General features: G+C 45.7%; 1 protein-coding gene across 3 annotated transcripts; it reads left to right on the top strand.

Moving 5' to 3' along the window:
- The first annotated feature begins 23,264 nt into the window (after positions 1 to 23,264).
- LOC142074679 (Golgi phosphoprotein 3-like) lies at positions 23,265 to 107,895 on the top strand. Of its 3 annotated transcripts, XM_075135458.1 has the most exons (5): positions 23,667 to 23,752; positions 54,712 to 54,782; positions 72,379 to 72,527; positions 75,024 to 75,155; positions 76,482 to 77,848. In XM_075135458.1, the coding sequence occupies exon 5, from the start codon at positions 76,696 to 76,698 to the stop codon at positions 77,806 to 77,808; it is 1,113 nt and encodes a 370-aa protein (XP_074991559.1). In that variant the 5' UTR covers positions 23,667 to 23,752; positions 54,712 to 54,782; positions 72,379 to 72,527; positions 75,024 to 75,155; positions 76,482 to 76,695; the 3' UTR covers positions 77,809 to 77,848. The 3 variants fall into 3 exon arrangements, with proteins under 3 accessions (XP_074991562.1, XP_074991559.1, XP_074991560.1); XM_075135461.1 differs by lacking the exons at positions 54,712 to 54,782; positions 72,379 to 72,527; positions 76,482 to 77,848 and adding exons at positions 102,661 to 102,775; positions 106,150 to 107,895 and having other exon boundaries at positions 23,265 to 23,752; XM_075135459.1 differs by lacking the exons at positions 54,712 to 54,782; positions 72,379 to 72,527 and having other exon boundaries at positions 23,694 to 23,778.
- The last annotated feature ends 5,639 nt before the right edge of the window (positions 107,896 to 113,534 follow it).

The raw sequence follows: 113,534 nt of genomic DNA, 5'->3' as shown, positions 1-113,534 counted from the left end.
ATTTTCCAATACATTCCAGTTAATCACCAGCACCTTTCTTGTCTTTTGACATATACACACAGATATCATTCCCTTAGTCCATGGGCCATCCCTCCAAAATGTCCATTGAGTTCATTTAGTCCATGACTTTGGGCTCCATCTGTCATAACAGTCTTTCAGGGCAGGAGAGGTGGTCTGTGGTGTTGGTTTGTTGCATGCTGAAGCCAGTTCTGGTTCCTTTATCACTGTGCTCGTCTGGTTCTATCATTGTTGCACTTTGCTCAGTTTCATTGGAGTTCATTCTTCATTAATCTTCATTTCACTGCAATACTGTTGATAGCAAACGTAGAAGTGATGATATACAATATCATATAGCAATAGCAATTAACATCATACAATCCAGTTCATTGGCTATTTTCACCCAAAATCAAATCCCCTTGAGGTACACACCAGACTTCCCCATCCTTTCGCATTACCCACCAAGTGCACCCAGGTCCTTGAGCAAAAGCAATCCCACGGATGGGTTTTCCCTTGCCAGAGGCAGGAGTAACCCAGACTGTCTTCCCCAGCATATTTCTTATGTGCACGACAGGGACTTTATACCCCTCTACAGTACGTAAGGGTTTGGATAGGGCAGGGCCAGATTGATTGAAAGATCCCCTGGTGTTGACTAACCAGGTGGCTTTTGCTAAATGTGTATCCCAATGCTTGAATGTCCCACCACCCATTGCTCTCAGCGTAGTCTTTAGCAGCCCGTTGTATCGTTCGATTTTCCCAGAGGCTGGTGCATGGTAGGGGATGTGATAGACCCACTCAATGCCATGCTCTTTGGCCCAGGTGTCTATGAGGGTGTTTTGGAAATGAGTCCCGTTGTCTGACTCAATTCTTCCTGGGGTGCCATGTCGCCATAGGACTTGCTTTTCAAGGCCCAGGATGGTGTTCCGGGCGGTGGCATGGGGCACGGGATATGTTTCCAGCCATCCGGTGGTTGCTTCCACCATGGTAAGCCCATAGCGCTTGCCTTGGCGGGTTTGTGGGAGTGTGATATAATCAATCTGCCAGGCCTCCCCATATTTATATTTCAACCATCGTCCTCCTGCTTGATTGCAGCGCATGTTTCACATTCATGGATAATCTGTGCAATAGAGTCAATGGTCAAGTCCACCCCTCGATCACGAGCCCGCCTATATGTTGCATCTCTTCCTTGATGGCCTGAGGTGTCATGGGCCCACCAAGCTATAAACAGTTCACCCTTATGTTGCCAGTCCAGATCCACCTGAGCCACTTCAATCTTAGCAGCCTGGTCCACCTGCTGGTTGTTTTGGTGTTCTTCAGCGGCCCGACTCTTGGGTACGCGAGGATCTACGTGACGTACTTTGACAACCAGGTTCTCTACCCGGGCAGCCATATCTTGCCCCAATGCGGCAGCCCAGATGGGTTTCCCTCTGTGCTGCCAGTTGTTCTGCTTCCACTGCTGCAGCCACCCCCACAGGGCATTTGCCACCATCCATGAGTCAGTATAGAGATAAAGTACTGGCCATTTTTCTCGTTCAGCAATGTCCAAGGCCAGCTGGATGGCTTTCACCTCTGCAAACTGGATCGATTCACCTTCTCCTTCAGCAGTTTCTGCGACTTGGCGTATAGGACTCCATACAGCAGCTTTCCATCTCCGATGCTTTCCCACAAGGCGACAGGACCCATCAGCGAACAGGGCATATTGCTTCTCGTTTCCTGGTAGTTTATTATACAGTGGGGCTTCTTCAGCACGCGTCGCCTCCTCCTCTGGGGATATTCCAAAATCTTTGCCTTCTGGCCAGTTCGTGATCACTTCCAAGATTCCTGGGCGACTGGGGTTTCGTATTCGGGCCTGTTGTGTGATCCGCACGACCCACTTACTCCACGTAGCATCGGTTGCATGATGTGTAGAGGGGACCCTCCCTTTGAACATCCAGCCCAGCACCGGCAGTCGGGGTGCCAGGAGGAGCTGTGCTTCAGTACCAACCACTTCCGAAGCAGCTCGAACCCCTTCATATGCTGCCAATATCTCCTTCTCAGTTGGAGTGTAGTGGGCCTCGGATCCTCTGTATCCCCGACTCCAGAACCCTAAGGGTCGACCTCGAGTCTCCCCTGGTGCTTTCTGCCAGAGGCTCCAGGTAGGGCCATTCTCCCCGGCTGCGGTGTAGAGCACATTCTTCACATCTTGTCCTGCCCGGAGTGGCCCAAGGGCTACTGCCTGAACTATCTCCTGTTTAATTAGTAGATGAATGGTAGGCGTGTTCCAGGAAGTAGCGATCGCTACTTGGTTATCGGTCAGCGCGGGTGGTGAGCAATTGCATTGTGCATCACTCACTTTGTATATTCTATTATTATTATTATTATTTTTATTTTTATTTTTATTATTTTTCTGTTGTATTAAACTGTCTTTATCTGAATCCATGAATTTTACTTTTTTTCCTCCCATTCTCCCCCCTATCCCACTGTGGTGGCGGGGAGTGAGCGAGTGGCTGTGTCTTGTTTAACTGCCTGCCGGGTTAAACCACAACATATGATCTTACAGCTAGCACTTGCTAGAATGGGCTGTCCAGCACGTGTCCTTCAGTCTTTATTATTGTAATTCAAGTCACTCATGTATGCAATAATACTTTGCATGTTGAATGAGCAATGCATTTTTATGGAGAAGAAATGCCTATCTTTCTAAGGTCACTTGGGTTCAAGGGTTTTTTTAAACACTTCCATTAGAAAAAATATTAAAATATTGAATGGATTGTTCTATACTTTTGATCAAACTGTTGTAATGTTTGTCATGAAGATTACATATTTATATTAAAGAACAGATGTTGGACATCTTTTTTGTACATATCAGAAGTTTATATAGCAGAGAAACATATATGTGGAATTGAACTTGGGAACACTTCTAATGTAGAGTAAATACCATTGTTATTGGTTTTCTGCACTGTGGGATTGGAAATATACTTAATATTTTTACTCCAAGCTTCTGTTTATACCTCCAAGTTTTTACACTGAATGCGAGCTAGAAGCTTTACAGGTTGTTGGTTTGTTTTTTTTTTAATACTCTTATTTCTCTCTAGTGGTCTGCTTGGAGAGTGTCAATAAAATATACTTTGACATATTTGTACTGAAATAATGTATGTTTAAGCTCTTATTTTGCAAATGATGCTTTAAATCATAGCAAACTTGATAATCTGCAGTGACAAGGCTTTTCTATTTATACACGGGGTATTTACAGACTGTAATCGGGAGGAAGCTGTGGAGTTTTGACCTGGCTATGCTTATTGGAGAGGTGCTGTCAGTTCAGGAAAGAGGAAAGTTCAGTGCGATGTAGTAGGATGACTATGGGAAGTTACTAATGTGGTCTAGGAAGTGTCTGCTGAATGTCAGTATTTGGGCGTTTATTAAACACTGTTTATTTCAGTCTTAGCAATGTACTTGTCTTTCCCCCATTTCAAGGGGGAATGTTTTTCTTGCAGTATTAAACTAAGCAACTTCTTGAAATTACTATGAAATTACTACAGCGGAGTATTTCTCAAACCAAATGTCTATTGAGCATGGATTGGGAGATCGTCACAGTAAACCATAGAGTACAAATGAAAAACATCTAATTTTTTTCCAGAGATTACAAGTTACTAGCTTCTGCATGAAAACAGCACTAGCACAAATCACACCTTCAAAAATCATGCCACTTTGGATATTTCCCAAAGAGAATGTTACAAGACTGACAGACTTGTTCTTGAAGTCTCATACAGTAATAGCTTATGCAGCAGCTGTGAAGTGCCGGGTCATGTTGTAACACAAGGTGTGCCTCTGCCTCACCCACATCTTCTAAAGATCAGTGAGTGTACTTTGACCGCTTGGCTTTGATTTAAGACTGCATTCACTTTAGTGAAAATGTTCAGCCATTGATGTATACCATATTGGAATGCAAATGTGTACTTTATAAAGGTACTTTCAGCCAACTTGGCCTCCTAATTTCTTGCTCTAGTTAAAGCTTTTTCTATTCATGCTCAAAGCATGGAAACATAACTTCTTCAGCAGGTAGTAGTATACTTTCTATAGTGTATGTCTTATGATGGGTTACTTTTGTCACACCAGAGATTACCTTCATGCTAGTCTTCAGCTGGAAACTTCATATGCATTATTTACTGCCCGGTATGCACTTGAAAAGTTGAGCTGGAGAAACAATTTTTTGGGGAGGGCACCTCCATATTTGAATACAAAGGAAGTAGAAATGAGGCTGTTCGGGCTGTGTTGGAAGAACGTGGTAGAGACTGCAAACAGTTCTGAGTCCCAGAGAGGCTTGCTTGGGAGGTAAGTTTGACTTTAAAGAGTGTCAGTTTTAAACTTGTTACAGAGGCTGAGAAGTGGTTAATAGAGGACATCTTGGCAAGTGTTTGTATGGGCAAGGGATGCTTGATGCTGCCACGTTTTGGACTACTGAGAAGCCTTGTCCTCACGTGGAAACCCTGTGGAACAGTAAAATGCTGTTGCTCACTAGCAGCCTGTTACTCCACTTCCAGCAGGCATTTGGTTTCTCAGTTTTTTTCATTCCAGCAATCCAGTAAAATGAACTAGGTATTTCCCTTAATGTTTTGCCTGGATGCTTAAAGCAGGCAGATAACATTTACCTAGGAAGTGCATTTGTTAATTTATTTTGTGAACAGCAGAACTATGAAGACTGATTTCCCATGACGTTGTTTTGTCCGGCCATACCACAGTTCCCTCAACTTCATCCTTTCTTCTGGCATTTCCTACCCTTGCTCCTACCATAGCATCTTTGGTCTTCCCTCCCTCCATCTCCTCTCTATTCTTAAGTCACGTGCTGTATCAGCAGTTAATAGGTTTGTCATTGCTACTAACTTGCTGGACAAGCTAAATTTAGTATCTTGGTTCCTGGGGGACCAAGTAAATGGACATGACTTGGCTTGGCCAGGCCATATAGTCTCCAGACTGCCTGTTGGAATCTAATAACTTTTGAAATCTATTTCTGTCAAATATGATCAAAATTATCTACTGGTTACCAAAGCTTTGGTGCAGGTGGGTGGAGAGGAAACTGATTAGCTGCCCCATGTGGTTACTAAGGAAATAAGGGTGAGTGAATGAAACTAAAACCCCTGTACCTGCAGCTCAGGCATGATTCAAATCTGCAGTTTTCAGGCTAAAAGCAATGCGTCTCCCAAATAGGAAAATCTGCTGATTTACAGTCAGATCAGGTATCTGTCCTGGTTTCGGCTGGGATAGAGTTAAATTTATCAACTGTAGTGACTGTTGCTGGGGTTTGAGTAGCCATAGTGCCTGTCGCAGGGGTTGGAGAAGCTACAGTGGCTGTCGCGGGGGTTGGAGTAGCCACAGTGCCTGTCGTGGGGTTTTGAGCAGCCACCGTGTCTGTTGCTGGGGTTGATCTCTGGACAGTATTCCTGAATAGTTGTTTAACCCTAAACAAGGCCTGAACCACATTCAGGAGACATAGCAATAGGAACATGCTTGTTTGAACATCCCAAGGATATTCAAAATTCTCAGGGAATATTGTGGACGTCTTCATGAAGAGGAGAGAAGAAAAAGGAGTTTCTGAAGATATGGAAGGGAAGATGAACAAGTGGGAGAAAGTGTCCCATCCTGTCTCCCCCCTAAATTCATCCTCCGAGGTGAAGAGGTCAAAAGTGTAATTATTAATAGCTTCCAAAAGATAGCTCCCAAAGAACGGGAATGACGGCAGTACTGAATACAGGCTCGTGACCACTGTATAGCAAAGCGATGACCTTAATCCATTTCCCAGAGATGACCAACCCCACATAAATACTGATAATCAGCAGTATAGACAGCCAGTAAGGTGCTACATACCAAAACTGCAAGAACAGATCCAACCACTCTGAGAGCAAATAAACCAACATTGTGACCAGCGAGTACTAAACTGATATAATGAATGCTTATAACAAATTTGTTTTAACCCATTCGGGTCAGATGTGTCGTTATCTCAACCCTTCGAGCCCCACGTTGGGCGCCAAAAAATGGACTGTCGTGGTTTAACCTGGCAGGCAGCCAAATACCATGCAGCCGCTCACTCACTCCCCCCCCCCACCACAGTGGGACGGGGAGAGAATCAGAAGGGTAAGAGTGAGAAAAACTCCTGGGCTGAGATAAAGACAGTTTAATAGAACAGAAAAGGGAAAATAATAATGATAATGATAGAATATACAAAATGAGTGATGCGCAATGCAATTGCTCACCACCCGCGCTGACTGATAACCAAGTAGCGATCGCTACTTCCTGGATCATGTCTACCATTCATATACTGAGCATGATGTCACATGGTATGGAATACCCCGTTGGCCAGCTGGGCTAGCTGTCCTGGCTGTGTTCCCTCCTCCCAGTCTAGCTTGGTAGCAGAGGGTAGTTGTCCTTGACAAGATACTTAGCAACAAGTGAAAACATCAGTGTGTTATCAACATTCTTCTCATACTAAATCCAAAACACAGCACTAGGAAGAAATTTGATTCTATCCCAGCCGAAATCAGGACAGTATCCCAGTTTTCTCTTAATGAAAAAAAGAAAAAAAGTATTTTTCTTTATCTTGGTTAATGTTTATTTTTGTGTTCTGAAATATACTTTTAATTATACTGTAGGAGCCAAAATTCAGGCTTAGGAACCGTTGAGTTTCCTGGAAATCAGCTGGCATTTGTATGAATTCTGAAAGGTCACTTATAATCCTTATTGCTAATTGCATTCCCATTTTGAAGAAAAATTCCAGTTAAGAACAGCTAACACAGCTAGCATTAATGTACAGTTTTGCTAATTAAGAGTGTAAATCTTCAAGTATTTTATAAATGCTATTAAGCTTTTAAATGTCAGAGAGCTTTGTGGGCTAGTGAGCTAGCTCACTTTGCAGTCAGTGGGATTCACTTCCTTTTTGTGTTTCTACAGGCACTGATTTAAAGTATGTTTATGCATGAAAGCAATGACAGAGAAGCAAATTTTATGCAGAGGATGTGAGTGCTCATTGCTTCATGTTTTGGTGATGATGCAAGAAGATATTTCAACTTTCACTATGACCCCAATTCACAAATCAAAACAGGATGCTTCTTACCAAGCTCCTTAAGTTCTCTATACAGACGAACCCAGTTTGTTTCCTATAAGCCACTTCCTGCATTTTCCAGTTTCCCAGCCTGGACTTTCCACTGTGGGCTCACTCTTAAAAGGTCTTTCTTGACGTGCTTTTCTGATGCCTGTTCGTTTAAGTTTGAAAAAGATTGGTTTTATACCTGCCATCTATACTTAGCTTTTCCTGTTGCGTTCTCCTGAGGTGATGGGAATATCTGAAAGCCAGACAAGAAGTATTACAGATTATTTAACTGGTAACAATTAACATCCAGTCTTTTCAAAGTTCAAGGTCCCTCACTTCCCTGTCAATATGGAGCATTGCAGCTCTGGTAGTTGTCATGTAATAATAAAATAAATAAATTATTTAGAATAAATAAAATCCTACTGTGCAGCATTTTTCACGAATGACACCTGCATCAAAGAAAAAGCAGGGTGATAATCCCAAGCTGTGTTTTCTAATGCAACATATCTCCTGTAGCTTTCAGTACTTTGCTGTACCGATGCCTGCGCTGAAGTGTCATGAGCAACTGAAGAATGATGGTCTGTTCTCCCAGCAGGGTTTGGGTTACACCCGATGTGGGGCAACTGCCGATGGCTGCCAAAGGGGGTCCTGCTGTGCACTGCCCAGCGGTATGCTCCCACCACCTTTGCTGTTAGTCTCATGTAGCTGCCAGCTGATTTTATGGAAATACATAATTTTGCTTTTGTGGATTAGTTTTCTATCAGATCAGCTTGTTGATCCAAATCATGCCATGGGGATGCAAGGGAAACAACAGGAGCAGATTGTTTGATGATGCCCTTTTCAATAGGCAACCCCCAGTTACAGCAGACAAGGTGAAAGGTGGAACAACTGTAGTAAATCTAGCTCTGGAGTTGCCGTGTTGCTGAAAAAGAGATAAATCCTGGGAACCACATCTAATGTGCAGCTAACTGAAATGTTGTAAATAACATGCACAGCTAACTCCAGCTATTTAATGCTTTTGAGAAAAAAAAAAAAACAGACGAAGAAAAAAACACAAACCAAAACAGCTTTAGTTTGAGGTTGCCTACAGAAGCCTTACAGGGTGATTAAAGAATAGTTGCATTGGAACTGACCTGTTTGCTACAGTAAGAAGATAAGGTAAACAAAAACAGCTAATCCAATCTATGGGCATCAAACACACTTTGATGCTCTTCAAGCCTGCTGTTCTTTAGGCTGTGCTTTGGTTTGGACTGGCAGAGTTTTTAAATACCATCATGCTGCCCAGGCTGTGATTAAGCAGTGATTGAGTGCGCCTGTTGAAAAACAAAAATCATGTTCTGCCTTGTAATCTGAAAACAACCATTGCTCGGAAAGTGATTTTTGGATTCCTGGCGCATTCCTGCTTTTCTCTTCTAAACTTCAGTCACACGTTGCTAAGGTGATTGGTTACTCTTCCCCCCCCTCCCCTCCATTTTTAACATATTCTACTTATTTACTACTCATTTTTGTTTAGTTTTAATGTGGGTGATGTACTTTGTCCATACACAGCCCATTATCTGTCTCAAGCGTAGGATGGAGTTCTCTCCATTCTGATTGAGAGACCCTGATTTTCTGGGGATATTTATCTACCTAGTGCTGTTCCAAAGGCAGTGGCCCTTTTTATGATTCAAATTGCAGCTGAATAGCTATCTGCCAGAGAGAATGATAAAAAGGACTAGTTACTGAAATGAAATACAGTAATAGTAAAACCATTACTTAATGTCTTGGTATTAAGTAGAGACTGCATGAATATGCAAAGCCTCTGGAGTTCTGCAGGTAACAACGGATGCTGGAAAAAGCTGAAATACAATTACCAGGGACCCAGACTCACTTAGGCAGCAGGAAATGACCAAACATAAACATTTCTTCATAATCTTTGGATCGTATTAAAGTAATAATAGCCCTACTGGTGGCTGGCTGCTGACATTAATATTCTATCTAGGCTGGTAGACATCCTTCCCCTTTTTGAATGTTTTCCCTCTCAGTTGTTAATACACAACCTACTGCCTACCAGCTCTACTCTCACAAGGCAAATTTCTCTCTAGCTGAAGTGTGCACTCAGAGGGAGAAGTTGACTTTGCATTTGTCGGAAGAGTGTTGGATATGGCTGTTCCCCCTGCCAAGAAATTTCTTTTGAAAATTTATATTAAGTTAGTTAAATAATTTCTGAGCATACTGAACTGGACTTGAAAAGGTAAATTTAATCACAGGACTGAAAAGGAATTCTTTTAATACATCTGAACTCTTTTAAGTGAAGAAAGGAGGATTAGTTCTTCTTTCCATGGACATGTGGGGGAAAAGAAACAAATAGTTGCACCCTTTAACAGCATCTGTTCAGCTGTGTGAGTTTATGGAAAGCTTTTATGGTGGGATTTTCAGTCCTTAGTGAAAATCCCTTTAGATATGGCTGAGTTATAAAGGTGTAGAATATGTATTTCATGCATTTATATTAGCTTTTGTTCAATTCATTTAACTATTGGTTTGCCACTAGGTACCACCCAGACAGCTACACTTGCAGGAAGTTCTTATTCAGTTAAAATCACCCACTGATTCATATTTCTCCTGAACGTCTCCCTAGCCCTGCTGTGAGAAGGTACGTGTTGCATTAATAAGCAAGTAATCTCAGCTTTTGGCTATCACCAAATTCTCACTGCTGAGCTATGGCAGTCTAAGCAGTCTGTCCTGCGTTGGGGCAGGCAATAGCTGCGTAACCACTCATTGGTAACTTTGGTGTGTCAATTAGATTTTGAGACGTACTCGATGGCAGTGAGGAGCATGAAATGTATTGCTCTATGGAGAACTGGTAGGAGAAGCCTCGCAAAAGGGCTTGTGGGTCAGGTGCTGGCTGTCTCCAGCTGTTTGATTTATACTGTGCTCAAAGAAGCAGGGTTGTATAATTTTGTAAATAAACCAAACTGCATCAAAGATGCTTTATTCCTAACTGAAGTAACCTATCGGACTGTGAGCTGGCCAACTGCCCAAATCAAGAACGATCTCTTCCTGCGGAAGGGAAACTGGCAGAAGGAGCAGAATTAGGAATTTTGATTGGTTTTTTATTTTTGTCAGCTGTGCTGAAGAGACATAGTAAAAAAGTCTACTTTGAAGTAGTTTTATCTATCTATGCATTTTCAAATTTGAAAATTATTTCTGTGCTACAGTATTTTTCCAATATGGTCTTGCTAATGGAAGGTGGTAAAAATGGCATCTTCTTTTCTTAGACAGTTTTGGTCCTCCTGTATATTCCATGCTGTATTTCCTGATGTTAATGGCAAAATTAAGTCCCTGCTACTGTCAGCTGTGAGTACACCTTCATAAAAATGATTTGCTGAAGTTTTTAGTTCAGTTGCAGTAGTATAGCTGAGAGCAACATGGCCTTGTGAAGCATCAGAAATAGCTCCTGTCAGAAAACAGGATGTTAGAAACACTTTAGCACCTTGTATTTACCGTATATTAACAATGACTAGTGAACACGTATTCAAACATGACGTTTATAGTTGAGGCCAATTTACAATCCTGGGGTCGTGCAGATGTAAGTAATGCTTTGGTTTTGGCTGCAGGATGTTTATGACTGATGGTGAAGTGCCAAGTTGGTTCTCCAGTTCCAGACTGAGTTTGCAGCTAGGAAAACAGAGCCCATTTGATTTATAAGAGGGAAAGTCCTAAATTTGTTTTTTACAAAACTGTGTTTCAGAGTGGGACCATGCTTCCAGGATAGGGAGTGCTTTCTTTGCTTTGGCGTAGTGCCTAGTCCTGCTCTCCTACTGTAAGCAGTAAGAGATCACCTTGCTGGATTTCAGTCACAGGTGCGTTTTGACACTTAAGGCCAGTAAAAGCTTAAGTGTCCTCTGCTCGTGTGTTTGTTCTGCAGAAGCATGAGAGTTGCATTTGCTGCTCCATAACGTAGGATATGAACAATGAGACTAGTGTCCTAGTTTCGGCTGGGATAGGGTTAAATTTCTTCCTAGTGCTGTGTTTTGGATTTAGTATGAGAAGAATGTTGATAACACACTGATGTTTTCAGTTGTTGCTAAGTGCCCTCCTAGTCCAAGGACAGCTCCTATGCCTACTGACTGAGCTAGGTACACAAGATGGGAGGGAACATAATCAGGACAGCCAGCCCAGCTGGCTAATGGGGTATTCCATACCATGTGACGTCATGCTCAGTATATGAAGGGTAGGCGTGATCCAGGAAGTACCGATCGCTACTTGGTTATCGGTCAGCGCGGGTGGTGAGCAATTGCATTGTGCATCACTCATTTTGTATATTCTATCATTATTTATTATCATTATTTTCTCTTTTCTGTTCTATTAAACTGTCTTTATCTCAGCCCACGAGTTTTTCTCACTCTTACCCTTCCGATTCTCTCCCCGTCCCACTGTGGTGGCGGGGGGAGTGAGTGAGCGGCTGCGTGGTATTTGGCTGCCTGCCAGGTTAAACCACGACAGTCCTTTTTGGCGCCCAACATGGGGCTCGAAGGGTTGAGATAACGATAGATCTGACCAAAGTGTGTTAAGGCAAAATTGTTATAAGCATCCATTATATTGATTGGTCACAATGTTGATGTATTGGCTGTCAAAGTTGTGGGGCTGGCTCTCAATGTTGGGTCATGTAATACCTTGCTTGCAGTATGTGTTCCCTTTTGTGCTGTTTATCATTATTCGGAACTGGGCCAAGATTATCATTTTGCTGCTGTTTTATGAGGTGATAAAATCATTGGTCGTAAGTCTAATCTGGTATCTGTACTCGGCACTGCCGTCATTACTGTACCTCGGGAACCACCTCTTAGAAATTATTGGTAATTGCACTTGTTTCTCCTCGGAGAATGAATTTAAGGGGGAGACGGGATGGGACACTCTCTCCCACTTGTTCATCTTCCCTTCCATATCGTCAGAAACTCCTTTTTCTTCTATCCTCTTCACAAAGATGTCCACAATATTCCCTGAGAATTTTGAATATCCTTGGGATGCTCAAACAAGCATGTTCATATTGGTACTATGTCTCCTGAATGTGGTTCAGGCCTTGTTTGGGGTTAAACAACTATTCAGGAATACTGTCCAGAGATCAACCCTCAGGAACAAGAAAAGAGGGAGGGCAAGCAGCGGTGCCTCATCGGGGCGGGCGGAGCGGAGAGTCTCGGGGGCGGCTACAGACACGGTGGCTACTCAAAACCCCACGACAGGCACTGCGGCTACTCCAACCCCCACGACAACCCCTGTGGCTACTCAAACCCCGGCAACAGTCACCGTAGCTTCTCCAACCCCTGCAACAGGCACTGCAGCCACTCAAGCTCCGGCAACAGGCACTACAGTTACTCCAACCCCCATGACAAGCACTGCAGCTACCCAAACCCCAGCAACAGGCACTACAGCTGAACCAGAGGACCAACCCTTGCTGGCATTCGTTGCCCCTGTACAGAAGAGGAAAACTTGGAAGCGGAGATCAGGTCGTTTAGAAAAGGATGATGAAAGAGCAGGGCCATCACAAGGAGGGGAGGAGGAAGACGAAGAACTCATAAACGAGACGGAAACCACCCGATCCCTATCCCTGAGTGAGCTGCGAGATATGCGGAAAGATTTCAGCCGTCGTCCAGGCGAGCATATTGTTACCTGGCTGCTCCGATGCTGGGATAATGGGGCCAGTAGCCTGGAATTGGAGGGGAAGGAAGCCAAACAGCTGGGATCCCTTGCTAGGGAAGGAGGCATTGACAAAGCAATTGGAAAAGGGACACAGGCCCTCAGCCTCTGGAGGCGACTGCTGTCAGGCGTGAAGGAAAGGTATCCCTTCAAGGAAGATGTTATATATCGCCCAGGCAAATGGACCACTATGGAGAGAGGTATCCAGTACCTGAGAGAACTAGGTGTGCTGGAGGTGGTTTATAGTGACCTGAAAGACAACCAAACACCCAAAGATCCAAATGACGTCCAGTGCACGCGACCCATGTGGCGGAAGTTGGTACGGAGCGCACCAGCATCGTACGCCAGTTCGTTGGCAGTACTGTGCTGGAAAGAGGAAGAAGCACCAACAGTGGATGAGGTGGTTAGCAGACTTCGGGATTTTGAAGAAACTATCTCCTCCTCCCTTGTCTCGGCTGTAGAGAAACTGTCCCGAGAGGTCCAGCAACTCAAAGACAATAGGTCCTATTCTCCACCTGTACGGACCAGTATCTCAGCCATTAGGAGTCAGCGTTTTTCTCCTCAAGAGAGAGGATATCGAAAGTACACACCACGGGGCACCCTGTGGTTTTACCTGCGTGACCACGGAGAGGACATGAGGCAGTGGGATGGAAAACCTACCTTGACCCTAGAGGCACGTGTACGTGAGTTGCAAGGAAAAACAATCACACAAGGGGGTTCTCTCAGGAAAAATGCTGCTCCGGTTTTCAGAAAAACCCTGTCTCACGACGGTCCAGTTTCCAGTGAACAGTTCCCCAGACAGAGTAGAAGGGCTGATCTTACTTTGGACTGTAATGAAGGAATTCTTGACTCATGTTTGCAAGAAGTGAGAGATGGATACTATGACCAGAACTAGAGGGGCCCTGCCTCCAGCCAGGTGGAGGAAAGGGACAACCGGGTTTACTGGACTGTGTGGATTCGATGGCCTGGCACATCAGACCCACAGGAGTATAAGGCTCTCGTAGACACTGGTGCACAGTGCACCCTAATGCCATCAAGCTATAAAGGGGCAGAACCCATCTGTATTTCTGGAGTGACAGGGGGATCCCAAGAGTTAACTGTATTGGAGGCCGAAGTGAGCCTAACCAGGAATGAGTGGCAGAAGCACCCCATTGTGACTGGCCCAGAGGCTCCGTGCATCCTTGGCATAGACTACCTCAGGAGAGGGTATTTTAAGGACCCAAAAGGGTATCGGTGGGCTTTTGGTATAGCTGCCCTGGAGACGGAGGAAATTAAACAGCTGTCCACCTTGCCCGGTCTCTCAGAGGACTCTTATGTTGTGGGGTTGTTGAGGGTTGAAGAACAACAGGTACCAATCGCTACCACAACAGTGCATCGACAACAATACCGCACCAACCGAGACTCCCTGATCCCTATCCATGAGCTGATTCGTCGACTGGAGAGCCAAGGAGTGATCAGCAAGACTCGCTCACCCTTCAACAGTCCCATATGGCCAGTGCGAAAGTCTAATGGAGAGTGGAGACTAACAGTAGACTACCGTGGCCTGAACGAAGTCACACCGCCACTGAGTGCTGCCGTGCCAGACATGCTAGAACTCCAATACGAACTGGAGTCAAAGGCAGCCAAGTGGTACGCCACAATGGATATCGCTAATGCCTTCTTCTCCATCCCTTTGGCAGCAGAGTGCAGGCCACAGTTTGCTTTCACTTGGAGGGGCGTCCAGTACACCTGGAACCGACTGCCCCAGGGGTGGAAACACAGCCCTACCATTTGCCATGGACTGATCCACACCGACTGGAACAGGGTGAGGCTCCAGAACACCTGCAATACATTGATGACATCATCGTGTGGGGCAACACAGCAGAAGAAGTTTCTGAGAAAGGGGAGAGAATAATTCAAATCCTTCTGAAAGCCGGTTTTGCCATAAAACAAAGTAAGGTCAAGGGACCTGCACAGGAGATCCAGTTTTTAGGAATAAAATGGCAAGATGAACGTCGTCAGATCCCAATGGTTGTGATCAACAAAATAACAGCCATGTCCCCGCCAACTAGCAAAAGGGAAACACAAGCTTTCTTAGGCGTGGTGGGTTTTTGGAGAATGCATATTCCAAATTACAGTCAGATCGTAAGCCCTCTCTATCAAGTGACCAGGAAGAAGAACGACTTCAGATGGGGCCCTGAGCAACAACAAGCCTTTGAACAAATTAAACAGGAGATAGTTCATGCAGTAGCCCTTGGGCCAGTCCGGGCAGGACAAGATGTGAAGAATGTGCTCTACACCGCAGCCGGGGAGAATGGCCCTACCTGGAGCCTCTGGCAGAAAGCACCAGGGGAGACTCGAGGTCGACCCTTAGGGTTCTGGAGCCGGGGATACAGAGGATCCGAGGCCCGCTACACTCCAACTGAGAAGGAGATATTGGCAGCATATGAAGGGGTTCGAGCTGCTTCGGAAGTGGTTGGTACTGAAGCACAGCTCCTCCTGGCACCCCGACTGCCGGTGCTGGGCTGGATGTTCAAAGGGAGGGTCCCCTCTACACATCATGCAACCCATGCTACGTGGAGTAAGAGGGTCGCCCTGATCACACAACGGGCCCGAATAGGAATCCCCAGTCGCCCAGGAATCTTGGAGGTGATCACGAACTGGCCAGAAGGCAAAGATTTTGGCATATCCCCAGAGGAGGAGGTGACGCATGCTGAAGAAGCCCCACTGTATAATAAACTACCAGAAAACGAGAAGCAATATGCCCTGTTCACTGATGGGTCCTGTCGCTATGTGGGAAAGCATCGGAGGTGGAAAGCTGCTGTATGGAGTCCTATAGGACAAGTTGCAGAAACTGCTGAAGGAGAAGGTGAATCGAGTCAGTTTGCAGAGGTGAAAGCCATCCAGCTGGCCTTGGACATTGCTGAACGAGAAAAATGGCCAGTTCTCTATCTCTATACTGACTCATGGATGGTGGCAAATGCCCTGTGGGGGTGGTTGCAGCAGTGGAAGCAGAACAACTGGCAGCGCAGAGGTAAACCCATCTGGGCTGCCGCATTGGGGCAAGATATTGCTGCCCGAGTAGAGAACCTGGTTGTAAAAGTACGTCACGTAGATGCTCACGTACCCAAGAGTCGGGCTACTGAGGAACATCAAAATAACCAGCAGGTGGACCAGGCTGCTAAGATTGAAGTGGCTCAGGTGGATCTGGACTGGCAACATAAGGGTGAATTATTTATAGCTCGGTGGGCCCATGATGCCTCGGGCCATCAAGGAAGAGATGCAACATATAGATGGGCTCATGATCGAGGGGTGGACTTAACCATGGACGCTATTGCACAGGTTATCCATGAATGTGAAATGTGCGCTGCAATCAAACAAGCCAAGAGAGTAAAGCCTCTTTGGTATGGGGGACGATGGTTGAAATACAAATATGGGGAGGCCTGGCAGATTGATTATATCACACTCCCACAAACCCACCACGGCAAACGCTATGTGCTCACCATGGTGGAAGCAACCACCGGCTGGCTAGAAACATACCCTGTGCCTCATGCCACTGCCCGGAACACCATCCTGGGCCTTGAAAAGCAAGTCCTATGGCGACATGGCACCCCAGAAAGAATTGAGTCAGACAACGGGACTCATTTCCAAAACACCCTCATAGACACCTGGGCCAAAGAGCACGGCATTGAGTGGGTCTATCACATCCCCTACCATGCACCAGCCTCCGGGAAAATCGAACAATACAACGGGCTGCTAAAGACAACACTGAGGGCAATGGGTGGTGGGACATTCAAGCATTGGGATAAACATTTAGCAAAAGCCACCTGGTTAGTCAACGCTAGGGGGTCTGTTAATCGAGCTGGCCCTGCCCAATCCAGACTCTTACGTACTGTAGATGGAGATAAAGTCCCTGTCGTGCACATAAGAAATATGCTGGGGAAGACAGTCTGGGTTACTCCTGCCTCTGGCAAGGGAAAACCCATCCATGGGATTGCTTTTGCTCAAGGACCTGGGTGCACTTGGTGGGTGATGCGAAAGGATGGGCAAGTCCGGTGTGTACCTCAAGGGGATTTGATTTTGGGTGAAAATAGCCAATGAAGTGAATTTTATGATGTCAATTGTTACATGATATTGTATATAATTATTTTTATGGTTGCTATCAATGGTATAGCAGTGAAAATCACCCAGATTAATGAATGAACTAACTCCGATGAAACCGAGCAAAGTGCAACGATGATAGAACTGAACGAGTGCAGCAGTACCGAAATGAGAACTGGCTTCAGGATGCAACAGCCCAACACCACACACCATCCTTCTGGCCCTGAAAGACTGTTATGACAGATGGAGCCCAAAGTTGTGGACTAAAAGAACTCAATGGACATTTATATATATTTATGTATATATATGTATGTATATGTATTACATGTATATATGTATGTATATGTATTATATATGTATATATATAAAAAAGATAGTGGTGATTAATTGAAAGGTATTGAAAAATGTGAGACCTAAGCATAACGTAAATGGTATGGAATAAGGGGTGGATACTGTCCTAGTTTCGGCTGGGATAGGGTTAAATTTCTTCCTAGTGCTGTGTTTTGGATTTAGTACGAGAAGAATGTTGATAACACACTGATGTTTTCAGTTGTTGCTAAGTGCCCTCCTAGTCCAAGGACAGCTCTCGTGCCTACTGACTGAGCTAGGTACACAAGATGGGAGGGAACATAATCAGGACAGCCAGTCCAGCTGGCCAATGGGGTATTCCATACCATGTGACGTCATGCTCAGTATATGAATGGTAGGCGTGATCCAGGAAGTACCGATCGCTACTTGGTTATCGGTCAGCGTGGGTGGTGAGCAATTGCATTGTGCATCACTCATTTTGTATATTCTATCATTATTTATTATCATTATTTTCCCTTTTCTGTTCTATTAAACTGTTTTTATCTCAACCCACGAGTTTTTCTCACTCTTACCCTTCCGATTCTCTCCCCGTCCCACTGGGGGCGGGGGGAGTGAGTGAGCGGCTGCGTGGTATTTGGCTGCCTGCCAGGTTAAACCACGACACTAGTTTTAGTTTTGGGGGATTTTTTAAGGATTTTTTTTTTTAATTTCTCTGTGAAGGACTTACTATGTAGTAAATAGCTGTTAAGTAAAATCATTGTTTTATCCTTTGGCAAAGAAAATTAAGCTGGTGACTAAGTAAACATTAAGGAAAACATTTAGTGAGAAAAGACCATGCATACCAAAGTAGGACACCCTGATACAGATGGCCAACTCATCAGTGTGACATATTCTGTGTTAAATATGGAAAGCTCATTTGTTGTATCTCAGCAAGAGCAGAAAGAGATTTATTTTATCTTCCAAAGATGACTTATAAACCAGACAGATCTGGACTTACTGTCTATGCATGTGAAAATATTGATATGGTGTGCAGCTTCTCTCATTCCTTGCTGCAGCCAAGGGCCTCCCTTGCAGATGCATCAGTGTTGTTTGGAGATTCCTGGACCACGCCAGGGCCACCCTCTTACGCTGCTGGATGTATTCCTATTACCAGTCATCAGCTGGGCTTCTCTGCAAAATTTTTGTTTCTAACTTCCATTTTAATTTGCAACTGGCAATACTTTAGCTGCTAATCCCTTTTTCTCTCTCCTCCCTGGGGAAGCCATTGGAGTCCTGAAGGTCTAATCCTGGCTTCAGTGACATAGCTTATCACTGTGAGCATCAGACCGCCTCTGGGAGCTGCGGGAGGCAGATTTTTGGGAGGCCCAAAAGGTAGGCTGTGTTTTTTAGCTAGCCCTGCAACTACCTGCATCAGCAGGAGAAAGCGATCTGATGGTCATGTGCCACACGTTGCTGTTACTATACTAGCATGAGGCTTTGAGGCGGACAGGTATCAATGTCCTGGCTTGAAGTTATAGTTTCTAACAGTAGATGGATTCAAGAGAAAAGGAAAGCTTCTTCTGCCCTGTTCAAAGCTAACTTTTACAACAATTTAGTACCTTTAAAAAGAAAGATAATAATGCGAAAGTAAGTGGCCATCAGCAAGACAGCAGTTTATATAATTGAACAAGCAATGCAAGCACTCTTTTACACTTTCTTTCCTTTTCCTCCCAGGTATAAAAAAGTATTTTGGGGAACTTTTCTAATGCCAAGTTTTTCGACACTATTTTTGTCAGGCTCACTGGCTCTCTCCTAGTGCTGCTGGGGTAATCCTGGTTACACATACAAATTGGGGGATGAGAGCAGCCCCGTGGAAAGAGATCTGGGGGTTTGGCTTGATGGTAAGTTGAACGTGAGTCAACAGTGTGCCCTGGCAGCCAAAAGGGCCAACCGTGTCCTGGGGTGCATCAAGCACAGCATAGCTAGCCGGTCGAGGGAGGTGATTGTCCCACTCTACGCTGCACTGGTGCGGCCCCACCTCGAGTACTGTGTGCAGTTTTGGGCGGCTCAATAGAAGAGGGACATCAAGCTATTAGAGTGTGTCCAGAGGAGGGCGACCAAGATGGTGAAAGGTCTCGAGGGCAAGACTTATGAGGAGCGGCTGAGGTCACTTGGCTTGTTCAGCTTGGAGAAGAGAAGGCTGAGGGGTGACCTCATTGCAGTCTACAACTTCCTCAAGGGGGGCAGCGGAGGGGGAGGTGCTGATCTCCTCTCTCTGGTGACCAGCGATAGGACACGAGGAAATGGAATGAAGCTGCGTCAGGGGAAGATCGGATTGGACATTAGGAAAAGGTTCTTCACTGAGAGGGTGGTCGGTCACTGGAACAGGCTCCCCAGGGAAGTGGTCACGGCCCCAAGGCTGTCAGAGTTCAAGGAGCCTCTGGACGACGCTCTTAGTCATATGGTTTAGTGTTAGGTAGTCCTGCGAGGAGCAGGGAGTTGGACTTGATGATCCTTATGGGTCCCTTCCAACTCGAGATATTCTGATTCTATGGGCATGCAGAGAAATGTACTCAGCTGCTGGTTCACTCTGGAGTCAGTGAGGCTTTTGTCTAGTGAGTCCCCTGTCCCCATTCTAGGATTCCCTAGGAAAAAAGCCATATAACCTTTCCAGCTATACTGTGTATTTCTGGTGCTGTTTTTTAGCTCTTTTTGGCTTCATGAATGAAGTCCCAAATCCCCTTTCTTCTTCCTCAATCTAGTTTTCAGGGAGAAAAAAAAGCCACTAAAAGGCAAACACATGAGCACGCTGTAGATGTACAAGGCTGATTGTAAAATTATTGCTTTGCTGTGAGTTTTCAGATAGTTCCTGATTACTAGTCAGGTTTCTGTTCTGTTTGAATCCACTGTGATTGCTACAAATACTAGTATTAAAAAACTGGAGACACTCTATAGTCACACACCCTTGTGTCTCATGGTTAGATATTGTACATCTTTACTTAGTCATGTGCAGGTAGTCTTGTGCTTGGTACTAAACAAGTACATAGCAGGAGTTCTTACATATTTATAGATCATTAATGAATACCTAACAATGCAATTGGTACTTATGAAAACGTACTTATTCAACTGGACAGCAACATGTTTTTAAATAACTGGCTAGCCTCAGAGACTATGTTGTGTTTGATGCTCAAATGCTCGTCAATCTATACTATGCAGATAATATGTCCTAAGTGTCCTTTGTCCCAACAATTCAAATTATTACTTTAATTTGAACTAAGAATGTGGTCTGCAGTGTAGATTTCATTCAAAAATTCCATGCAAATCCTCTGTGAAGAGATTTCAGTTTGAATAGCAGCTCTTTAGCATCAAATGTATTAATAATTGTTTGCATGGATGGTAAAGTGATAGCCAGTGAGATCTCTTTAAAAGCCATCACATAGAAATGATCTAGTGATAATATCATTTTACAATAGTTTAGATAAATGGTGTTGCACAGATATAATCCAGTGCAGAATTAACCCAAAGAAAATCAATCCACATTTAGCTAGTTTTAACCCTATGGGAAAATGTTCACAGGACAATATTCTCAAGCTTTCTGCTTTGCAGTCAATGGAAGCACCTGGAATACAGGTCAAAACAGAAAAATGGCAGTGCCTGGAGGAGTGCTCTGTGTGCTGAGTGAGCAGTCTGTGCTGGTTTTGGCTGGGATAGAGTTAATTTTCTTCATAGTAGCTAGTATGGAGCTACGTTTTGGATTTGTGCTGAAAAGAGTGTTGATAATACAGGGATGGTTTCATTACTGCTGAGCAGTGCTTACACAGACTCAAGGCCTTTTCTGCTTCTCACACCACCCCACCAGCGAGTAGGCTGGGGGTGCACAAGACGTTGGGAGGGGACACAACCGGGACAGTTGACCCCAACTGACCAAAGGGATATTCCATACCATATGACGTCATGCTCAGCATATAAAGCTGGGGGAAGAAGAAGGAAGGGGGGGACATTCAGAGTGATGGCGTTTGTCGTCCCAAGTAACCGTTATGCATGATGGAGCCCTGCTTTCCTGGAGATGGCTGAACACCTGCCTGCCCATGGGAAGTAGTGAATGGATTCCTTGTTTTGCTTTGTTTGCATGCGCGGCTTTTGCTTTACCTATTAAACTGTCTTTATCTCAACCCACAAGTTTTCTCACTTTTACCCTTCCGATTCTCTCCCCCAACCCATTGTGGGGGGAGTGAGTGAGCAGCTGTGTGGTGCTTAGTTGCCAGCTGGGGTTAAACCACAACACCAGGTTAATTACATACCTGTCATCTTGATCGTAATCCTCAGCAAAATATCTGAGTGGCTCCTATAGGACTAAATTAATAAAGATTTGAGTATAATTACTACTCAGAAAAGACATTTCCAGAAAACAGATCTTGTAATGCTATTGTGGTATCTCTTCTTCATGCAAATGCTTATTTGATAAAAGTAACAGTGATGTTATATCCTTAAACTTTGGTTTGGCATTTGACCTGGTACAGCAAAACATTTTAATTAAAAAAACCTAGAAAGATAAAACCACCAGAATGTCACATAGTAAGTGGACTGTGAATAATTGGCAGGCCTCAAAACACAGAAGAGGAACAATCCGCAAACACTTGTGTGAGTGATTCAGATCCTCCGGGGATCAGTTTTGTCCATCTGCTATTCTTTTTTATCAGTGATCTTGAAGAAGCTATACTGAATTATCACCAAGTCACATTAGCAGATTATGCAAGAATTGGGGGTGTGGGTGTTGTGGTTTAACCCAGCAGGCAGCCAAACACCACACAGCCGCTCGCTCACTCCCCCCACCCCCAGTGAGATGGGGGAGAGAATTGGGGAAAAAAAAAGTAAAAATTGTGGATTGAGATAAAGACAGTTTAATAGAACAGAAAAGGAAGGGAAAATAATAATAATAATAATAATGGTAGAATATACAAAATGAGTGATGCACAATGCAATTGCTCACCACCCACCGACTGATGCCCAGCCCATCCCCAAGCAGTGATCGCCCCTCCCCGACCAACCTCCATTTTATGTACTGAGCATGATGTCACATGGTATGGAATACCCCGTTGGTCACTTGGGTTAGCTCTCCTGACTATGCTCCCTCCCAGCTTCTTGTGCACCTGGCAGAGCATGGGAAGCTGAAAAGTCCTTGACCAGTGTAAGCACTGCTCAGCAATGGCTAAAACATCAGTGTGTTATCAACATTGTTCTCATACTAAATCCAAAACACAGCACTATACCAGCTACTAGGAAGAAAATTAACTCTATCCCAGCCGAAACCAGGATAGTGGGAAATAACGGAGTGACTTACAAAGTGACTTGGAGCTCTTGGTAAACAGGGTGCACCTAAAAAAAAAAAATTAAAAATATTTATATATTTATATAAATATTTTATGTATATCTTAGATACACATTATATATATATTATTTTTTTAAAAATATATATATATCTCAATATGGCCAAATGCATTATCCTAATTGTGAACTAAAAAGTATAGGCCATCCTGGCATCTTAAGCACCTTTATTCTGCAATAAAATACACTACCTGGAAACATATATGGGATTTAGCCTTGATAAGTAGTTTTGAGTTTTTGGTGTGCCACGCTCAAAAGGACTAAAGGTTTGAAAAGATGCCTCATTGACAGCAGAGCCAAGGGACTCCATTTACTCGGTTTGAAGTCAAGACTGTTGAGAGCTCCATGTGCTCACCCGAGCTTAGTCAATGAGTATATATATATATATATATATGAAAAGATATATTCCTGGTGGGCTGCACTAGCAATCAGGCATGGTCTTGTGGCTAAAAATGAAATCAAGCAGACTTAAGGTTGTAAATAAGGCACTTTTTAAGAAAAAAAAATTAATTTAAGAGAGTGTACTACCCAGCCCCTGGGTTATGCCACGGCGGGCACCGGCCGGCCCCCCTCCCCTCCGCCCGGAGTGTTGGATTAACCGTTCTCCACAGCCCCGAGTAATAGTTGGCAACAGTCAACAACGGCCGGCACCGCCCGCACTCCCTGAGGCCGAGGGGGCCGCGTCCGTGGGGCGCCCCGTCCCCACCTCCTGCCCTGCAGGGAGCTCCTCCCTCCCGCGGCCCTTTCCGGTCCCCACCCCCCCCGCCTGCCGCTGCCACATCCTCCGCTGACATCAGCCCGCGCCGCCATATTGGAGGAGAAGCCGCCCCCACCAGCTTAGCCGCCGTAGGGAGGGGACGCCGGCTTCCACTGCCACTGCCTCCGCTCCTCCTGCCGCGGCCGAGCCCCGCTCCCCATGACTCCCCCCGGCCGGCCGCTGCCCCAGTGCAGATAGGGTGAAGGCAGAAGCGCCTCCCGTCCCTTTTTCTTCCCCCCTCCCGAGCTGTCGCCAAGCTCCTCTCCCTACGGCGGGCCTTTGCCTTCCCGCCGCTTCCAGCCATGACTTCCCTGACCCAGCGCAGCTCCGGCCTGGTGCAGCGCCGGACTGAGGCCTCCCGCAGCGCCGCCGCCGACAAGGAGCGGGGGGTGGGGGGCGGCCCGGAGGATGAAGGCCGCCGGGACGAGCCCGGCGACGACGAGAAGGGCGACTCCAAGGAAACGCGGCTCACACTCATGGAAGAGGTGCTGCTCCTGGGCCTCAAGGACCGTGAGGTGCGGCGGGGCTGGGGCGGGCCGAGGTGAGGGGCGCTGGGCAGGGGGTGGCTAAGGAGTCCCAGTGGTGCTGGGGGGCCCTGGCGAGGGGGTGCCTGAGGTGACACTGGTTATTCGGGGGTTTATGGAGGTCGTTGATGGGGAAGGGGAGCCTAAGTGGCGCTAGGGTGTGGGTGGGATGGGGGCAAGGACGCTGCTGGGTGAGTGTTGTTGTGGGTTTGGGGCAGAGGCGTTGCTGGGGACGGGGACTGTGATGTTGCTAGGGGTAGGGGTGCATGCTGGAACAGGCTTGGGATTTTGGAGGAGGTGGGGAAGGCGCTTGGATGTTAGGCGAGAGGGAACCTGGTGGAGATTTCGGATCGCCCTTTGGATGTAGGGTTCACAGAGGGACTCTAATGTTTGTTGCATCTCAAGGAAGGCAGCATAGGGCTTGGGGGAAGATGGGGACCTGGAGCCTCTGACAGTGTTAGTGGTTGACTTGGAGGCCCTGGTTAGACCTGTGATATTTATACTTCTATACTTACCTGTAGCTCTAATGTGGGAGCCTTGTCTACTCCTATGTATTTTGTCAGATGCAACTATGTGGTACTTATGGGGTTCTAAGGTGCTTTAGGATGCTTAGCAGCCCTTTTTAATAAGACTTTCCAGACTAACGTATGTTAAAAATGTCTTAAACTTCGGGGAGATATGTTTGACAAAAATGGGCCTTGAATAATAAGCGTGTCAAAATGAGGAAATGGCATTATTATGTAATTCTGTGTTTTTACTGAATTTATAGCTTAATTGGGTGTCATGATACTGTGAATAACAGTAATTGAGGAAGGTATACTTCTACCAGTGTGCTGGATTTTTTTGTTTCGTTTGAAAGGGGTAATCAATATAAAAAGCATGCATACTGCAGAGAGTCAGTCCTGTCGGTTTAGTTTGATGTGGTGTATGGTGAAGCATAATATGCCTTTATTTTAGATACGAGTTTATTTTAGATATGAGTTATAATATGAATTTAATTAAGCAACCTGCTTTTTTTTTTTTTTTTTTTTTTTTAGAGATAAGTAAACTAATGAAGCCAGTTCATTGATTTGGATGGAAGTCTCCTAAAACTGTGCGTGTTTGTGAGCACAGAATAACGGGGGGGAAAGCTGCTAAGTTATATGTTTTTTTGACTGTGCGTTGCATCTAAAATAAATTTGTTGGTTGATAATGAATAGGTTAAAGAGTAGTTTTCCTAGTTAACATTTATTTTTTAATGCGTGTGGGTATATCTGTATATATACCTGCCACAGTAACATGTTTTATTTCTCTCTCAGATTGTGTATTTTGGGCCATGTTCTTGTAATCCCATTTTTTTCAGATGGACCTTGCCATGGCATCCTAATAAAGTCAGTAGATATTCAGAGTGTTGTGTTCTTCCATCTGTTGAATCTGAAGACTTGTGCATATGCGCGTTTCTCTTTCTACACACCTGAGTAGTTGCAGGAAAGTAAGTTAGGCGTGACAAGATAGATAGATAGATAGATATCTGGCAGGATTGCTTAGGAGGTCTTGCCTTGAGGAAGGTAGGATAGACTCTGTGATCTTTCAGCCTTCCCCCCCCCCCCCCCCCCCCATGATTGTGTGCTAAATCTTCTGAATTTGTGGGCATTAGGCTGTAAAGATTTCAAGGCAGGGAATGTTCTGTCTGCCTAGAAAGAATATATGGTGCAAGTATTCCTAGTATATCAAAAGTTAATACTTAACATTGGGCCTAAAAATCCAACTTTGCACCGGTGTGCATCAAAATTGTAAATCATCTAACTTTGCTAAGCGCAGCAGTGGCACACACTGCAGATAATCTAATATTTCTTTGTATGGAAAAAGGAAGTAAGTGATTACAGTGGCACAGATATTTATGACTCCCTTGAGACTTTGCAGTTGAGACGTCAGACAAAAAGAATAACGTCATCTCTAGGGTAGGGGGCTTATGTGCACAAACTGCAGCATACACTGTTTCTGAACTTTGTTAGACACGAATCACTAGGGTTTGTATTTTGGTTTTGTGTCTGCTTGTACCCTTCTCTCTTACACTATGTAAACCGCTTTGTCTCCACGGTTTTTCCCCTTTTAAAACTGAAAATAAAACTATAGATTCATTTTCAAAGATGATTTTTTTTGTTGTTGTTGTTCTCTATTGTTCTAATGATAAGTAAGCAAAAGTTAGGTACTTTATGCATCTGGAAATGCTTCTTATAAAGTTTTTACTTCCAATAGAATTGATTTCCTGTGACATTTGTGTGAGATTTTGTCATGACAGCAAGCAGTGAAAAGCAATATAGGGTCTGTAAAGTATAATTGTGAAACTACACGAAGTGCAAGGGAAAGGCAAAGGCAGGTATATGAGCTATAAGCTCAATTGAAAGCCAGTAAATTTAAAGCTGATAATGTCCTTCCTTTTTATTGCAACAGGATAAAATAATTTAGTGTTGAGTTTAAAATAATTAAATAAAATAAAGGAGTCTGAATTGGCCTAAGAACACGTTTCCCTAAAAATAGCTTTTTTTCTCAGAAAAGTCACTGATAACTGCATTGATAACTTAGCTTTGAGGGGTTTTTGGGGTAATTTTATTTCTAATATTAAACACTGGTGAATATGGCTTAACACCATGTAAATTATATAAAAAAAAAAAAAAACCACAACAAAAAAAAAAAAACAAAAAAAACCAAAACACCTCACATGTAAGGAGCTACCATTTATAGTTTTTAAGTGTAGATGGCAGAACCTTTACGCATAGGAGAGAGTTTTTCAGGAAGATTCACAGAGTGATGGATTGAAGAGTTTAGTGTTTCTAGGAGATTGTTAGATATTTATGTGAATCCTGCTTTCAGGATAGTGCAATGATTGTAACAACCACAGCAAAACTTTTGAGTTGTTGCCTGGTTGTTGCTGCAGTATGGGTTCAGTGATGGGAATGTCCAGCTGCCCCAAAACAAACGCAGCATGCCTCAATCCCATTCTTAATGTTTGAACACAATTAACTTCATTTGCACGTGCTTCCTGGACATGGTCTTTTTTTTTTTTCCATTTGGCCTAATTAAAATGTAGTTTATGTATGTGGACTGGTTGCTCTTTTTTCCACCAATGGTTCCTCTTCCATTTGTATCTTCTGTGTATACATAACTATTTCTGTATTCCAAGGTCAAGATAGGTTTTAAGGGGTATGTGCTGAAATACGTGCATGCTTGCATAACATGACAGATGCAGTGTCCTTGGAGGAGCAGGTAATATACTGGAACAAAAGGAGCATCACAAGAACACCTACAACTTATTTGGAAATCCTTCAGAAACATGACTGGGAAAGGGATTCATGTTCATCCATTTAGAATAGAGCAATAGCCTGTTGCTATAGGAATAAAAAATACTTACCAAAATAAAATACTTTGCTGTATTAGGTTAAAAATAGTATTGCAGTAGGATAGGTCAAAGCCACAGCAAAAGGGAGGTTATTCTGTAGAACTACTGAAGCATCTGAGGTCATCACTCCCAAAAGAAGGGAGTGATAAATATTAAGTTAGCTTATTTAAAAATGACAGCTAAGAGATGAGTACAGGCCAGTTTGTTCATTATAGCTCTTCCAGACATCTTGTAACTCAGTCCTATAGAAAACTGAGAGGTTGCTAGGTGGCTGTGCTCTATAACTGTCGCTCTATTTAAGTTTTTTGTACATGTAGGGGTTTTTATGGTTGGGGTGGTTTTTTTTTTTCCTTTTTGGAGTTCTCCCAGTACAAGTTGGGAATCTATTAAAGTACAGCAATGCACACAGCTGCTCCTGTCCTCTATACAATGTGCCACAACTAAACAAATTGAAGCAGCTATAGAGACACAGCGCCTACTTATGTAGTTCAGATAATTATATTTAGTAAGATAAAATACTTATTTGATCTGTAACTAATTCCTTATTTGCTGAAAGAAAACTCACATAAAGTACGCCAAAATAATTGTCACGTACTGCAGTCTGCTGCAACAGTAAATATTTCTGGTTTTATTTATGCTTTCGTTGGTGAAGACTAAAATGTCATTTGTGAGAGTGAAGTAACGTTAAATCACTTCGTTAGGTACAGAAATTCTCTTGGATCTTTGCTACTCATGTTTGGCTTTCAGAAACTTCATTTATTGCTGAAGATTTAGTGTTACAGCATAGCTTTTTGTCCAAATAGTTCATGTGAAGGTCTCCAGCTTATGATACTTCTCGTTGTATTGAAATACGTTATTAGGGAGCCAGTTTGCCTGCTTCAGATGTGCTGTTTTGTGTTGATCAGATTAGTGCTAAAATGTAGTTTCTTTATTCTTCTTACAAATCTGAGTAGCTGGATTTGTTACTGAATTTTATATTTTAATCCTAAAGAGATTTTTCTGAAAGGTGAAATAGGAATTTTGAAAAGATTCAAAATATGGGTGGCATTTTCCCTGATCTTAAGATTTGGCTTTGTGAAATTCATATTATGATGCAGAAGTCTGGGATTTTTTGCCTGTGTAACAAATGATTGAGTTTTGAAAAGTCATCTTCATATCTTTTTAGTATCTTTTTTTTTCCTCTCCCCCCTCCCCCCCCCAAAAAAAAAAAAAGTTTCAGCAACAGCCTGAATGTCAACTCAAAACCTCCCAAGTTTTGCTGGAAAATTTATGAGACAAATGAGTGAAGCGTGAAGAGGCATCTACTGGAAATTCGCATTTCAGTTGAAGAATGATGTATGAATGTGTTGAAACCTTGACAAAGGCGTGCTTTTTCGCAAATCATAGAATCATTTAGGTTGGAAAAGACCCTTAAGATCATCGAGTCCAACCGTTAACCTAACACTGCCAAGTCCACCACTAAACCATGTCCCGAAGCGCCACGTCTACGCGTCTTTTAAATACCTCCAGGGATGGTGACTCAACCACTTCCCTGGGCAAAATGTTCAGGGCCTAATAACAACAAAGTATGTAATGTCTGTGATGAAAAATTCTTTCTTTCATAGTTGCCTACCTTTTTGGTCCTTTTTTTATTTCATGTCCTTTGGTCCTTTTTTTATTTCATGACATAAATTACAGGCTAGCAGAAGATAGGAGGTGTGGGAGGAGGAGCACCCAAATTCTGTGTGCTACAAGATGCAGTAAAGTGCCTCTTTACTGTGCTGCTGAGTAAATCCTGCTTTTGGGCTCTTTGGAGGACGACATGCTGATTTGGAAGCAGCGCTTTGGATACAAGTTGACTTTGTGTTGAAATGGTGTTTATATTTCATGGTTCTGCATGCAGCTAGTGTGGTTATCCCTGCTCTTACAGCATGGCTAATCTGTAATCTACATTACTGATTCATGGATAACTTTGAGTGTAGTGTAGTCCCTTCTCTAATGTCAAGTTGTCTAGTGTAGGACAAAGGCAGAAACATTGTTAAAGCCTTTCTAGTGATACTTCTCAGTTTTTCTAAGTGCTCTTAAAAAACAAAGCTGTAACACTTTTTCCTCTTGTCCTGGTTGTGGCTGGGACAGAGTTAACTTTCTTCCCAGTAGCTTGGGGGGTGTGCTGTGTTTTGGGTTTGGTGTGAGAGGAGCTTGATGGCCTATTGATGCTTCGGTTTCCCCCTGCCCCTGGCCTCCCATGCCCTGCAAAGTGCAGGGGAAGCTGGGAGGGGGGGGGGAGCATAGCTGGGGTGGCTGACCCAGCTGGCCAATGGGGTATTCTACACTGAGCATGATGTCACATGGTATAAAAACCAGAGGTGCGGGGGGGGGGGGGGGGCTCGCCCCCAGTTCGTGACACGCAGTCAGGGAGCAGTTGCATTGTGCATCGCCTGCTTTGTATATTCTGCTATTGTTGTTGTTCTCATTATTATTACTGTTCTACTTCGTTTTATTTCAATTATTAAACTGTTTTTATCTCAACCCGGGAGTTTTCCTACTTGTGCCCTCCCAATTCTCTCCCCCATCCTACCGGAGGGGTGGGGTGAGCGAGCGGATGTGTGGTGTTTAATTGCTGGCTGGGGTTAAATCACGACAGTCCTTTTTGGCGCCCAACATGGGGCACGAAGGGTTGAGATAACAACAGATTAACTAGAGCGTATTAAGGAATTTATATCTGTTAACAGCTGCTGGACACAATATAGATTCATCTGTTCTCGATATTAATTTATCTGACCTGCACCATGCTCTTGTTTTTGCTGTACCTGTTAAAGATTGGTGTTGGTTTTTGTAGTCTGCTGTGCTCTGCAGTGATTAGTGATGTTTTGCCTGGGAGATTTGTTACTAAAACGCTGGCATTGGGGGTTATTTGGTATTTGGGATTTGTACTGAAGCCGTTTCTGTATTTCGGGTACCACATCATGGAGACCATTAGCAATTATACCTCTTCCTCTGAGAGGTTTTTTATGGAGGAAATAGAGAATGGCACCCTCACTACCTTCCTCTATGATGTCGTCTCCTTCGTTAAAATAACTTGCCAGTACCTTGAACATCCCTGGGTAGTTAAGATACATCTATTGGTATCCCTTGGGAATATTGTTTTGGTTTTGTCCAAGGTTAGTAAGCAATTTAAGAATGTCATCCAGAGATCTGCCCCAAGGCTGGATAGTTATGAGTGGCAAGGTGAGTGGGATAGCATGGGCAAATGCCTAGGACGGTGGGCACCCCTAGTGTTCTGGAACTTCACCCCTGAGCAAGTGCAGAATCCTGAAAAATTAGTAGAATATTTGGAGAAAGCACGCTGTCACCCTGGCCAATCTAGGGAGACACAAATCGCTGCAATGTGCTGGGGCCTGGCCCATGCCTACCAAGCCCTGTTCAACGCTATTCAGAACCCTCAAGGGGAAGAAAAGGTCTCTGGATCTGATGACAAAAAACCAGGCCCTGTAGCTACCCCACCCGCCACGGCAGGCACTGCTGCTACCCCACCCGCCACAGCAGGCATGGTGGCTACTCCACCCCGTGCGACAGAGAACCAACCCATGCCGGTATCAGTCGCCCCTATACAAAACAGAAAATGCACAAGGAAATCAGCTCGTTTAGTAAGGGATGAAGATGAACCAGGGCCATCACGAGAACAGGAGGAGGAAGAGCAGAAGCCATAAATGAGATGGTAACCACCCGATCCCTATCCCTGAGTGAGCCGCAAGATATGCGAAAAGACTTCAGTCCTCGTCCAGGCGAGCACATTGTCACCTGGCTGCTCCGATATTGGGATAACGGGGCCAGTAGCCTGGAATTAGAGGGTAGGGAAGCCAAGCAGCTGGGATCCCTTTCTAGGAAAGGGGGCATTGACAAAGCGATTGGACAAGGGGCACAAGTCCTCAGCCTCTGGAGGTGACTGCTGTCAGGCGTGAAGGACAGGTATCCCTTCAAGGAAGATGTTATATGTCACTCAGGCAAGTGGACCACCATGGAGAGAGGTATCCAGTACCTGAGGGAATTAGCCGTGCTGGAGGTGATGTATGATGACCTGAACAATGAGCAGTTATCCAAAGACCCAGATGAAGTCAAATGCACCTGACTCATGTGGTGGCAGTTTGTACGGACCGCACCAGCGTCACATGCCAACTCATTGGCAATAATGACCTGGAAAGATGGAGAGGAATAAACGGTGGATGAATTGGCTGGCCAACTCCGGCAATATGAAGAAAGTCTCTCTTCCTCCCTACGGGCCTGTGTCTCTGCTGTGGAGAAACTGTCTCAGGAGGTCCAGCAACTCAAAGAGGATATGTCCTACTCCCCACCTGCACGGGCCAGTGTCTCAGCCATTAGGAGCAAGCGTTTCTCTCCTCAAGAGAGAGCATATAGAAGGTACATACCCCGGGGCACCCTGTGGTTTTACCTGCGTGACCACGGAGAGGACATGAGGAAGTGGGATGGAAAATCTACCTCGACCCTAGAGGCAGGGATATGTGAGTTGCAAGGAAAAAGAATCACACAAGGGGGTTCTTCCAGGAAAACTGCTGCTCCAGTCTCCAGTGAGCAGTTCCCCAGGCAGAGTAGAAGGGCTGATTCCACTTCCGACCTTAATAAAGGGACTTCTGATCTGTACTTACAAGAAGTGGGTAGCGAATACAATGACCAGGGCTAGAAGGGGCCCTGCCTCCAGCCAGGTGGAGGAAAGGGACAACCGGGTTTACTGGACTGTGTGGATTCGATGGCCTGGCACATCAGATCCACAGGAGTATAAGGCTCTCGTAGACACCGGTGCACAGTGTACCCTGATGCCATCAGGCTATAAAGGGGCGGAACCCATTTGTATTTCTGGAGTGACAGGGGGATCCCAAGACTTAACTGTGTTGGAGGCCGAAGTGAGCCTAACCGGGAAGGAGTGGCAGAAGCACCCCACTGTGACTGGCCCAGAGGCTCCGTGCATCCTTGGCATAGACTACCTCAGGAGAGGGTATTTCAAGGACCCAAAAGGGTACCGGTGGGCTTTTGGTATAGCTGCCCTGGAGACAGAGGAAACTAAACAGCTGTCCACCTTGCCCGGTCTCTCAGAGGACTCTTATGTTGTGGGGTTGTTGAGGGTTGAAGAACAACAGGTACCAATCGCTACCACAACAGTGCATCGACGACAATACCGCACCAACCGAGACTCCCTGATCCCCATCCACGAGCTGATTCGTCGACTGGAGAACCAAGGAGTGATCAGCAAGACTCGCTCACCCTTCAACAGTCCCATATGGCCAGTGCGAAAGTCTAATGGAGAGTGGAGACTAACAGTAGACTACTGTGGCCTGAACGAAGTCACGCCCCCACTGAGTGCTGCCGTGCCGGATATGCTAGAACTCCAGTACGAACTGGAGTCAAAGGAAGCCGAGTGGTACACCACAATGGATATCGCCAATGCGTTCTTCTCCATCCCTTTGGCGGCAGAGTGCAGGCCACAGTTTGCTTTCACTTGGAGGGGTGTCCAGTACACCTGGAACCGACTGCCCCAGGGGTGGAAACACAGCCCTACCATTTGCCATGGACTGATCCACACCGCACTGGAACAGGGTGAGGCTCCAGAACACCTGCAGTACATTGATGACATCATTGTGTGGGGCAACACAGCAGAGGAAGTTTTTGAGAAAGGGGAGAGAATAGTCCAAATCCTTCTGAAGGCCGGTGTTGCCGTAAAACAAAGTAAGGTCAAGGGACCTGCACAGGAGATCCAGTTTTTAGGAATAAAATGGGAAGATGGACATCGTCAGATCCCAATGGATGTGATCAACAAAATAACAGCCATGTCCCCACCAACTAGCAAAAAGGAAACACAAGCTTTCTTAGGCGTTGTGGGCTTTTGGAGAATGCATATTCCAGATTACAGCCTGATTGTAAGCCCCCTCTATCAAGTGACCAGGAAGAAGAACGATTTCAAATGGGGCCCTGAGCAACAACAAGCCTTTGAACAAATTAAACAGGAGATAGTTCATGCAGTAGCCCTTGGGCCAGTCCGGGCAGGACAAGATGTGAAGAATGTGCTCTACACCGCAGCCGGGGAGAATGGCCCTACCTGGAGCCTCTGGCAGAAAGCACCAGGGGAGACTTGAGGTCGACCCTTAGGGTTCAGGAGTCGGGGATACAGAGGATCCGAGGCCCGCTACACTCCAAGTGAGAAGGAGATATTGGCAGCATATGAAGGGATTCGGGCAAGGGAAAACCCATCCGTGGGATTGCTTTTGCTCAAGGACCTGGGTGCACTTGGTGGGTAATGTGAAAGGATGGGGAAGTCCAATGTGTACCTCAAGGGGATTTGATTTTGGGTGAAAATAGCCAATGATTTGAAGTATATAATGTTCATTGCTATATAATACTGTGTATCATCACTTATATGGTTGCTATATGTCATATCAACAGTATTGCAGTAATAATCACCCAGATTAATGAAGAATGAACTCTGATGAAACCGAGCAAAGTGGAACGATGATAGAACCGGACGAGCGCAGCAATAATGGAATCAGAACTGACTTCAGGATGCAACAATCCAGCATCACGCACCATCTCTCTTGCCCTGAAAGATTGTTATGACAGATGGAGCCCAAATTTATGGACTAAATGAACTCAATGGGCATTTTAGAGGGATGGCCCATAGACTAAGGGAATGATATCTGTGTGTATATATCAAAAGGCAGGAAAAGTGGTGGTGATTAATTGGAATGTATTGGAGAATGTGAGACCTGGGCATGACATAGATGGTATAGAATAAGGGCTAGATACTGTCCTGGTTGTGGCTGGGACAGAGTTAACTTTCTTCCCAGTAGCTTGGGGGGGTGTGCTGTGTTTTGGGTTTGGTATGAGAGGAGCGTTGATGGCCCATTGATGCTTTGGTTGTTGCTGGGTGGTGCTTGCACTGGGGACTTTTTTTTTCTGCCCCGCCCCCCCCTCCCCCCTGGCCTCCCATGCCCTGCCAGGTGCAGGGGGAGCTGTGGTGGTGGGTAGTGGTGGGGTGGTGGTGGGGAGCATAGCTAGGGTGGTTGACCCAGCTGGCCAGTGGGGTATTCTATACCATGTGATGTCATGCTCAGTATGAAAACCAGGGGTGCGGGGGTCTTGCCCCCTATTCGTGACACTCGGTCAGCAAGCAGTTGCATTGTGCACTGCCTGCTTTGTATATTCTGCTATTGTTGTTGTTATCATTGTTATTATTACTGTTCTACTTTGTTTTATTTCCATTATTAAACTGTTTCTGTCTCAACCTGCGATTTTTTCTACTTGTGCCTTCCTGATTCTCTCCCCCATCTTACCAAAGGGGTGGGGTGAGCGAGCGGCTGTGTGGTGTTTAATTGCTGGCTGAGGTTAAACCATAAGACCTCTCCTGTAGCAAGCTGTTTTTATTAAAAAATTTGCATGACGTATATCTGAGCCAGTATTGCTGTTAATTGCTAGAAGGGAAGTAATCATGGAACTGAAAACTAACGTTTTATGTTAAAGAACAAGTGGTATTATTTCAGGTGTTCTTTGTTACTAAAGTAGTTCAAGTACTGCAGCGTTTATCTCAATCAGTTAAGCTATGTGTTATGGGCCTTCTTTGCAATGCTAAATTGACCAGGCTAAGTGTTACAGACAGTATATTCAAGAATGACTTTCCTACTCACACAGCAAATAATTACTACAGCACATATTCACTTCTGTGTTGCATTACTGGGGGAATCATAGACTGGTTTCCGTTGGAAGGGACCTCCAAAAGTTATCTAGTCCAACCCGTGCTGCAATGAGCAGGGACATCTTCAACTAGATCAGGTTGCTCAGAGCCCGTTTTCCCCCCCTTTGCTTCCCCCACCTTTGGTTCCCTCCCCCCACCCCCCCCCACCCCGGTTCCCCCCCTGGTTCCTGAACATTATATTTTCAGCTGAGTATGAATGGGTTAGGGTAAGACCACACAGTTCCTTGTCAAAGGAAATTGATTTGGGTCTTGCCAGAGAGTACTGCCACAGAAGCTGAATTTGGGTTTGTGTTTTAATCTGTCTGGCATTGTGCAGTACTCTAGTGTCTGGGAGTATAAGATTTTCTTAGAGGTAATAAATCTATAGTTATTAGACTTATAGATTAATATATGTGTATTGAATGTATATTGAAAAGTAAGAGAATCTCTAGGTCATTAAAGCACATGCGTAATTTGACCATGTCAGCTTTTCTTGTTTGAGACTTATTCACTGTCAGCTGCAGCTCCTGTGCTGTGGTTACGCTCATCTTCAGGTAGATAAAATTACAATAACCTGCATTGGAAAGAAAAGAACAGATCTTTTTGATCCCCTGAAGGTGAAAATGGATCAATTAATATAATAAGATACATGTGGTGAGAGCAGCCTAATTTTACCTTGAGGGTTTAAATAATTTTGGACGTTTCAACCTGTCTTCGATGAATGTCACAATGAAGCTTTTCCTTTTTCTCCTCTTCCATCATTATTTTCTATTGTTTGCATTTTCCCCCAGCTTCTTATGAGTATGTTTAGTTATGCTGGTAAAAAGACTTTTAATTGGTTCTCACTGGAGTTTCAGGTGCTTTATATGTTTACAGTCGAAACCAGGACATAAGGTTACTTGAATAGCTGAATCAGAGCTTTATAGAAATCTGTATAAGGACCTAGTTAAGGAGGAACAAATGCTGGTTGGCTGTACAACAGGATCTAAGGGCTTCAAATTATCAGAATAAATATGCAGTTAGTTCTCCTAGTATTGACCAGCTTTTCTAGTTGTCATTGAGAACTTGGAAAAGTTTGTGGGTTGGGTTTTTTTTGTTGTTTTTTTGTATTTTGTGTTCATTTTTACAAGACCTGTTTGCTTATTTTTATGTTGAGAAGCTTCTTGCTGGAAGAATAAACTTAGGTAAACTTTTTAAAAGTGTACCTTATTTCTAATATAAGAATTTCCTGCTCTGAAAAAGGATGTGGTTGAAGTTTTTAGGATTGACTTGAAAAGTCAGGTATCAGATTTGTTGGACAAATACTGTATAAAATATGCTCAATATTAAATTAAGCATATATAGCATCAATCTTGCTGACTTCCACCCCCTTCAAGAGATTCAGAAATTGTATTAGTTATTCCTTATAGAATGATGGTGTTCCTAAATAAAATATTAGCTTTTAAGAGTTTTTCTTATCTAAAGAATCCATAAACTTATGACAGTAACTCAGTTATTGACTTTGATCTGCCTGAGATATCTGCTTATAGTTAGATTATCACAAAGAAGAGATTTACTTACCTGCTACAATAGCAGGCAATTTTACTTTCTTTCTAATCAGCAATTTTACTTTCAGCTAAAAGGATAGGAACCACAGAATCGTGTTAAGGTGTCAGAAGCTGACGTTCACTTATTCTTCTTTGTCCTCTCCTATCCCTGTCTGCTAGCATCTCCTTTTAATTGTATGACTTGACATGAATATCCAAGAGAACGTAGTGTTTCTGTTGTAGAAGAATACTGATGATAGATGAATTTGGAATTCTGTCGTGGTTTAACCTGGCAGGCAGCCAAATACCACGCAGCCGCTCACTCACTCCCCCCGCCCCCCCAGTGGGACGGGGAGAGAATCGGAAGGGTAAGAGTGAGAAAAACTCCTGGGTAGAGATAAAGACAGTTTAATAGAACAGGGAAAAAAAGGGAAAATAATAATGATAATGATAGAATATACAAAATGAGTGATGCACAATGCAATTGCTCACCACCCGCGCTGACCGATAACCAAGTAGCGATCGGTACTTCCTGGATCACGCCTACCCTTCATATACTGAGCATGACGTCACATGGTATGGAATACCCCATTGGCCAGCTGGGCTGGCTGTCCTGATTACGTTCCCTCTCATCTTGTGTACCTAGCTCAGTCAGTAGGCATAGGAGCTGTCCTTGGACTAGGAGGGCACTTAGCAACAACTGAAAACATCAGTGTGTTATCAACATTCTCCTCATACTAAATCAAAAACACAGCACTAGGGAGAAATTTAACCCTATCCCAGCCGAAACCAGGACAGTATCCACCCCTTATTCCATACCATTTACGTCGTGCTTAGGTCTCACATCTTTTTTTAATACATTTCAATTAACCACCACTATCTTTCTTTATATATACACACACATATATATATATATGCACGCACGATATCATTCCCTCGGTCTATGGACTATCCCTCTAAAATGTCCACTGAGTTCATTTAGTCCATGACTTTGGGCTCCATCTGTCATAACAGTCTTTCAGGGCCGAAGAGATGGTGTGCGGTGTTGGGCCGTTGCATCCTGAAGCCAGTTCTCATGTCGGTACTGCTGCGCTTGTCCAGTTCTATCATCGTTGCGCTTCGCTTGGTTTCATCGGAGTTAGTTCATTCTTCACTAATCTGGGTGATTTTCACTGCTATACCACTCCTATATCATAGAAATAATTATATACAATATCATGTAACAGTTGACATCAAAATTCAGTTCATTGGCTATTTTCACCCAAAATCAAATCCCCTTGAGGTACACACCGGACCTCCCCATCCTTTCGCATCACCCACCAAGTGCACCCAGGTCCTTGAGCAAAAGCAATCCCACGGATGGGTTTTCCCTTGCAAGAGGCAGGAGTAACCCAGACTGTCTTCCCCAGCATATTTCTCATGTGCACGACAGGGACTTTATCTCCATCTACAGTACGTAAGAGTCTTGATTGGGCAGGGCCAGCTCGATTGAAAGATCCCCTGGTATTGACTAACCAGGTGGCCTTTGCTAAATGTGTATCCCAATGCTTGATTGTCCCACCACCCATTGCCCTCAGTGTAGTCTTTAGCAGTCCATTGTATCGTTCGATTTTCCCGGAGGCTGGTGCATGGTAGGGGATGTGATAGACCCACTCAATGCCATGCTCTTTGGCCCAGGTGTCTATGAGGGTGTTTCGGAAATGAGTCCCGTTGTCTGACTCAATTCTTTCTGGGGTGCCATGTTGCCACAGGACTTGCTTTTCAAGGCCCAGGATGGTGTTCCGGGCAGTGGCATGGGGCACAGGGTATGTTTCTAGCCAGCCGGTGGTTGCTTCCACCATGGTGAGCACATAGCGTTTGCCGTGGTGGGTTTTTGGGAGTGTGATATAATCAATCTGCCAGGCCTCCCCATATTTATATTTCAACCATCGTCCTCCATACCAAAGAGGCTTTACTCTCTTGGCTTGTTTGATTGCAGCGCACGTTTCACATTCATGGATAACCTGTGCAATAGCGTCCATGGTTAAGTCCACCCCTCGATCATGAGCCCATCTATATGTTGCATCTCTTCCTTGATGGCCTGAGGTGTCATGGGCCCACCGAGTTATAAATAATTCACCCTTATGTTGCCAGTCCAGATCCACCTGAGCCACTTCAATCTTAGCAGCCTGGTCCACCTGCTGGTTGTTTTGGTGTTCCTCAGTGGCCCGACTCTTGGGCACGTGAGCATCTACGTGACGTACTTTTACAGTCAGGTTCTCTACTCAGGCAGCAATATCTTGCCACAACGCGGCAGCCCAGATGGGTTTACCTCTGCGCTGCCAGTTGTTCTGCTTCCACTGCTGCAACCACCCCCACAGGGCATTTGCCACCATCCATGAGTCAGTATAGAGATAAAGTACTGGCCATTTTTCACGTTCAGCAATGTCCAAGGCCAGCTGGATGGCTTTCCCCTCTGCAAACTGACTCGATTCACCTTCTCCTTCAGCAGTTTCTGCGACTTGGCGTATAGGACTCCATACAGCAGCTTTCCATCTCCGATGCTTTCCCACAAGGCGACAGGACCCATCAGTGAACAGGGCATATTGCTTCTCGTTTTCTGGTAGTTTATTATACAGTGGGGCTTCTTCAGTACGTGTCACCTCCTCCTCTGTGGATATGCCAAAATCTTTGCCTTCTGGCCAGTTCGTGATCACCTCCAAGATTCCTGGGCGACTGGGGTTTCCTATTTGGGCCTGTTGTGTGATCAGTGCGACCCACTTACTCCACGTAGCATCGGTTGCATGATGTGTAGAGGGGACCCTCCCTTTGAACATCCAGCCCAGCACCGGCAGTCGGGGTGCCAGGAGGAGCTGTGCTTCAGTACCAACCACTTCCGAAGCAGCTCGAATCCCTTCATATGCTGCCAATATCTCCTTCTCAGTTGGAGTGTAGTGGGCCTCGGATCCCCTGTATCCCCGACTCCAGAACCCTAAGGGTCGACCTCGAGTCTCCCCTGGTGCTTTCTGCCAGAGGCTCCAGGTAGGGCCATTCTCCCCGGCTGCGGTGTAGAGCACATTCTTCACATCTTGTCCTGCCCGGACTGACCCAAGGGCTACTGCCTGAACTATCTCCTGTTTAATTTGTTCAAAGGCTTGTTGTTGCTCAGGGCCCCATTTGAAGTCGTTCTTCTTCCTGGTCACTTGATAGAGGGGGCTTACGATCTGACTGTAATTTGGAATATGCATTCTCCAAAAACCCACCACGCCTAAGAAAGCTTGTGTTTCCTTTTTGCTAGTTGGTGGGGACATGGCTGTTATTTTGTTGATCACATCCATTGGGATCTGATGATGTCCATCTTGCCATTTTATTCCTAAACACTGGATCTCCTGTGCAGGTCCCTTGACCTTACTTTGTCTTATGGCAAAACCGGCCTTCATAAGGATTTGAATTATTTTCTTCCCTTTCTCAAAATCTTCCTCTGCTGTGTTGCCCCATACGATGATGTCATCAATGTATTGCAGGTGTTCTGGAGCCTCACCCTGTTCCAGTGCGGTGTGGATCAGTCCATGGCAAATGGTAGGGCTGTGTTTCCACCCCTGGGGCAGTCGGTTCCAGGTGTACTGGACGCCCCTCCAAGTAAAAGCAAACTGTGGCCTGCACTCTGCCGCCAAAGGGATGGAGAAGAACGCATTAGCAATGTCAGTTGTGGCGTACCACTTGTCTGCCTTCGACTCCAGTTCGTATTGGAGTTCTAGCACGTCCGGCATGGCAGCACTCAGTGGCGGCGTGACTTCGTTCAGGCCACGGTAGTCTACTGTTAGTCTCCACTCTCCATTAGACTTTCGCACTGGCCATATGGGACTGTGAAAGGGTGAGCGAGTCTTGCTGATCACTCCTTGGCTCTCCAGTCGACGAATCAGCTCACGGATAGGGATCAGGGAGTCTCGGTTGGTGCGGTATTGCCACAGGTGCACTGTTGTGGTAGCGATTGGTACCTGTTGTTCTTCAACCCTCAGCAACCCCACAACAGAAGGGTCCTTTGAGAGACCAGGCAAGGTGGACAGCTGTTTAATTTCCTCCGTCTCCAGGGCAGCTATACCAAAAGCCCACCGGTACCCTTTTGGGTCCTTGAAATACCCTCTCCTGAGGTAGTCTATGCCAAGGATGCACGGAGCCTCTGGGCCAATCACAATGGGGTGCTTCTGCCACTCCTTCCCGGTCAGGCTCACTTCGGCCTCCAATACAGTTAACTCTTGGGATCCCCCTGTCACTCCCGAAATACAAATGGGTTCTGCCCCTTTATAGTTTGATGGCATCAGGGTACACTGTGCACCGGTGTCTACGAGAGCCTTATACTCCTGTGGGTCTGATGTGCCAGGCCATCGAATCCACACAGTCCAGTAAACCCGGTTGTCCCTTTCCTCCACCTGGCTGGAGGCAGGGTCCCTCTAGTTCTGGTCATAGTATCCATCTCTCACTTCTTGCAAACATGAGTCAAGAATTCCTTCATTACAGTCCAAAGTAAGATCAGCCCTTCTACTCTGTCTGGGGAACTGTCCACTGGAATCTGGACCGTCGTGAGACAGGTTTTTCCTGACAACTGGAGCAGCATTTTTCCTGGGAGAACCCCCTTGTGTGATTGTTTTTCCTTGCAACTCACGTACAAGTGCCTCTAGGATGAAGGTAGGTTTTCCATCCCACTGCCTCATGTCCTCTCCGTGGTCACACAGGTAAAACCACAGGGTGCCCCGTGGTGTGTACCTTCTATATCCTCTCTCTTGAGCAGAAGAACGCTGACTCCTAATGGCTGAGATACTGGTCCGTACAGGTGGAGAATAGGACATATCCTCTTTGAGTTGCTGGACCTCCCGGGACAGTTTCTCCACAGCCGAGACAAGGGAGGAGGAGATAGTTTCTTCAAAATCCCGAAGTCTGCTAACCACCTCATCCACCGTTGGTGCTTCTTCCTCTTTCCAGCACAGTACTGCCAACGAACTGGCATACGATGCTGGTGCGCTCCGTACCAACTTCCGCCACATGGGTCGCGTGCACTGGACGTCATCTGGATCTTTGGGTGTTTGGTTGTCGTCCAGGTCACTATAAACCATCTCCAGTACGCCTAGTTCTCTCAGGTACTGGATACCTCTCTCCATAGGGGTCCATTTGCCTAGGCGATATATAACATCTTCCTTGAAGGGATACCTTTCCTTTACGCCTGACAGCAGTCGCCTCCAGAGGCTGAGGACCTGTGTCCCTTTTCCGATTGCTTTGTCAATACCCGCTTCCCTAGCAAGGGATCCCAGCTGTTTGGCTTCCTTCCCCTCCAATTCCAGGCTACTGGCCCCATTATCCCAGCATCGGAGCAGCCAGGTAACAATATGCTCGCCTGGACGACGGCTGAAATCTTTCCGCATATCTCGCAACTCATTCAGGGATAAGGATCGGGTGGTTTCCGTCTCGTTTATGAGTTCTTCCTCTTCCTCCTCCCCTCCTCGTGATGGCCCTGCTTTTCCATCATCCTTTTCTACACGACCTGACTTCCGCTTCAAAGATTTCTTCTTCTGTACAGGGGCGACGGATGCCAGCGACGGTTGGTCCTCTGGTTCAGCTGTAGTACCCGTCGCGAGGGTTTGGGTAGCTGCAGTGCCTGTCGCGGGGGTTGGAGTATTTGTAGTGACTGTTGCCGGGGTTTGAGTGGCTGCAGTGCTTGTCGCACTGGTTGGAGTAACTGCAGTGACTGTTGGCGGAGTTTGAGTAGCTGCAGTGCCTGTTGCGGGGGTTGGAGTAACTGTAGGGACTGTTGCCGGGGTCTGAGTAGCCATAGTGGTTGTTGTGGGGGTTGAAGTAGCCACGGTGATTGTCGTGCGGGTTGAAGTAGCTTCCGTGCCTGTCGTGGGGGTTTGAGTAGTCACTGTATCTGTTGCTGGGGTTGATCTCTGGATAGTATTCCTGAATAGTTGTTTAACCCTAAACAAGGCCTGAACCACATTCAGGAGACATAGCAATATGATCATGCTTGTTTGAACATCCCAAGGATATTCAAAATTCTCAGGGAATATTGTGGACGTCTTCATGAAGAGGATAGAGGAAAAGGGAGTTTCTGAAGATATGGAAGGGAAGGTGAACAAGTGGGAGAAAGTGTCCCATCCTGTCTCCCCCCTAAATTCATCCTCTGAGGTGAAGATGTAAGAAGTGTAATTATTAATAGTTTCCAAAAGATAGCTCCCAAAGAACAGGAATGACGGCAGTGCTGAGTACAGGCTCGTGACCAATAATTTTATCATAACATAAAGCCAGGTCACACAGTATAGCAAAGCAATGACCTTAATCCATTTCCCAGAGATGACCAACCCCACATACAAACTGATAATCAGCAGTATAGACAGCCAGTAAGGTGCTACATACCAAAACTGCAAGAACAGATCCAAAAACTCTGAGAGCAACTAAATCAACATTGTGAACATCGAGTACTAAACTGATATAATGAATGCTTATAACAAATTTGTTTTAACTCGTTCGGGTCAGATGTGTCGTTATCTCAACCCTTCGTGCCCCACGTTGGGCGCCAAAAAGGACTGTCGTGGTTTAACCTGGCAGGCAGCCAAATACCACGCAGCCGCTCACTCACTCCCCCCACCCCCAGCGGGACGGGGAGAGAATCGGAAGGGTAAGAGTGAGAAAAACTCGTGGGTTGAGATAAAGACAGTTTAATAGAACAGGGAAAAAAATAATGATAATGATAAAATATACAAAATGAGTGATGCACAATGCAATTGCTCACCACCCGCGCTGACCGATAACCAAGTAGCGATCGGTACTTCCTGGAACACGCCTACCCTTCATATACTGAGCATGATGTCACATGGTATGGAATACCCCATTAGCCAGCTGGGCTGGCTGTCCTGATTATGTTCCCTCCCATCTTGTGTACCTAGCTCAGTCAGTAGGTATGGGAGCTGTCCTTGGACTAACAGGGTACTTAGCAACAACTGAAAACATCAGTGTGTTATCAACATTCTCCTCATACTAAATCCAAAACACAGCACTAGGGAGAAATTTAACCCTATCCCAGCCGAAACCAGGACAAATTCATAAAATGAAGCTTTTGGGTCAACAGAAAGGATTGAAATTCTATGCTAAAACATAATTTATAATAAACCCGGTACTTTCATTATCCTTTATATATACATACTGCTTGTATTTTGTGTTTTACCTCTTTGGATTTGGGAACAGTTTTAAGGAGATGTGTTGTAGAAGTTCTTCAGGTGATTTCAGCTGCTTTCAAAAAATCAAAATAATATTAGTAATTGTAGAGAGACTACGTAAAGGAAGCAGTATATTAAGATGGTTTTCATCTTTTTTGGGAATATGATAGCCCTATGCTCCTCAGTCTGCTAGTACTCTTCATTAAAATCAAAATACTTAAAAATGGTGTTTGTTATCAACAATCATAGCTGTGAAGCACATTAAAGTTGTGAAGTTGCTTGCAACAGATTCTTATCTTGGAGATAGGATGCAAGGGGAAGGAAACAGCCATCTTTGACATGAAAACTGTGGCAGATCAAAATTCCTATTAACTTTTAACCTGTTGCAGTTCACCTGGACAGCATATGCTGTTATTCCTTTCCCCTCTGCCCTCCCCAGCTGTCTTTCTGTAGATCCAAAAATTACTACTTCAGACAGGAACTCCTTGACTAAAAAAGTGAGAGTTTTGTTGCAATTGTGATCAAGTCCATTATGAAATAGAGCTCGCCACAGCCCATATTTCGAGATAAATTGTCTCTGCCTGTCTTTTGCAGTAGGTTTCAAATGGGTGACAGATGATGATTTTGGATTATTATGTTCTGTCTGTGCTTTGTGCTGGCTAACAATAGGGTAGTAGACACCTCTGAAAGAACTTGGTATTGCTTCAGAGAATCAGAAAGGGATGCTATTGCTGTCTTGTCAGATTTAAATAATATAACTTCAAATTTATGATGATTAGGGTAATCATTGCTGAGGTGCAAAATGGGGAGCTCAAGGTAGTGATGAATATAGTGCATGATATCTTAAGCATTATGTCCTTTGTGTTTTTTGATCAGGTTGTGCTCATGAATGGCTTCAGTATAGGTAGCCCAATAATGTATGTGGTGTTTTATTTTTTTTGTTGAGTTCTTCATCCCAAAGACTAACTGAATAGTTCTAGCTGTAACTATTCAGGTTGTGAAAACTATTCAGGTTGTGAAATAAGTTTGTCCATTGAAGTGTGGGTTATCACTGAAGGGGATGCTCTTGCCTTTTGCTATCTGTCCCAACCATGTTCCTTCCCTTTTCCATGCTGCCTCTGCAATTTGTTCATCTTCTCAGTGAATCAGGTGAAGAGACTGACCATTAGCTTTCAGACAGGCCACGTTCTCATCTAGTTGACTACACAAATGCTACTGTGGCATCAAGAGAGATAGCAGCAATGTGCTGCGATGGGGTGAAAAAATAAATACTTTGTCTTCAGCAGCAGTTCATGCTTTGTTGGACTGCATTCTTGGGTTTAGCCCTCAAATGGCTAAAAATGAAGACATGGGGGAAGGATGTACCTTCTCAAGTTATGTGGTTTTGTGCAAGGTTAAAATGAGATGCTGTGACATTGATTTGAAAGGTCAGTAAAACTGAAATGAGTCTCTTGAAGGAAGAATAGTTGAAGTGGTGTGCAGTAAGTAGTGGTTCAAAAGAGGTGCTTATGCTGGGAAAGTAATTAAACACTGGGATGTCATTTTGTCCTCAGTTTCTTTTACTGCTTTTTTCCCCCCCGGTGTTTCTTTCTGCCACTTTAAGTACCTCTAAGAAAAGGTACCTGAATTTATGTATATACAAAACATGAGTCTTTTTCTCAGTATTGAGATAACTACTCAAAGCAAGCATTCAGGTATTCTCACTTCACGACACATGCTGTGTAAATGTTAGAAGTAAGCAGGCTCTTTGCCAATTGTGCTATGCAACATGAAAATCAGTCTCACACATATAATTTATACCAGCAGACTACTCAATTTGCTTTGCCTAATCCTACAAATGACCTAAACTGACTTTCAAAGTTCTTCCAAGTTCCTTATTTGCTTTAGTTAGTCCATCTCAGGCTATACATCTGTTGACAACTATTTCTTCTCATTCTCATCTTAAAAGTAGAACTGAACCTTGTATGTTTTACAGGTCTCCAAGTTGTATTTTTATTATGCTGTGTCCTGGTTTCGGCTGGGATAGGGTTAAATTTCTTCCTAGTGCTGTGTTTTGGATTTAGTATGAGGAGAATGTTGATAACACACTGATGTTTTCAGTTGTTGCTAAGTACCCTCCTAGTCCAAGGACAGCTCCCATGCCTACTGATTGAGCTAGGTACACAAGATGGGAGGGAACATAATCAGGACAGCCAGCCCAGCTGGCTAATGGGCTATTCCATACCATGTGACGTCATGCTCAGTATATGAATGGTAGGTGTGATCCAGGAAGTACGGATTGCTACTTGGTTATCGGCTAGCGCGGGTGGTGAGCAATTGCATTGTGCATCACTCATTTTGTATATTCTATCATTATTATTATTTTCCCTTTTCTGTTCTATTAAACTGTCTTTATCTCAACCCACAAGTTTTTCTCACTCCTACCCTTCCGATTGTCTCCCTGTCCCACTGGGGGGCGGGGGGGGGAGTGAGTGAGTGGCTCTGTGGTGTTTGGCTGTGTGCCAGATTAAACCACGACAGCTGGCATGTAAATTTTGTGAGGGTGATTAATGAGACCTGGAGATAATTGCCCTCAATAACTTCCCATGATGCCAGTAAGCATGGAATATTTTCCAGTATGTTTGTCATCTGTGATTTCTGCGAACATACCATAAAAATAGTCTGCCACATGTCAGAAAGAATAGATGGCAAGGAAGAAACTATTGTTTGGTAAAGCTAGATAGTTGTTTATGTATAAACAAAACAATAGTTTTATGTCTCAGAGCTTTTATATTGCTACCATCAGCACAGTATTTGAATGCCATCCATGCAGAAGTAATAAAAGTAATAGCAAACTCCAGCAGATTTCAGGAAGTCTAGTTTTTCTGTCTTTCAGCATCCAAGTAGAGCTGGCTGAAATTTTTCCTCTGAAATATTCTTCTAATGGAAAACTGGCTACCTGTAAATTCAGAATTTACTGTTTGCTAAAGTGAAAGCTTTCTCTAACCTAGATTGTACCTCCAAGCTGAGAAACCCTGAAGTTAGGTGTTTCATGTCTTCTTGATAGACTGTCAGATATATTGCCTCAGAGCTAGGACTTTCAGACTCCTCAGGAGCTGTAATTGTTGTCTATCTTGGCTTTCTGTTACTTTGGCTAAAAAGGGTTAAAACAACATTTTATTTCTGCTGTCTCTAAATTAAGTTTCCAAAATTGCATTCTTTACTAAATTTTTAAGTCTTTTTGTTTGTGTCTTTCATAAAAAGATTTTGGAATTTCCTGAGAACAGGAATTCAGGGTTTCGGGTAGCTCTGGTGATGTTTCTCCTTCAGAAGGTTTCCCTTTGGTTTATTTCAGTTTGGTTACAATAGATCTTTTGTTTTGCGTTTAAGTAGAGGGTGCTAGGTGAGGGTTTAAGGAGTACTATTAAGTCCAAATATAAAATGAAAAGGCATTTAGAAAGAGAAGTTTAGACTGGGCAGTGTTACATGCATTATCTCAGAGAAGCTCTGCTGTTGTGGTTCTTCATAAATGTAAATTGAGTCTGAGTCAGGGCCAAGACTTTGACCTAACACTGACCTCTAATACTGAATATAAGTCTGTGTGGATCTGAGGATGGGCCTGAGGGGCCTGTTGTTGCTAAAATAAATATTTTATTTTATGGTGAGCAGGCTATTGTAACCCTCAGTTATCTTCACAGACTATTACATGGCTTTATGATGGTTTTTTTAAAAGACTTAGAAAGCTGATTTACTATTTGCCATGGCTCTGTGGTCTGCAAAGTAATCTATAATAGCTTGAGACTCACTGGGTTACATCAGTGTCCTGGTTTCGGCTGGGATAGGGTTAAATTTCTTCCTAGTGCTGTGTTTTGGATTTAGTATGAGAAGAATGTTGATAACACACCGATGTTTTCAGTTGTTGCTAAGTGCCCTCCTAGTCCAAGGACAGCTCCCGTGCCTACTGACTGAGCTAGGTACACAAGATGGGAGGGAACATAATCAGGACAGCCAGCCCAGCTGGCTAATGGGGTATTCCATACCATGTGACGTCATGCTCAGTATATAAATGGTAGGCGTGATCCAGGAAGTACCGATCGCTACTTGGTTATCGGTCAGCGCGGGTGGTGAGCAATTGCATTGTGCATCACTCATTTTGTATATTCTATCATTATTTATTATCATTATTTTCCCTTTTCTGTTCTATTAAACTGTCTTTATCTCAACCCACGAGTTTTTCTCACTCTTACCCTTCCGATTCTCTCCCCGTCCCGCTGGGGGGGCGGGGGGAGTGAGCGAGCGGCTGCGTGGTATTTTGGCTGCCTGCCAGGTTAAACCACGACAGTCCTTTTTGGCGCCCAACGTGGGGCTCGAAGGGTTGAGATAACGATAGATCTGACCAAAGTGTGTTAAGGCAAAATTGTTATAAGCATCCATTATATTGATTGGTCACAATGTTGATGTATTGGCTGTCAAAGTTGTGGGGCTGGCTCTCAATGTTGGGTCATGTAATACCTTGCTTGCAGTATGTGTTCCCTTTTGTGCTGTTTATCATCAGTCGGAACTGGGCCAAGATTATCATTTTGCTGCTGTTTTATGAGGTGATAAAATCATTGGTCGTAAGTCTAATCTGGTATCTGTACTCAGCACTGCCGTCATTACTGTACCTCGGGAACCACCTCTTAGAAATTATTGGTAATTGCACTTGTTCCTCCTCGGAGAATGAATTTAAGGGGGAGACGGGATGGGACACTCTCTCCCACTTGTTCATCTTCCCTTCCATATCGTCAGAAACTCCTTTTTCTTCTATCCTCTTCACAAAGATGTCCACAATATTCCCTGAGAATTTTGAATATCCTTGGGATGCTCAAACAAGCATGTTCATATTGCTATGTCTCCTGAATGTGGTTCAGGCCTTGTTTAGGGTTAAACAACTATTCAGGAATACTGTCCAGAGATCAACCCTCAGGAACAAGAAAAGAGGGAGGGCAAGCAGCGGTGCCTCATCGGGGCGGGCGGAGCGGCGAGTCTCGGGGGCGGCTACAGACACAGTTGTTACTCAAAACCCCACGACAGGCACTGCGGCTACTCCAACCCCCATGACAACCCCTGTGGCTACTCAAACCCCGGCAACAGTCACCGTAGCTTCTCCAACCCCTGCAACAGGCACTGCAGCCACTCAAACTCCGGCAACAGGCACTACAGTTACTCCAACCCCCATGACAAGCACTGCAGCTACCCAAACCCCAGCAACAGGCACTGCAGCTGAACCAGAGGACCAACCCTTGCTGGTATCCGTTGCCCCTGTACAGAACAGGAAATCTTGGAAGCGGAGATCAGGTCGTTTAGAAAGGGATGATGAAAGACCAGGGCCATCACGAGGAGGGGAGGAGGAAGAGGAAGAACTCATAAACGAGACGGAAACCACCCGATCGCTATCCCTGAGTGAGCTGCGAGATATGTGGAAAGATTTCGGCCGTCATCCAGGCGAGCATATTGTTACCTGGCTACTCCGATGCTGGGATAATGGGGCCAGTAGCCTGGAATTAGAGGGGAAGGAAGCCAAACAGCTGGGATCCCTTGCTAGGGAAGGAGGCATTGACAAAGCGATTGGAAAAGGGACACAGGTCCTCAGCCTCTGGAGGCGACTGCTGTCAGGCGTGAAGGAAAGGTATCCCTTCAAGGAAGATGTTATATATCGCCTAGGCAAATGGACCCCTATGGAGAGAGGTATCCAGTACCTGAGAGAACTAGGCGTGCTGGAGGTGGTTTATAGTGACCTGGACAACAACCAAACGCCCAAAGATCCAGATGACGTTCAGTGCACGCGACCGATGTGGCGGAAGTTGGTATGGAGTGCACCAGCATCGTACGCCAGTTCGTTGGCAGTACTGTGCTGGAAAGAGGAAGAAGCACCAACGGTGGATGAGGTGGTTAGCAGACTTCGGGATTTTGAAGAAACTATCTCCTCCTCCCTTGTCTCGGCTGTGGAGAAACTGTCCCGAAAGGTCCAGCAACTCGAAGAGGGTATGTCCTATTCCCCACCTGTACGGACCAGTATCTCAGCCATTAGGAGTCAGCGTTTTTCTCCTCAAGAGAGAGGATATCGAAAGTACACACCACGGGGCACCCTGTGGTTTTACCTGCATGACCACGGAGAGGACATGAGGCAGTGGGATGGAAAACCTACCTTGACCCTAGAGGCACGGGTACGTGAGTTGCAAGGAAAAACAATCACACAAGGGGGTTCTCCCAGGAAAAATGCTGCTCCAGTTTTCAGGAAAAACCTGTCTCACGACGGTCCAGTTTCCAGTGAACAGTTCCCCAGACAGAGTAGAAGGGCTGATCTTACTTTGGACTGTAATGAAGGAATTCTTGACTCATGTTTGCAAGAAGTGAGAAGCGGATACTATGACCAGAACTAGAGGGGCCCTGCCTCCAGCCAGGTGGAGGAAAGGGACAACCGGGTTTACTGGACTGTGTGGATTCGATGGCCTGGCACATCAGAGCCACAGGAGTATAAGGCTCTCGTAGACACTGGTGCACAGTGTACCCTGATGCCATCAAGCTATAAAGGGGCAGAACCCATTTGTATTTCTGGAGTGACAGGGGGATCCCAAGAGTTAACTGTATTGGAGGCCGAAGTGAGCCTAACGGGGAAGGAGTGGCAGAAGCACCCCATTGTGACTGGCCCAGAGGCTCCGTGCATCCTTGGCATAGACTACCTCAGGAGAGGGTATTTCAAGGACCCAAAAGGGTACCGGTGGGCTTTTGGTATAGCTGCCTTGGAGACAGAGGAAACTAAACAGCTGTCCACCTTGCCCGGTCTCTCAGAGGACTCTTATGTTGTGGGGTTGTTGAGGGTTGAAGAACAACAGGTACCAATCGCTACCACAACAGTGCACCGGCGGCAATACCGCACCAACCGAGACTCACTGATCCCCATCCATGAGCTGATTCGTCGACTGGAGAACCAAGGAGCGATCAGCAAGACTCGCTCACCCTTCAACAGTCCCATATGGCCAGTGCGAAAGTCCAATGGAGAGTGGAGACTAACAGTAGACTACTGTGGCCTGAACGAAGTGACGCCACCACTGAGTGCTGCCGTGCCGGACATGCTAGAACTTCAATACGAACTGGAGTCAAAGGCAGCCAAGTGGTACGCCACCATTGACATCGCTAATGCCTTCTTCTCCATCCCTTTGGCGGCAGAGTGCAGGCCACAGTTTGCTTTCACTTGGAGGGGTGTCCAGTACACCTGGAACCGACTGCCCCAGGGGTGGAAACACAGCCCTACCATTTGCCATGGACTGATCCACACCACACTGGAACAGGGTGAGGCTCCAGAACACCTGCAATACATTGACGACATCATCGTGTGGGGCAACACAGCAGAAGAAGATTTTGAGAAAGGGGAGAGAATAATTCAAATCCTTCTGAAGGCCGGTTTTGCCATAAAACAAAGTAAGGTCAAGGGACCTGCAAAGGAGATCCAGTTTTTAGGAATAAAATGGCAAGATGGTCGTCGTCAGATCCCAATGGATGTGATCAACAAAATAACAGCCATGTCCCCACCGACTAGCAAAAGGGAAACACAAGCTTTCTTAGGCGTTGTGGGCTTTTGGAGAATGCATATTCCAAATTACAGTCAGATCGTAAGCCCTCTCTATCATGTGACCAGGAAGAAGAACGACTTCAAATGGGGCCCTGAGCAACGACAAGCCTTTGAACAAATTAAACGGGAGATAGTTCATGCAGTAGCCCTTGGGCCAGTCCGGGCAGGACAAGATGTGAAGAATGTGCTCTACACCGCAGCCGGGGAGAATGGCCCTACCTGGAGCCTCTGGCAGAAAGCACCAGGGGAGACTCGAGGTCGACCCTTAGGGTTCTGGAGTCGGGGATACAGAGGATCGGAGGCCCGCTACACTCCAACTGAGAAAGAGATATTGGCAGCATATGAAGGGATTCGAGCTGCTTCGGAAGTGGTTGGCACTGAAGCACAGCTCCTCCTGGCACCCCGACTGCCGGTGCTGGGCTGGATGTTCAAAGGGAGTGTCCCCTCTACACATCATGCAACCGATGCTACGTGGAGTAAGTGGGTCGCACTGATCACACAACAGGCCCAAACAGGAATCCCCAGTCGCCCAGGAATCTTGGAGGTGATCACGAACTGGCCAGAAGGCAAAGATTTTGGAATATCCCCAGAGGAGGAGGTGACATGTGCTGAAGAAGCCCCACTGTATAATAAACTGCCAGAAAATAAGAAGCAATATGCCCTGTTCACTGATGGGTCCTGTCGCCTTGTGGGAAAGCATCGGAGGTGGAAAGCTGCTGTATGGAGTCCTATACGCCAAGTTGCAGAAACTGCTGAAGGAGAAGGTGAATCGAGCCAGTTTGCAGAGGTAAAAGCCATCCAGCTGGCCTTGGACATTGCTGAACGATTAAAATGGCCAGTACTTTATCTCTATACTGACTCATGGATGGTGGCAAATGCCCTGTGGGGGTGGTTGCAGCAGTGGAAGCAGAACAACTGGCAGCGCAGAGGTAAACCCATCTGGGCTGCCGCGTTGTGGCAAGATATTGCTGCCCGAGTAAAGAACCTGACTGTAAAAGTACGTCACGTAGATGCTCACGTACCCAAGAGTCGGGCTACTGAGGAACATCAAAATAACCAGCAGGTGGACCAGGCTGCTAAGATTGAAGTGGCCCAGGTGGATCTGGACTGGCAACATAAGGGTGAATTATTTATAGCTCGGTGGGCCCATGATGCCTCAGGCCACCAAGGGAGAGATGCAACATATAGATGGGCTCGTGATCGAGGGGTGGACTTAACCATGGACGCTATTGCACAGGTTATCCATGAATGTGAAACGTGTGCTGCAATCAAACAAGCCAAGAGAGTAAAGCCTCTTTGGTATGGGGGACGATGGTTGAAATACAAGTATGGGGAGGCCTGGCAGATTGATTATATCACACTCCCACAAACCCGCCACGGCAAGCGCTATGTGCTCACCATGGTGGAAGCAACCACTGGCTGGCTGGAGACATACCCTGTGCCCCATGCCACTGCCCGGAACACCATCCTGGGCCTTGAAAAGCAAGTCCTATGGCGACATGGCACCCCAGAAAGAATTGAGTCAGACAACAGGACTCACTTCCGAAACACCCTCATAGACACCTGGGCCAAAGAGCATGGCATTGAGTGGGTCTATCACATCCCCTACCATGCACCAGCCTCCGGGAAAATCGAACGATACAACGGGCTTCTAAAGACAACACTGAGGGCAATGGGTGGTGGGACATTCAAGCATTGGGACACACATTTAGCAAAAGCCACCTGGTTAGTCAACACTAGGGGGTCTGTTAATCGAGCTGGCCCTGCCCAATCCAGACTCTTACGTACTGTAGATGGAGATAAAGTCCCTGTCGTGCACATAAGAAATATGCTGGGGAAGACAGTCTGGGTTACTCCTGCCTCTGGCAAGGGAAAACCCATCCGTGGGATTGCTTTTGCTCAAGGACCTGGGTACACTTGGTGGGTGATGCGAAAGGATGGGCAAGTCCGGTGTGTACCTCAAGGGGATTTGATTTTGGGTGAAAATAGCCAATGAACTGAATTTTATGATGTCAATTGTTATATGATATTGTATATCATTATTTCTATGGTTGCTATCAATGGTATAGCAGTGAAAATCACCCAGATTAATGAAGAATGAACTAACTCCGATGAAACCGAGCAAAGTGCAACGATGATAGAACTGAACGAGTGCAGCAGTACCAAAATGAGAAGTGGCTTTAGGATGCAACAGCCCAACACCACACACCATCCTTCTGGCCCTGAAAGACTGTTATGACAGATGGACCCCAAAGTTGTGGACTAAAAGAACTCAATGGACATTTGTATATATTTATGTATATATATGTATGTATATGTATTATATGTATATATATGTATATATATGTATTATATATGTATATATATATAAAAGATAGTGGTGATTAATTGAAATGTATCGAAAAATGTGAGACCTAAGCATAACGTAAATGGTATGGAATAAGGGGTGGATACTGTCCTGGTTTCGGCTGGGATAGGGTTAAATTTCTTCCTAGTGCTGTGTTTTGGATTTAGTATGAGAAGAATGTTGATAACACACTGATGTTTTCAGTTGTTGCTAAGTGCCCTCCTAGTCCAAGGACAGCTCCCGTGCCTACTGACTGAGCTAGGTACACAAGATGGGAGGGAACATAATCAGGACAGCCAGCCCAGCTGGCTAATGGGGTATTCCATACCATGTGACGTCATGCTCAGTATATAAATGGTAGGCGTGATCCAGGAAGTACCGATCGCTACTTGGTTATCGGTCAGCGCGGGTGGTGAGCAATTGCATTGTGCATCACTCATTTTGTATATTCTATCATTATTTATTATCATTATTTTCCCTTTTCTGTTCTATTAAACTGTCTTTATCTCAACCCACGAGTTTTTCTCACTCTTACCCTTCCGATTCTCTCCCCGTCCCGCTGGGGGGGCGGGGGGAGTGAGTGAGCGGCTGCGTGGTATTTTGGCTGCCTGCCAGGTTAAACCACGACAATCAGGGAATGCATTGGCAGCCACAGTCTATGTTGTGCTGTATAAGGTTCTGTAAACAGGTGGCCTTAACCAAGTAAGTTAAACACATCAATTTTTTTTATTACTGTGTGTATCTTGAAGCCTCAGGGTTGGAACTCTGCAAGTGCTTCTTTTCTTTTCCTTTCTTTTGAATCAGAGATTTTAACGGATTTTTCACTCTTCCCCACCCTTTTCTGGTCTGTGCCAGGTATAGTAGAACTGCTGCTCTCCTATTAGGAGTTAACTGAAAATTAGAATGTATATTTCTGTAGTGGGAAGAGATTTTTAGTAACTCTTACGGGTAAAACAAAGAAAGTATTCTGAAGTAAAACATTACATGGTCTCATATAAGTATTTTGTCCTCATTTTTATGAAGGAAGTATTTTTTTTAACCTTCACTCTGTAATCCATTAAAGAGACTTTCTCAGTCAGTATTTTGAGGTGTGTAATGTCTATAAATGTGAAACGGCATCTGCAATTTAATTGTAGTTTTTGCACTGCTACTGCTGGGTGGCTTTAATGCACTTTTTTTTTTTTTTTTTTTTTGTTAAAATAGAACTAGCTTGACAATTGCCTGGAAGCTAAGTAGAACAATGTAAGAGGCAACTGAATGACTGCTCCATGAAGGTTGGCTGTTTTGTGCTTAAGTGAAATGATTTTGAAGTTTCGTGCAAGTTCTTAAAGCAGCATCGATTGTGTAGAAATTGCTAACACACTTGGCACTGATCTTTGCCAAATACCTTCAGACGATCTGGTCATGTTAGAATCTTCTCATTCTGATTGTTTACATACTTAGTAAGTTATAGTGGTCATTACTGAAGTGCCTTTTGGGATCAGAGATGGAGAAAGTGTTGTCTTATCTGTCTTTTAAAAAAACATTTTTACAAATAATCTTTGATTTATGAAATCTCTTGAGTAACTTATGGTTTTTAAATATCCAGAAATTTAAATTTTGAGTGTCTTGAAGAATTGGAAATCAGTGTGTTCTGTAGAAGTGTACTTTAATACTTCTGCAATAGCTCTTATTCCGTAATACTTAGTACTGAGTGCTTCAACAAAATATTTGAATAGCCACCAAATTCAGAATGCTATGGTGTTGTCAGAGCTAATGTGTATGTGTGTTCTCTATATATAGTTTGCCCATCTTGCTATGGTTTTATTATAGCATAAATAGATGATCCCACTAGGTTTTTCACAGCTGGCGTGATAATGTTTGAGCTGTTGAATGACATTAGTTCTTTGTCTATGCAGGAGTTCTCATAATTTTTAGCAATCCTTATAAATGCTTTTTTGCAAGTCCTAGGACCCTATTATGTTTTAAGTATAACTTAGTGAAGTTTGAGAGTCGGGGATCTTGGAGGCAAACTGGGAAAGGACATTGTTAGGGAATAATGTAAGTTAAAGTTTTAAGGGACATAGGTAGGGAGTTTCCACTTCGGGTCTCTGTCCCTTCCTTTCCTGCGGGCTATGTGTATGAACCCTGCCTCTTGTTGCACTCTGCATGCCAGCATCTGTAGGAGACTGGGTCCTAGTATATGTTTACACTGTTTTGTATGCAGATCTGAGCTGGGGTATTCCTACAGTAAGTAGGAAGAAACTGCAAGAGCTTGTGCTTAGCTCAGGAAAACTAGACCCAGCGTATTGGTAAGGCTTACTTGCTTGTACGTATGTGTCCTGGTTTCAGCTGGGATAGAGTTAACTTTCTTTCTAGTAGCTGGGGGGTGCTGTGTTTTGGGTTTAGTATGAGAGGAGCATTGATAGCCAATTGATGCTTTGGTTGTTGCTGGCTGGTGCTTGCACCGGGGACTTTTCGCACCCCATGATCTGCCAGGTGCACGGGAAGCTGGTGGGGGGAGCATAGCTGGGGTGGCTGACCCAGCTGGCCAATGGGGTATTCCATGCCATGTGATGTCATGCTCAGTATATAATTAGGAGGTGTGGTCCGGGAAGGGGGGGCTCTTGCGGCTCGGGACACGCGGGGCGTCGGTCGGCGGTTGCATTGTGCATTGCCTGCTTTGTATATTCTATTATTGTTGTTATCATTAGTGTTATTACTGTTCTACTTCGTTTTATTTCAATTAATTCAATTGAATTAATTTCAATTAAACTGTTTTTATTTCAACCCGTGAGTTTTCCTACTTGTGCCCTCCCAATTCTCTCCCCCATCCGACTGGAGGCAGGGGGTGTGAGCGAGCGGCTGTGTGGTCTTTAGTTGCTGGCTAGGGTTAAACCACAACAGTATGCTAATATAATCATGCAGCTCTCCCCCCTCCCCCCTGTCTTGGAGCAGAGACAAGAATAAGATGGCTGCTCACCATATATAGTGTACATAATTTGCTATCTTGTCCGCACCATTTGTGTGAACAGGTCTAAGGAAATCCACGAGGGTCACAGGAATTCAGATCTTTATAAACCTGGAAGTGAAAAGTTAATGTATTACATGTCACGATAAGATGAGGTGGGGAAGGGGGCTGCAGTAGGAGAGAGAGAGTGTCACAGTTAGATCGTGGGGAAGTGCAGCTGAAGAGGCAAGGTAAAAGCAGGAAGTGGAAGATAAGATGGGTTGGGTAACACTGAGGCACAGGGCCATCGTTAGGAGATGGACAATATTTAATAAGTGAGGGTTTCAAGTGATTAATGGATAACTGAACAGGAAGACATGTGTGAGCTTGGGAATTGGGTAAGGGGCATGGGAAGAGGAGAAAGTGAGTAAATGCTACAAGAGGTGGTGGGAGAGAAATGGTGTAATGAACATGGATTTTGGTGTCCTGTTTCGGCTGAGATACAGTTAATTTTCTTTCTAGTAGATGGTGTGGTGCTGTGGTTTGGGTTTGGTATGAGAGGAATGTTGACGGCACGTTGATGCTTCAGTTGTTGTTAAGTAGTGTTTACACTAAGTCAAGGACTTGTCAGATTCCCATCCTCTGCCAGGTGCAGGAGAAACTGGGAGGGAGCATAGCCAGGACAGCTAACCCAAGTGGCCAACAGGGTATTCAATACCGTATGATGTTATGCTCAGTATGTAAACTAGGAGGAGTGGTCCGGGAGGGGGGGATTAGCAGCTCTGTGGATGGGCTGGGCATCGGTTGGCGGGTGGTGAGCAGTTGCATTGTGCATCGCCTGCTTTGTATATTCTATATTGTTGTTGTTGTTGTTGTTATTGTTGTTATTATTATTATTACTGTTCTACTTTGTTTTATTTCAATTATTAAACTGTTTTTATCTCAACCCGCGAGTTTTCCTACTTGTGCCCTCCCAATTCTCTCCCCCATCCTACCGGAGGCGGGGGGTGAGCGAGCGGCTGCGTGGTGTTTAATTGCTGGCTATGGTTAAACCACGACAGTCCTTTTTGTTGCCCAACATGGTGCAGCGAAGGGTTGAGATAACAACAGATTAACTAGAGCGTATTAAGGAATTTATATCTGTTAACAGTTGCTGGACACAATATAGATTCATCTGTTCTCGATATTAATTTATCTGACCTGCACCATGCTCTTGTTTTTGCTTTGCCTGTTAAAGATTGGTGTTGTTTTTTGTAGTCTGCTGTGCTCTGCAGTGATTAGTGATGTTTTGCCTGGGAGATTTGTTATTAAAACACTGGCATTGGGGGTTATTTCAGATTTGGGATTTGTACTGAAGCCGTTTCTGTATTTCGGGTACCACCTCATGGAGACCATTAGCAATTATACCGCTTCCTCTGAGAGGTTTTTTTATGGAGGAAATACAGGATGGCCCCTTCACTACCTTCCTCTATGATGTTTTCTCCTTCGTTAAAATAACTTGCCAGTACCTTGAACATCCCTGGGTAGTTAAGATACATCTATTGGTATCCCTTGGGAATATTGTTTTGGTTTTGTCCAAGGTTAGTAAGCAATTTAAGAATGTCATCCAGAGATCTGCCCCAAGGCTGGATAGTTATGAGTGGCAAGGTGAGTGGGATAGCATGGGTAAATGCCTAGGACGGTGGGCACCCCTAGTGTTCTGGAACTTCACCCCTGAGCAAGTGCAGAATCCTGAAAAATTAGTAGAATATTTGGAGAAAGCACGCTGTCACCCTGGCCAATCTAGGGAGACACAAATCGCTGCAATGTGCTGGGGCCTGGCCCATGCCTACCAAGCCCTGTTCAACGCTATTCAGAACCCTCAAGGGGAAGAAAAGGTCTCTGGATCTGATGACAAAAAACCAGGCCCTGCAGCTACCCCACCCCCCACGGCAGGCACGGCGGCTACTCCGCCCCCTGCAACAGAGAACCAACCCATGCCGGTATCAGTCGCCCCTATACAAAAAAGAAAATGCACAAGAAAATCAGCTCATTTAGTAAGGGATGAAAATGAACCAGGGCCATCACGAGAAGGACTGATGGGAGATGTGGTGGTCGGAGGCCGGCTTGGGCTTAGCGACCATGAAATGGTAGAATTCTCGATACTTGGTGAAGTAAGGAGGGGGGCCAGCAAAACCGCTACCATGGACTTCCGGAGGGTGGACTTTGGCCTGCTCAGGACACTGGTCGAGAGGGTCCCTTGGGAGACAGTCCTGAAGGGCAAAGGGGTCCAGGAAGGCTGGACGTTCTTCAAGAAGGAAGTCTTAAAGGCGCAGGAGCGGGCTGTCCCCATGTGCCGCAAGAAGAACGGGCGGGGAAGACGACCGGCCTGGCTGAATAGGGAGCTCTGGCTGGGACTCAGGAAAAAAAGGAGAGTTTACCACTTGTGGAAGAAGGGGCAGGCAACTCAAGAAGAGTACAGGGATCTCATTAGGTCGTGCAGAGTGGAAATTAGAAAGGCAAAAGCCCGGCTAGAACTCAACCTGGCCACTGTCGTGAGAGACAACAAAAAATGCAGAGCCAAGGAGAATCTCCATCCTTTATTGGATGCGGGGGGGAATGTTGCCACCAAGGACGAGGATAAGGCTGAGGTACTTAATGCCTTCTTTGCCTCAGTCTTTAATAGTCAGAGCAGTTATCTTCAGGGTACTCAGCCCCCTGAGCTGGAAGACAGGGACGGCGAGCAGGATAAACCCCCCATAATCCAAGAGGAAGCAGTTAACGACCTGCTACGCCACCTGGACGCTCACAAGTCTATGGGGCCGGATGGGATCCACCCGAGGGTACTGAGGGAGCTGGTGGAGGAGCTTGCCGAGGCACTCTCCATCATTTACCAGCAGTCCTGGTTAACAGGGGAGGTCCTGGACGACTGGAGGCTTGCCAATGTGACGCCCATCTACAAGAAGGGTCGGAAGGAGGATCCGGGGAACTACAGGCCGGTCAGCCTGACCTCGGTGCCGGGGAAGATCATGGAGCGGTTTGTTTTGAGGGCGCTCACAAGCCATGTCTGGGACAACCAGGGGATCAGGCCCAGCCAGCACGGGTTCATGGAAGGCAGGTCCTGCTTGACCAACCTGATCTCCTTCTATGAGCAGGTGACCTGCCTAGTGGATGAGGGAAAGGCTGTGGATGTGGTCTACCTGGACTTCAGTAAGGCCTTTGACACTGTCTCCCACAGCATTCTCCTAGAGAAGCTGGCGGCTCACGGCCTAGACAGGTACACTCTTCGCTGGGTAAAAAACTGGCTGGATGGCCAAGCCCAGAGAGTTGTGGTGAATGGAGTTAAATCCAGTTGGCGGCCGGTCACGAGCGGTGTTCCCCAGGGCTCAGTTTTGGGGCTGGTCTTGTTCAATATCTTTATCAATGATCTGGATGAGGGGATCGAGTGCTCCCTCAGTAAGTTTGCAGATGACACCAAGCTGGGCAGGAGTGTTGATCTGCTCAAGGGTAGGAAGGCTCTGCAGAGGGACCTGGACAGGCTGGATCGATGGGCCGAGGCCAACTGTATGAGGTTCAACAAGGCCAAGTGCCGGGTCCTGCACTTCGGCCACAACAACCCCAGGCAACGCTACAGGCTTGGGGAAGAGTGGCTGGAAAGCTGCCCAGAGGAAAAGGACCTGGGGGTGCTGGTTGACAGCCGGCTGAACATGAGCTGGCAGCGTGCCCAGGTGGCCAAGAGGGCCAATGGCATCCTTGCTTGTATCAGAAATAGTGTGGCCAGCAGGAGCAGGGAGGTGATCGTGCCCCTGTACTCGGCCCTGGTGAGGCCGCACCTCGAATCCTGTGTTCTGTTTTGGGCCCCTCACTACAAGAAGGACATGGAGGTGCTGGAGTGTGTCCAGAGAAGGGCAACGAAGCTGGTGAAGGGTCTGGAGCACAAGTCCTATGTGGAGTGGCTGAGGGAACTGGGGTTGTTTAGCCTGGAGGAAAGGAGGCTGAGGGGAGACCTCATCGCGCTCTACAACTACCTGAAAGGAGGTTGTAGCGAGGTGGGTGTTGGTCTCTTCTCCCAAGTAACTAGCGATAGGACGAGAGGAAATGGCCTCAAGTTGCGCCAAGGGAGGTTTAGATTGGACATTAGGAGAAATTTCTTTACTGAAAGAGTGGTGAGGCCTTGGAACAGGCTGCCCAGGGAAGTGGTGGAGTCACCATCCCTGGAAGTATTTAAAAGACGTGTAGATGTGGCGCTTAGGGACATGGTGTAGTGGGTATGGTGGTGTTGGGTTGACGGTTGGACTGGATGATCTTAGAGGTCTTTTCCAACCTTAATGATTCTATGAGTGCTACCAGACCTTATATCTAACAATGAAGGTAAGTTTGGTAGGTTAACAGGGAGTGATTTAGCAAACATCCTTGCCTTCGTTGCTATTTCAGGTTCCAATAAAATGATTAAACATGGCAGGCTGCTTTGTTCTGCTGAGATTCAGGTACCCTTCTTCCTATTAGCTGCTACTGCAGCTCACAGAGACCTGGTTTTAAGACAGTTTTGGGTGCTCTGAGTCCTCAGCTCTCAATGGCTGCTTAAAGTGAAGATTGCTATCATAGCCTGAACTTGAACCTGTGCCTCAAGGAAGAACATATATTATTCAGGGACTCATTCTTTTAAAACAAACTTTCAAGTTAATGTCAAAAACGTGACTCTGAAAGATAAATCTACAAGCAGTACATATCTAATTTTACAGTCCTTGAGATTTACATCCTCCTGTGTTTCTAGAGATGATGTTACAGTGCTCCTATATGGGATGTTAGTGAAACCTGTGTGCCATACATGATGCTTTAGAGGCAAAAGTTGCATAAATTGGCTATAAAAGGCTGGTGACTGAGTGCTCATGTGTTCATGCCCATTTCTCCTACAAAGTGAAGATATGTATTAACTAACATGTTCTCTGTGAACTGGACTGAATCTGTACCGAAACAAAATAAAGCACCCTTTCAAGCTATGAGCTGCAAATGGTTACTGTGTATCACATGCATGCAATACTTAAAGGAATTTTTTTCATTTTCTAAGTAATTTCCAATTTTTCCTGAGGCTCTGGTCTTCACCAGTTTGGGAAACAGAACTTTAAGATCAAAGACTCAGTTCTGCCTAAACTGGGCTTCAGGCACTTTGGGTAGTCAAAGCCTGTTACGTCCTAGTTTCCCCTATTGTGTCCATCTATTTTTCTATATGGAAGGGGGTTTCCAGATTCAGAGAAGTACAAATTTCTTGAAAAAGTAACTAATTTATTCTGTGGTAATGCTTAATGTATGCAACAGTTTAATTACTTAGCTTCTCATTTCCTGTCAAGTGCTTTGTAAGTGTCAAATATAAAATATGATTTCAGGTGTGTGTAAGAGGTGGCCTTCTTGGGTAGGAGGGGAGGATCTTTGGATGGGGAAGAAGCATGGTCAGAGCTACTGCCCGTGTTAATCTCTGAATAAGATCTGGAATTTCCTCCCATTGAGTCTTGTTTTTTCCTGCCTACAAAGCAGCAGCACGAAGCCTGTGAAAAGCTGATGGTAAGAAATGCCTTCTGACTCAAGGGGAGAAAGAGCTTCTGTAGAAACAGTGAGAAAAAAGCTGGTTCCTAAGACAGCAGAAAAGAATAGGGAAAGAAATGCTGATGAGTAGTAACCTTTGGCTTTTTTTCCCCCCTACCTTTCTGTACTTCCAAACAATTTGCTGTTTCAGCTTTTTTCTCTCTTGACTTTGGCCCCTGGTCTTCTCTATTTCTTCTCATTTCCCTGTTGCTTGGCGAATTCCTCTTTCGTGTTCATGAACGATCTGTATTGATTTCCAACCTTAGATGTTTCTACTCTTGCCTTTTTATTACTAACCTTTTTTTGCTTTCAGTTTTACAGTCAACTCAAGCTCAACTCTCCTTTACCCTGTCCTGAGTTGCTTTCCTCTCTGCTCTGATTCCCTGCTGATGCTTCAAGGAACCTCCTCTTCTTTAACAAATACGTTTGTCAATACTAGCTGCCTTGGTGGCTGAACTGAAGCAGCTGGCTGCCTGCTACAGCTTATAACACATGCTTTGTTAAGGTGAACTAAAACTGATGTTAATTTACCTTGAAACTTCTCTTTGCTTGCTTCAAAAGCAAGCAGTTGTCCATGCAGCAGGGAGGACTTAGAGCTGAGGATCATGATTTTGCCAGTTCTCTAATGTAAGTAGATCTTGTTCCCGAGTCAGTGCTCTAAGGACTTGCTATCTCTTACTCAAGCTTTTCCTACAGTGAGAGCATATGTACAAGAGTAATTTTCTCTTTTGGGCTCTCTGCTTGTTAAAACAAAGAGCTGAGTTTGTGTTGCAGCTCTAAAAAGCATCTTCTCTATTTGGCCATTTATTTTTATGGAAGTTGTAGACACTTAAATTGTTTGGAAGGTTTATTCACTTCTATTTAATTTGATTAAGAGGATCAAGTGAGAGAAGAAAGAGGCACAGATATACTTACAGTGTGATCACATAAGTCCTGTTTTCCGGGCAAAGTAGACTAAAATATTTTACTTTTCCATTCTTGCTTTCTTTACTCCCAATACATCACTCGGTTCCTTCCCATCTGGTGCATCTGATGTCTACTCAGGAAGGATTTGCCATCATATAATGTACTAGTCCTTCAGCATTTATCATGTGTTGCCCCTTCCTTTTGTACATTTCTTCAAATCTCGGGCTTTTTTGGTTTTTTTCTGTTTGCCCTGGGATTGATCTTCAAGGTAGGTGTGTTGTGGTTTAACCCCAGCCAGCAACTAAGCACCACACAGCCGCTTGCTCACTCCCCCCACAATGGGATGGGGGAGAGAATCAGAAGAGTAAAAGTGAGAAAACTCATGGGTTGAGATAAAGACAGTTTAATAGGTAAAGCAAAAGCCACGCACGCAAGCAAAGCAAAACAAGGAATCCATTCACTACTTCCCATGGGCAGGCAGGTGTTCAGCCATCTCCAGGGAAGCAGGGCTCCATCATGCGTAACGGTTACTTGGGAAGACAAATGCCATCACTCCGAAAGTCCCCCCTTCCTTCTTCTGCCCCCAGCTTTATATGCTGAGTGTGACATCATATGGTGTGGAATATCCCTTTGGTCAGTTGGGGTCAGCTGTCCTGGCTGTGTCCCCTCCCAACTTCTTGTACACCCTGTCCTGGTTTCGGGTGGGATAGAGTTAACTTTCTTTCTAGTAGCTGGGGGGGTGCTGTGTTTTGGGTTTGGTATGAGAGGAATGTTGATGGCCCATTGATATTTTGGTTGTTGCTGACTGGTGTTGCACCGGAGACTTTTCAACATCCCATGCTCTGCCAGGTGCACGGGAAGCTGGTGGGGGGAGCATAGCCGGGGCGGTTGTCCCAGCTGGCCAATGGGGTATTCCATACCATGTGACGACATGCTCAGTATATAAACTAGGAGGGGTGGTCTGGGAAGGGGGGGCTATTGCGGCTCGGGATGGGCTGGGCGTCTGTCGGCGGGTGGTGAGCAGTTGCATTGTGCATGGCCTGCTTTGTATATTCTGCTATTGTTGTTATCGTTATTATTACTGTTCTACTTTGTTTTAATTCCATTATTAAACTGTTTTTATCTCGACCCGCGAGTTTTCCTACTTGTGCCCTCCCGATTCTCTCCCCCATCCCACTGGAGCTGGGGGGGCGAGCGAGCAGCTGCATGGGGTTTTGGGTTCAGTTTTGGGCCCCTCACTACAAGAAGGACATGGAGGTGCTGGAGTGTGTCCAGAGGAGGGCAACGAAGCTGGTGAAGGGCCTGGAGCACAAGTCCTATGAGGAGCGGCTGAGGGAACTGGGATTGTTTAGCCTGGAGGAAAGGAGGCTGAGGGGAGACCTCATTGCGCTCTACAACTACCTGAAGGGAGGTTGTAGCGAGGTGGGTGTTGCTCTCTTCTCCCAAGTAACTAGCGATAGGATGAGAGGAAATGACCTCAAGTTGCGCCAAGGGAGGTTTAGATTGGACATTAGGAGAAATTTCTTTACTGAAAGAGTGGTCACGCCTTGGAACAGGCTGCCCAGGGAAGTGGTTGAGTCACCATCCCTGGAGGTATTTAAAAGACGTGTAGATGAGGTGCTTAGGGACATGGTGTAGTGGGCATGGTGGTGTTGGGTTGACGGTTGGACTTGATGATCTTAGAGGTCTTTTCCAACCTTAATGATTCTATGATTCTATGATAAGCAGTACAGCAGTACAGCAAACAGCAAAAGCAAAAAGCAGCCACTAACGAGCACTAGACTGTAATATACGGTGAGGCAATCAAGCCCCATGGCAAGCACAGGAGCCTGTCAGTTAATAGCTAAACAGCAATAACAGCTATAAATTCAATCATCTAGCACATTCCAATCAAACCTGTCGTTATCTCGAACCCTTCGAGCCCCATATTGAGTGCCAAAAAGGACTGTCGTGGTGTCCTGGTTCCGGCTGGGACAGAGTTAACTTTCTTCCCAGTAGCATGGGGGGTGTGCTGTGTTTTGTGTTTGGTATGAGGGGAGCATTGATGGCCCATTGATGCTTTGGTTGTTGCTGGGTGGTGCTTGCACCGGGGAGACATTTGGTTTCTCTTTTCGGCCTCCCATGCCCTGCCACGTGCAGGGGAAGCTGTGGAGGGGGGGAGCACAGCTGGGGTGGTTGACCCAGCTGGCCAATGGGGTATTCTATACCATGTGACATCATGCTCAGTATAAAAAACAGGGGTGTGGGGGGGCTCGCCCCTGTTCGTAACACGCGGTCGGTGAGCAGTTGCATTGTGCATTGCCTGCTTTGTATATTCTGTTATTGTTGTTGTTCTCGTTATTATTACTGTTCTACTTGGTTTTATTTCAATTATTAAACTGTTTTTATCTCAACCCGGGTGTTTTCCTACTTGTGCCCTCCCGATTCTCTCCCCCATCCCACCGGAGGCGGGGGGATGAGCGAGCGGCTGCGTGGCCTTTATTTGCTGGGGTTAAACCACGACAGTCCTTTTTGGCGCCCAACATGGGGCAGCAAAGGGTTGAGAGAACAACAGATTAACTAGAGCATATTAAGGAATTTATATCTGTTAACATATTAATTTATCTGACCTGCACCATGCTCTTGTTTTTACTGTACCTGTTAAAGATTGGTGTTGGTTTTTGTAGTCTGCTGTGCTCTGCAGTGATTAATGATGTTTTGCCTGGGAGATTTGTTACTAAAATGCTGGCATTGGGGGTTATTTCATATTTGGGATTTGTACTGAAGCTGTTTCTGTATTTTGGGTACCACCTCATGGAGATCATTAGCAATTATACCTTTTCCTCTGAGAGATTTTTTATGGAGGAAATAGAGAATGGCACCCTCGCTACCTTCCTCTATGATGTCGTCTCCTTTGTTAAAATAACTTGCCAGTACCTTGAACATCCCTGGGTAGTTAAGATACATCTATTGGTATCCCTTGGGAATATTGTTGCAGTTTTGTCCAAGGTTAGCAAGCAATTTAAGAATGTCATCCAGAGATCTGCCCCAAGGCTGGATAGTTATGAGTGGCAAGGTGAGTGGGATAGCATGGGCAAATGCCTAGGATGGTGGGCACCCCCAGTGTTCTGGAACTTCACCCCTGAACAAGTGCAGAACCCTGAAAAATTAGTAGAATATGTGGAAGAAGTATGCTGTCACCCTGGCCATTCTAGAGAGACACAAATCACTGCAATGTGCTGGGGCCTGGCCCACGCCTACTGAGCCCTGTTTAACACCACTCAGAACCCTCAAGGGGAAGAAAAGGTCTCTGCAGCTGATGACAAAGCAACAGGCCCTGTGGCTACCCCACCCCCCAGGGCAGGCACGGCGGCTACTCCTCCCGCTGCGACAGAGAACCAACCCATGCCGGTATCAGTCGCCCCTATACAAAAAAGAAAATGCACAAGAAAATCGGCTCATTTAGTAAGAGATGAAGATGAACCAGGGCCATCACGAGAACAGGAGGAGGAGGAGGCAGAACCCGTAAATGAGATGGTAACCACCCGATCCCTATCCCCGGGTGACCTGCGAGATATGCGAAAAGACTTCAGTCCTCGTCCAGGCGAGCACATTGTCACCTGGCTGCTCCGATGCTGGGATAACGGGGCCAGTAGCCTGGAATTAGAGGGTAGGGAAGCCAAGCAGCTGGGATCCCTTTCTAGGGAAGGGGGCATTGACAAAGCAATTGGACAAGGGGCACAAGTCCTCAGCCTCTGGAGGCGACTCCTGTCAGGCATGAAGGAAAGTTATCCCTTCAAGGAAGATGTTATATGCCACCCAGGCAAGTGGACCACCATGGAGAGAGGTATCCAGTACCTGAAGGAATTAGCCGTGCTGGAAGTGATTTACGATGACCTGAACAACGAGCAGTTATCCGAAGACCCAGATAAAGTCGAATGCACCCGACCCATGTGGTGGCACTTTGTACGGACCGCACCATTGTCGTATGCAAACTAATTGGCAGTAATGACCTGGAAAGATGGAGAGGAATAAACGGTGGATGAATTGGCTGGCCAACTCCGGCAATATGAAGAAAGTCTCTCTTCCTCCCTACGGGCCTGTGTCTCTGCTGTGGAGAAACTGTCTCAGGATGTCCAGCAACTCAAAGAGGATACGTCCTATTCTCCACCTGTACGGACCAGTATCTCAGCCATTAGGAGTCAGCGTCCTACTGCTCAAGAGAGAGGATATAGAAGGTACACACCAAGGGGCACCCTGTGGTTTTACCTGCGTGACCACGGAGAGGACATGAGGAAGTGGGATGGAAAACCTACCTCAACCCTAGAGGCACGGGTACATGAGTTGCAAGGAAATACAACCACAAAAAGGTGGTTCTCCCAGGAAAACTGCTGCTCCAGCCTCCAGTGAGCAGTTCCCCAGGCAGAGTAGAAGGGCTGATTCTACTTCCGATCTTAATAAAGGGACTTTTGATTTGCATCTACAAGAAGTGGGTAGCGAATAGGATGACCAGGACTAGAGGGGCCCTGCCTCCGTCCAGGTGGAGGAAAGGGACAACCGGATTTACTGGACTGTGTGGATTCGATGGCCTGGCACATCAGACCCACAGGAGTATAAGGCTCTCGTAGACACCGGTGCACAGTGTACCCTGATGCCATCAAGCTATGAAGGGGCAGAACCCATTTGTATTTCTGGAGTGACAGGGGGATCCCAAGAGTTAAATGTATTGGAGGCCGAAGTGAGCCTAACGGGGAAGGAGTGGCAGAAGCACCCCACTGTGACTGGCCCAGAGGCTCCGTGCATCCTTGGCATAGACTACCTCAGGAGAGGGTATTTCAAGGACCCAAAAGGGTACCGGTGGGCTTTTGGTATAGCTGCCCTGGAGACGGAGGAAATTAAACAGCTGTCCACCTTGCCCGGTCTCTCAGAGGATCCTTCTGTTGTGGGGTTGCTGAGGGCCAAAGAATAACAGCTGCCGATCTCTACCACAACAGTGCACCGGCGGCAATATCGCACCAACCGAGATTCCCTCATCCCCATCCATGAGCTGATTCGTCGACTGGAGAGCCAAGGAGTGATCAGCAAGACTCGCTCACCCTTTAACAGTCCCATATGGCCAGTGCGAAAGTCTAATGGAGAGTGGAGGCTAACAGTAGACTATCGTGGCCTGAACGAAGTCACGCCGCCACTGAGTGCTGCCGTGCCGGACATGCTAGAACTTCAATACGAACTGGAGTCAAAGGCAGCCAAGTGGTACGCCACAATGGATATCGCTAATGCGTTCTTCTCAATCCCTTTGGCGGCAGAGTGCAGGCCACAGTTTGCTTTCACTTGGAGGGGCGTCCAGTACACCTGGAACCGACTGCCCCAGGGGTGGAAACACAGCCCTACCATTTGCCATGGACTGATCCACACCGCACTGGAACAGGGTGAGGCTCCGGAACACCTGCAATACATTGATGACATCATCGTGTGGGGCAACACAGCAGAAGAAGATTTTGAGAAAGGGGAGAGAATAGTCCAAATCCTTCTGAAGGCCGGCTTTGCCATAAGACAAAGTAAGGTCAAGGGACCTGCACAGGAGATCCAGTGTTTAGGAATAAAATGGCAAGATGGATGTTGTCAGATCCCAATGGATGTGATCAATAAAATAACAGCCATGGCCCCACCAACTAGCAAAAAGGAAACACAAGCTTTCTTAGGCGTTGTGGGCTTTTGGAGAATGCATATTCCAGATTACAGCCTGATTGTAAGCCCCCTCTATCAAGTGACCAGGAAGAACAATGACTTCAAATGGGGCCCTGAGCAACGACAAGCCTTTGAACAAATTAAACAGGAGATAGTTCAGGCAGTAGCCCTTGGGCCAGTCCGGGCAGAACAAGATGTAAGGAATGTGCTCTACACCGCAGCCAGGGAGAATGGCCCTACCTGGAGCCTCTGGCAGAAAGCACCAGGGGAGACTCGAGGTCGACCCTTAGGGTTCTGGAGTCGGGGATACAGAGGATCGGAGGCCCGCTACACTCCAACTGAGAAGGAGATATTGGCAGCATATGAAGGGATTCGAGCTGCTTCGGAAGTGGTTGGTACTGAAGCACAGCTCCTCCTGGCACCCCGACTGCTGGTGCTGGGCTGGATGTTCAAAGGGAGGGTCCCCTCTACACATCATGCAACCGATGCTACGTGGAGTAAGTGGGTCGCACTGATCACACAACGGGCCCGAATAGGAAACCCCAGTCGCCCAGGAATCTTGGAAGTTATCAGGGACTGGCCAGAAGGCAAAGATTTTGGAATATCCCCAGAGGAGGAGGTGACGTGTGCTGAAGAGGCCCCACTGTATAACAAAGGACCAGAAAACGAGAAGCAATATGCCCTGTTCACTGATGGGTCCTGTCGCCATGTGGGAAAGCATCGGAGGTGGAAGGCTGCTGTATGGAGTCCTATACGCCAAGTCGCAGAAACTGCTGAAGGAGAAGGTGAATCGAGCCAGTTTGCAGAGGTGAAAGCCATCCAGCTGGCCTTGGACATTGCTGAACGAGAAAAATGGCCAGTACTTTATCTCTATACTGACTCATGGATGGTGGCAAATGCCCTGTGGGGGTGGTTGCAGCAGTGGAAGCAGAACAACTGGCAGCGCAGAGGTAAACCCATCTGGGCTGCCGCGTTGTGGCAAGATATTGCTGCCCGGGTAGAGAACCTGGTTGTAAAAGTACGTCACGTAGATGCTCACGTACCCAGGAGTTGGGCCACTGAAGAACACCAAAACAACCAGCAGGTGGACCAGGCTGCTAAGATTGAAGTGGCTCAGGTGGATCTGGACTGGCAACATAAGGGTGAATTATTTATAGCTTGGTGGGCCCATGACACCTCAGGTCATCAAGGAAGAGATGCAACATATAGATGGTCTCGTGATCGAGGGGTGGACTTGACCACGGACGCTATTGCACAGGTTATCCATGAATGTGAAACATGCGCTGCAATCAAACAAGCCAAGCGAGTAAAGCCTCTTTGGTATGGGGGACAATGGTTGAAATATAAATATGGGGAGGCCTGGCAGATTGATTACATCACACTCCCACAAATCCGTCAGGGCAAGCGCTGTGTGCTCACCATGGTGGAAGCAACCACCGGATGGCTGGAAACATATCCCGTGCCCCATGCCACTGCCTGGAACACCTTCCTGGGCCTTGAAAAGCAAGTCCTGTGGCAACATGGCACCCCAGAAAGAATTGAGTCAGACAACGGGACTCACTTCCGAAACACCCTCATAGACACCTGGGCCAAAGAGCATGGCATTGAGTGGGTCTATCACATCCCCTACCATGCACCAGCCTCTGGGAAAATCGAATGATACAATGGACTGCTAAAGACAACACTGAGTGCAATGGGTGGTGGGACATTCAAGCATTGGGATACACATTTAGCAAAAGCCACCTGGTTGATCAACACCAGGGGATCTTTCAATTGAGCTGGCCCTGCCCAATCAAAAATCTTACATACTGTAGAGGGGGATAAAGTCCCTGTCGTGCACATAAGAAATATGCTGGGGAAGACAGTCTGGGTTACTCCTGCCTCTGGCAAGGGAAAACCCATCCGTGGGATTGCTTTTGCTCAAGGACCTGGGTGCACTTGGTGGGTAATGCGAAAGGATGGGGAGGTCCGGTTTGTACCTCAAGGGGATTTGATTTTGGGTGAAAGTAGCCAATGAACTGGATTGTATGATGTTAATTGCTATATAATACTGTATGTCATTACTTCTATGGTTTCTTGTTCTGGTTCTGGCTGGAACAGAGTTAACTTCCTTTCCAGTAGCTGGGGGGTGCTGTGTTTTGGGTTTGGTATGAGAGGAGCATTGATGGCCCATTGATGCTTTGGTTGTTGCTGGCTGGTGCTTGCATCGGGAGACTTTTCGGCCCCCCATGTCCTGCCAAGTGCAGGGGAAGCTCTGTGCAGGGGGGGAGCATAGCTGGGGTGGCTGACCCAGCTGGCCAATGGGGTATTCTATACCGTGTGACATCGTGGTCAGTATATAATTAGGCAGCATGGTCAGGGAAAAGGGGGCTCTCGCGGTTGGGCGTCGGTCGGCGGGTGGTGAGCAGTTGCATTTTGCGTTGCCTGCTTTGTATATTCTCTTGTTGTTGTTGTTGTTCTCATTGTTGTTATTACTGTTCTACTTCGTTTTATTTCAATTATTAAACTGTTTTTATCTCAACCCATGAGTTTTCCCACTTTTGCCCTCCCAATTCTCTCCCCATCCTACCGGAGGCGGGAGCGGCTGCGTGGTGTTTAGTTGCTGGCTAGGGTTAAACCACAACATTTGTATAACTTATTCTTTAAGCAGAAAGAGGATCTTAGTCTTAGCTCTGTGCTTTTGCATACCTGAGTGGAAAGTCTGAGCTTTCCAAGTTAATATGGTAACAAGTTTCTGTTATCAACTTTTTTTTCAGTTCCCATTATGCTTGTCTAGCAAAACTAGTTTTTACTTAAAAATTTCTAGGTCAGCTCTGACAAAAAATGCTTTTGTGCTGTCTTTGTGTAAATTAAGATGACAGTTGTAAACATTCTTGTGATCTTTGAATCAATGTAGATTTAAAATTTTGTCTTGGGAGCTATTCATAGCTTCAAGTGCTATTCTAGCGTGATTGCTATCAGATGAAAATCCCTGCCTTGTAAGACTTCCCCCCCTGCTGCTTAGCAACTTTAATAAGTATTTCATTAAGATGTTTATAAAATTATGAAAGAATTATAGGAAGACATATAAAGCAAAAATATTTGGTGGTGTATTTGTGAGAATACTAGTGGTATTTAAGAGCATTAAATAGTGGAATGACTTGCATCTATAAATAGTGATGTTTGATCTTCAATCTAAGTGTTTTGAGAGTGTTAGGTATTTGGAATATAATATGAGAACAGTGTTAAAAGTTCATACCAAATCCTTGTTCCATAACCTGTAACCGGCAGTGGTCAGGCCATGTTCAGGTAACATGGAATTACTATTCCTCCAGTCTACACTGACTTCAACTGGGTGGGGGCTTCCCAGGCCATGTGTGTCTTACAGATCCATTACTGTCTGTCAAACTTCATTATCACTCTCTTATGAATTTAACTAATTTTTTAAAGGTGTTTGTTTTTTAAAAACTTTTGCCTTCCTATAAAAACAGTTGAATAGAAATATAGAAAAGAAGTTGGCCTTTGACTTTTCCAACCCGTGAGCTAGCTTCATTTACCACCTTCTAGTTCTTTTCTGTGGAAAAAGAAAAAAAAAATGGTTTCCTGTGCAAATAGTACATTATTCTATATTGCTATTCTCCCTCTATGTACATTATTATTCTCTCTACCTCTTTTCTTCACTGTCCATCTATAGCCTCTTTAATAGTTTTATAATGCTGAGCATTATTGTTTCTCTTTTGTTCACCTTTTTCCAGTTTTGCTATTTAAAGTAGGTGTCAAGGAGCTGTTTGCAATGTTAAAGATAAATGTCTGCTTCTACTCTATTTCAGGTACACCAGGAAGTTTGAGTTAATTTAAAGGATGATTTAGTTACTGTTGTGTGCTAAACTGACCTTCTGTGAAGGTTCCTTCAGTTGTCTGAGGTCTTTGCAGTAAGTGCCAAAAACGATCAGTCTATCTGCCTGAAATATCTGGAAAGGTCAGTTTAATGGATTGAAAAATGTTCAGGATGACACTGACTGTTATAAAATATCTTTTTCCTCACTGTTTAATAGCAGTATAATCTCAGTATATTGAAATATGATGTTCCTTCTCTTGTGCATCACCTGCAAACGCTGAGCCTGGGGAAAAAAAAAAAAAACACCAAAAAACCCAAAACAGAAGGTGAGGCAGTATACGTTCTATGACTTTAATGTCATGTAGCCCACTAGAGCAAGCAGTTCCATTTATGAAGACCATAATCTTTTTGAGCTAACTTTCAGGATCACTTGATAAAAACCTGTTAGATGGTTGTGCAGTCTCTATCCTTGGAGGTTTTCAGGAGTTGCCTGGATAGAACCCTGAGCAACTTGATCTGACTTCATAGCTGAACCTGCTTTGAGCAGGAGGTTGGACTAGAGATCTCCTGTTGTCCCTTCCAACCTGAATTATCTTATGATCCTGTATTTCTCTGCAACCCACAGCCTGAGGCCATATATGTTGAGTAACTGCTGGAGCAGAGGAGTTTACATCTGGCAGTTGCTGCCGGGAGTGGTGTAGTTAACGTCACTTCATTGAAAAATACTCACTCTAAAAATAAATTCAGTTTTCATTACTAAACAAGGGAAAAAAATTTCTAGCACTTGAATTGTTTGCATAATAATATAACACTTTTTGTGAATAGAAAGAAGTGTATATTTATCATGCCACAGCTGTAAGTTTGTCCAATAGATTTTTAGTTTGCATATGTGTTGTCTGATTTCAAAAATTATTTTTATGTAAAGAGGCTATTTGATTGAAAATAGTAGAATGTAGGAGTCATCTTTTTTTTGTGGGTTTTTTTTTGGTTTGATTTTTTTTCCATCAAGCAACTACTGCACCTTATCTTGCATGTTTTTTTGGCAAAGAAATGTCTGGTGCCAACCAAAATCTTAATTTACAGAATGGCTGACTTATGAGAGTAGCTGATACTTGCAAAGTATCAGCTCTGAGTAGAAGCCTGATTAGATAACTACTCAAATGCCTTTCCAACCTTATATTTATGGCTTTTAAAATAAATGTCCGTGACATATTTCAGTAATTACTTTCTAGAGTTTCAGAGCTTTTGTAGAATTTTCGGAAGTATTGGTCATCTATAGAATACAGCTCTTGAAAATAGCTAAGTGCTAAATGGAAACAAATATCATGTTCCTAGAAATCTATATTTAATGGCATGTGTTAGTGACTGGTTTGTGTGTTTAGCAGACTTCAGATGTACGCATCTGATATCTCTATACATTGGCAGCTTTTATTTGAGAATAGAATAAAATTATATTGCTCTTGATTTAAGCTAGTCGTTGTTACTGGTTAGGATAAATTTTATGAAAGGGAGTGTTCCCTTTTTTTTTTTTTCTTCATTGTTTCCTGTACTTTTCTCTAAAGAATCCCAAAGTGGATGTTTTCACAGAGATGCATCACTAGAGTTGTTTTGGAAGGTCTTTCTGGATCATACCAAGTCTTACCGCAGTCATTTCTCAAAAGACAAATAATTTCTCAGAATTATTTTGTTTTGTCTTAGATACTGTTCTTACATGTTTTTTTAATATTTAACTGTTGGCTACTCTGTAATTAAAATAGAATCCTTTTTATAAGATTTTTTTTTTTTAGGGGGGGTCATAACTGTTGAGCAATGGAGTGTCAAAGTCAATACATGTATTTCTAGATATTGAGTAAATGTATTGGGTCAAATATTCTGTTCTGCTATTTAAGTAGACAGCTGTCAGTGTAGAAATATAGATGAAAAAGCATGGTAGATGTGGTGTGGTTCATAGAATAAATATGGCTTGCAGTTTTGCAGTCCGTATAAGAACAACATGCATCAAGTTTTAGAAATATATGTTTTCAAAGGATTTAAATGACAAAATAGTAGCTGTTCCAAATATTTGCTTGAAAACTTTTGTCTTTTGGTTTACTGTTTTCAGGCTGAAAAATCTGTTCTGTGGTTTGTGCTGATTGCCACATTTGTGTTTGGACTTTTAATTTCCAATATACTCCATATTTTATGTAATATCGATTTTTCAGGTTGTTATTATTTCATCGGTGCCATATTATTTATGGATGTAAAATCATGTTAATATTTCTCAGGAAACTCAAATAAGCCTGTGTGATGTCAGTAATGCCAAATGCTTGATGTCTTAAAAATGTAATAAGTTTATTCTGACTACATATAAACTACACTTTATATCTCGCAGTTCTTGATATCTTGCTGTTTTGTTTTGTATCACTTTCCTGAAGTTTCCCTGCTCTTGAAAGAGCAGAGACTAAGTGTCGAAACTAATAGGGAATAGGGGATGAGTCCATTTTCTCTTTCATGTTTTCAGTACAGGAATGGTAGTTGACTAGTGATGCTACTTCAAAAGTGTATGAGGGCTGGAGAACTGCTTAGAGAATGCAGTAATCTTTTTCTATTTGCTTTCAGGTGGAGATGGAAATAGTTACTGTCTTTCATTCTTCACAGGGCTACACATCATTCTGGAATGATTGCATCTCCTCAGGATTGCGTGGCTGTATGTTAATCGAATTGGCATTGCGAGGGCGTCTTCAGTTAGAGGCTTGTGGAATGAGGCGCAAAAGTCTATTAACAAGAAAGGTAAGTGGAGGAAAATGGTCACATATACTTTTGTGTCATGCTCCAGGCAATACAGTAGCTATAAATTACAACTGGTTGTAAGAAAAAGACATTTTTTTTTCTTTATATGGGGATAGGGATTCTGAGTAGTTAGATGCAGAGAGTTATTACCTAAAGAGTTTAAACAGTGAGCTGAAGTGCCTTGTAAAATCTTCTGTACTTGTTCTCTGTTCCTGTTTGTTCTCTTGATGTGTTCCTGCTGCTGTTGGGAACCTTGCACAAACAGTTGGCAGTGGCTCTGGCCAGAGTGCGGTGGCAGCGGTTGCTGCTGAGAGCCAGTAGCACCAGTTGTAATCTGCTGAAGGAACTGGATTTTGCAATGTTGGTGAGATGTGGGCTGGGGCTGAGGGGGATGGCTAACTGACAGCCTGCCAGATGTATTCTGCAAGTCACCAGTTTAATTCTGGTGTACACAGTGTTGCAGTTAGTGCTTGCAATGCATGGGAAGGAAACAATCCTTGTACCTTGGGCCTCTGAGAACACAAAACTGTATCTAGTTTAAGCATGTGACCGGTGTGTTAAATTTGTTGTACTCACTGACCTTTAAGATGGGCAAATTTTTAAGGTTCTTTATTGAATTAGGCTGAAGATTTGAGGCACCTTAATTTATTACTTTTGCCACTGGATTTTTTTTCCTTAACACAAAATGTGCAAAGTCACACTGTTTGAAGAATTTTTACTTCATCAGCATTAGAGGATACTTGTAAAATAAGTTAATTGAAAACATGGTCAAATGTTGTCTATCCATCACAAATAAATTCTCTTTTATGGCACATTTCCCTGTCAATATTATCCCTTGCTAAATTTTTTAAAGGAAAGCTTACAAATTCCCCAACCTTCTCCCAGCTTCCTCCTCTTCTGAAGAATCGAACCTCTGTTCAGACAAACAGCTCCTACTTCTTTTAGCTTCATTTAAGCATATTCAGCATGGATTAGTTTGCACAATTTTTTTTTTTTACTCCAATGCTTTTGGCTCCTTAGGCATTCAGGAATGTTCTTTAGCAGTTATTTTCATTCTACACAAACCTTGTCAGCTCTATCTAACTGAAACTTTAACTGTGTCTTTTAGGAAAATGGAAAAATAACCTGTGCATATCTTCATTAAAGAATACAAGCAAAACTATTGTTTTCCTTTTTTTAATTTTATCATGTGGGTGGGTTGGTGTGTTTGTTTAAATTTTTATTTTTTTTTCCCCATTGTTTAAGGAGAGCTAAAAGCTACCCAATATTAAATGCTTTGTTCTTTCTGCTGTTGGCAATCGAGAGATTTTTTTTTTTTTTTTGCAGACAGGAAGGTTCTATGAAAAAGGCTTAATATAAAATTCAAATGAAGATTGATTTCTGCTTAAGGAATTTTTTGCAAATAAAATCCCTAACTACTGATATATATGATGTTTCTTTTCCACTTGCCCCACCTCTCTGAATTTAGAAATCCTTCTCATGAATGACTTGTGTTGTTTTATACTTTATTTGAGCCAATGAGGCAACAAGGAGAGGTGCTATGCTGGACCTTGTTCTCACCAACAAGGAAGGGCTGGTGGGGAATGTGAAGGTCAAGGGCAGCCTTGACTGCAGTGACCATGAAATGGTGGAGTTCAAGATCCTTAGGGCACCGAGGAGGGCGCACAGCAAGCTCACTACCCTGGACTTCAGGAGAGCAGACTTTGGCCTCTTCAGGGATCTGCTTGGTAGAGTGCCATGGGACAAAGCCCTGGAGGGAAGAGGGGCCCAAGAAAGCTGGTTAATATTCAAGGATCACCTCCTCCAAGCTCAGGAGCGATGCATCCCAACAAAGAGGAAGTCGGGCAAAAACACCAGGAGGCCTGCATGGATGAACAAGGAGCTCCTGGACACACTCAAACACAAAAAGGAAGCCTACAGAGGGTGGAAGCAAGGACAGGTAGCCTGGGAGGAATACAGAGCAATTGTCCGAGTGGCCAGGTATCAGGTTAGGAAAGCTAAAGCCCTGATAGAATTAAATCTGGCCAGGGACGTCAAGGGCAACAAGAAAAGCTTCTATAGGTACGTCGGGGATAAAAGGAAGACTAGGGAAAATGTGGGCCCTCTCTGGAACGAAACGGGAGACGTGGTTACCCGGGATATGGAGAAGGCGGAGGTACTCAATGACTTTTTTGCCTCGGTCTTCACAGGCAAGTGCTCGAGCCTCACCGCCCAAGCCGCAGAAGGCAAAGGCAGGGACTGGGAGAATGAAGAGCCGCCCACTGTAGGAGAAGATCAGGTTCGAGACCATCTAAGGAACCTGAAGGTGCACAAGTCCATGGGACCCGATGAGATCCATCCGCGGGTCCTGAGGGAACTGGCGGATGAAGTTGCTAAGCCACTATCCATCGTATTTGAGAAGTCGTGGCAGTCTGGTGAAGTTCCCGCTGACTGGACAAGGGGAAACATAACCCCCATTTTTAAAAAGGGGAAAAAAGGAAGACCCGGGGAACTACCGGCCAGTCAGTCTCACCTCTGTGCCTGGGAAGATCATGGAACAGATCCTCCTGGAAGCTATGCTAAGGCACATGGAGGACAGGGAGGTGATTCGAGACAGCCAGCATGGCTTCACCAAGGGCAAGTCCTGCCTGGCCAACCTAGTGGCCTTCTATGATGGAGTGACTACATCAGTGGACATGGGAAGGACTACCGATGTCGTCTCTCTGGACTGCTGTAAGGCCTTTGACACGGTCCCCCACAACATCCTTCTCTCTAAACTGGAGTGGTATGGATTTGACGGGTGGACTGTCCGGTGGGTGAGGAATTGGCTGGATGGTCGCATCCGGAGGGTAGTGGTCAATGGCTCAATGTCCAGATGGAGATCGGTGACGAGTGGTGTCCCGCAGGGGTCCGTATTGGAACCAGTACTGTTTAATATCTTCATCAATGACATAGACAGTGGGATCGAGTGCACTCTCAGCAAGTTTGCAGGCGACACCAAGCTGAGTGGTGCGGTCGACACGCCTGAGGGACGGGATGCCATCCAGAGGGACCTGGACAAGCTCGAGAAGTGGGCCCGTGTGAACCTCATGAGGTTCAACAAGGCCAAGCGCAGGGTCCTGCCTGATAACCAAGTAGCGATTGCTACTTCCTGGAACATGCCTACCATTCATATACTGAGCATGACGTCACATGGTATGGAATACCCCATTGGCCAGCTGGGGTAGCTGTCCTGGCTATGCTCCCTCCCATCTTGTGCACCTGGCAGAGCATGGGAGCTGTCCTTGAGTAGCAGGGTACTTAACACACTGATGTTCTTAGTTTTTGCTATCAACATTCTTCTCATACTAAATCCAAAACACAGCACTAGGAAAAAATTTAACTCTATCCCAGCCGAAACCAGGACAGTATCCACCCCTTAATCTATACCATCTACATCATGCCCAGGTCTCACATATTCCAATACATTCCAATTAATCACCACCATCTTTCGTGTGTGTGTGTGTGTATATATATATATACACACACACAGAGATATCATTCCCTTAGTCTATGGGTCATCCCTCTAAAACGTCCACTGAGTTCATTTAGTCCACGACTTGGGCCTGCCTCTGTGTTGCGGTTTAACCCCAGCTAGCAAAAATAAACCCCAGGCAGCCGCTCGATCACCCCCAACTCGGGTGGGATGGGGGAGAGAATCATAGAATCATAGAATTCTTAAGGTTGGAAAAGACCTCTAAGATCATCAAGTCCAACCGTCAACCCAACACCACCATGCCCACTACACCATGTCCCTAAGCACTTCATCTACACGTCTTTTAAATACTTCCAGGGATGGTGACTCCACCACTTCCCTGGGCAGCCTGTTCCAAGGCCTGATCACTCTTTCAGTAAAGAAATTTCTCCTAATGTCCAGTCTAAACCTCCCTTGGCACAACTTGAGGCCATTTCCTCTTGTCCTATCGCTAGTTACTTGGGAGAAGAGACCAACACCCACCTCGCTACAACCTCCTTTCAGGTAGTTGTAGAGTGCGATGAGGTCTCCCCTGAGCCTTCTCTTCTCCAGGCTAAACAACCCCAGTTCCCTCAGCCGCTCCTCATAAGGCTTGTGCTCCAGGCCCTTCACCAGCTTCGTTGCCCTCCTCTGGACACGCTCCAGCACCTCCATGTCCTTCTTGTAGTGAGGGGCCCAAAACAGAACACAGGATTCGAGGTGCGGCCTCACTAGTGCCGAGTACAGGGGCACGATCACCTCCCTAGTCCTGCTGGCCACACTATTTCTGATACAGGCCAGGATGCCGTTGGCCTTCTTGGCCACCTGAGCACACTGCCGGCTCATGTTCAGCCAGCTGTCAACCAGCACCCCCAGGTCCTTTTCCTCTGGGCAGCTTTCCAGCCACTCTTCCCCAAGCCTGTAGCGTTGCCTGGGGTTGTTGTGGCCGAAGTGCAGGACCCGGCACTTGGCCTTGTTGAACCTCATACAGTTGGCCTCGGCCCGTCGATCCAGCCTGTCCAGGTCCCTCTGCAGAGCCTTCCTACCCTCGAGCAGATCAACACTCCCACGCAGCTTGGTGTCGGGAGGGCACAAGTAGGAAAGCTCCCGGGTTGAGATAAAAACAGTTTAATAATTGCAATAAAACTAAGTAGAACAGTAATAATAACAATGAGAACAACAACAATAACAGAATACACAAAACAGGCAATGTGCAATGCAACTGCTCACCGACCGCGTGTCACGAACTGAGGGCGAGCCCCCCCACACCCCTGGTTTTTATACTGAGCATGATGTCACATGGTATAGAATACCCCATTGGCCAGCTGGGTCCAACACCCCGGCTGTGCTCCCTACTCCCAGTGCAAGCACCACCCAGCAACAGCCAAAGCATCAATGGGCCATCAATGCTCCTTTCTCACCAAACCCAAAACACAGCACACCCCCCAAGCTACTGGGAGGAAAGTTAACTCTGTCCCAGCCGGAACCAGGACAATATCCACCCCTTATTCTATACCATCTACATCATGCCCAGGTCTCACATTTTTCCATACATTCCAATTAGTCACCACTACTTTTCCTGCCTTTTGATATATACGCCCACAGGGATATCATTCCCTTAGTCGATGGGCCATCCCTCTAAAACGTCCGTTGAGTTCATTTAGTCCATGATTTCGGGTTCCACCTGTCATAACAGTCTCTCAGGGCAGGAGAGATGGTGTGTGGTGTTGGACTCTTGCATGCGGAGGCCAGTTCTGGGCGCTCGTCCGGTTCTATCGTCGTTGCACCTTGCTCAGTTTCATCTGAGTTCATTCAACATTAATCTGGGTGATTCTTACTGTAATACGGCATATGGTAACCATAGAAGTGATGACATACGGTATTATATGGTAACTAACATAATACAATTCAGTTCATTGGCTATTTTCACCCAAAATTAAATCCCCTTGAGGTACACACCGGACCTCCCCATCCTTTCGCATTACCCACCAAGTGCACCCAGGTCCCTGAGCAAAAGCAATCCCACGGATGGGTTTTCCCTTGCCAGAGGCAGGAGTAACCCAGGCTGTCTTCCCCAGCATATTTCTCATATGCACGACAGGGACTTTATCCCCCTCTACAGTACGTAAGGGTTTGGATTGGGCAGGGCCAGCTCGACTGACAGATCCCCTAGTGTTGACTAACCAGGTGGCCTTTGCTAAATGTGTGTCCCAATGCTTGAATGTCCCACCACCCATTGCCCTCAGTGTTGTCTTTAACAGCCCGTTGTATCGTTCGATTTTTCCGGAGGCTGGTGCATGATAGGGGATGTGATAGACCCACTCAATGCCATGCTCTTTGGCCCAGGTGTCTATGAGGGTGTTTCAGAAATGAGTCCCGTTGTCTGACTCAATTCTTTCTGGGGTGCCATGTCGCCATAGGACTTGCTTTTCAAGGCCCAGGATGGTGTTCCGGGCGGTGGCATGGGGCACAGGGTATGTTTCCAGCCATCCTGTGGTTACTTCCACCATGGTGAGCCCATAGCTCTTGCCTTGGCGGGTTTGTGGGAGTGTGATATAATCAATCTGCCAATCTTCCCCATATTTATACTTCAACCATCGTCCTCCATACCAAAGAGGCTTTACACACTTGGCTTGCTTGATTTCAGCGCATGTTTCACATTCGTGGATAACTTGTGCAATAGTGTCCATGGTCAAGTCCACCCCTCGATCATGAGACCATCTATATGTTGCATCTCTTCCTTGATGGCCTGAAGTGTCATGGGCCCACTGAGCTGTGAATAATTCACCTTTATGTTGCCAGTCCAGATCTACCTGAGCTACTTCAATCTTAGCAGCCTGGTCCACCTGCTGGTTGTTTTGGTGTTCTTCAGTGGCCCGACTCTTGATAGAGAGGGCTTACGATCTCATTGCAATCTGGAATATGCATTCTCCAAAAGCCCAGAACGCCTAAGAAAGCTTGTGTTTCCTTTTTGCTAGTTGGTGGGGACATGGCTTTTATTTTGCTTATCACATCCGTTGGGATCTGACGACGTCCATCTTGCCATTTTATTCCTAAAAACTGGATCTCCTGTGCAGGTCCCTTGACCTTACTTTGTTTTATGGCAAAGCCGGCCTTCAGAAGGATTTGGACTATTCTCTCCCCTTTCTCAAAAACTTCTTCTGCTGTGTTGCCCCATACAATGATGTCATCAATGTATTGCAGGTGTTCTGAAGCCTCACCCTGTTCCAGTGCAATGTGGATCAGTCCATGGCAAATGGTAGGGCTGTGTTTCCACCCCTGGGGCAGTCGGTTCCAGGTGTACTGGACACCCCTCCAAGTGAAAGCAAACTGTGGCCTGCACTCTGCCGCCAAAGGGATTGAGAAGAAGGCATTAGCGATATCCATTGTGGCGTACCACTTGGCTGCCTTTGACTCCAGTTTGTACTGAAGTTCTAGCATGTCCGGCACGGCAGCACTCAGTGGCGGCGTGACTTCGTTCAGGCCACGATAGTCTACTGTTAGTCTCCACTCTCCATTGGACTTTCGCACTGGCCATATGGGACTGTTAAAGGGTGAGCGAGTCTTGCTGATCACTCCTTGGCTCTCCAGTCGACGAATCAGCTCATGGATGGGGATGAGGGAATCTCGGTTGGTGCGATATTGCTGCCGGGGCACTGTTGTGGTAGCGATTGGTACTTGTTGTTCTTCAACCCTCAACAACCCCACAACAGAAGGGTCCTTTGAGAGACCAGGCAAGGTGGACAGCTGTTTAATTTCCTCCGTCTCCAGGGCAGCTATACCAAAAGCCCACCGGTACCCTTTTGGGTCCTTAAAATACCCTCTCCTGAGGTAGTCTATGCCAAGGATGCACGGAGCCTCTGGGCCAGTCACAGTGGGGTGCTTCTGCCACTCCTTCCCCGTTAGGCTCACTTCGGCCTCCAATACAGTTAACTCTTGGGATCCCCCTGTCACTCCAGAAATACATATGGGTTCTGCCCCTTCATAGCTTGATGGCATCAGGGTACACTGTGCACCGGTGTCTACGAGAGCCTTATACTCCTGTGGATCTGATGTGCCAGGCCATCGAATCCACACAGCCCAGTAAACCCGGTTGTCCCTTTCCTCCACCTGGCTGAAGGCAGGGCCCCTCTAGTCCTGGTCATCATATTCGCTACCCACTTCTTGTAGATGCAAATCAAAAGTCCCTTTATTAAGATCGGAAGTAGAATCAGCCCTTATACTCTGCCTGGGGAACTGCTCACTGGAGGCTGGAGCAGCAGTTTTCCTGGAAGAACCCCCTTTTGTGGTTGTTTTTCCTTGAAACTCACGGACCCGTGCCTGTAGGACTGAGGTAGGTTTTCCATCCCACTTCCTCATGTCCTCTCCGTGGTCACGCAGGTAAAACCACAGGGTGCCCCGGGGTGTGTACCCACGATGTCTCCTCTCTTGAGCAGAGGGACGCTTGCTCCTGATGGCTGAGACACTGGCCCGTGCAGGTGGGGAGCAGGACATATCCTCTTTGAGTTGCTGGACCTCCTGAGACAGTTTCTCCACAGCAGAGACACAGGCCCGTAGGGAGGAAGAGAGACTTTCTTCATATTGCCGGAGTTGGCCAGCCAATTCATCCACTGTTTGTTCCTCTCCATCTCTCCAGGTCATTACTGCCAATGAGTTTGCATGTGACGCTGGTGCGCTCCGTACAAACTTCCGCCACATGGGTCAGGTGCATTTGACTTCATCTGGGTCTTTGGATAACTGCTCATTGTTCAGGTCATCGTAAATCACCTCCACCATGGCTAATTCCCTCAGGTACTGGATACCTCTCTCCATGGTGGTCCACTTGCCTGGATGATATATAATATCTTCCTTGAAGGGATAACTTTCCTTCACACCTGACAGGAGTCGCCTCCAGAGGCTGAGGACTTGTGCCCCTTGTCCAATCGCTTTGTCAATGCCCCCTTCCCTAGAAAGGGATCCCAGCTGCTTGGCTTCCCTACCCTCTAATTCCAGGCTACTGGCCCCGTTATCCCAGCATCGGAGCAGCCAGGTGACAATGTGCTCGCCTGGACGACGGCTGAAGTCCTTTCGCATATCTCGCAGCTCACCCAGGGATAGGGATTGGGTGGTTACCATCTCATTTACGGGTTCTGCCGTCTCCTCCTCCTCCTGTTCTCGTGATGGCCCTGGTTCATCTTCATCTCTTACTAAACGAGCTGATTTTCTTGTGCATTTTCTTTTTTGTGTAGGGGCGACTGATACCGGCATGGGTTGGTTCTCTGTCGCAGGGGGCAGAGTAGCTGCCCTGCCTGCCGTGGCGGGTGGGGTAGCCACTGTGCTTGCCGTGGGGGGTGGAATAGCCACAGGGCCTGTTGCTTTGTCATCAGCTGCAGAGACGTTTCCTTCCCCTTGGGGGTTCTGAGTGGTGTTAAACAGGGCTCCATAGGCGTGGGTCAAGCCCCAGCACATTGTAGTGATTTGTGTCTCCCTAGAATGGCCAGGGTGACAGCATACTTTTTCCAAATATTCTACTAATTTTTCAGGGTTCTGCATTTGTTCAGGGGTGTAGTTCCAGAACACTGGGGGTGCCCATCGTCCTAGGCATTTGCCCATGCTATCCCACTCACCTTGCCACTCATAACTATCCAGCCTTGGGGCAGATCTCTGGATGACATTCTTAAATTGCTTACTAACCTTGGATAAAACTGCAACAATATTCCCAAGGAGTACCAATAGATGTATCTTAACTACCCAGGGATGTTCAAGGTACTGGCAAGTTATTTTAACAAAGGAGACGACATCATAGAGGAAGGTAGCGAGGGTGCCATTCTCTATTTCCTCCATAAAAAATCTCTCGGAGGAAAAGGTATAATTGCTAATGGTCTCCATGAGGTGGTCCCCGAAATACAGAAACGGCTTCAGTACGAATCCCAAATACCAAATCACCCCCAATGCCAGTGTTTTAATAACAAATCTCCCAGGCAAAACATCACTAATCACTGCAGAGCACAGCAGACTACAAAAACCAACACCAATCTTTAACAGGTACAGCAAAAACAGGAGCATGGCGCAGAATAAATTAATATCTTAACAGATATAAATTCCTTAATATGCTCTAATTAATCTGTCGTTATCTCAACCCTTCGCTGCCCCACGTCGGGCGCCAAAAAGGACTGTCGTGGTTTAACCCCAGCCAGCAAAAATAAAGCCCACGCAGCCGCTCGATCACCCCCATCTCGGGAGGGGTGGGGGAGAGAATCGGGAGGGCACAAGTAGGAAAGTTCCCGGGTTGAGATAAAAACAGTTTAATAATTGAAACAAAAAGAAGTAGAACAGTAATAATAACAATGAGAACAACAACAATAACAGAGTACACAAAGTAGGCAATGCGCAATGCAACTGCTCACCGACCGCTGACCGCGTGTCACGAACTGGGGGCGAGCCCCCCCACACCCCTGGTTTTTATACTGAGCATGATGTCACATGGTATAGAATATCCCATTGACCAGCTGGGTCCACCACCCCGGCTGTGCTCCCCGCTTCTGGTGCAAGCACCACCCAGCAACAGCCAAAGCATCAATGGGCCATCAACGCTCCTTTCACACCAAACCCAAAACAAAGCACACCCCGCAAGCTACTGGGAAGAAAGTTAACTCTGTCCCAGCCGGAACCAGGACTCTGTCATAAAAGTCTTTCGGGGCAGGAGAGATGGTGTGTGGTGTTGGACTGTTGCATGCGGAGGCCAGTTCTGATTTCTATATGTTGCATCTCTTCCTTGATGACCTGAGGTGTCATGGGCCCACCAAGCTATAAATAATTCACCCTTACGTTGCCGATCCAGATCCACATGAGCCACTTCAATCTTAGCAGCCTGGTCCACCTGCTGGTTGTTTTGGTGTTCCTCAGTGGCCCGACTCTTGGGTACGTGAGCATCTATGTGACGTACTTTTACAACCAGGTTCTCTACCCGGGCAGCAATATCTTGCCACTACGCGGCAGCCCAGATGGGTTTCCCTCTGCGCTGCCAGTTGTTCTGCTTCCACTGCTGCAACCACCCCCACAGGGCATTTGCCACCATCCATGAGTCAGTATAGAGATAAAGTACTGGCCATTTTTCTCGTTCGGCAATGTCCAAGGCCAGCTGGATGGCTTTCACCTCTGCAAACTGGCTCAATTCACCTTCTCCTTCAGCAGTTTCTGTGACTTGTCTTATAGGACTCCATACAGCAGCCTTCAACCGCTGATGTTTTCCCACAAGGCGACAGGACCCATCAGTGAACAGGGCATATTGCTTCTTATTTTCTGGCAGTTTATTATACGGTGGGGCTTCTTCAGCACGCGTCACCTCCTCCTCTGGGGATATTCTGAAATCTTTGCCTTCTGGCCAGTTCGTGATCACTTCCAAGATTCCTGGGCGACTGGGGTTTCCTATTCGGGCCCGTTGTGTGATCAGTGTGACCCACTTACTCCACGTAGCATCAGTTGCATGATGTGTAGAGGGGACCCCCCCTTTGAACATCCAGCCCAGCACCGGCAGTCGGGGTGCCAGGAGGAGCTGTGCTTCAGTACCAACCACTTCCGAAGCAGCTCGAACCCCTTCATATGCTGCCAATATCTCCTTCTCAGTTGGAGTGTAGCGGGCCTCGGATCCTCTGTATCCCCGACTCCAGAACCCTAAGGGTCGACCTCGAGTCTCCCCTGGTGCTTTCTGCCAGAGGCTCCACGTAGGGCCATTCTCCCCGGCTGTGGTTTAGAGCACATTCCTTACATCTTGTTCTGCCCGGACTGGCCCAAGGGCTACTGCCTGAACTATCTCCTGTTTAATTTGTTCAAAGGCTTGTTGTTGCTCAGGGCCCCATCTGAAGTCGTTCTTCTTCCTGGTCACTTGATAGAGAGGGCTTACAATCAGGCTGTAATCTGGAATATGCATACTCCAAAAGCCCACAACGCCTAAGAAAGCTTGTGTTTCCTTTTTGCTAGTTGGTGGGGCCATGGCTGTTATTTTATTGATCACATCCATTGGGATCTGACAACATCCATCTTGCCATTTTATTCCTAAACACTGCATCTACTGTGCAGGTCCCTTGACCTTACTTTGTTTTATGGCAAAGCCGGCCTTCAGAAGGGTTTGGACTATTCTCTCCCCTTTCTCAAAATCTTCTTCTGCTGTGTTGCCCCACACGATGATGTCATCAATGTATTGCAGGTGTTCTGGAGCCTCACCCTGTTCCAGTGCGGTGTGGATCAGTCCATGGCAAATGGTAGGGCTGTGTTTCCACCCCTGGGGCAGTCGGTTCCAGGTGTACTGGACGCACCTCCAAGTGAAAGCAAACTGGCCTGCACTCTGCCGCCAAAGGGATTGAGAAGAACGCATTAGCAATGTCAGTTGTGGCGTACCACTTGGCTGCCTTTACTCCAGTTCGTATTGGAGTTCTAGCATGTCCGGCATGGCAGCACTCAGTGGCGGCGTGACTTCGTTCAGGCCACGGTAGTCTACTGTTAGTCTCCACTCTCCATTGGACTTTCGCACTGGCCATATGGGACTGTTAAAGGGTGAGCGGGTCTTGCTGATCACTCCTTGAAATGCCCTCTCCTGACGTAGTCTATGCCAAGGATGCACGGAGCTTCTGGGCCAGTCACAATGGGGTGCTTTTGCTACTCATTCCCGGTTAGGCTCACTTCGGCCTCCAACACAGTTAGCTCTTGGGATCCCCCTGTCACTCCAGAAATACAAATGGGTTCTGCCCCTTCATAGCTTAATGGCATCAGGGTACGCTGAGCACCAGTGTCTACGAGAGCCTTATACTCCTGTGGGTCTGATGTGCCAGGCCATCGAATCCACACAGTCCAGTAAACCCGGTTGTCCCTTTTCTCCACCTGGCCGGAGGCAGGGCCCCTCTAGTTCTGGTCATTGTATACGTTTCACACTTCTTGCAAACGCGAGTCAAGAATTCCTTCGTTACAGTCCAAAGTAAGATCAGCCCTTCTACTCTGTCTGGAGAACTGTTCACTGGAAACTGGACCATCATGGGACAGGTTTTTCCTGACAACTGGAGCAGCATTTTTCCTGGGAGAACCCCCTTGTGTCATTGTTTTTCCTTGCAACTCACGTACCCGTGCCTCTAGGGTCAAGGTAGGTTTTCCATTCCACTGCCTCATGTCCTCTCCGTGGTCACGCAGGTAAAACCACAGGGTGCCCCGTGGTGTGTACCTTCTATATCCTCTCTCTTGAGGAGAAGAACGCTGACTCCTAATGGCTGAGATACTGGTCCGTACAGGTGGAGAATAGGACATATCCTCTTTGAATTGCTGGACCTCCCGGGACAGTTTCTCCACAGCCGAGACAAGGGAGGAGGAGACACTTTCTTCATATTCCCGGAGTCTGCTAACCACGTCATCCACCATTGGTGCTTCTTCCTCTTTCCAGGACAGTACTGCCAACAAACTGGCATACGACGCTGGTGCGCTCCGTACCAACTTCCGCCACATGGGTCGCGTGCACTGGACTTCTTCTGGATCTTTGGGCGTTTGGTCATTGTCCCGGTCACTATAAACCACCTCCAGCACGCCTAGTTCTCTCAGGTACTGGATACCTCTCTCCATAGTGGTCCATTTGCCTGGGCGATATATAACATCTTCCTTGAAGGGATACCTTTCCTTCACGCCTGACAGCAGTCGCCTCCAGAGGCTGAGGGCCTGTGTCCCTTTTCCAATTGCTTTGTCATTTGCCCCCTTCCCTAGCAAGGGATCCCAGCTGTTTGGCTTCCCTACCCTCTAATTCCAGGCTACTGGCCCCATTATCCCAGCATCGGACCAGCCAGGTGACAATATGCTCGCCTGGACGACGGCTGAAATCTTTCCGCATATCTCGCAACTCACTCAGGGATAGGGATCGGGTGGTTTCCGTCTCGTTTATGAGTTCTTCCTCTTCCTCCTCCCCTCCTCGTGATGGCCCTGCTTTTCCATCATCCCTTTCTAAACGACCTGACTTCCGCTCCAGGATTTCCTCTTATGTACAGGGGCGACAGATACCAGCAAGGTTTGGTCCTCTGGTTCAGCTGTAGTGCCTGTTGCTGGGGTTTGTGTAGCTGCAGTGCCTGTCGCGGGGGTTGGAGTAACTGTAGGGACTGTTGCCGGGGTTTGAGTAGCCACAGCAGTTGTCGTGGGGGTTGAAGTACCTGCAGTGCCTGTCGTGGGGGTTTGAGCAGCCACCGTGTCTGTTGCTGGGGTTGATCTCTGGACAGTATTCCTAAACAAGGCCTGAACCACATTCAGGAGACATAGCAATATGAACATGCTTGTTTGAACATCCCAAGGATATTCAGAATTCTCAGGGAATGTTGTGGACAACTTCATGAAGAGGATAGAAGAAGAGGGAGTTTCTGACGATATGGAAGGGAAGATGAACAAGTGGGAGAAAGTGTCCCATCCTGTCTCCCCCATAAATTCATTCTCCGAGGAGAAAAACGTGTAATTACTAATAGTTTCTAAGAGGCGGTTCCCGAGGTACAGGGATGACGGCAGTCCTGAGTGCAGATACAGATTAGACTTAGGACCAATGATTTTATCACCTCATAAAACAGCAACAAAATTATAATCTTGGCCCAGTTCCGACTAATGATAAACAGCCCAACAGGGAACATATACTGCAAGCAAGGTATTACATGACCCAACATTGAGAGCCAGCCCCACAACTTTGACAGCCAATACATCAACATTGTGACCAATCAATATAACAAATGCTTATAACAATTTTGCCTTAACACACTTTGATCAGATCTATCGTTATCTCAACCCTTTAAGCCCCACGTTGGGTGCCAAAAAAAGGACTGTTGTAGTTCAACCTGGCAGGCAGCCAAATATCACGCAGCTCCTCACTCACTCCCCCCCATCACAGTGGGACGGGGAGAGAATCGGAAGGGTAAGAGTGAGAAAAACTCGTGGGTTGAGATAAAGACAGTTTAATAGAACAGAAAAGGGAAAATAATAATGATAATGATAGAATATACAAAATGAGTGATGCACAATGCAATTGCTCACCACCTGCGCTGACCAATAACCAAGTAGCGATCGGTACTTCCTGGAACACGCCTACCATTCATATACTGAGCATGACATCACATGGTGTGGAATACCCCATTGGTCAGCTGGGCCTGCTGTCCTGGTTATGTTCCCTCCCATCTTGTGCACCTGGCAGAGCACAGGAGCTGTCCTTGGACTAGGAGGGCACTTAGCAACAACTGAAAACATCAGTGTGTTATCAACATTCTTCTCATACTGAATCCAAAACACAGCACTAGGAAGAAATTTAACTCTATCCCAGCTGAAACCAGGACAGAGGGCCATGAATATGATCGGGGGATGGAATGCCTCTCCTATGAAGAAAGGCTGAGACAGTTGGGGTTATTCAGCCTGGAGAAGAGAAGGCTTCAGGGAGACCTTATTGCAGCCTTTCAGTACTTAAAGGGGGCTTATAAGAAAGATGGGGACAGAGTTTTTAGCAGGGCCTGTTGCGACAGGACAAGGGGGAATGGTTTTAAACTAAAAGAGGGTAGATTTAGACTAGATATAAGGAGGACGTTTTTTACGAGGGTGGTGAAACACTGGCACAGGTTGCCCAGAGAGGTGGTAGATGCCCCATCCCTGGAAACATTCAAGGTCAGGTTGGATGGGGCTCTGAGCAGCCTGATCTAGTTGAAGATGTCCTTGCCCATGGCAGTGGGGTTGGACTAGATGAGCTTTAAAGGTCCGTTCCAATCCAAACTATGCTATGATTCTATGATTTTTTTGAAGTCTTGCATTAACACTAAATTTCAGTCTCATTTCTGTGTTTGCTAGATTTCATTGTCTCAACTCTACCAAGTGTCCCCCTCGTCCCCCTTTTGCAGGCTTTGCTCCTCCTTGCCCTCAGCTTTCTCTGTGAATTAAATACTGTGCTTAGCGAGTGGAATGAGCTATCTAGTTGCATCCCAGGTTGTGATTCAGTGAGGTGGAGTTTTTATATAGCTTCTGCCCCTCAGGCTAGCCCTTCTCTCTCCCCGCCCCTGCTCCATTCTGGGACTTTGTGGAAAGGTAAAATCTCATTAAAACTAAAGGTTTGATTTGTGGCTCAAAACCCTGTATCTTCAAACTATGGTCTGAAGGGAGTTTTTTAGGCTCCACTGACTTTAGCCTGTGCTGCAGCTGAGAAGGGTAGTCCTGTCTTTGCGAAGAGGCTTATTATTGGAGTCTCTCTTGGGTTGTTACTAGTGTTTGTGCAGCCTTGTCAGGTAACCGCTCTGGCTGAAAACTAATTCACTTCTTTGATTAGTTTAGTTTTTATCTGAATTACTTTCTTGATCTTGTCATCAGGTGGGGCACAAGTGAGACTGCTGGCACAAGTGATAAGGTGAGAACAAGAAGAGGGCAGAACTAGTTCTTTGGGCAGTAGTATGGATTTATAACCAGCTAACAGTGGCCTTGGTCACACAGCTGACTTAAAAGATTGCTAGCTACCATGATTTCCACTTCAAGTGTTAAATCAGGTGGATCCTTGATTATTTTTTGCAGTTTCTAAGACACAACTTCAGAAGTGATCAAGATGCATTAAATCCATGCTTGAATGCCATAGAGAGACAAATGAGTCTGAGAAACTGGCAGACAAGGACTTGATGAACATTAGTGAAACTTCTGAAAATCAATATGACATATTTTATGTTGCAACATTCTTGTAAATTTGGCTTCAGAGTATGTAATCATTGAATCATTTTGGAGTTCTATCTACTGGTATCACTTTTAGAAACAAATAAATGAATGTTGAGGTTTATATATAAAAGTAATTTCTAAGACTAGTGGTTACTGAAGATAGAAAATGGTACTCTATGCTGCCTTACAGTCTCAGAATGCAAACCCAATAATTACAGTTCCTAAAAGAAATCCCAACAGATCCTTGGTGGATTAACTTCAGTATTTTATAGCTGACGATTCTGAGTGATTAATGCATGAGTGAATTTTTGTATTAAAACTAGATAATGAAGTTTACTTAAAAATCAATGCAAGAGGTGCTTAATCTTTAGCATTGCTTAATTGCAAAGATGCATTGTGGAAAATGAAAATTAAATGTTCTGTATAATTGAAATGTCCTCAGCAGTTGGATACAAGGCAAATCTAGTACATAATAAATCACTGAAAAATTGGAATTAAAGAAATATTCTTTGCAATAAGGCTAAGGAGCATCATCTCTGAAGAACCAGGTTCTTAGCTTCTTTCTCTACCTTAGCTCATCTATTAGAGAGAAAAAATACCCCCTTGCGGATGCTTAATCTTCTGTGATGATTCAGTTAACAAGATCCCCAACCCACTCGATTTTCCACTCTTCTTGTGCTTTTATGACTCTGGAGAGAGTTAACCAAGAAGCATTCGTCAGTAAATCCTCCTTCAAGAAAGAGCAGATCCATGAACATGGGAAGCCCAGCCACCTCTCTCCTCTGTTGCCTGTCTGCATGTGCTGGAAAGGGAGGGGAAGAGAAATACCGTGGAAGTGTGGACCAAAATACTTTTGTTTGAGAGAAAGGGTAATCAGAAGCATCTGTGCTGTGAATATGCAATGTAGCAGAGAAGTGAGAAGAAACAGTGCTGTATGCCTGGCTGCAGAGAACTATAAACTTGGAAACAAAATAGCTGTGTTTTGTGGCTTCCCAAGAGCTTATGGAGCCCTGACTGAGTTGAATGGGAGAGTCTATGCTCCTTACAGCTCTTTCCTATAAATGCCTGTATGTTTAGGCTCATACTGTCATGGTGGACTATATTCAGACTAGCTTCTTAAACTTCTTTGCAGTGGTAGAAAAAAGTATCTTAACCCCAAATAAGCAAGAAAAGCTGTTTTCTAAACTTTTAAAAAAAATCTTACTTAAAAATGCTTTTAAGTCTGGGATATATCTCTTCAGTGAGGGGTTTGCTTCTTTGTTTTAATAAAACAGGTTGTCCTGGTTTCGGCTGGGATAGAGTTAAATTTCTTCCTAGTGCTGTGTTTTGGATTTAGTATGAGAAGAATGTTGATAAAACACTGATGTTTTCAGTTGTTGCTAAGTACCTTGTCAAGGACAACTATCCTCTGCTACCAAGCGAGACTGGGAGGAGGGAGCACAGCCAGGACAGCTGGCTCAGCTGGCCAACGGGGTATTCCATACCATGTGACATCATGCTCAGTATATGAATGGTAGGCGTGATCCAGGAAGTAGCGATCGCTACTTGGTTATCAGTCAGCGCGGGTGGTGAGCAATTGCATTGTGCATCACTCATTTTGTATATTCTATCATTATCATTATTATTTTCCCTTTTTCTGTTCTATTAAACTGTCTTTATCTCAACCCACGAGTTTTTCTCACTCTTACCCTTCCGATTCTCTCCCCATCCCACTGCAGGGGGCAAGGGGAATGTGCGAGTAGCTGCATGGTATTTGGCTGCCTGCCAGGTTAAACCACGACAGTCCATTTTTTGGTGCCCAACGTGGGGCTCGAAGGGTTGAGATAACGATAGATCTGACCAAAGTGCGTTAAGGCAAAATTGTTATAAGCATTCATTATATTGATTGGTCACAATGTTGATGTATTGGCTGTCAAAGTTGTGGGGCTGGCTCTCAATGTTGGGTCATGTAATACCTTGCTTGCAGTATATGTTCCCTGTTGTGCTGTTTATCATTAATCGGAACTGGGCCAAGATTATCATTTTGCTGCTGTTTTATGAGGTGATAAAATCATTGGTCGTAAGTCTAACCTGGTATCTATACTCGGCACTGCCGTCATCCCTGTACCTCGGGAACCGCCTCTTAGAAACTATTAGTAATTACACTTTTTTCTCCTCGGAGAATGAATTTATGGGGGAGACGGGATGGGACACTTTTTCCCACTTGTTCATCTTCCCTTCCATATCGTCAGAAACTCCTTTTTCTTCTATCCTCTTCATGAAGCTGTCCACAACATTCCCTGAGAATTTTGAATATCCTTGGGATGTTCAAACAAGCATGTTCATATTGCTATGTCTCCTGAATGTGGTTCAGGCCTTGTTTAGGGTTAAACAACTATTCAGGAATACTGTCCAGAGATCATCCCTCAGCAACAAGAAAAGACAGAGGGCAAACGGCAGTGCCTCGTCAGGGCGGGCAGAGCGGCGCGTCCCGGAGGTGGCGGGCGGCGGGAGATCAACCCCGGCAACAGACACGGTGGCTGCTCAAACCCCCACGACAGGCACTGTAGCTTCTCCAACCCACACTACAGGCACTATGGCTACTCAAACCCCAGCAACAGTCCCTACAGTTACTCCAAACCCCACGACAGGCACTGCAGCTACCCAAACCCCAGCAACAGGCACTACAGCTGAACCAGAGGACCAAACCTTGCTGGTATCTGTCGCCCCTGTACAGAAGAGGAAATCTTGTAAGCGATAGTCAGGTCGTTTAGAAAGGGATGATGGAAAATCAGGGTCATCACGAGGAAGGGAGGAGGAAGAGGAAGAACTCATAAACGAGACGGAAACCTCACGATCCCTATCCCTGAGTGAGTTGCGAGATATGCGGAAAGATTTCAGCCGTCGTCCAGGCAAGCATATTGTTACCTGGCTGCTCCGATGCTGGGATAATGGGGCCAGTAGCCTGGAATTAGAGGGGAAGGAAGCCAAACAGCTGGGATCCCTTGCTAGGGAAGGGGGCATTGACAAAGCAATTGGAAAAGGGACGCAGGTCCTCAGCCTCTGGAGGCGACTGCTGTCAGGCGTGAAGGAAAGGTATCCCTTCAAGGAAGATGTTATATATCGCCCAGGCAAGTGGACCACCATGGAGAGAGGTATCCAGTACCTGAGAGAACTAGGCGTACTGGAGGTGGTTTATAGTGACCGGGACAATGACCAAACGCCCAAAGATCCAGAAGAAGTCCAGTGCACGCGACCCATGTGGCGGAAGTTGGTACGGAGCGCACCAGCGTCGTATGCCAGTTTGTTGGCAGTACTGTCCTGGAAAGAGGAAGAAGCACCAATGGTGGATGACGTGGTTGGCAGACTCCGGGAATATGAAGAAAGTGTCTCCTCCTCCCTTGTCTCGGCTGTGGAGAAACTGTCCCGAGAGGTCCAGCAATTCAAAGAGGATATGTCCTATTCTCCACCTGTACGGACCAGTATCTCAGCCATTAGGAGTCAGCGTTCTTCTGCCCAAGAGAGAGGATATAGAAGGTACACACCACGGGGCACCCTGTGGTTTTACCTGCGTGACCACGGAGAGGACATGAGGCAGTGGGATGGAAAACCTACCTTCATCCTAGAGGCACGTGTACGTGAGTTGCAAGGAAAAACAATGACACAAGGGGGTTCTCCCAGGAAAAATGCTGCTCCAGTTGTCAGGAAAAACCTGTCCCATGATGGTCCAGTTTCCAGTGAACAGTTCCCCAGACAGAGTAGAAGGGCTGATCTTACTTTGGATTGTAACGAAGGAATTCTTGACTCTCGTTTGCAAGAAGTGAGAAACGGATACTATGACCAGAAATAGAGGGGCCCTGCCTCCAGCCAGGTGGAGGAAAGGGACAACCGGGTTTACTGGACTGTGTGGATTCGATGGCCTGGCACATCAGACCCACAGGAGTATAAGGCTCTAGTAGACACCGGTGCACAGTGTACCCTGATGCCATCAAGCTATAAAGGGGCCGAACCCATTTGTATTTCTGGAGTGACAGGGGGATCCCAAGACTTAACTGTGTTGGAGGCCAAAGTGAGCCTAACCGGGAAGGAGTGGCAGAAGCACCCCACTGTGACTGGCCCAGAGGCTCCGTGCATCCTTGGCATAGACTACCTCAGGAGAGGGTATTTCAAGGACCCAAAAGGGTACCGGTGGGCTTTTGGTATAGCTGCCCTGGAGACGGAGGAAATTAAACAGCTGTCCACCTTGCCCGGTCTCTCAGAGGATCCTTCTGTTGTGGGGTTGCTGAGGGCCAAAGAATAACAGCTGCCGATCTCTACCACAACAGTGCACCGGCGGCAATATCGCACCAACCGAGATTCCCTCATCCCCATCCATGAGCTGATTCGTCGACTGGAGAGCCAAGGAGTGATCAGCAAGACTCGCTCACCCTTTAACAGTCCCATATGGCCAGTGCGAAAGTCTAATGGAGAGTGGAGACTAACAGTAGACTATCGTGCCCTGAACGAAGTCACGCCGCCACTGAGTGCTGCTGTGCCGGACATGCTAGAACTCCAATACGAACTGGAGTCAAAGGCAGCCAAGTGGTACGCCACAATGGATATCGCTAATGCGTTCTTCTCAATCCCTTTGGCGGCAGAGTGCAGGCCACAGTTTGCTTTCACTTGGAGGGGTGTCCAGTACACCTGGAACCGACTGCCCCAGGGGTGGAAACACAGCCCTACCATTTGCCATGGACTGATCCACACCGCACTGGAACAGGGTGAGGCTCCGGAACACCTGCAATACATTGATGACATCATCGTGTGGGGCAACACAGCAGAAGAAGTTTTTAAGAAAGGGAAGAAAATAATTCAAATCCTTCTGAAGGCCGGTTTTGCCATAAGACAAAGTAAGGTCAAGGGACCTGCACAGGAGATCCAGTGTTTAGGAATAAAATGGCAAGATGGTTGTTGTCAGATCCCAATGGATGTGATCAACAAAATAACAGCCATGGCCCCACCAACTAGCAAAAAGGAAACACAAGCCTTCTTAGGCGTTGTGGGCTTTTGGTGAATGCATATTCCAGATACAGCCTGATTGTAAGCCCTCTCTTTCAAGTGACTCAGAAGAACAATTTCAAATGGGGCCCTGAGCAACAAAGAGCCTTTGAACAAATTAAACGGGAGATAGTTCAGGCAGTAGCCCTTGGGCCAGTCTGGGCAGGACAACATGTGAAGAATGTGCTCTACACCGCAGCCGGGGAGAATGGCCCTACCTGGAGCCTCTGGCAGAAATCACCAGTGGAGACTCGAGGTCGATCCTTGGGGTTCTGGAGTCGGGGATACAGAGGATCCGAGGCCCGCTACACTCCAACTGAGAAGGAGATATTGGCAGCATATGAAGGGGTTCGAGCTGCTTTGGAAGTGGTTGGTACTGAAGCACAGCTCCTCCTGGCACCCCGACTGCCGGTGCTGGGCTGGATGTTCAAAGGGAGTGTCCCCTCTACACATCATGCAACCGATGCTACGTGGAGTAAGTGGGTTGCACTCATCACACAACGGGCCCGAATAGGAAACCCCAGTCGCCCAGGAATCTTGGAGGTGATCACGAACTGGCCAGAAGGCAAAGATTTTGGAATATCCCCAGAGGAGGTGGTGACGCGTGCTGAAGAAGCCCCACTGTATAATAAACTGCCAGAAAATAAGAAGCAATATGCCCTGTTCACTGATGGGTCCTGTCGTCTTGTGGGAAAGCATCAGAGGTGGAAAGCTGCTGTATGGAGTCCTATACGCCAAGTTGCAGAAACTGCTGAAGGAGAAGGTGAATCGAGCCAGTTTGCAGAGGTGAAAGCCATCCAGCTGGCCTTGGACATTGCTGAACGAGAAAAATGGCCAGTACTTTATCTCTATACTGACTCATGGATGGTGGCAAATGCCCTGTGGGGGTGGTTGCAGCAGTGGAAGCAGAACAACTGGCAGCGCAGAGGTAAACCCATCTGGGCTGGCGCACTGTGGCAAGATATTGCTGCCCGGGTAGAGAACCTGGTTGTAAAAGTACGTCACGTAGATGCTCACGTACCCAAGAGTCGGGCCACTGAAGAACACCAAAACAACCAGCTGGTGGACCAGGCTGCTAAGATTGAAGTGGCTCAGGTGGATCTGGACTGGCAACATAAGGGTGAATTATTTATAGCCCAGTGGGCCCATGACGCCTCAGGCCATCAAGGAAGAGATGCAACATATAGATGGGCTCGTGATCGAGGGGTGGACTTGACCATGGACGCTATTGCACAGGTTATCCACGAATGTGAAACGTGCACTACAATCAAGCAAGCCAAGCGAGTAAAGCCTCTTTGGTATGGAGGATGATGGTTGAAATATAAATATGGGGAGGCCTGGCAGATTGATTATATCACACTCCCACAAACCCGCCACGGTAAGCGCTATGTGCTCACCATGGTGGAAGCAACCACCGGATGGCTGGAAACATACCCTGTGCCCCATGCCACTGCCCGGAACACCATCCTGGGCCTTGAAAAGCAAGTCCTATGGCGACATGGCACCCCAGAAAGAATTGAGTCAGACAGCGGGACTCATTTCCGAAACACCCTCATAGACACCTGGGCCAAAGAGCATGGCATTGAGTGGGTCTATCACATCCCCTACCATGCACCAGCCTCTGGGAAAATTGAACGATACAACGGGCTGCTAAAGACAACACTGAGAGCAATGGGTGGTGGGACATTCAAGCATTGGGACACACATTTAGCAAAAGCCACCTGGTTAGTCAACACCAGGGGATCTGCCAATCGAGCTGGCCCTGCCCAATCCAGACTCTTACGTACTGTAGATGGAGATAAATCCCTGTTGTGCACGTGAGAAATATGCTGGGGAAGACAGTCTGGGTTACTCCTACCTCTGACAAGGGAAAACCCATCCGTGGGATTGCTTTTGTTCAAGGACCTGGGTGCACTTGGTGGGTGATGCGAAAGGATGGGGAGGTCCGGTGTGTACCTCAGGGGGATTTGATTTTGGGTGAAAATAGCCAATGAACTGAATTTTGATGTCAACTGTTACATGATATTGTATATCATTATTTCTATGGTTGCTATCAATGGTATAGCAGTGAAAATCACCCAGATTAATGAAGAATGAACTAACTCCGATGAAACCGAGCGAAGTGCAACGATGATAGAACTGGACGAGCGCAGCAGTACCAAAATGAGAACTGGCTTCAGGATGCAACAGCCCAACACCACACACCATCTCTCCGGCCCTGAAAGACTGTTATGACAGATGGAGCCCAAAGTCATGGACTAAATGAACTCAGTGGACATTTTAGAGGGATAGTCCATAGACCAAGGGAATGATATATTTGCATGCATATATATATGTGTGTATATATAAAAAGAAAGATAATGATGGTTAATTGAAATGTGTTAAAAAAAAAAATGTGAGACCTAAGCATGACGCAAATGGTATGGAATAAGGGGTGGATACTGTCCTAGTTTCGGCTGGGATAGGGTTAAATTTCTTCCTAGTGCTGTGTTTTGGATTTAGTATGAGGAGAATGTTGATAACACACTGATGTTTTCAGATGTTGCTAAGTGCCCTCCTAGTCCAAGGACAGCTCCCATGCCTACTGACTGAGCTAGGTACACAAGATGGGAGGGAACATAATCAGGACAGCCAGCCCAGCTGGCTAATGGGGTATTCCATACCATGTGATGTCATGCTCAGTATATGAAGGGTAGGCGTGATCCAGGAAGTACTGATCGCTACTTGGTTATCGGTCAGCGCGGGTGGTGAGCAATTGCATTGTACATCACTCATTTTGTATATTTTATCATTATCATTATTATTTTCCCTTTTTGTGTTCTATTAAACTGTCTTTATCTCAACCCACGAGTTTTTCTCACTCTTACCCTTCCGATTCTCTCCCCGTCCCGCTGAGGGGCTGGGGGAGTGAGTGAGCGGCTGCGTGGTATTTGGCTGCCTGCCAGGTTAAACCACGACAAGGATCAAGGTAGGTTTTCCATCCCAGTGCCTCATGTCCTCTCTATGGTCACGTAGGTAAAACCACAGGGTGCCCCGTGGTGTGTACTTTCTATATCCTCTCTCTTGAAAAGTAGGACGCTGACTCCTAATGGCTGAGTTACTGGTCCATACAGGTAGAGAATAGGACCTATCGTCTTTGAATTGCTGGACCTCCCAGTACAGTTTCCCCATAGCCAAGACAAGGGAGGAGGAGACAGTTTCTTTGTATTCCCGGAGTCTGCTAACCACGTCATCCACCGTTGGTGGTTCTTCCTCTTTCCAGGACAGTATTGCCAACGAACTGGCATACGACGCTGGTGCGCTCCGTACCAACTTCCGCCACATGGGTCGCGTGCACTGGACGTCATCTGGATCTTTGGGCGTTTGGTCATTGTCCCGGTCACTATAAACCACCTCCAGCACGCCTAGTTCTCTCAGGTACTGGATACCTCTCTCCATAGTGGTCCATTTGCCTGGGCGATATATAACATCTTCCTTGAAGGGATACCTTTCCTTCACGCCTGACAGCAGTCGCCTCCGGAGGCTGAGGGCCTGTGTCCCTTTTCCAATTGCTTTGTCAATGCCCCCTTCCCTAGCAAGGGATCCCAGCTGTTTGGCTTCCCTACCCTCTAATTCCAGGCTACTGGCCCCATTATCCCAGCATCGGAGCAGCCAGGTGACAATATGCTCGCCTGGACGACGGCTGAAATCTTTCCGCATATCTCGCAGCTCGCTCAGGGATAGGGATCGGGTGGTTTCCGTCTCGTTTATGAGTTCTTCCTCTTCCTCCTCCCCTCCTCATGATGGCCCTGCTTTTCCATCATCCTTTTCTACACAACTTGATTTTTGCTTCCAAGATTTCTTCTTCTGTACAGGGGCAACGGATACCAGCAAGGGTTGGTCCTCTGGTTCAGCTGTAGTACCTGTTGCTGGGGTTTGGGTAGCTGCAGTGCTTGTCATGGGGGTTGGAGTAACTGTAGTGACTGTTTCCAGAGTTTGAGTGGCTGCAGTGCCTGTCGCAGGTGTTGGAGAAGCTACGGTGACTGTTGCTGGGGTTTGAGTAGCCACAGTGGTTGTTGTGAGGGTTGAAGTAGCCACAGTGCCTGTCGTGGGGGTTCGAGCAGCCACCATGTCTGTTTCCGGGGTTGATCTCCTGGTGCCCGCCGCCCCCGGGACCTGCCGCTTTGCCCGCCCCGACGAAGCACTGCCGTTCGCCCTCCGTCTTTTCTTGTTGCTGAGGGATGATCATTGTTTAATCATCCCAAGGATATTCAAAATTCTCAGGGAATATTGTTTAATCATCCCAAGGATATTCAAAATTCTCAGGGAATATTGTGGACATCTTCGTGAAGAGGATAGAAGAAAAAGGAGTTTCTGACAATATGGAAGGGAAGATGAACCAGTGGGAAAAAGTGTCCCATCCTGTCTCCCCCTTAAATTCATTCTCCAAGGAGAAAAAAGTGTAATTACTAATAGTTTCTAAGAGGTGGTTCCCGAGGTACAGAGATGACGGCAGTGCCGAGTAGAGATACCAGATTAGACTTACGACCAATGATTTTATCACCTCATAAAACAGCAGCAAAATGATAATCTTGGCCCAGTTCCGACTAATGATAAACAGCACAAAAGGGAACATATACTGCAAGCAATGTATTACATGACCCAACATTGAGAGCCAGCCCCACAACTTTGACAGCCAATACATCAACATTGTGACCAATCAATATAACAAATGCTTATAACAATTTTGCCTTAACACACTTTGGTCAGATCTATCGTTATCTCAACCCTTCGAGCCCCACGTTGGGCGCCAAAAAGGACTGTCGTGGTTTAATCTGGCAGGCAGCCAAATACCACACAGCCGCTCGCTCACTCCCCCCGCCACCACAGTGGGACGGGGAGAGAATCGGAAGGGTAGGAGTGAGAAAAACTCGTGGGTTGAGATAAAGACAGTTTAATAGAACAGAAAAGGGAAAATAATAATGATAATGATAGAATATACAAAATGAGTGATGCACAATGCAATTGCTCACCACCCGCGCTGACCGATAACCAAGTAGCGATCGGTACTTCCTGGATCACGCCTACCCTTCATATACTGAGCATGACGTCACATGGTATGGAATACCCCATTAGCCAGCTGGGCTGGCTGTCCTGATTATGTTCCCTCCCATCTTGTGTACCTAGCTCAGTCAGTAGGTATGGGAGCTGTCTTTGGACTAGGAGGGCACTTAGCAACAACTGAAAACATCAGTGTGTTATCAACATTCTCCTCATACTAAATCCAAAACACAGCACTAGGAAGAAATTTAACCCTATCCCAGCCGAAACCAGGACACTTGTAAAACTATTTAAATTGCCAAATTTAATCATTATTTTCATAAATAGCTTTGAAACAGTAGTAATTCTTCTTTTCCTAAAGAAAGATAGAATTTTGTTGTTGTTTTGTTTTTATTCAAACATATTGACTTTGGCTAGTTAAATGTGTATGTTTTAGTTTGGTGCTTTTGTTTTTCTAACCAGGAAAAATGGTATTTGTTCATGGTTCATATAACTACTTATACTGATAAACAAGCAGTTACACAAATTCTTAAATTTTATTATGTTACTGTGAATGATTCTTTTTTCTCTCTCCTGTGCTCTCTTGTGGGAAGAACTCAAATAATTTTAGAAGTTATTAAATAACAAACTTAAGTGATATTGTATTTATTATTGCATATTAAAGGGTTTATTGGTACGTACATATTTTGCCTAATACGTGTATTTTAATTGTTAGTGAATGGAACGTAGTGTTGCTGTTCAACATGTTCTTCAGAGCTGTAAAACTTATAGGTGTTGTCTTGAACCTATTTTAATCCATCAATATATGGAAGAAGAAAACCAGTTTTCCTGCTTTTTCTACTTTCTAATTGGTTTCTCAATTTCACGTGCCCTAATTGTTTAACTGCAGTATTCTGAATAAATTGACTTGAAGCAGTAAAATTGACTGCCATCAGAGAGCGATTTAACACTGTAGTATACTTTGTTTTGGGGAGGAAGCGAAGGACCTGGCCAGGTTAGTGGATTATCTTCCTTAAAAAGTTAGGTATTAAGCATGTTATTAATACTATAGTTTTAGTCAATTAAGGTTAATTTAGGTTATAGATAAATTAAGACTTAACGTAGCTTTGTAATTAAAATACTAAATAGTTTTTTTAACAACTTTTAAAACTTTTTTTAACAATTTTTTAAACTTGCATTTTCTTAGAGAAGATTCCTCACTCCTTAAAATTTTCCTTGGTTCTGATAACAGGTAGGTTTTTCCAGTTTTTATTGTTGGATGTTTATGGTATATGAATTAAGTCAAAATACTGACTGCGCTTTATTCTGTCCTAGGTGATTTGCAAGTCAGATGCTCCTACAGGGGATGTTCTGCTTGATGAAGCTCTGAAACACATAAAAGAGACCCAACCTCCTGAAACAATACAAAATTGGATTGAACTGCTTAGTGGTAAGCCTTGAACATAATGTATTTGCTCCCCCCCCATAAAGCTAATTATCTGGCATCACTAGAGATTATACTGTAAGATTTTTGGGGAGAAAGTATGCAAAAAAGTTAATTAGTCTGTCCTCTAGAGTAGTCTCTTGTTCTTTGTAGCCTTTAGTCAAATATAAGTAACTGTTGCTTTTGACTTAACTTGGTACAGAAAGGATCTAGATGGAAGTGTCAGAGAACATCTCTGCTCTGTGGAAGAGGTGTCTTCCGCTGACTCTGAAGTAAATCAGGACTGCACCCTGGAGATGTAACTGCCTTTCTCTGTAATTGGAAATGAGGGTTAGTGGAAGTTTGGAGTATAGCCGTATGGATTCAGTATTCAGATCTTTTGATAAAGAAAGGAGATAAGGAGCTCACTGTTCAGATGTAAAAATTGAGGGTGATTTGGCCATTAATCATAAAGAAACAATAAAGAGTCAGGAGTTCTTTCTATTTTTCCATTATCTAGAGAAATGTAACAAATATTTTCAAATATTAGATACTTCTAGTTGTTCAGAACTAAGTCTTCAAGATGAGTACTTTGCACACAGCTCTTCCTGTAAAGCTAATAAATTGTTGCCAAAAAAATGAAATGTCAACTAGATTTCATCTTTACAATTGCGGTTAACACTTTTCATATACCTTGCCAACATTTGTATTCTCAGGCTGCATAAATTAAACTGAAATTAACAATGACCATCTTTTAACATGTAGTGCTTTTATTGGGGTTTTTTTGTTTGTTTTTCTGTTTTCTGTAGCCAAAATTCATCACTAAGGTTTGTCTGTTTTTACAAAACACACAAAATGCAGCTTCCCTGGAGTAGATCAGAGCTGCACTTAGTTGTGCAAACAGTGCAGGAAAAAAACCCACTGTTTTGTCAACAATATGATTTTAGGAGGCAGGGGGTAATGAGACTTGAAGTTGTCTGTCTAAATCTATTTGTTACTTGTAACAACAGTAAGAGTTTCAAAAATGAGCAAAATCTCTCCAGCTTTCTCTGCCTTCTTGTTTTAGTTATGTTCTTCCCATTCGTCCTGCACCACCTGAAGCAGCCTTCCTTGCATACTTGCATATAGTTCATACTCGATGCCCTTGCCATCCCTCCCCTCTTGCTCCTTGACTGTCAGACAGAGGGGGGAGAGAGGAGAACAAAGCAGCCCTTGTTCAGTAGGGGGCATGGCTGCTGCGTAGCCTTGCAGTTTAGTTCTTGCTCAGCTCCCCTTCACTTTTACAGCCTGCAAAAACAATTCATTTTTCTTGTCCCAAATACATAATTTGTGCTGACATTTCACCTTCTCTCACAGTGCGGAGCACATCGAGTTAGTACTGATTCAAAAAAGGTCAACTAATGAATGAACAATGTTGTAGGTTTTCCTTGAGCTAAGCTAAGTTTTTCCTGACCCTGATAAGCTTTGGCTCTGGGAAGATAGTTATTGTCAGTGCTGTGGCTGAGACTTAGATCAATCATTTTTACTTACACATGGGTATTTAATTAGTAGTTCTTGGATGGTATTAGGGTTCTTTGCGTTTCCCATGGTTTAGAGAACTGCCCTTTGAAGAAAAATATTTTGGTGTTTTGTTTTGGGTTGTTGATAAACTCTTTCAGAATTTTGCTTTAGGGCCTGATCCTGGAAAATAGCTACTCTATCCATAATTATCAGTGATGCAAAGAATGCTGCTTGAAGTTAGTGTTCAAAGCCATCATGGAAATATTTACATGTTCATTTAAGGTGATGTTTGCCAGGCTGATCTTGTTTATAAGATAGCCTCTAAGGGAAGCAAGTATAGGGAATACAGAAGTTTGGATCAAAATGTCAGGTCTTCCTATAGATGTAACAAACATCTCTCTGTGTTTGAACAAGCAAGTGCCTGTGTAATTGAGGAGATTGGTCACAAGGTGTCACCACAGTACTGATTTTTATTATCGTATAGCCACATCCACCTAACAAATTTAGAAACATCTAAACATCTAGGAAATTACCTTTGCCCTGTGAAACACTGTAAGGAATGACTTTTTTTTTTTTTTGGTGCATGATAGCTTCATTCATGGTCAAGATGGGAAATCGCATTCAATGAGAATGTGATTCCTACAGGGACTTGTGGAGTTCAGGCTTGGGTGGGTTCTCTACCTTTCACTATGCAGTTGATGTCACCTCATTTGTTTACTTGTCTGTTACTTGGATACAATGTATGTCGCCTTCCATCACAATGGGAGAAACCTTAAAGTAATCTGTGTATTATTATTATTATTATTATTATTATTATTATTATTATTATTATTATTCGTTAACCGATGCTTTTTTAAAAAGCTTTCTGATATAGAAATTCTCATATCATTTATGGGAAAAACCCCATCTATGTAAGAAATGCTTTATGCTGTTTCTTCCCTCGCCTCTTAAAATGCATAGGCCCTTTTATATCAGGAGGGGATTTTAATACTTACAATAAATACTTAGGTAGTCTGGACCTAAAATTTTAGCTTGTTAAGTAAACTCTTAAGCAAAGATGGATTTCTCGGTGCTTAGCAACTTTAGCTTTCTCAGTAGCTGTTGATGCTGATTTTGTGCTTTTAAAATTCCCTCTTCTAAGCGCACACACTCACACACTGAAGTGCCCAGTTCTCCTGCCTTAAAAAAACATTAGAAATAATTTTTATACAAATATCAAAGCCCCTGCCCAACATGTGCCCGCGTGTAATGCACACACCCACACTCACACAGTGCATGTCACTGTTTCATCTGGTGGGGACAGGAAGGGAGAGAAGAATGTAAACCTGAAGAAATAGAGAAATGAGGGGGACATATAGGGTAGGTGTGCATTAGCTTGTCTCTGTGGCAGAAAGAACGGCAATGACACTTCTTCCAGCTTCTGAATTGATAAAAGGCTGGAAGTAGACAAATGGACAAGATTGGAGGAGACGATTGTTTTTGTTTTTATTAACTCTTTCTTCATGACTGTGTGGTGTTTTGTTTGGTGGTTTGTTTTTAGGGTTTTTTGGGGGGTTGTCTTTTTTCTTTTTTTTTCTTTTTTTTTCTTTTTATTCTTTTCCTTCAGTACAAGAATGCTTATTTGTTATATCCCTAATAAAGACATGGCTTAGCTAGTATTTCATCCAAACTTTAAATGTACACTGAAACTCCTCAAAGAGGGTCTCGTGGTATCTGTCTCTATGCATATATCTGGGTAGGTCAGAGATCAGAGAAATGCTGACATGAGCACAATATCTTAGTGTAATAGTCAGCTATATGAATTTGACAGCTCATTCTGCAGCGGGGGGGGGGGGGAGAATCACTGTAATAGTACAGCTTAAACTTTGCCTGACTCTTGGCTTTTTTGCTTGTTCTTTTAGGTGAAACATGGAACCCATTGAAGTTGCACTACCAATTGCGAAATGTCCGTGAACGGTTAGCTAAAAATCTAGTGGAAAAAGGTGTACTGACAACAGAGAAACAGAACTTCCTTCTTTTTGACATGACTACACACCCTCTCACCAACAACAATATCAAACAGCGCCTCATCAAGAAGGTTCAAGAAGCAGTTCTTGACAAATGGGTGAATGACCCTCATCGCATGGATAAACGCTTGCTGGCACTTGTTTATTTAGCCCATGCTTCAGATGTTCTGGAGAACGCTTTTGCCCCCCTTTTGGATGAGCAGTATGATTTAGCCACAAAGAGAGTGCGGCAGCTTCTGGATTTAGACCCTGAGGTTGAATGTATGAAAGCCAACACGAATGAGGTTCTGTGGGCTGTTGTAGCAGCTTTCACAAAATAACTGCGTTCAGACTGAAGTGTTCTCTCTTCTTTCATGTAAACCAGTTGTTTCTCTTCTATTGACTATTCATGTTTTCTGTAATTTGTACCTTCTGACATGATGAATCAGCTCTTGTATAATGGGAATTATAAGTGGTGTATTCCCTCCTTCTCTGTGTATCTGTATACAGGATTCTGCTGGTACAAGAGACCTTCCTGTTTAAAAACAACAGAAAAAGGTTTTACTGCCACATTGGCATTCTATTTCCTATTCAGTTTGAGTTATCTGAAATACTTTGTTTAATCTGTTTTTCATCTTACTGTTATTGAAGTGGTTTAACATGGAAAGTACCTCAAGGAGGAAATGTGCATGCAGTTGGATCAGTCTCAGCTGACACAGATGTGTGCATGCATCAATACTTCTGCAGTACAATTCATAACATTGAAAAAGGGCCTTTTAAAATCACCAAAGCTCCATGTTGAAGTGTCTGTCAGGACATTTTATACACAGACGTTATTTCAATTATATCTAACAAAATTACTTTAAAAGCAGAAATGCCATTAAGCAGCTTTGTCAATAGTTCCTGTAAAATGCCCCATAAATTTTACTTTTCATTCAAGTCTCTTGTGTACTTATGTTTTCATTAGAACAATAGCTGAGTCATAAGGCTAGCGTAGAAAGGTCCAATTGTTTCATAAACCAGTTTTGGGATGGGATACATTCCATTATATTGTATATATAGTTCAAATTGTATATTAACAACTGCCCCATCTTAGTATTTTGCAAGATCTACTTAGTTGTACACCTGGTGCCCCTTATTTGCTATCAGCCATTGCCATTTGATGGAAAGAAAGGCTTCCTATAAAGAGCATGTATGTGAAAGCTGTTTGTTTCCAGTGTCTACAGAGTTTGCCATCCAGGTATTCTCAGTCTATGCATTGCCTTTGATAATTAGTGTATAGAAAGAGACCATTTTCTATCATTGTTTGTACTTTTTTTTTCTTTTTTTCCCCCTCCTGTATGGAAGAGGCTTGTGACCAGTACAATTCTTGAGTGCAGTTTTTAATTTTGTTTGTACACAAATATTAATGTCTGTCTCTTAAACCTTGTAATCTATTTTACACTTTAAAAACAAAAAGTCAGTCCTAGCAGGTGTTGCATGTAAACGGTTAGCAAGTAATGACTGCAGTTCAGATGATTAAAATTTCTGTAATGGGATGCTCTGCTATATTTTAATTTTTTATATACAATTATGCTGATTATCACGCTATTGTAAAAAATATATATATATATAAAACTTTGGCTTTTTAAAATTAATTGCCTCTTTGCCACTGCTTGTTATCTCCCATTGGTTTCACTGTAAATATTATGCATTGATTTATATTTTTTTCCCCTCATAACAATGAAGATTTATAGTGGGGCTTACAGGTGTTTAGAAACTTTTTTTTGGTTAATATTCAGAGCAAGAATACTAGATGGTATATAACTGTAGAGTTGAAATTTAAGGGATCCCTTAATCTGTATACTAGCTTTTTACCTACAGTAAATAAACTATGAACTTAAAAGTGCCTGAAACAGAGCAAGCATGTAATTTTAATTTTTTGTTGCCAAGTAGAAAGGTTTTATTGCTTAACTGAAAGCTTTAGTTAATATCCTTCTTATTAGAAAGGGAGAGTTTATATTAATTAGATCAAACTGACCTAATCAGCGGTGTCGCTCAGATCTGCAGGATTCATGGCTGAGACAGACTGAGTTAGCTTGTGAGTGTGCAGCTGTGCCTGCCACGGGTAGACCTTCTATCATGAGCACAACTCTACAGCCTCATCTGTGACTGGACTTCCAATTTTGCATTTCATTTTAAATCATTTAGATGCTTAAGTAGTTGAATTTAAAATACAACTTAAATTCATCATACCTATATAACCTTTTTTTTAACAAAGGTTTTTAAAATATGGTCCTTAACGTTTAGCGGCACACTGTTCTTTCAGTTCTTAAATGATGTTTCTTTAGAAAAATTAAATTAAAAGTATATTATAAGGTATTTCAAACTTTGGTTTACAAATAAAGAGATAAACGGTGTTCTCCCAGTTGTAAGATGCTGTGTTTAAAACTTTGAGGAGCTTGGGCATGAACTTTGGACATTTTCTTTTAAACATTTTCAAAACATGATTGCTTTAAGTGGAGGGAAAATGAAAGTTGCTGTTTTGCTCTTATATTTGATGGCTTACAGGAATACTTGCTGTACTTGATAGTATATGCTAACTCACTGCTTTCAATTGTCTCTCTCTCCTGTGATCTGTTTTCTCATTTTCTGTTGCTCTTTGAGAGGAGAGAAAAGTAATTAGGTGGAAAAGTCAGGAAAAATAGTGGAGTATTCGGGAGCAAGTTGAGTGCACAGAACTTAAAATGGCTTTGAAAATCTAAGCTACTGGAAACATGCTTCAGACTGAAAGTATCTTTCATAGTCCCTTTTCTGTCCTCTCATCTTCATGCTGTCAGTATTTTTCATGTTCCTGCTGGTTTCATGTTACACTGTGGAGGATATTGGGTTTTTGTCACCCTTACAGCCAACATGGTTTAAAAAACGTCACCCTTCTTTAATCCCTTCCAGAGAGAGGGTTTGTTGTTTTGTTTTGTTTTGTTTTTTTCATGTAGAAGATAAATATTGTAGGCAGTTATCAGCTTTATTTTGCTTAAAGATAGAACCTCTGTCTGTGATGGGGAGAGTTTGTATTGGGTGTATCAAAGAACTTTGATGTAAGTAACGAAGGGTTTGTGAAGAGTGACGGTATCTTTTGCTAGACCACCTGGCATAAGCCTGGATGTGCAGGGGAAATAGATGAGCTTTTGGAGTCTTGAGTCCTATGTTGTGCTTTAAAAAACCCAAAGCCTCATGATTCGAAGCCACCGAGGCGAAGGGCTCCGGAGCGGAGGATCGCGCCGGGGGACCCTTCCTGAAGCGGCGAAACCGCGAAGGCAAAAACCGCGAAGGCAAAAGCGCAGGGAGCGAGAGGGTGCCCCAGCCCCCCTCCCCCGAGCAGGAGGAGGGAGCTCCTGACGAGCGGCAGCTCTGACTCAGCGTGGGCGGGGACAGGAGGGACGGCGGCCAAACCCCCTCAGATACAAGAGCAGCCCCCAGGGAGCGCGAGCGACACGGAGTGCGGCAAACAGGGCGTGGCGCGGCAAACAGGGCGTGGCGCGGCGCCCCCTCCAGGCTCTAGAGGCTAGCTCAACTCGTGGTCGTCGCCCTCCCAGAAGAGGACCTGGCCATGGTATCCACTCGGCCGAAAGCCATCGCCAGAAGAAACGTGGCGACCCAGACCGAGCCCCCACGCAAACATACATCTGTCCAGGTCTCCGGCTGCAGGGAGTGCCTGAGCCTGTCCCTTGTACAGGAGGGCAGCAGAGATAACACCTGTGTGCGTTGTGACCAGGTGGATGATCTGCTCAGCCTGGTGGCAGAGCTGAAGGAGGAAGTGGAGAGGTTAAGGAGTATCAGGGAGTGTGAGAGGGAGATAGATTGGTGGAGCCGCACCCTACCATCCCTGAGGCAGCACATGGAGGCTCCACAAGAAGCGGAGGATCCCCTTCCCTCTTGCCGCCAGGCAGAAGGAGGGGACCCAGGCGACGGGGGGGAATGGACACAGGTCCCTGCTCGGGGTGCCAGGCGAACCCCCGCCCGGCCTCCCTCACCTCAACCTTCCCAGTTGCCCTTACAGAACAGATACGGGGCTCTGGATCTTGAGGGCCAGACGAATGAGGACGCAGATGAAGGCCCATCCAGGGGGTTGCCTGAGGCAAGGCAGTCAGCCCCACACATTACGACTGCCTCTGCTAAGAAAAAAAGGAGGGTAATTGTCATTGGTGATTCCCATCTGAGGGGGACGGAGGGCCCAATATGCCGGCCAGACCCATCCCACAGGGAAGTCTGCTGCCTCCCTGGGGCCCGGGTTAAGGACATTACTAGGAAGCTCCCTAGTCACGTACAGGCCTCCGATTACTACCGGCTACTGGTTATACAGGCTGGCAGTGAGGAGGTTGCAGAGAGAAGTCCCGAAGGGATCAAAAGGGACTTCAGGGCGCTGGGGCGACTGGTGGAAGGATCAGGAACACAGGTAGTGTTTTCCTCGATCCCTTTAGTGGCAGGGAGGAATACTGAAGGGAACAGGAAAACTCATGGGATCAACACGTGGCTCAGGGGCTGGTGCCATTGGCGAAATTTTGGCTTCTTTGACCACAGGGAGGTTTACACGGCACCAGGCCTGCTGGCGACGGACGGAGTTCAGCTGTCTCACAGGGGGAAAAGGATTCTCGTGTATGAGTTGACGGGGCTCATCGAGAGGGCTTTAAACTAGGTTCGAAGGGGGAAGGGGATAAAACCAGGCTCACTAGAGAAGAGCCTAGGGACTGCACGCCAATGTCGGGGGAGAAATCGGCAGCCTAGCTCAAGTGCATCTACACCAATGCACGCAGCATGGGTGGCAAACAGGAGGAGCTGGAAGCCATTGTGCAGTGGGGTAGCTATGACTTAGTCGCCATCACAGAAACATGGTGGGATGAGTCTCACGATTGGAGTGCTGCAATGGATGGCTATAAGCTCTTCAGAAGGGACAGGCGAGGAAGGAGAGGCGGTGGGGTAGCCCTGTATGTTAGGGAGTGCTTCGACTGTCTAGAGCTCAATGATTGTGATGACGAGGTTGAGCGCTTGTGGGTAAGGATGAGGGGGAAGGCCAACAAGGCAGATATCCTGCTGGGAGTCTGTTATAGACCACCCAACCAGGACGAGGAGGCAGACGAAATATTTTACAAGAGGCTCGCAGAAGTCTCACAGTCACTAGCCCTTGTTCTTGTGGGGACTTCAACTTTCCAGACGTCTGCTGGAAATACAACACGGCAGAGAGGAAACAGTCGAGGAGGTTCCTGGAGTGTGTGGAAGATAACTTCCTGACACAGCTGGTAAGCGAGCCTACCAGGGCAGGTGCCTCGCTTGACCTGCTGCTTACAAACAGAGAAGGACTGGTGGGAGATGTGGTGGTCGGAGGCCGGCTTGGGCTTAGCAACCATGAAATGGTAGAATTCTCGATACTTGGTGAAGTAAGGAGGGGGGCCAGCAAAACCGCTACCATGGACTTCCGGAGGGTGGACTTTGGCCTGCTCAGGACACTGGTTGAGAGGGTCCCTTGGGAGACAGTCCTGAAGGGCAAAGGGGTCCAGGAAGGCTGGACGTTCTTCAAGAAGGAAGTCTTAAAGGCGCAGGAGCGGGCTGTCCCCATGTGCCGCAAGAAGAACGGGCGGGGAAGACGACCGGCCTGGCTGAATAGGGAGCTCTGGCTGGGACTCAGGAAAAAAAGGAGAGTTTACCACTTGTGGAAGAAGGGGCAGGCAACTCAAGAAGAGTACAGGGATCTCATTAGGTCGTGCAGAGTGGAAATTAGAAAGGCAAAAGCCCGGCTAGAACTCAACCTGGCCACTGTCGTGAGAGACAACAAAAAATGCAGAGCCAAGGAGAATCTCCATCCTTTATTGGATGCGGGGGGGAATGTTGCCACCAAGGACGAGGATAAGGCTGAGGTACTTAATGCCTTCTTTGCCTCAGTCTTTAATAGTCAGAGCAGTTATCTTCAGGGTACTCAGCCCCCTGAGCTGGAAGACAGGGACGGCGAGCAGGATAAACCCCCCATAATCCAAGAGGAAGCAGTTAACGACCTGCTACGCCACCTGGACGCTCACAAGTCTATGGGGCCAGATGGGATCCACCCGAGGGTACTGAGGGAGCTGGTGGAGGAGCTTGCCAAGCCACTCTCCATCATTTACCAGCAGTCCTGGTTAACAGGGGAGGTCCTGGACGACTGGAGGCTTGCCAATGTGACGCCCATCTACAAGAAGGGTCGGAAGGAGGATCCGGGGAACTACAGGCCGGTCAGCCTGACCTCGGTGCCGGGGAAGATCATGGAGCGGTTTGTTTTGAGGGCGCTCACAAGCCATGTCTGGGACAACCAGGGGATCAGGCCCAGCCAGCACGGGTTCATGGAAGGCAGGTCCTGCTTGACCAACCTGATCTCCTTCTATGAGCAGGTGACCTGCCTAGTGGATGAGGGAAAGGCTGTGGATGTGGTCTACTTGGACTTCAGTAAGGCCTTTGACACTGTCTCCCACAGCATTCTCCTAGAGAAGCTGGCGGCTCATGGCCTAGACAGGTACACTCTTTGCTGGGTAAAAAACTGGCTGAACGGCCGAGCCCAGAGAGTTGTGGTGAATGGAGTTAAATCCAGTTGGCGGCCGGTCACGAGCGGTGTTCCCCAGGGCTCAGTACTGGGGCTGGTCTTGTTCAATATCTTTATCAATGATCTGGATGAGGGGATCGAGTGCTCCCTCAGTAAGTTTGCAGATGACACCAAGCTGGGCAGGAGTGTTGATCTGCTCGAGGGTAGGAAGGCTCTGCAGAGGGACCTGGACAGGCTGGATCGATGGGCCGAGGCCAACTGTATGAGATTCAACAAGGCCAAGTGCCGGGTCCTGCACTTCGGCCACAACAACCCCAGGCAACGCTACAGGCTTGGGGAAGAGTGGCTGGAAAGCTGCCCAGAGGAAAAGGACCTGGGGGTGCTGGTTGACAGCCGGCTGAACATGAGCTGGCAGCGTGCCCAGGTGGCCAAGAGGGCCAATGGCATCCTTGCTTGTATCAGAAATAGTGTGGCCAGCAGGAGCAGGGAGGTGATCCTGTACTCGGCACTGGTGAGGCCGCACCTCGAATACTGTGTTCTGTTTTGGGCCCCTCACTACAAGAAGGACATGGAGGTGCTGGAGTGTGTCCAGAGAAGGGCAACGAAGCTGGTGAAGGGTCTGGAGCACAAGTCCTATGTGGAGTGGCTGAGGGAACTGGGGTTGTTTAGCCTGGAGGAAAGGAGGCTGAGGGGAGACCTCATCGCGCTCTACAACTACCTGAAAGGAGGTTGTAGCGAGGTGGGTGTTGGTCTCTTC

Source organism: Calonectris borealis, chromosome W (assembly GCF_964195595.1).
Source record: "Calonectris borealis chromosome W, bCalBor7.hap1.2, whole genome shotgun sequence".
Lineage (NCBI taxonomy): Eukaryota > Metazoa > Chordata > Aves > Procellariiformes > Procellariidae > Calonectris > Calonectris borealis.
Note: the sequence above shows the minus strand (reverse complement) of the source record. Positions and strands in the feature narration are given on the sequence as shown.

Coding starts and splice junctions, on each gene's coding strand:
- LOC142074679 (XM_075135458.1), top strand. CDS start 76,696: ATGCTGGACCTTGTTCTCACCAACAAGGAAGGGCTGGTGGGGAATGTG.